The 137,341-nt window shown below is 52.8% G+C and overlaps 8 protein-coding genes, 1 long non-coding RNA gene and 1 pseudogene across 19 annotated transcripts; 5 read left to right on the forward strand and 5 right to left on the reverse strand.

The window, feature by feature from the left end:
* Positions 4,162–11,780, forward strand: NFKBIE (NFKB inhibitor epsilon). 2 transcript variants are annotated; one of them, XM_018038772.1, is made up of 6 exons: positions 4,162–4,827; positions 7,158–7,260; positions 7,983–8,205; positions 9,618–9,706; positions 9,817–9,993; positions 10,706–11,780. In XM_018038772.1, exons 1-6 carry the CDS (start codon positions 4,460–4,462, stop codon positions 10,769–10,771), a joined length of 1,026 nt encoding a protein of 341 aa, XP_017894261.1. In that variant the 5' UTR covers positions 4,162–4,459; the 3' UTR covers positions 10,772–11,780. The 2 variants fall into 2 exon arrangements, with proteins under 2 accessions (XP_017894261.1, XP_005696571.2); XM_005696514.3 differs by having other exon boundaries at positions 4,205–4,827; positions 9,817–10,056.
* Positions 12,614–16,358, forward strand: SLC35B2 (solute carrier family 35 member B2). Of its 2 annotated transcripts, none has more exons than XM_018038773.1 (4): positions 12,614–12,743; positions 13,273–13,469; positions 13,643–13,797; positions 14,507–16,358. In XM_018038773.1, exons 1-4 carry the CDS (start codon positions 12,733–12,735, stop codon positions 15,443–15,445), a joined length of 1,302 nt encoding a protein of 433 aa, XP_017894262.1. In that variant the 5' UTR covers positions 12,614–12,732; the 3' UTR covers positions 15,446–16,358. The 2 variants fall into 2 exon arrangements, with proteins under 2 accessions (XP_017894262.1, XP_017894263.1); XM_018038774.1 differs by lacking the exon at positions 12,614–12,743 and adding an exon at positions 12,797–12,891 and having other exon boundaries at positions 14,507–16,029.
* HSP90AB1 (heat shock protein 90 alpha family class B member 1) lies at positions 17,838–23,587 on the reverse strand. The gene is made up of 12 exons (XM_005696358.2): positions 23,441–23,587; positions 21,947–22,093; positions 21,427–21,633; positions 21,173–21,332; positions 20,888–21,021; positions 20,463–20,771; positions 19,945–20,110; positions 19,541–19,731; positions 19,285–19,432; positions 18,892–19,160; positions 18,308–18,641; positions 17,838–18,216 (listed from the first exon to the last, which is right to left on the reverse strand). The coding sequence occupies exons 2-12, from the start codon at positions 22,091–22,093 to the stop codon at positions 18,107–18,109; spliced, it is 2,175 nt and encodes a 724-aa protein (XP_005696415.1). The 5' UTR covers positions 23,441–23,587; the 3' UTR covers positions 17,838–18,106.
* Positions 24,227–28,300, forward strand: LOC108633456. The gene is made up of 4 exons (XR_001917080.1): positions 24,227–24,366; positions 24,714–24,942; positions 27,735–27,814; positions 27,963–28,300. It is a non-coding gene; the product is annotated as an uncharacterized LOC108633456 (long non-coding RNA).
* Positions 34,363–43,931, reverse strand: SLC29A1 (solute carrier family 29 member 1 (Augustine blood group)). Its single transcript, XM_018038775.1, has 14 exons — positions 43,823–43,931; positions 41,482–41,591; positions 40,193–40,275; positions 38,251–38,332; positions 37,934–38,136; positions 37,689–37,828; positions 37,330–37,464; positions 37,140–37,237; positions 36,924–37,002; positions 36,564–36,661; positions 36,231–36,339; positions 35,894–35,979; positions 35,312–35,511; positions 34,363–34,992 (listed from the first exon to the last, which is right to left on the reverse strand). Exons 3-14 carry the CDS (start codon positions 40,219–40,221, stop codon positions 34,881–34,883), a joined length of 1,371 nt encoding a protein of 456 aa, XP_017894264.1. The 5' UTR covers positions 40,222–40,275; positions 41,482–41,591; positions 43,823–43,931; the 3' UTR covers positions 34,363–34,880.
* Positions 47,793–49,096, reverse strand: LOC108633440 (uncharacterized LOC101929726 homolog). Of its 2 annotated transcripts, none has more exons than XM_018038691.1 (2): positions 49,037–49,096; positions 47,793–48,597 (listed from the first exon to the last, which is right to left on the reverse strand). In XM_018038691.1, exon 2 carries the CDS (start codon positions 48,537–48,539, stop codon positions 48,285–48,287), a length of 255 nt encoding a protein of 84 aa, XP_017894180.1. In that variant the 5' UTR covers positions 48,540–48,597; positions 49,037–49,096; the 3' UTR covers positions 47,793–48,284. The 2 variants fall into 2 exon arrangements, with proteins under 2 accessions (XP_017894180.1, XP_017894181.1); XM_018038692.1 differs by lacking the exon at positions 49,037–49,096 and adding an exon at positions 48,805–48,933.
* CAPN11 (calpain 11) lies at positions 69,252–81,701 on the reverse strand (the record flags this gene model as incomplete). Its single annotated transcript, XM_018038657.1, has 21 exons — positions 69,252–69,684; positions 69,796–69,854; positions 70,296–70,412; positions 70,609–70,687; positions 71,234–71,302; positions 71,592–71,656; positions 71,773–71,830; positions 71,918–71,986; positions 72,089–72,128; positions 72,438–72,649; positions 72,936–72,947; positions 74,697–74,866; positions 75,074–75,234; positions 75,364–75,438; positions 75,634–75,719; positions 75,813–75,896; positions 78,314–78,482; positions 78,683–78,816; positions 79,579–79,697; positions 81,029–81,098; positions 81,462–81,701. Coding segments are annotated over 21 exons (2,115 nt in total), but the record flags the coding sequence as incomplete, so codon positions are not given.
* LOC102181081 lies at positions 81,750–82,035 on the forward strand (annotated as a pseudogene).
* TMEM63B (transmembrane protein 63B) lies at positions 90,548–116,870 on the reverse strand. 4 transcript variants are annotated; one of them, XM_018038930.1, is made up of 24 exons: positions 116,585–116,870; positions 110,300–110,482; positions 109,942–110,021; positions 109,620–109,658; positions 108,567–108,657; positions 106,939–106,976; positions 105,866–106,008; positions 105,716–105,767; positions 104,900–105,008; positions 104,253–104,323; positions 99,106–99,186; positions 98,516–98,639; positions 97,798–97,931; positions 97,580–97,717; positions 97,285–97,438; positions 95,911–96,017; positions 95,598–95,684; positions 95,359–95,424; positions 94,010–94,172; positions 93,323–93,428; positions 92,167–92,334; positions 91,839–91,954; positions 91,661–91,741; positions 90,548–91,365 (listed from the first exon to the last, which is right to left on the reverse strand). In XM_018038930.1, exons 2-24 carry the CDS (start codon positions 110,456–110,458, stop codon positions 91,180–91,182), a joined length of 2,493 nt encoding a protein of 830 aa, XP_017894419.1. In that variant the 5' UTR covers positions 110,459–110,482; positions 116,585–116,870; the 3' UTR covers positions 90,548–91,179. The 4 variants fall into 4 exon arrangements, with proteins under 4 accessions (XP_017894419.1, XP_017894418.1, XP_017894420.1 ...); XM_018038929.1 differs by lacking the exon at positions 116,585–116,870 and adding an exon at positions 115,980–116,100; XM_018038931.1 differs by lacking the exon at positions 116,585–116,870 and adding an exon at positions 115,980–116,085 and having other exon boundaries at positions 110,300–110,623.
* MRPL14 (mitochondrial ribosomal protein L14) lies at positions 116,193–129,463 on the forward strand. Of its 5 annotated transcripts, none has more exons than XM_018038934.1 (4): positions 116,229–116,323; positions 121,934–122,045; positions 126,094–126,185; positions 128,285–129,463. In XM_018038934.1, exons 3-4 carry the CDS (start codon positions 126,115–126,117, stop codon positions 128,649–128,651), a joined length of 438 nt encoding a protein of 145 aa, XP_017894423.1. In that variant the 5' UTR covers positions 116,229–116,323; positions 121,934–122,045; positions 126,094–126,114; the 3' UTR covers positions 128,652–129,463. The 5 variants fall into 5 exon arrangements, with proteins under 5 accessions (XP_005696409.1, XP_017894423.1, XP_017894424.1 ...); XM_018038935.1 differs by having other exon boundaries at positions 121,941–122,045; XM_005696352.3 differs by lacking the exon at positions 121,934–122,045 and having other exon boundaries at positions 116,193–116,323.

Raw genomic sequence — 137,341 nt, forward strand, 5'->3', positions numbered from 1 at the left:
CGGCACCCCTTCCTCTCTCCCAGCCCCGCTCACTACCCGCACCCCCGCCATCCTTCTTCCGAGGAGGAGAAACTAAGCCCAAACTCCTCTGGGTCTATTCGCGGAGGGGGCGCCAGCGGCCAACTAACATCCCTCCCCACCGTTGGTTCTCGCAAGTTCCCAGGGCTGAGGGTGGGGAGAGGAAATTGAGTTTGGGAACCCTAGGCAAGATCCTCATTCCCAGTTGGATGGTAAAGGGTTAAGGCAGGAGCCAGACTTCAGAGGCCAGACCCAGCTGAACAAGGTTGGGAAAGGCTGAAAAGGAACAGATCGGAGCTGGATGTGAGGAAGGACTAGCAGAGGGCAGAAAAGAAGATATTGAAACCAGCCTTCACTGAACTAGCTCTCTATCCTAGAAGAAAAGCCCCAGAGAAGCAATGAAGTGTGTCCATTGCCCTAGACTGGAGATCAGGAAACCTGGGAAGAGATTCTTAATCCTGGCTCTGTCATTAGCTGTGTGACCTTGGGCAAATGCCCTCCCCTCTCTGAGCCTTAGTTTCCCCATTTGTGCAGTGAGAAAGTTGACTGAGCAATCTCTAAAGCTCTGACTTTGGGTGTAGGAGGCCAAGTCATAGGTCACAGGCCAGGCTTAGTGACTGCAGGTCGCCTGTCCCTTCGTGTCATCCACCCACAGTGGTCTTTCCCACCCCAGTTAGGGGCAGAAAGAAAGCTGCCATTCATTCATTTCTGAATGCATCCATTCAATAAAAAAGTATTAAGAACATACTGTGCCCCGTATAGAAAGGCAAAATATAATTTCCCATCTTCAAGGAGCACAAAGTCTAACGGGGAAGAAGGACATGGAAGCCTGTCATTGTGAAGAATAAGATGAAGGCTATGCTTGATCCGTCTGTGTGTGCACAGCCACCAAGGAAGGCTGTTGTGTGTCATATGCTACATTAGTCTTTGACAAACAGTGACTTTCCCCATTTACCCACAAGGAACCAAGGCAGAGAGGAGGTGAGGGGCTTACTCAAGGTCACCTGCTGGTACTCACAGAATGGTCCTAGAATCCAGACCTTTCCCATTCAAAAGTCCATGGGGATCTTCAGGGGTAGGAGGTCAGCTTGAGGCAAAACCTGGATATCTGATCTTTGGGAATAGAGGACAAGCCCACTGCTCTGCTGACAGTCCTGCCCCTCATCTGGGGCAGAAGAGCCTCTGCCTTCACCCACACGCCCACCCCCCTACTCTTGGTTCTGTCTCCATGTTGCTACTCTTCTCTTTCCAGGGAAGGTGAAGGGGACTCTCAGTCTGCCTGTCACTTCAGGACTACCCAGCCTGTGTGATCCTCCCCAGGTCAGTGAGTCCATCCTCCCTGCCCAAACCAAGGGAGAGTATGGTCCCAAAAGGCATGGTTCTCCTTCATCCCCATGGCAGAGGAGGAATCTCACTTGCTGGCTCATTCCAACGTCTCTCTCCTACCCATAATTTTTGAGAAGTCCTGCCCACAGTTAATTCTAACTCCTCTTCTGGTTTCGGTTCATTTCACCTAATTCAGTACTTACTGCAGATAGAAAGCGGAGGTCCTAATCCTGGCCTTTCCTAACCCAGATAGGATCTTCACACTCCCCATTTAGTTGTTCTAATCTTCCTCCTGTCCTCCAGCCCCACTGCCTTCCTGGCTCCACTTCAGGGGGCTTTGGAAGAGAGCTCAACTTCTTCTGGCCAACCCCAGAGCTTTCAAGAGATAAAAGACCACCTCCTCTTTCTCCATACACAGGCATTACCCGTCCTTGGAAGCCCAGAGAAGAAAGGGGGCTGTGGAAGGAGCCAGCTGACCAGCTGGTCACCATGGCAACTGGGCCTGTTTCCTGAAGATGAGTCTGGCTGGAGTGGGCAGAGATGGGGAGTGGGAGCGTGACAAAGGGAACCAGAAAACAAGAGAGAGAAGAGGACCTTGTAGAAGACTGGGTGGGACTGAGGGAATGAAGTCAGGACCTGGATTATGCTGTGACTTGAGTCAAAGTCCCCAGGTCATCTTTCCAGATGACACTGCCATGGTCCTTGTCCCCATTCCTAAATTGTACCTTCCTATTGGAGTGCAGACTAGGTGCTGGAAGCAGTCAGTGACTCAATGCTGACCTCATGTGGCCAGAAAAGGGGCTGCCACATACCTGTTAGGGTTTAGAGCCAGACTCGGGTAGGTTTCTGACTAGGTTAATGGGGTAGGTTTTTCCTTAAAATCAGGCTGTGGGTATAACACAGGTGCTCACTGCACACCCTTGAGTTCTTGTGTCCTTGCAAACGGCTCAGATGCCCGCAACTTCTTAGACCTTCATGAAGGAAAGAAAGTCATTGAAAACATTGTTTGTTTGTTTTTATTTGGCTGCACCTGCACCGGGGCTTAATTGTGGCATGCAGGATCTAGTTCCTTGACAAGGAATCGAACTTGAGCCTCCTGAACTGGCAGCTCAAAGTCTTAACCCTTGGACTACCAGGGAAGTCCCTCACTGAAAACATTTTTAAAGTTTTGTACCAGGAACAGGAAAACACAGCTCTACACTTTCAGATTGTTTGACCTTGGGCAAGTCAACTCACCTTTCTGGGCCTCAGCTTCCCAGCTTTAAAATGGAGATCATTTTGAAGTGGTTAAGGTCTGTATTTTTGCTCCAGCCTTTGAGATTGGGAGAGGAACAGGTCGGGGGAGGAAGTTGAGGATGTCTTAAGTCACAATGACCCCAAGGGAAGGAGATGCCTCATTTTCCTTGGGCTTTCCCCTCATGGCTCTTCACCCTCTCATGCTCAAAACATCCTCCCCACTCCAGCCTTCAGGGGGGGATGGAGACCAGTGGGTCACCTCCTCCCAACTGTCCTCCCCTCTCCTTTCTCCCTCCACTCACCCCCTTCCCAGAGACTAGGTACTTCCTTCCAGCCCTCTTCCCTTCTCATTTCCAGTTCAAATGGAACCTCCTCTACCGCTCACCCCATTGGGTAGTTGGCCCCATGTTGTGCCCCTCCAGCGTCCTGTTCTCACGCCTATCTTAGCCCAATCACTCTGAGCTGTAACTGCTAGGGGGTTTTGAAGGCTGGAACCATGGGACAGTTTTTTGTTTGTTTGTTTGTTTGGGGGGGGGGGATGGTAGTTGTTGGTTATTACTGTTACTGTGAGCCTCCGTTTTGCTTCCAACAGAGAGAACAATGTCAGGCATATAGAAGAAGCTCCTTACATGTCTATCAAATGGATGAATAAAATGAGGTTTCATGGGGAGGGTGGGAGGGAAACTGGTTAGTAGCTGCGTGTTCACACCCTAGCTTCCTTCCTTCAAAGCCAGAGTTGGGAAAGGGAGATGTTTTCTTGGGGGGGATTTTTCTAAGAGCATTTCTGGAACTTGGGGTAGGGGATAAATCTTGGGCAGCTGATTTGGGGCTCACCACGTGGGTGGGATTTGCCTACAGCCTCCTGAGGCTAGGCCCAGGGAAAATAGGGATGGGGAAAGGGGAAAGATGTGCTGGTATTAGGGCTGAGGCTGCCAAGGGGACCTCAGCAGAGTGCTGCCCAGAATGTCTGGGGCCTCCCCATCCTGGCCCCACCATGAGGAACTACACTTCCCCAACCAGATACTGTTACTGTCTGAGACCAGTATTTTATCCCTGTGAGGAATGACCACTCTGCTTTTTTAGACCACAGTCTTTTCAACAGAAAAACCACTTGCGAAAAGCACATCCTCATGTCCAATTCTATGTGATCTGAAAAACTGACACAGGAGACTCTGTCTCCAGAACCCAAAGGGAGAACTCCTTTAAAGACATGGGTGTCCCCTTTGTCTCCGGGAAAAGCAAGAGAAATTGAGAGTAGTGGGCCGGGCACAGGTAGCAACGCTTCCCCGTCCCACCTCCCACGTGCCCTCCCCAGAAGACGCCCAGCTTGTGCAGATGATTAACATATATTCCTCTTAAACGAAAGAATGAATGAATGGGAAAATGAATGAAGAAAACAGAGGAAGTGAAGGAAGGAAAGAAAGAATGCAGGGAATTCATACATGGAATGAAGGGAGGGGGAAAGAGTGAATGAATGGACCGCTGGATGAATGAATGAACGGGTGAGTTAACGCAAGAGTGAGTCAGGACCGGGGAACCCCTGACTCCGAGCCAAAGCAGAGGGCGGGGTAAGGGGGATTCCGAAGGGCGGAGCCTCCGTCCGGAAGCGCGGCGCCTGCCGGGGGCGGGGCCTGAGGGCGGGGCGAGCGAGCGCGTCTGACTGGACTGCCCAGTTGCCCCGAGTAGCGGCTGCCGCGGACCCCGCCGGCGCTCCGAACCTCGTCCACGCTTCTCGCCGAGCCGCTCAGCCCAACCCGCAGCCCGGAAAGGAGGCCATTTCGGGTCCCGCACCCGCTCTGTGAGGCGGACCTGCAATCCGGAAAGGCGGCGAGGAGTCGGATCCTGCTGGGACCGGGCCCGGCGGGCCGGCGCCGCGGGGATGTCGGAGGCGCGGAAGGGGCAGGACGACACCGATGAGAGCCAGTATGACTCGGGCATCGAGTCTCTGCGCTCCCTGCGCTCCCTGCCCGAGTCCACCCCGCGCCCAGCCTCGGGGCCCTCAGAGGGCGGGGGCCCCCAGCCCTGGACTCATCCTCCGGGAACCGCCAAGGAGCCAGAGGACAAGGAAGACACGGACGGGGAGCGGGCTGACTCCACCTACGGCTCCTCATCGCTCACCGAGCCCCTGTCCTTGTCGGGGGACCCCAGGACCGAGGACGCAGTTCCAGACTCACCGCTCCGCGCCGCCGGGGCGCTGAGCCCCCAGCAGCTGGAAGCACTCACGTACATTTCCGAGGACGGAGACACGTGAGTATGGGGGCTAGGCTAAGAGAGGACCCCTTCCTCCGCCCCGATGCTAACTCGGGGCCTTCCCCAAGAGCCGTAACAGGCCGGGCATTCCCTATGTGGGGATCCCTAAAGGCACCAGCTCTGGAAGGGGCGGTCCCCACTCTCTCTTTCAAACTGAACTCTCAACCCACTTTTGAGCTGTATCCAGACCCAGTCCAGAGGACCTGGCATCGTCTGTCTGCCCCACCTTTTGGCAGGGCCCTCACCAGCACCTGGAACCCCAGCTAGCATCTTGGAAATCTACCAGTAACCCATCCTGGGGAAGAGAAAATTCCCCTGACCAGCCCAGTTTTGTTTTGTTTTGTTTTTCTCGCTGGAGGACAGGGCATCCTTGTTTGCTCAATATCTGGGATTCCCGGCCTCTGACCTCAGAATGCCCTGTCTCAAAGAACAAGAGGGGCCAGTGACAGGCTGCGGTGGGCGCAGGAAGCTGGGGTCCGAGGTGCTGCCAGGGGTGCGTGGCTGAGGCTGGCCTGTGGAGTCAGTGAGCCAGGCTGGGGCCCTCTTGCCCCAGCAGACAGATAGGCGGCTGGCTACCCCAGCTAGCTTCCTCCTCTGTTGAGAAAGGGGAAGTGAGGGCTAGAGTCAGCCTTACCGACACTCTCCACCTCCTGAGCCCTGCAAATCCCCCTCACTGTCCTATGTGACCCCTTCACTTCATCCTTCCTCCCCAGGCCCAGGTGGAGCTTGGTGGAGACTGGGCTGGGGCGGGGCCGGGGGGAGGGGTGGTCAGAGAGGCAGTTGTGTGGTAGGGGCTGGCCAGGTGAGGATTCACCCCTCAGGAAGAAAAGATGGATGAGAGAGGGGGTGGCTGGGATTTGGGGATGGGAAACAGAGTGGAGGGGGGCTGGGGTCCTGGATCTGGGCTGCTGGAATGAATGGGGAGGAGGAAGCAGGAGCTATCTGTCTTGATCTGCTTTTTTTGGAGATGCAAAGGTCCTGGGTGGCCTCTGACAGAGACAGACTCTGGACCCACTGGGTGACCCTAGGCCTTTTTGTCCTCTGTGCCTAGAGATCACCAGCCCTCAGGCCCACAACCAAGATTGTGCAGGCTCTGTGCAGAGTACCTGTGGTTGACCTTTGACCCAGGGAGTGGAGGCTTCGGCCCTGCCCCCCTTGCTTAGCCTCTCAGCCCCAGCTTTAATCGCCTCTAGTTAGAGACAGGTGTGGAATCTAGACCCGGTGGGGGCGGGAGGGAGGTGTCAAGACCCCCCAGAGGGTTCCCTGAGAGGAGAGGGCGCTTTCTTCCCTCCGGAGGTGTCTGGGCTGTGGACATGTGGAAATGGGAAGAGGAAGTGGGAGGAGGGAGACTGAGGGAGAGAGGGAGGTGGCTGCAGGAATGTGACCAGAGAGCAGGCCCTGGCCGAGGGGATTTCCAGCGCGGTTCCTCCCTCCCTCCCTCCGTCACTCTCTCCTGGGCCTCGCCAGCCACCAAAGCCTGCCCCCCCTGCCCCAAGCAGCCCCCTCCCCAACCCAGACGGGCCTTTCAGCCAGGCTTCCCCCTGACGAATGCCCCAGCAGCTGCCTGCCCCGGCCTAGACCCTCTGGCTCTGGCTTTCATTTTCCCCACCTGACGTGGGGAAACCCCAGGGCTGGAACTTCCCCTCCTGGCCGCCCCAGGTTAAGGCTCTTTATCCCCCACCCCAGGCACGCATTTTCTGCACTGCACAGTCCTCCCCGCAGAGGCACACACAGGAGCGGGGGGCCCAGCTCAGGCTCCGTCCCGGCCCTGCAGAATGGCCTCTGGCTGTCCCGTGGAGAGCAGCAGGACAGAGCGCTGCCCTGTCTCCTTGCTCCTTTTCCAAGAGCTTCTGTCTCCTCTCTTTTGGGAGGTGTTCATGAGGGGACAGAGGGTGACCCCACCCCTGCCCTCTCTGCCCTCCCCATGAGGGGGCAGAGGTGGGGAGCCCAGCCCTGGAAACCACCTCTGTGCTACCCCAGCGGCTTTCAGTTTGGCTTTGAGCTGCAGCTGCCTGGTGGGGGCCCCAGGGGGCCAGAGGGGAGCGGGGTGTGGGCAGGGTGGACAGGAAGGACCTTGTCCCGTCAGCACCCTGCCCACATTCTCACTCAGCCAAGGCCCTCCCAAAGGCCAGAGATGGGAACTTGGAGCTTCCACCCTCAGGATCCTGGCTTCCCGCAGCAACCCTCACTTCCTGGCCCAAACTCTCACTTCCTGCACCTACCCTCTGGGTGGCAACTTAGACACTGATGTGTTCTTCTAACCCCAGAACCCCAGCCCACTCTGTCTGGCCTGAGCCCTGACCCCAAACCTTGCCTGTGCCTCCCAGGCTGATCCACCTGGCAGTGATTCACGAGGCCCCTGCCGTGCTGCTGTATTGCCTGGCTCTGCTGCCCCAGGAAGTCTTGGACATTCAGAACAACCTTTACCAGGTGGGTGGAGATGATGGGCTGAGCCCAGATACCTATGTCTGCCCCAGCAGCCATCCCCAGCCACCAGACAGCATCCTTTGGCTGCTCCCTCAGGGAACCATATACCAGACACTGGGCAAGAAGCTGAGGACAGAGAGACAGTAGGAATCAGACTCTGCTCACCAGGTGCTCCAGCCAGGGCTAGAGGACTCGTGTCAACACCTAATGACACAGCGTGGTGACGAGAGTCGTGATAGAGACACATGCCAGCTGCTGTGGGAACCACTGTCTGGGAAGCAGCCAGGGAAGGTGTTAGTATAGGACATGATGTCTGCAGGGAGCATTCAAGGAGGAGTGTGCCGAGCAGAGCCTGCTCGATGCCCCTGTCGCCTCCCCCTGAGACCTCAGCCCCTCACCCAGGATAACAGGCCTCCCCAGAGGATGAGAAGCTGGATTCTGCTCCCACCATCACCATCACACCCTATCCCTCCCTGCCCCGGCTCTGTCCTTTCACCAGGGTAGGGGGGCAGGGCCGGCACTAAGGGGACTTAAAGAATAGCAGAGGGCCGCCTGCCTTACCCTGCCTCCAGAATTGGGGCCCCAAGAGTTTGATAGGGCACAACAGAAGGAAGACCAGGGCCCACAATTCCCGTGCTCCTGGCAATTGCCGTGCCCACCCCAGCAGGTTCCCAGAGGTTGCAGCATGTTGCAGCCACCCTGTGACCCTCTCTCTGTGCCTGCAGACAGCACTTCATCTGGCTGTACATCTGGACCAGCCAGGTGCAGTGAGGGCCCTGGTGCTGAAGGGGGCCAGCCGGGTGCTGCAGGACCGACATGGTGACACAGCCCTGCATGTGGCCTGCCAGCGCCAACACCTGGCCTGTGCCCGCTGCCTACTCGAGGGGCAGCCAGAGCCGGGCAGAGGAACACCTCACTCCTTGGACCTCCAGCTGCAAAACTGGCAAGGTACAGGTGGCCGCAGGGCCCATGGGAGGAGGAGGGGACAGGAGACAGGGACCCCACTCTCAGGGAAGGGAGGGCCACAGCTTGTCTATTGATGCATCTCCAGTTCTAAGCACACAGGTACTCAGAATACCTTTGTTGAATGAAGGAGTGAATTAATGAATGGATTCTGGTTAGAATTTATGGAGAACCTATTATATGCTAAGCAGAGAGCTCAACTTTGCCCTCAAGATGTACGGTTTGGGGGCTTCCCTAGTGGCTCAGTGGTAAAGAATCCACCTGCCAGTGCAGGAGACATGGGTTCAATCCCTGACCCAGGAAGATCCCATATGTCGTGGAGCAACTAAGCCCAAGCGCAACAACTGCTGAGACTGTGCTTTAGAGCCTGGGAGCCACGACTACTGAAGTCCGTGTGCCCTAGAGCCTGTGCTCCGCAGCAAGAGCAGCCACCGCCATAAGGAGCCGTAGCACTGTAACTAGCAAAGTGACCCCGTTCACCGCAGCTGGAGAAAAGCCCGTGCAGCGAAGACCCCAGCACAGCCAAAAACAAATCAATACATGAAATGATTAAAAAAAAGAACAAAGACATTCAGTTCGGCAGAGATTAGATGAACTCGTTAATTCATTCGTCAAAAATGTACTGAGAACTTTCTCTGTACCAGACATTATTGTAGGAGCCAGACTTGCATCTGTGACCAAAACAAGATAATGTCTGAGGCAAACAATAGCCGTAAGAAGTGAGTTCTCTGGCAGGTTAACAGGCAGTCACTGCTGTGGGGACGGGAGAGCTAGGTGAGGGGACTGAAGGGGGGGCGTGGGGCTTGATGGGATTTGTAGTCTTTGTGCTAGCTCCTTGCTGGCCTGGGTGCCCCTCTTCTTAAACAACTCGATGCAAATTCACATCCTTCATCTCTTTCAAGTCTCTGCTCAAACGTCCCTGCTCCATGAGGGTCTCCCTGACCACTCTGTTTAAAAATGAACTAATGAATTCATTCATTCATTCATTCATTCAAGGGCTGGGGGCCTGAGGATCCCTAGAGCTCTGAGGAAGGTAACTTTTAGAAGGGGCCTGAAGGCAGGTAGAGTTTTACAAAAAGACTGTGTGTATGTGTGCGGACAGGGGAGGCAGCATGTGGTGGGGGAGGGTGTGTGTATGGGGGGGTGTCACTCAGCAACCTGACTCCCGAAGCGTGAAAGTTTCAATAACATGACTGAAAAGGTGGAAACTTTGAGTTCCTTTCCCCCCAGACTTTTGAGGGGTTTTTTGGGTTTGTGTTTTAACAGTCTTGTGATCAGGGGCACTGAGTAGGCAGGGATGGGGCGGGGGAGTCCCTTGGGGCTGAGGGGTAAGGGAGGTCCCTGAAGAAAGGGAGAGCGAGCTGGTAGATGCAACCCTCATCCTCACCCCATCTCAGGTCTGGCCTGTCTCCACATCGCCACCCTGCAGAGGAACCGGCCACTCATGGAACTGCTGCTTCAGAACGGAGCTGATATTGATGTGCAGGTGAGGTAGCCCATCAGAGAGCTGCCGGGCCCAGGGCCCAGCCATGGGGCCCCTCTACTTAGAGGCGTGCCTCCTCTGAGGGCCTTGGCTGACATCTTTCTTCCCCCCAGGAGGGCACGAGTGGGAAGACAGCGCTGCACCTGGCTGTGGAGACCCAGGAGCGGGGTCTGGTGCAATTCCTCCTCCAGGCGGGGGCCCGGGTGGATGCCCGCATGCTCAATGGATGCACGCCTCTGCACCTGGCTGCGGGCCGGGGCCTCAGCAGCATCTCGTCCACCCTGTGCGAGGCAGGTGCCGACTCCCTGCTGCGAAACGTGGAGGATGAGACTCCCCAGGACCTGGCTGAGGATGTAAGAGGCGGACACTCAGCTCTGCTGTCCAGGGCCTCCCACATCCCTAGTGGAGACAGGAGCTATCACAGCTGAAGGGGCCAAGGAGTTAGGAGCCTGGGGTTGTGATCCACGACTCTGCCACTCTCTCAGCCTGTGTCCTAAGGACCCCGGGACCCGAACCTGGGACTCCTGCAGGAGCCATGCAGCTAACGCGGGCTGGGTGTGGACAGCCAGGTGCTGGGGCCTGCCGGAAACCAGATAGTCTTTTGTCTGAGGGTCAGTTGCTCTACTCAGCTTTAGCAGATTCTTGCAGAGGAGGAAGACAGGCCCAGTATTTCTAGATCTTGGATTTTTTTTTTTAAAGAGAGATGAAACCTAGATTTTCTGTAGAGTCTTTCCCATTTTTAAATATATGATGTAAAAAGAAAATCAACATATTTTGTGAGTGCCCTTTCCCACCCTCTACTCCCAAAACGAAAGCAAAAACAGGACCCAGTCGCCCTGAGGAACCACTGTTTTGGGGATTAGTAGGAAGATTTGCTCCCTGATTTCTTTCAGGGATCGCTTGGTGGGGAGGAAAGGGCCTAATGGGTCTCTCAGCTCCCTTCCCCCACTGCCACCTCTGTCCATGGGCCCTAATCTTGCTTCTCTCCATTCCTCTCCTCAGCCCTTTGCCCTGTTGCCCTTCGACGACCTGAAGATCTCTGGGAAGCCACTGCTGTGTGCTGACTGAAGCCGGGACAGGCTCTTGGACCCCAGACACTTCCCCTCTTCCCATCTGGAAGCTGGAGCCACAGCTGCTGCAGTCTGGGCCCAGGCCGTGTGTCCTGGGAACTGCTAAGGCCAGAGCCTGGGGCCAGCACAGTCCTGAGCTGAGAGGAACCATCCCAAGTAAGAGAGCCAGTCTGGAAGGAAGAGCTTCAGAGTGGATATAAGATTCCTCAAAGCCCCAGGCAGTGTGGGCGAAGCCTGTTGGCCTCTGTTGAAGATGATGGGACTCTCATCTCTTCCCACGTGGGGTCAGCCTAAAGCTGCCAACCAGTTAAGACAACATGGACTCTCCCAAATGAGGAGAGATACTGAACTGTGAGTGAGCAGGGCTCTGGAAGGGTTCCAGCTCTCTGCCAAGGAGGACTCTGAAACACTGTTGCTTAAAGACTTCACACAGAAGGCCCTAAACTTCTGGGGAAGAGGAAGTTTCAATAACATGACACTAAAACGGCAAAGACTTTTAACCCCCCAGTTGTTTTGCGTGTGCATGCGTGCGTGTGTGCCTGTGTACACTGGGGATTTCTAGACAGACCTGTCCTGTGACTTTGTGGTGAAGGCAGAGAGAAGGAAATTGGTACTTCAGCAGTGTAGGGCCTTGCCAGGGAGGGTAGGGAGACTGATCGTCCTCAGGCCTCTCTGTCCAGACCAGACTCTTGCCCTTTCTGTGGAAATGCAGAGGATGGAGGAAGAGAAAGAGGAGTGAGAAGACACAAGTGGGAGGCCTCATCACGGCCCTGGAAGAGCCTGGGGAGAAGGGCTAGCCTGTGAAGAGTATACAAGGGAGCGTGGCTTTGTATGTTTCTTTCTCTCATTCCACATATGTTTGTGGCATCTATTAGGTCAGGTCTGTGTTGTGATAGAATTTGGGGAATAAAGCAGTACAGTTTCTGACCATTTAGAGATTATAGTCTAGTGAGTGAGACATATTAAAATCATAAACATCTAAATAAATATGTAATTGCAAGTTGCAATGGGAAGAAAAGCTCGTGGGAGGGAGAACGATGGACTGGGTGGAGGGCCATACTTGATGGTCCCGGGAGGCCTGGGTAGGGGACACGCCCTCTGTTGCTCAGTCATGTCCAACTCTCTGCGACCCCATGTACTGTAGTCCACCAGGCTCCTTTCCATGGGATTCTCCAGGCAAGAATGCTGGAGTGGGTTGTCATTTCCTCCTCCAGGGGATCTTCCTGAGCCAGGGACTGAACCTGCATCTCCTGTGTCTCCACTTGCATTGGCAGGTGGGTTCTTTACCACTGAGCCACCTGGGAAGCTTCAGGAGGGGACAGGAGAGAGCTTCCCTGGGGAAAGGTTTTTTGGTGAATTAGTAGAACCGGGAGCAGGCCAGTAGGAATCTGCAGGGAACGGATGAGTGGGCGAGGTACACGGGGGACAGGTCATACACATCCTCAAAGGTCATGGGGATAGAGGGGACAGAACTGCCAACCCAAGCCCGGAACCAAGTAGACATGTTCCTGCCAGAAAACGGGGAAGCGGTAACATAAGGGGGATGTTAAAGCGGTAACATAACGGGGATATACTTGGAATGCAGAACGTCCATATCCGCGTCCCTGGGACGGCAGTGGTCACCGCCACCTCCAGACCGGTGGACAGGGCTTCGGGCGATGACGAAGCGGAGGCGGCACCGGGCTGGAGCTCCCGCTTCCCCAGCGACACAGCAGCCGGGCTCCCGCGCGCCGAGCCGCGTCTCCCGCCGGACCGCGAGGGGGCGCTGTGGCCCAGCGGCGGCCCGGGGCGCTGCGTGGTCACGGCCGGGGGCGGAGGGGGTGCCGCGGGAGAGAGGCGGGAAGAGCGTTGCACTTCCGCTGGCCGGAGGCTCCTGAAGGCCACAGTGGGAGCGGAGGGAGCGCGCGGCCCGGGGCCCCGCAGTCCCCGGCCCCCCCTCCGCCCCACGCAGCCAGGACCATGGACCCCAGGTGGGGACTAAGGGGTGGGGGGAGCGGCGAGCCCACGTGACCGAGCCCCGCGACACGTGACCGCCGCTCCTCCGAGCGCGCGGGGGGCCGGGCGGGGTCCCGGCTCCCGGGCGGGTGGCCGGCCTAGAGCCGCCCGGAGCTGGAGCGGGTGGGGACGCGCCGTGGCCTTGTGCTCGCCAGGGGCTCCAGGAGGGTCGGGAGAGAAGTCGCGAGAGGGACCCTGGAGCTTCGGGATCCCCGAGGGCGGGGTCGGGGGGCGCCGCGCCTCTAACCGGAGCGGCCGGCGGGCGCTGGAGGGAACAGAGGGAACCTGTGTGGCCGGAGGGGCGGGTCCGCTCTTGGGGACGGAGGGAGCCCAGCCTGGCCCGCACCGCCCCCGCCCCCAGGAGAGAGAGGCTCTTTGTCCGTGCTGGGCTGCAGCTGAGGGGGGCGGGGAGGAGGCTCCGGGCCCTTCTCCAGTGTCGTCCCCTCTGGAGGGCCCAGAGGGTGAGGAGCTGTACTCTGATCTTTCTGCCCGCGGTACCCGCAGGTGGTGGGCAGTGGTGGTGCTGGCTGCGCTCCCCTCCCTGGGGGCAGGTGGGGAGAAGAACCTCGAAGCCCCTCCGGAGTCGTGGACTCAGCTCTGGTTCTTCCGCTTTTTGGTGAACGCGGCTGGCTATGCAAGTTTTATGGTGCCTGGCTACCTGCTGGTGCAGTACTTCAGGCGGAAGAACTACCTGGAAACAGGTGTGTGGGGAAAGGGTGGGGGAAGTGTGCTTGCTCTAGATTAAAAATTAGGAGAGTTGGCCGGCGGTGCAAAGGGGATGTGCTTTGGCAAGCGAGACAGGGCGGGCTGGCAGCAGCGGGGAAGGTGAAGTGCTAGGGAAAAGCTTCGGTTTCAGCTTGTGCACTTTCTCCAGGTAGGGGTCTCTGCTTCCCCCTGGTGAAAACTTGTGTGTTTGGCAATGAGCCCAAGGCCCCGGATGAGGTTCCGCTGGCTGCCCGGACAGAGCCAGCAGAGACCAGTCCCACTTGGCAGGCCCTGAAGCTGCTGTTCTGTGCCTCCGGGCTCCAGGTAGGTAGGTGGGCTCTACTGCTTTCCCTGGGTAGGGTCCTGGAGGAGCCAGCGCTCACACCCTACCAGTCCCAACAGTTTGCTGGTGGCTGTGTTGTGTGTTCTCCCAGAGGCATACCATCATCTTAGGGGTGGTTGGAGGAAGCACTGTCTTTTCTTTCCTCCTCTCTCTACCCTCCGTGATTTCTCCCTTCCTCTTGTAAATGTACCGTAAATGGACTGATAAAATTTTCAGCCTTCCCCCACTACTGCATGTGAGAGGGACGCTGACCCCACGGCATGTTGGAGTGGGCACTTCTGTTTCCACCTTGTATGCTAAGTTGGACTCACGGGTGTCCAGTCTTCGTTAAGAAGTCTCAGTTCAGTTCAGTCGCTCAGTCGTATCCGACTCTTTGCGACCCCCAGAATTGGTTGAAAATAGAAAATACTTGGAGTCAGCTCTGACATAGGCTACTGTGGGGACAAACAGGGTCTGGTCAGTCTTAAAGCATTAGTCATTGTGTTTCACACACACTTGATTCTCGACAAGGTGAGTCCAGGTTGGGGAGAGAAGAGGCAAGTAACTTGTAGTTACTACAGAGAGTCATGCTGTCCATCCTAATCATTTTCAACATCATCCTGAGAGGAGGTTGTCAGGATGCTTTGGGGCCTGCCTGCTGTTTCCTTCTCTTGTGTATCTTCTCCCCTGTCTCTGCCCTGCCGCATCAAGGTGTCTTATCTGACGTGGGGAGTGCTGCAGGAAAGAGTGATGACCCGCAGCTACGGGGCCACAGCCACATCGCCAGGCGAGCGCTTCTCGGACTCTCAGTTCCTGGTGCTCATGAACCGCATCCTGGCCCTGATGGTGGCTGGCGTCTACTGCATCTTATGCAAGCAGCCCCGACATGGGGCACCCATGTACCGGTACTCCTTTGCCAGCCTGTCGAATGTGCTCAGCAGCTGGTGCCAATACGAAGCTCTCAAGTTCGTCAGCTTCCCCACCCAGGTGCTGGCTAAGGCCTCCAAGGTGATCCCCGTTATGCTGATGGGAAAATTGGTGTCTCGGCGCAGCTATGAGCACTGGGAGTATCTGACAGCTGGCCTCATCTCCATCGGGGTCAGCATGTTCCTGCTGTCCAGCGGACCGGAGCCCCACAGCTCCCCGGCCACCACGCTGTCAGGCCTCATCCTGTTGGCAGGCTACATTGCCTTCGACAGCTTCACCTCCAACTGGCAGGACGCCCTGTTCGCCTATAAGATGTCGTCAGTGCAGATGATGTTTGGGGTCAACCTCTTCTCCTGCCTCTTCACGGTGGGCTCCCTGCTGGAGCAGGGGGCCCTCCTGGAGGGCATCCGCTTCATGGGGCGACACAGCGAGTTTGCGGCACACACCCTGCTGCTGTCCATCTGCTCTGCGTGTGGCCAGCTCTTCATCTTCTACACCATCGGGCAGTTTGGGGCTGCCATCTTCACCATCATCATGACCCTCCGCCAGGCCTTCGCCATCCTCCTTTCCTGCCTCCTCTACGGCCACACTGTCACTGTGGTGGGGGGCCTGGGAGTGGCTGTGGTCTTTGCTGCCCTCCTGCTCCGGGTCTACGCCCGGGGCCGTCTAAAGCAGCGGGGAAAGAAGGCCGTGCCAGTCGAGTCATCTGTGCAGAAGGTTTGAGGGCCCGAGGAATGACTAGGACCCGCTTGCTGTACCAGTTTCTCTCCTGTCACTCCTCAGAGGCAGCTGGCTCCAGGGCAAAATGCAGGTTTCTTGACCAGCGCTGCGGCAGGGGGCAGGGAGCCCAGGAGGCGGCCTTCCCCGTTGCCTTAAGTCACCCAGCCTCCAGTGGGCAGGATTCTCCCCAGGGTGGAGAGAACAGTGGGGGGCTGAGAAGGTGGGGCGCCTTCCGAAGCCCCTGCTTCTCTGGTTCTCCAAAGTCTTGCCCTGGAGGCTCTGCTAGTGCCTCACCTGTGCTTGTCCCCTACCTTGACTACTACCCTTTCAGACTCCGAGACATGCATTTCTTACTCTGGTGAGAGAAGCACACGTGTTGTAGGCTCCCGATGCTGCTTTCCCAGGAGAGAAAGTGAACGATGGTGCTGTGCTGGCCGAGGGCTTGGGAATCCTGCCCAGCACCACCAGCCCCCCTGCTCCTGGATCCCTAGGCTCTGCCCTATGAACCAGTTGCAGGTTTTGGTACTTTGGAAATATAACTTTTGCTCTTATGATTTTATTTTATTAAATTAAATTGCTGCAGTGGGTTTGGTCCTGTGTTCTGGTTGACTTAAGTACAAACATTCAACTTCAGATACCTAAAACTTCCATTAGCTCAGAACTGCCTACAATTTCTGTTTTACAAGTGTCAATGTTTAACTTGTTTAAATACTGAAAGTGGAAAAAAAAAAAGTGGTTTCTAACATGTACCATTTCTTGGTCCTTGTTTGTGGCCTGGTGGCTGACTGGAAACTGCAGCTCAGTGCCCAGCAACACCAGTGAAGGTACCTCCTACTCTCAGCCCAGGAAAAGGTCAAAACTCGAAAAGTACTCAATGTATGCTTTTGTTCTACCATAGTAAACTCAAATTTTGAGTGGAAAATCGTCTGTATATGCTAAGCTTAGGAAAGGGACTTCTGAAAGTGTTATGTGCTAAGTTGCTTCAGTTGTGTTCAATTCTTTGTGACCCTATGGACTGTTAGCCTGCCAGGTTCCTCTGTCCATGTAATTCTCCAAGCAACAATACTGGAGTGGGTGGCCATTCCCTTCTCCAGGGGATCTTCCCGACCCAGGGATTGGATTCACGTTTCTAAACGTCTGCTACATTGGCAGGTGGGTTCTTTATCACAATACCACTTACCTTCAGTGTTCATTATTTTTGAAAAATTGTAGCTAATTCACAATGTTAATTTCTGCTGTGCAGCAGCAGTTGTTTTATGGTATTTTTTTCCATTATGGTTTATAATGGGATACTGAATATAGTTCTCTGTAGGGCTTCTTTCTACATAGGAAAACTTGGGCCAGCTGACCCTAATGCCCCACTCCATCACCCTCTCAACCACCAGTCTGTTGTCCCATGATTTGATTCAGATTCATATTTTCCACATATATCCCACATAGGTGGTTATCAAGTGGTATTTGTCTTCCCTATTAGTATAACCTCCAGTGGCACCCATGTGGCTGCAAATGGCATCACTTCATCTTTAATGGCTGAGCATTTCACTGTGTATGTGTACATCTTATCAGTGACCACGTGTCCACTCTCGACTGTCAGTAGTGCTGCTGTGAACACGGGGTGTAGGTTTTGTTTTCTCTGATGTTACGTCCAGGAGCGGGATTGCCTTTTTTAGTTTTGGGGAACCTCATTCTCTACTGTGGCTGCACCAGCTTTGGAGCAAGACTCCAGCCCCACCCACAGCATGGGAACGTTCCCTTTTCTCCGCACCCTCTCCAGCATGGTACGGCAGCTTTACAATGATGGCCATTTGGACCCATGTGTGGTAGTACGTCATTTTTTCATTTCTCAAATTAGCATCTTGAACATATTTTCATTTATCTACTGGCCACCTATGTTTTAAGAGAAATGTCTATTTAGTTCTTTGCCCGTTTTTTGACTGGATTGAGTTGAACGAGCTATTTTGGAAATTCAGCTTATGTCTGTTGCGTCATGCGCAATTATTTTCTCCCTCTTTGACTCTCTCTTTTTGTTTCTATGGCTTCTAAATTTACCCGTGATGGTTTTAATATCTTCCTATGTATCACAATTGGGCTTCCCTGGTGGCTCAGCTGATAAAAAGAATCTGCATGCAATGCAGGAGACCTGGGTTGGGTTGGGAAGATCCCTGGAGAAGGGGATGGCTACCCACTCCAATATTCTGGCCTTGAGAATTCCATGGACTGTATAGTCCACAGGTGTCTTAAGACTCAGACAAAACTGAGCAGACATGGCTGAACTGACTTTCACTTTATGTACCATGTTATCTACTCAGAATGATGGCAGGCTAAGATTTGTAAAGGGCTACATACAGGATAACTCCAAAGGCAGCACTGTATATACTTAAATCTACGAGAGCAGAACTGTAAAAAACCTGCATCTTCTTTATTTTCAATACTTTAATTTCAGAACAAAATAAACAAAAAAAACACAACACACAACATTCAAACCCCATGTCAAACGTGGAGAGGAATAGGGCGTGAGGCCCATGTATCCTGCCTTAGAAGGACAGAAGTAAAACCACTAGACGTCAGCAGAGGGAACCACATGGGCCAGGGCCACAAGGGCTGCTGCTGCTGCAGGAGCCATGGGGACGCTATACAGAGGGAGCAGTCTGCAGGTATAAACTCCTAATCTACTTCTTCCATGCGAGAGGCGTCCTCGTCACCCTCAAGGGGGGGAATCTCATCAGGAACAGCAGCACTGGGTTCTTCTGCTGTCACCTCATCTTCATCAATGCCTAAGAGGAAAGAAACCACATCAGATAGGCCCCCAAAAGCCTTCAAAAGCGTCTGACACACCTTGCTACTTGAGAGGACAAAGGTACTCACCCAGGCCAAGCTTTATCATGCGGTAGATACGGTTGGAGTGGGTCTGGGGATCCTCAAGCGAGAAGCCAGAGGAGAGCAGTGCAGTTTCGAACAGCAGCACCACCAGGTCCTTGACGGCCTTGTCGTTCTTGTCCGCCTCTGCCTTCTGCCGCAGGGTCTCCACGATGGGGTGGTCAGGGTTGATCTCCAGGTGCTTTTTGGCCATCATGTAGCCCATGGTCGAGTTGTCCCGCAGTGCCTGGGCTTTCATGATGCGCTCCATGTTGGCGGTCCAGCCGTAGGTGCTGGTCACAATGCAGCAGGGTGAGGACACGAGCCTGTTGGAGATCGTCACCTGAGGGTAGGCAGAAAAGCTCACTGTACTGAATCGAATTACCTCCTTAAGGCAAAGATGCTCTTCTCTACTCTGGGGAAAAGTGTCATCTTTGGTAAGTTCTATAGAAATACCAACCTTAAGAGAACAAGAAGTAGGGTGGCACTAAGCAAATTAAGCTGCCTAAACCACTAACTGTAGCAGCCAAAGATGGGAGGAAACCACTCTGAAGGCATCGCTAACAAGATAACTTTGCTTCACAACGGCTTACCTTCTCCACCTTCTTATCCAAGATCTCCTTCATGAGTTTGCAGAGGTTCTCAAACTTGGCCTTGCTCTCCTCCATCTTCTTCTTCTCCTCCTCATCCTCAGGCAGCTCCAGGCCCTCCTTGGTCACAGAGACCAGACTCTTCCCATCAAACTCCTTGAGCTGCTGTACACAGTACTCATCGATGGGCTCCGTCATGTACACCACCTCAAAGCCCCGCTTCCGCACGCGCTCCACAAATGCAGAGTTGGCAACCTGCTCTTTGCTCTCACCTGTAGGATTACTCAGTGTGACTCAAAGGCCAAAATGCCTCATCTTGCCAGTTCCCCAGGACCCTTGAGTGTTTGCCCCACACCTCTAAAAAAAGGCTTTTATCAGACCTAGGTTCCAACGTACCAGTGATGTAATAGATGGACTTCTGGGTCTCCTTCATGCGAGACACATATTCTGAGAGAGAAGTCATCTCATCTCCAGACTGGGACGTGTGATAGCGCAGCAGCTCAGAAAGGCGTCGCCGGTTAGTGGAGTCCTCATGGATTCCAAGCTTTATGGGTAGGGGAAAAAAATCATTTTGTTAGGAAATAACTTCTTATCCTCTCAGTGAATGAAAAAAAAATCCATTCTAATTATTAAGCAAGTACTTGCTGCTTACCTTCAGGTTTTTAGAGAATGCCTCATAGAATTTCTTATAGTTCTCCTTGTCTTCTGCTAGCTCAGAGAAGAGCTCAAGGCACTTCTTAACAATGTTCTTACGAATAACCTTCAAGATTTTGCTTTGCTGGAGCATTTCTCGGGAGATGTTCAGGGGAAGGTCTTCAGAGTCAACCACCCCACGGATGAAGTCTGAAATCAAAATATGGAAGCTGGGTTTTAAATATACAGGAGTGGCGGGGATAAAGATAAAAGGTATATAAAGTCATCTGGATTCAACAGAAGGACTGATTTTCTCACCAAACTTTCACTTGTTAGGTTGCAGAGGATCCTTAATCTAAGATAAAGACTCCAGCCCCCCTGAGAACGCGGAAACGAACTACATTAGGGCAAAAAGATACTCACTGAGATATTCCGGAATCAACTCATCACAGCTGTCCATGATGAACACACGGCGGACATACAGTTTGATATTGTTCTTTTTCTTTTTGTTCTCGAAGAGGTCAAAAGGAGCCCGACGGGGGATGAACAGCAGTGCTCTGAATTCTAGTTGACCTTCTACAGAGAAGTGCTGAAAGAAATCCAAGATAAGCTGACTGTGTACTCAAGAGTGGCTTTTGGTCCCAATACCAAAATGTCCAGTTATTTGAAACAAAAACCTTCCTATCCCTGTAGAGAAAATTTAAGCCCTAATGCCCTAAATGAATCCATCTGCAAACACTATATCATCTTTGGGTCAAAGACTCCAGGTGGGTAAAGCCACCAGAGACAGGTCACAGGGGAAGATGTCACTTCTCCACCATGGAAGGGTCCATTAGCAAATGAACTCATAGCATTCACAGTTCCCAGCTACCAACCAGTTGGGTAAGTTCCATTTGTCCATATCAGCTCCTCCTATTGAGCCAACAAGCAAGACTTCTTACCTTCACTGCCAAGTGATCTTCCCAGTCATTGGTAAGACTCTTGTAGAACTCTCCATATTCCTCCTGGGTGATGTCATCAGGGTTCCTGGTCCAAATGGGCTTGGTTTTGTTCAGTTCTTCCTGATCAATGTACTTCTCCTTTATCTTCTTTGTCTTCTTTTTCTTATCCTTGCCACTATCATCCTCCTCATCTGAGCCCACGTCTTCAATCTTAGGCTTCTCTTCATCATCTTTATCTTCCTCTTCTTTCTCACCTTTCTCTTCTTCAGCCTCATCATCACTGATTTCCTTCTCACGTTCTTTCTCCAGCTAGAAGTATCAAAGATGACAGTTTCAGAGTACAAAATAGCAAAAAAAAACCCCAAAGTCCATGCAATTCTCTCAAGCAGCAGTTACCTGCACTTGAGTTACCAGTCCATACTCACATAAAGTGTGATGGGATAGCCTATGAACTGAGAGTGCTTCTTCACCACTTCTTTGACCCGCCTCTCTTCCAAGTATTCTGTCTGGTCTTCCTTCAGGTGGAGAATCACTTTGGTACCGCGGCCAATAGGCTCACCTAGAAAAAAATTAATCAGAACAGAATATAAGAAACTAAATAAACAAACAAATGCAGAACTATAACTGCTTTACACATACAATACTCAAGATCTTCATTAGTGTTTCCCCAGAATGCTAATCCAGACACCTTAACAGGAAAGCCAACTTACCATGGTCAGCCCGGACAGTGAAGGAACCCCCAGCAGAAGACTCCCAAGCATACTGTTCGTCATCATTATGCTTTGTGATCACCACCACTTTCTCTGCCACTAGGTAGGCAGAGTAGAAGCCCACACCAAACTGCCCAATCATGGAGATGTCTGCACCAGCCTGCCAAAAAGTTTAAAAGTCAAACTCAAGTTTCAAAAAAATGGCAAAGCAAACACCAATAATATAAATGGAGTGTGCCTAACCAACCACGTACCTGAAGAGCCTCCATAAATGCTTTAGTGCCAGACTTGGCAATGGTTCCCAAATTATTTACAAGATCAGCTTTGGTCATGCCAATGCCCGTGTCTACCAGAGTCAGAGTACGCTCCTGGGGGTTCGGGATGATGTCAATTTTCAGCTCTTTACCACTGTCCAATTTGGAAGGGTCTGTCAGGCTTTCATAGCGAATCTTGTCCAAGGCCTGAAAGTGCAAAATTGCAGTTTTACAATTCTGCTTCCTCAAAACCCATCTCACCCAAAAGAAAGTTTTTTAAACTCCCCAAATACGCTAATTCTGATTACTCCTTTAGCTTGTAGGTTGAGAACGACATCCAGTGGGTTACAGTATCCCATCTATCCACAGAGAGCAAGGCAATACTTTTTGGAACGGCAGTTAAGTTTATATCCCCTTTATCAGTTAACATCACAAAATGCCAAACCACCCCCACTTTCCCTCTCTTGGAGTACTTGAGAAACAAAAAACCAACGTCAATGAAGACATTCAGGGCACTCACATCAGAAGCATTACTGATCAACTCCCGAAGAAAAATTTCCTTGTTGGAATAGAAGGTATTGATAATAAGAGACATGAGTTGGGCAATTTCTGCCTGGAAGGCAAATGTCTCCACCTCCTCCTCTCCATGGTGCACTTCCTCAGGCATCTAAAATAAAAAGCAAGAATTTAAGACTCCTCAAGTTCACCCTCAGCCACAATACACATAAGCAGACTCTATTCAAACTGTTTTGAGCTGGGTACAAAGACTGGAAAATCCTTCCCTCTATCAATTTCAGGCAGCACCCTTAGAAACAACGAGGGGAGGGGCGCACCTAACACACTGAACAAATTACGCTAACGTTTCTTGCAAGTTATTGTGAACCCAAACTCCTGTTAAGTGAATCATAGATCAGCACAATCTAGTTAGGCACTCCAACACAGGTATCTCGAAAGCGAGGTAAATTCACATATATTTAAATACGCAAATTACTGACTATCGTTCCACCTTCAAAGTAACTAGTTTCACATTAAAGGGCAATCATTTAAAACTGTCCTCCCATTAGGTAACTCCAAGGAGATAATGTGGTACTGCTGTCTCCCGTAGTAGGGACAGCTAACTCGAGACTGGCGGAACGCCCATCCAGGTGGGCTATCAAGACAAAGAACCGATAAAGAAAGGGCTCCATCGTGACCTCTCTGCACACGTGACTGAAGCTCAAGACCAAACCAAACACTAAGATGGTGGCCTTAGTCTGCGGGGCCGACTCTCGTCACGGCTGGACATGCGTCGACCACGCGAGGAGGGGGCGCCACCGCGCAGCCTCCCTTCGCCCCAACATCCGGGCACCAGGGCGGGGCGCCGGGCTCCAGAAGCTTCCAGAACAATCTCAGTTCTCGGAGAGGGGCGGGGGAAGGGACGTGCCCACGAATCCCAAAGCCTGCCCCCTCCGCTCGCCAGCCCCTCCTCCACCGAGACGCAGGAAAGATCTGGAAGGATGGAGGAAGCACGACATACGCCGCCGGCGACCGAAAACGGAGCTCTTCGCAGAGCCTCACGGAAAAGCCCCGAACGAAAGGACTTTAAAAAAATTGCGTCCGATAGAACAAGTGGCAAAACCTGGTCATGACCAGCCTTGCTGAGTCAGAGGGCGCGCCCACCCGCCCGGCTCGGGGACCCTCCGGCGCCCCGTAGCCGCGTCCGGAAGTGGAGAGGCAAACATGGCAGCGTCCCGGGCCGGCGCGGCCACCACGTGCACTGCCTACCCCCCCCCGCCCCATTCTGCGGCCCCACAAAACAACGCTTTATAGCTGCGGGAAAGCAGCCCCACCGCCAATCACATAAAGAGTCTAAACTCAAGAGCTCGCTCCCAGCCCTCCCCCAAGAGAAGCAACGGGAGCGTTACGCCAGAACCGGTCCCAACACGAGATGTAGGTCTCGGAAAGGACGCGTGGGCCGAAAGCAACGCGAAAAAACAAGCTAACCTGAAAAGCCCAGATGAGACCGGAGCCTTACCTTCAAGGATAACAATCACAGGTATTAGAGAACACCGAGCAGGCAATGGCTTCCTCGGGCTCACTCGCCACAAGAAGGCTGCGCGGGGGTGACTCGAGAGAACGGCTGTGTGCCCCCAATCACTTTATATAAGGCGAAGCACCGCCCAGCTGCCCGCCCCCGGATCCCTCCGCCTTAAAGGAGGATGCCTGTCTGCCGCGCACCTGCCGCCGCCCGCCCGCCCGCCCACCTTGACGTCACGGTCCAAAATAGGGGAGGGGACCTTGAAAGGCGGGAGCCGCCGGCCTTGAGATCAAGTACACTTATTTACTCCTGTTCACAGCCCCGTCTCCGCGTTCCTAAAACAGGACACCATCAGAAACATATGTTGGGAGTGCTCATATAATATAAAAGGTGGAACTAGAAGCGAGGATTCCCCACTGACCTCTGTGAAAACCTGCAGGGCAGGCATCTCCACTCCTGAGAGTCCCAGCCTCGGGACTAAGGTCCAAGCCTAAACAGGGGTTACCCACTCCCCCCTACGCTCCGAGGCTCGACCTCCTCATTAGAAGCTGCCCTACACATACTCTAATTGCCTGATACTGGAAAGGGGTCTTTTCCGCGGGCGTTGCGGAATTAAAGAGGTCCCACTTTGTGGGCATGCCTGGAATACAGGCCCTCCCGGGGCGGGCCGGCGTTTCGCCGCGAGGCGTGGCTCCGGCTGCGGGCCGGGCGCTGGCTCCAGCCGGCCAGGGGACTCTTTGCCTGCACACGAGGCGGAAGGATCCAGGGCGGCGGCGCTGCGACACTTCCAGCAGCTTCCAGACCGGCCAGGGCGGCCCTGCCCCGCCCCTTCCCTTGAGGCCCCGCCCCGCCCTCTGCGGCCTGGGCTGTGCCTCCGCGGTGGCTCCGCCCCTCAACCGCACTGCTGGGATCCTGGTGTCCAAGTAGGCTATACCTTCATTACATTTCCTCCAGGAAACTGCAGAGGGGATCCATTACCCTACCCGCCAGACCCAGCTAGCCGGGCACTGCGTCCGGGTGGGGTGGAGCGGGGATGACCCCACTTCTCCCCCCATCGATCACACAGCACACCGGCCGGTGGGGCGGCTCTGAGGGTGCCGCCTTCAGAGAGCAGACACTGGGGATGCGGTCGCTTACCCGACGGACCGCTCCCACCCCCCCACCCCCAGCCGCCCACAGGTGAGGGAGCGCAGAGACTTGAATATCGAGTTGTTTCTCAGTCTGGCTTCCTTTTTCTTTTTTTTTCCCACCCTCTTCCCTCCTCCTGCAGCTGCCTAGATCTGGGAAGAGTCGGGTCTCCCAGGACTCCTGCAGGGTGGCAGGAGTTCTTGGAGGCAGCATGAGGACGCTGGTCAGAGTGTGGCCCGCTCCAGGTGCCAGAAGCAAGTCGTTCCCCTTCGGCTGTGGCCCAGGAGCCTCAAGGCCATGGGCCTGCCTAGGGAGTGCCAGAGGGACGCCCTTCTCTGCTGTCTCTGCCACGTTTGCGTGCTCTCCAGCTGGTGAGCTGGCCTTACTTTTCCAAGGCCTTATTTCTGAAGCCTCCTTTAACGCAGATACCCTCCAGGAGAGAATGGCCCCTCCCTACGCTGTGACCTTGTGGATGTCCAGCAACTCCCTTCGTGGCCTGCTTTGTCGGTCCCTGGCATCCTGAGGAGAGGTTCCCCCACCACCCACCCGCGGACCTCCCTCAGCAGCCCCGGTGCCCAGTCTCCTCCTTTCACATTTTCTTTGTTCATGTGTTGAGTTCCAGGGAACAAAGGACCCTTCCTTCCCTTCTCCTTGGCCCGCACTCCAGACCTCAACAGCTCCGCCCCCATTACCTCAATTTCATCTCTCCATAGGCTTCTACTTCTCTTCATTATGGTCTGGGAGAAGCCTGTGGCTGGGAGAAGTCAGTGAGTGTGGGAAGGGGCGTGGGCGCTGCTGCTAGGAGGGGCCCCCGGCTGCTCTGTTCGTGATGGAAACCTCAAACCAGGAGCATCACCCCCACGAGTGCACCTGCCCTTCCTATGCACAGAAGGGGTTAATTAAACATCTGCCCCCTGGTTCACAAGAGCATTCACAGTATTTCACAGTCCTGTGAAGGTGTGGGAGTGAGTCTGCACACCTAGAAAGTGGGAGAGGAAGGCTTTAGTGAGTACCCCTGGGTGGGTCAGCTCAGAGCCTTTGCTCCACTCACTCCCGTGCCCCCTGCTGCAGAAGTCCAGTAGTGCGGATGCTGTTTCCCTTTCCAGACTCAAGGAGGAAGCAGAACAAGAATCACTCCTGTGGACCAGTGTCGGGGCCAAAAATTCCTTAGGGTGTTCCTAATGGGAAAATCTCAAGTCTCAACACCAGCGCAGAAATTCTGATTTCTCTTCTGGAAGCCTCCCAGGATGACCTCTCCAGCTCACCGACACTCACTAAGCCCCACTCGTAAGCCTTGCCTTACCACGCGATGTGGAAACAAGACAAGAAGCCCTCAGCCCACTGGGGGGCGCTGCAGCAGACCAGTTGTGAATCAGAGCAGCTAGAAACAGGGGAGAAACCTCCCAGCTCATCCTGGGGAAGGTGGCCGGCACAGGTCTACCCCCAGCAAAGGGAAAGCATGGGGAAGGCACAGGCCTGACAGAGGAACCAGGAACCCTCAAGGGAGGCAAAGTAAAAGTGAAAGAAAGTGAAGTCGCTCAGTCGTGTCCCACTCTTTGCTACTTCATGGACTGTAGCCCACCAGGCTCCTCCGTCCATGGAATTTTCTAGGCAAGAATACTGGAGTGGGTTGCCATTTCCTTTTCCAGGAAATCTTCCCAGCCCAGGGATCGAACCCGGTCTCCAGCATTGCAGGCAGACGCTTTACCATCTGAGCCACCAAGGAAGCCCAGGGAGGCAGGGGTCACTGAAAGTGGCCTGGCAGGCAGGAGTCCAGTCACATAGGGTCACAATGCCATGCTAAGTAGTTCTGACCTTAACTTAGGGTCAGGGAAGCCACTGAAAGCTGTTAAAGATGACTTGACCCCATCCCCACCCCGGATCCCCAGAAGTCTATTCTCAGCAGCATTTGCAATCCTTGATGTTCCCAAGATACCCTTTATTTCCAACCAGGCCTCAAAGACCCAGCCTCACCTTCTGCTGCCTGGAGGGCCACCAGATGAAGCAAGGACTGACAAACTGTGGCCCTCAGCCAGTGGTCTTATCACTTGCTTTTGTATGGCCTGTGAATAAGCATGGTTTTTATGTTGTTTAATGGTTGAAAAAAATCAAAGGAAAGACAGTATTTTGGCATGTGAAAAGTATGTGAGGACTTTCTTGGTGGTCCAGTGGCTGAGACTCTGCACTCCCAAAGCAGGGGGCCTGGGTTCCACTGATGGTCAGGGAACTAGATCTCACATGCCACAGCTAAAAGATCCCGCATGCTGCACCTAAGACCTGGTGCAACCAAGTAAAATAAATATTTTTTAAAGTAGATGAAATTTGAATTTGTGTCCATAAAGTTTTACTGAAACACAGCTTTACTTCTCTGTTTACATGTTGGCTTCTGTTTGTTTCACACTGCAATGAGGGAGCTGATAGTTGAGACGGAAACCATATAGCTTGCAAAGTCTAAATATTTACCCTCTCACCTTTTGCAGAAAAGTGCTGCAGACCCCCTATCTAGCTAAAGCAAAGTAGGGTCTTGCAGGGCGCACAGATTCAGCCTGGGTAGAGGCTTCCTGCTGCTGCTCATTCTGGGACTTCTAGTTAGGAAATGCAAATGGTCGTTCATGGGGGTCAGGGGACCACTGAGGGGAGTTTAGATACAGGGGAATGGATGAATCAAACAACTGAGGACATCAGAGACTGTATAAGGACGGAGATGTAATAGAGGTGAGTTTGATCCCTGGGTCAGGAAGATCCCCTGGAGAAGGACACGGACAACCCACTCCAGTATTCTTGCCTGGAGAATCCCATGGACGGAGGAGCCTGGCAGGCTGCAGTCCATAGGGTCACACGGAGTCACACACGACTGAAACGACTCAGCATGCACATAGCTCTGGATCCTTAACCCCCAGAACAGGCAGCCCCCCAAGTTCAGAGCCTGCCAGGCATGCTCTATCAGTTTTGGTCTTCCTGGTTTCACCAAGTTTACATCTCTGAATTCCTGAGCTGACATCCTCCTGGGCCAATGGATCTGACATTAAGATATGTTGGGACAGTTGAGCAGGTCTGCAGGGCCAACCAGTGTTCCATCTCTTTGCCTCAGTTTCCATGTTCTGCTGGGATATATCTTGCACAGCATTTGCTCAATTGATTATTATGTTATTTTTTGATGCAGTGACAAATGGAAATTTGTGTTCATTTTCCGTTTCTTGGAGAGTCTGAAAAGCGATTGTTGTGTATCGATCCCACAACTTGGTAAGCTATGTTACTAATTCTTAATTTGTCCATCAGTATTTTGTTGTTTTCTAGTACAACCCTAGCTATTATCTGAAAACAAGGATATTTTGTTTTTTGCCTTTCTAACCCTTGTGTGTCTTATTTCTTGTTACCCTGCACCGGCTAGGACCTGCAGAAAAATGATGTGTGAAAAGAGTGGTCCTGGGCATCCCTGTCTCCTTTCTGATCAGAAAAAGAATCCTTCATCATTGAGCATATTTACTGTCTCTGCTCCCTACTTGTGATACATCTTAAACTGAATAAGTATCAGATTTTTTTTGGCATCTATTGAAAATATTGTTTTTAAAATTTCCTTTATCGATATTTTAAATTCATTAATAGACTTACTAATGTTACACTGAGATTATCTATTTTAAGTTTTGTAGAACCCATCTATAAAACTGCCTGCTGTTTCTGTTGTTTTGTATATGAAAACATTTTAGGGGCTTCCCTGATGGTCCAGTGGCTGAGACTCTATGCTCCCAATGAAGGAGGCCCTGGGTTCGATCACTGTTCAGGGAACTAGATCCCCACGTGCTGTGCCGCAACTAAGACCTGGTGCAGCCAAATAAAGAAATAATAAATAAGATTAAAAATTTTTTATAGAAAACATTTTAATTAGAAACTCTTTTTTTTCTTGGTATAAATGCATTCAAGTTTTCTACTACTTACTCCTTGAGTGAATTTTATTTAATAATTTTTCTGGATGTTTCTTGAAAGCTTTAAAGATTATGGCATTCTATTTCCTTGACTAATTTTTAAATCTCTGTCTGTCTCAAGTATGTCTCCTTTTTCACACCTACAATTGTTTTTTGTGTCTTTTCCTTTTTTATAATAGTTTCACCAGGGACTTATCTATTTTATTTACATAATTTTTCTGTTTATTTAATTTTTTTTACTTTATTCTTTTATTTCTTAAATTCCTGCTAAACTTTTTCTCATGACTTCTATTTTCGGGGGGACGAGTCTGTTGTTCTTTTTCTATTTTCTTAATTTCAATACTTAGCATATTAAATTTCAGCCTTTCCCCTTTTCAGACAGAAGGATTTAAGACTATAAGTTTCTTCTCAAGTACTATTTTAGCTATATCCCACAAATTTCAATATATAGTATTTTTAACTCAGTTTAAAGGATTTTGATTACCCTTATGGTACCTTTGTTGACCCATTTAAAAGTGCTTAAAATGGTCAGTTTTATATTATCTTTTCATTTATGTCGACAATATACAATGGTGTGTATGGTGCTGAACTTTTGTATTTGAGACTTCCTTTGTAATCTAGGATGTGGTTAATATTAATAAACCCTCCACGTGTGCTTAAGAAAAAGTATCTATCCCCTAGCTGTTGGATAAGTCTAAATACGTTAAACCTACTAAATCAAGCCAGTTAATTGTGTTGTTCCAAACAAACAAAACACCCACTTGGAGACTCCTTGGGACATAGCTTGGAGAAGGGAGAGGCTGAAGGTGGAGAGCTCACACAGGGGTGGGTTAGAGGCAGGGTGCATGCCTTTTCTGAGATAGGGTGAGAGAAGTGGGGGCTGAGGCACTTTGTGATTCCAGTGCAGGGCCCAGGTTCTATCCCTAGTTGGGGAACTAGATCCTGCATGCCACAACTAGAAAGATCCTACATGCTGCAGCTAAAGATCCTGCTCGCTGCATCAAGACAATCCCGCATGCTGCAATGAAGACCTGGTGCAGCTAAGTAAATGCATAAAATAAAAAATGTCAAAAAAAGAAATGGGGATGGGGAGGGAGATGGGAGGGAGAGTCAGGATGGGGAACACATGTACACCCACGGCTGATCCATGTGAATGTATGGCAAAAACCACCACAATATTGTAAAGTAATTAGCCTCCAATTGAAATAAATTTTAAAAAGAAAAATAAATGGGGGCTGAGGGGAGGAGGACCACTCTGGGTTGGAGGAGTCTAGAAGTCTATTTCAGGGTTGTGGGGCATCAAAGAGAGATGTTCAGGAGGCAATAGCTGAAGTCAGGAGCAAGACTGAAATATCTCAGGAGAGTGGGGTGCGTAAGCCAGAAACTGTGGTCTAAGCCATTCAGGAATTGTAAATGGGGCACATCTTTGGTAACTTTCTCTTTAATATTCAATATCAATGTCTGGACTCTGTAAAGGCATAGTTATGTGTGGCCTGAGGGGTGTGGCTGAGTCCTGCCTACCTGCTGTGGTCAGCCCGGCCCCAGAGTGTCTGTCCTCCTCCTGCCATTACACCCACCAGGCAGCCCTTTTTGTCCCGGGCATTGGTCAGTGTTCTGGGTCCGCTCTGACTAAGAAGGGAAAACATAACCCCAAACCGGCTCAGCTCAGAGCAGGTTACAGTCAGGGAAAGGTGCAGGGGGCAGGTGACACCGCAAACAACCCTGACCTGCTTAACCGTGCTGCCTGACACCTGTCCTGCCCCAGGCGCAAGGCACCACTCAATGCGCAGGTCTCAACTGCCTGGATTTCTGGGTCATTCACAGGACTCAAGGCTTGCCTGGCCCACCTGCACCAGGCATGAGACGGGCAGGGCTGTGGTAGGGGGGTGAGGAACTCACCAACAGGAGGGGCTGAGGCTACACATCAGGAAGGACCTTGCTGGTTTCTCGCAGGAAGGATGCCATGGGAATTCGGGGTCCTAGGAGGCTTAGAATCCCTGGGATGTCAGAAGATGCCTCTTTGCAATGTTCTGGAGGCAGGGAGGCAGGTGATGGTACCACCCTGTCATGTGAGGCTCTGGGCTCTGGGCTCTGGACCTTTTCCCACGCCTTTCACTACCTAGAAACGTGTGTGTGTGTGTGTGTGTGTGTGTGTGTGTGTGTGTGATGAGGGCTGAGAGACAGACACAGAGATAGAGAAACAGAGACTTAAACTTACCTGGTGCTTTGAAGTTTACAAAATGTTTTCCCATCCGTTAACCTTTCCAGCCTCGGTTTTATGGACGAAAACAGGCATTGGCCATCGTCAGCCCTCCTTAGGATTATTAGATCACAGGAGTCAATATATGTAAAAGCAGCCGCAGATGAGCGTTATTCATTAACTCCGTGGAGTTTCACAACCGGGAGAGGTAGGCGAGGCAAATATTATTACCCCTGCTTTACAGATGAACGACTGTGAGATGGAAAGCGCTTGGCTCAAGGTCACCTGGACTTAAGGGGTAGTAAAGTCTGCCGCCCCCGCCTCCCCCTACAATTGGCAGGGGCCAGATGCGAAGAAGGGCTGCGCGGATGCAGGCCGCGCTCCCGCGAGGGGGCGCGCGCAGCACGGTGACGTCGCTCCCCCAGCCCCCGCCGCGGGGCGGGGCTGAGAAGGACGCGGGCTGCCCTCGTTCGCGTCCCTGCCTGGCGGTTCTCGGCGGCCGCGCGCGAGGCAGGGACTCGAGTGCTCGTTCGCACTTGGCTGGGGGAAGGAAATGAGGTCTGGTTCTCGAGGCTTTCCGGGTCTGAAGATGCAGGGGAGGGGCCCGAACAGCGTGGTGGGATGAAGCGCGGGTCGCTTAGACTCGGGCAGGGAGCCCACCAAGCAGAGGTCGTCCTAATGACTCTTGGCACCTCTGTCTCTAGTGCTCGCATCTCCCGCACCCAGGCTCTCCCGCAGACTCGCGTAATTCCCTTAGCAAGTTCATACACGTCACCCCGTTTAAATAACAAGAATCTGGGCCACAGAGGATGGGTGACTGATAGTACTTGGCAGGCCCAAGATGGAGTCCTCGTCTCTGAATCTGAACCACGTCCCCAACCCGTACAAAGGTCCAGGGAGGGGGTAGCTGTCCTGAGCAGAAGCCCCTGCTTTTGTGTGGTTCTGCTGACTCATTTAGCATTTGCCCTGCTGTCTGGAGCCAGAACCCCGGCGGGCTCACTGGCAGGGACCACCCGGACCGCCAAGGCTGTGGGGCTCTGATGAGCAGACTCTCAGATGGAGTTGAGCGAGAGGAACCCAGGTGGGACACAGGCTCCTGGTGGGTTGTGGGGAAACGTGGATTCTGCTCGCCTTCACCCTCTCTACCGGCTTGCCTCAGAAACCAGACGGGCCTCCCTGCAAGCCTGGCGTCACTCCTCCCGTGTGTGTCGAGACTTGGGTTTTAGGCAGGGCCTGCCGGCCAGAACCCGGCTATCTCTTTAAGGTGACTCTGCACTTCTCTGCTCACATCCATTTTGATTCACTATCAAGAGTTTTACATCCTGAGAATAAATTTCCCAGTAATGGGGGGTTGCCTGTCAAGCACCTGCCTCCATCATACTACCCCTCACCCTACTCTTGCCCTCTTCACTCCAAAGACTACAAACAGGTATATTCCAATTCATCAGTTATACCTGATGGTTCCCTTCTGTTTTTAAGGATGATGGCTAATTTTGCTGGGGCTTTTTAACTTTTCAAAGATTTGAAGCCCCAACAATTCACCAAATAAGATTAAACAAGAGGGAAGTTTCTGTGGGGCTGTGGCGGCCACCTCAGGGAGTACAGCAGCCTCTGCACAGACCACTGCTAGGGGCAGAAATGTCACACGGAAGGAGATGACCGGCACAAGCCCAGCCTTTGGCCACCTTACAGGAAGCAAAGTGCGGAGAGGAAAGGTGAGGCCCCAGAGGCCTGCCTCTCGCAGGCAGCATTGCCTGCAGAGCGCCCTCTTGTGGTCAGACACCGCCACTGCAGTTGGGCTGGCAGGAGCTGTTTTCTAGCCCCCAGAGCTTTCTAACCACCTTGCTCTCAGGTGAGAACAGTGAGGTCTTTAGTAAAATGAGTGAGATTCACATTTTTTGATAATTGCATTAGAAAAAGTTTTGGGAAAGATATTCTAGTAATCTTCTTCAAACATCAGTTTCACTCAGGGGACTTCCAGTGGCTGACTCCACATTCCCAATGCAGGGGGCCTGAGTTCAATCCCTGGTCAGGGAACTAGATCCCACATGATCAAGCACAGCCAGATAAATAAATAAAATTTTCCTTCAAAGTGAAGAAAGATGTGACTGTAATCTAAAATGTTTGTCCTTCAAGTCACTGCTGGAGTTGAACTGAGTCCTACCACACAGCTGGAGTCTGGCCTGCAAAGACTGAGGGGGAACAAGCAGGGGCAAGGAAGCAAACATTTCTGAGTATCTCTGGGAGCTTAGAGGGAAAACGTAGGATGTGGACCTGAACCTGAAAAGCATGACTGGTAGCTGGAGTAAGATAAGAGCATAAGCCACGGTGACAAAAGGCGCAGAGGGGGAAGGAACTGTGCAAAGTGGCGGCTGCTGGTGGTGGAGGAAGATCAGGAAATGCCTGGCGTGCTCCAGGAGAGACCAGCCTGTGACTCAGTGTTCTTTTCAGGTTACGCTGCAGCCGCGTGTGTGATGGGCTGCAGTAGACCTGGCTGGAGTCCTGAAAGGCCAGGCAAGAGGCAGGAAGGGGCCCAGGGAAGAAGCACAGGGTCCCTGAAGGGCTGTGGTGCTGAGGAGGGAGCCCAGCAGGACTGTCCGGTGTGAGTACCAGGGGTCTGTCGAGAGGGAGCAGAGAAAGGGTGCAGTTTTCTCTCAGCCTTGTGACCAAAGGGCTCTGCAGGGATGAGCGAAGACTCAGGGCACCCCTTGCTTTTGAAACTGATATGAAAGGAACAATTTATTTCCCATCAGCCTCAGATTATGTGTACTGGTTTGACGTGTACCCTCGGGTGTATCTGTGGACTCCAGTTCCCCATATGATAATACTTAACTCTCCTGTTAGGACTACAGAGCTAATCAAAGACCCTTAAAAATATGCCAACATTTTTAAGTCTGAAGCCTTCAATTAAACTGTTAGAAATGAAGCCCTGATGCAAGTGCCATGGGCATGGGGGAGCGGTGGTGGGGGGCGGGTGGTCAGTGTCAGCTCGGCGGCCAGAGCTCTGGTTTCACTTCCTATCAGGAAGAGCTCTTTCTGAGAAGGGGCACTCCGGTGGTATGGGCCCCTCCACCGAGTCCTCTCACGTTCCTGAGCCAGTGCACACCTCTCTAGGCCAGAGTCTGGGAGGAGAAAGGGGCCCAGCTTCATTGAGGACACACAGGCCCCTTGTTCGCCAAGAAGTCTGCCTTGACTTCAGTGTCAGGGCCTGGTGCCAGGCAGGGCAGAACCCTCCGGCTACAGCCTCTTCCTGCTGGTGGGGTGGGGGTGGGAGGTGGAGCTGGCTGCTTTTAGAGAGTTCCCTCCCCAGGCTGTGGGGTGAGGACAGAGTGGAGGGGGCGACTCAAGACAAAAGAAAGATGGCGCACTGTCTCCACCCCCAGGCCTCCAAAAGGAGGAATGAAATGGCAAAAGGAAATAGCCTTTCTCCATCTCAGCCAACAGTCTGGGTGTCCTGGCTCCAGGCCTGTCTCTCTTCTGTGGCCCCAGCAGGAGGCACTGTAATGCCTCTGAGACTAAAGAGGACCCACCCCATCCCTAATGCCTTGGACCCAGGCCCAGTGCTGGCCAAGGCCCATCTGGGTCATGCTCATCCCCCCAGACTCAGGCTGCCATCCCTCTAGCCTCTCCAGGGTGTGAACCCATGGCTGGAGGACACAGGGAGCCACGGAGGAAAAAAAAAAAGTTTATTTAACCAGCCTTTGAAGGCCCCTGGTTTGAGTATAAAAAAAGGCAGTAAAATGGCAAATGTACAGTGTTCATGATGGGTAGAACATGGAGAGGTGGGAGGAAGAGGCACATGGGGAGAAGGGGGCTGCAGAAATCCCAGATCAGACTTCAGAACAAGCAGTCCTGGCCCCCGGCCACCCTTGGTACAGGCAGACAGACAAGACACACGACTCTCTGAGCCTAGGAACCCCTGCCCGGGCAGGCATTGGTCAGAGCCAAGAGTGGGGGGTCCGCGTGAGCAGAGACTGTGTCCCCTCCCTTGACTCTGACCCTGCAGCCCACAGTGTCCCCATGTTCATCCACAGAGCTCTCTCCTCGGGGCCTGGATGCCGGGCCCAGCACAGGCCATGAGCAAGCAGAAGATGGCTAGACAGGAAAACCTCCAGAGGACCCCTGCCCACCCCCAAAGGGGAAGGCAGGAGCAGGCAGCTGGTGCCATCCTGCCGTCCATCCGCGGTCACACGATTGCCCGGAACAGGAAGGAGAAGACGGCCCCCAGGGCCAGGCCCAGAGACAGAAAGAAGGCCATGATGGCTCCAGCTGTCTCCGCCTCAGCCGGCTTCACTTTCCTAAAGGAGGGAGGGCGAGCCGACCTTAGGACGTCCCTGACCCCAGTCCCCTGCCCCACCCAGAGCATCTCATTCTGCTGACCCACTTGTCTTCCTCTCCCTCTTGGTGAGGGGGTGTGTACTGAGGCTGTCTCTACCTTTCCCTGGGAGCCCCTCCTCCCCTCCCACTGCCTGGGCTCCGAGGGCCAGTGGGCTCCTCTCTCAGCCTGGAAACCCTGAGCTCCGTGATCAGGAGTCTCCCTCCTCCCACTTTCCCTCTGCTGAGGGTCCCCAGCTGGAGCACTAGGCCCCGCCTGAGGCCACCATACTCCCCACTCACTTGGGCCCGAAGCACATGCAGAGACTGGCAAGGTAGCCGTTGGAGAAGGCGAAGGCAGCCATGAAGATGATGAACCAGGCATCGTGCTCAAAGATCACAGGCAGGTTGCGGCGGGGCTGGACGTTACACAGCAGCAGCAGGGGCACGAAGGCCAGCCGGGCCAGCACCAGGCTCGGGAGCCAGTAGCTGTCCTTCCCAGGCTGCGGGGACCAGGCCATGCCACCGTCAGGCTGGGCCAGCCCCCGGGGCTCCATTCGGAGGCCCTCGGGATCTGAATTGAAACCTCCAAGCCTAGTTACCCTTGCAGGGTACTGATCGGGAGTGGCCATGGTAGATAGACCTTCTGGCCATGTGCTGCAGCATGACCTGGGTGGTGATCATCAGGAGAGTGTGTATGTTTATGTGTTTGTAGTCATTAAACTGTACATCTACAACTTGTACACCTTACTATACAAAGATTATGTCTCAGTTTTTTAAAAAAAGCATGGTCCGCTTTCCACCATACTTTCTTGGTCCCCTCCCTGGGTGTCTCAGTCTGGACTCTCCCATCTCACAGGGGCTTGGTGACCCTCCTTCACTTACCCACATGGTGATGGCTGTGAGGCTCCGGCCCAGCCAGTCAAAGACATTGAAAGTCAAGAAACAGGACACAGGAATGAAGTAGGCCTCTGAAGGACAAAGAGTAGATTAGGAGAGGGTTAGTGGGTCCAAGAAAGGCAGGATCTAGCAACCCTGACTCTCCCTGGGACTTGGGTTTCCCAGCTGTGAAACGGAGAAGGTGCTTCCAGGCCGGGGAAGGGTGAGTGGGCCAGCAGAGCCTGGCTGCGGAGGCAACAGCCCAGGCTCCCCTCGCCCAGGCTCCTAGCCCTGCTCTCAAGCCCCTGTCCTTCCCCATCCTGGGAACCCGTGGTTTCCTCACTCCAGGCGCTGGTGCCCGCAATGCTGGACTCGACCTCAGCTGTCACGGCAGGAAATATCCCAATGGTGATGGTGAAGACGAAGCAGACGGAGAAAGCCGGGACCAAGATCTGGAGGAAAGGGACCCTGGTCTGTGTCTTCATGGTGGCTGTGCATCATTAAAGAACCAAGATTCCCCAATACACACACATGCGTGCACGCATACATGCAGGAAAATCCAGGAAAGTGGCCAGTCTCCAGTCAGAAAGGGAGGGGATGGGCATGGGGTGAGAAAGGATCAGAAAAAAGGGAAGAAAGGGAGGGGTAGAAGGCAGGATGCCCCAGCCCTACATACACTTTTGAGGATAGTGCGGACAGAGTGGCTTTCCTTGGTGGGCTGAGAGCTGGGGGCCGAGAATCGGGTCTCCTCTTGGCCTGGTTTTGCTTCCTCTCCTGGGGGGTGACAGGTGGTGAGAGGGTCTTCAAGTTGTGGGAGGAACAGAGCAACGGGAAATGACACAATCCCCAAAAGGGCTGGGGTCAGCTGGGGGTGGATACCCCCTTAAACCAGTGCACAGCCCCACCCAGCTTCTGTAGCCCAGCCCTGTTTACTGGTGTTATCCCTCACTACAGGAAGCTCATTCTTGCCCCCAGCTCATGCTGCCCCCCTGCTGAGCAGCCATCCTCCACCCCAGCTTCCTCGGGTTCTTCGGACCTTTACTAATGAGGTCCAGCTTGGTCTCCTGCTCCCCGGGCCCTTCGAGCTTGAGCTGCCGGTAATAGCGGTAGAATTCCTATCAAGGGAAGGAAGGTGGATTCAGAAGCAGAATCTCTAGAGCTTCTCCCTCCCACAGGTTTCGTCCCCTTGGTCTGGAGCCCTGGACCCCTCTCTCCCCGCCAAGAACTCCAAACCTGGGGTTCGAGTGCTCACCAGCCGTGGCAGGCCCAGATAACAGATGATGGTCAAAATGATAACTCCACAGGCTGTGATAAAATAGCCAAAGGCACTTTCCGACAGCTTGGAGCCACCTGGGGCAGAGGGTGTCAGCGATCAGAGGCCGGCCCTGTCCCCTCCTCCCCGCAACCACCAGGGTGACAGGCAGACAGAGGGCAGGACTTACTGGCAATGGCGCAGATCATGGCCACGGAGGCGAAGAAGCCTGCCAGGCCCTGGCCACTCATGATGGGGGCTGTGTAGCTGGCGGGCAGGAGGCCGGCCAGGCCAAACAGGCTGCCCTGCAGGATGGCGCCGAAAGCTGTGCAACAGGGTGGACAGCAGAAGGGAGAGGGGAGCCGGGTGGGTCGTGGGGCCTTGGCAATTCCTGCTTGACTCCCAGTAAGTCCTGACACCGAGCAGCCCTTTCCTTCCCACTCCTAGCCCTGCTTAGGCTCTTGAATCCTCACCACCCAGGAGGAGGAAAAGATTCCTCTCTGACCAGCCATGGGACTTCTGCCCAGGTCTGCACCCAGCCCCGCTTACAGTTAATGAGCATGATCTTGATCATGGTGATGACGAAGAAGGACAACTCATGTAGGGGCACCTTCACCAGGATGGCAGTGATCAGGAACACCAACAGGATGGCCACCAGGCTGCCCAGGATCCGCACAGACTGGGGGATCCTGTCAAAGAGGAGGCGGTGGCAGAGATGGGTGGCAAAGCCAGGGGCCCAGCCCAGGGAGGGCAGGAGGCAGCGAGGGGGTCAGGGTGGGGGTCTGGGGGCTCACCTCTGATGCAGGAAGGAGTTGAGACAGGTGAAGATCAGCAGGGGCACCATGGCACATAAGGTCATGACATTGTTAAAGATGGTGCTGAGATGGGTCCGCTCTGGCGAGGGTGCCAGGGGGCTGGCCGAGGCCTGGATGTCCTTGCTTACTTCAGCAGGGGCCAAGGACATATTCTGGGACATGTCCAGGCGGTTTGTGAAATACTGTGAGGGTTGCAGAGAGGAGTGTTGGCACCTTTCGCACTGTGCCTGCAAGCACGTATCCAGGCCCTAAATGCCCAGTGGATGAGCCCCTGGGAGCCCATTCCCACATCTCACCTTAGTGGCCGTCATGAAGAAATTCCAGGGCAGCAGCGTCCCCAGACCCAGTACGAAGAAGATAAGCCAGACGGCTTTGTACCTGGGGATGGGAGAGGAAAGTGAGGCCAGGTGACCCACCATCCCACCTTCCTTCCTAAATCAAACCTGGGGCGGCCCCACCCCCTCCCATCTCTCCAGCTGTCCCAGGGCGCAGAACATGCAGAAGAAGAGGTGGCCTGGGATGCGGGAAAGGGCACAGATGAGTCCCGAGGGGGAGGGGGACCAGGGACATAGGACTGAAGAGCATGGCCAGAAAGACCTTGGTTCTCAGTCCCAAAGACTCGGGGGACCCTGCAGGCTTGGGAACCAATGTGATCCACACATCCGCAGGTGGTTTTGGAAATCTTGCTAAAGGCTGAGGGGGTGGGTGGGTGAGTGAGAAAGCAAAACACAAGTCTTCTACCCACGCTGGGCAGGCTGGAAGTGATTACACTGTTTGGGCAGGGCTGTGCGGCTTTCCAAAGAGGAATCTGAGGTCAGGAAAATCCCAGACCATTCTGGATCTAGGAGGACAGGGATGCGGGTGTCCTGGGACAGCTGAGAAGCGAGGGAGCTGTTTTTTCCTGGCTCACACAGAACCAGCTTTGTAGGCTACACCACATAGGAAGCCGGGAGGGATGGGCCATGAGACGTCATCTGGGCTCCAGAGTGTAAATAAGAGCCTCCCAGCCTGGGTCAGGACACTCACTTGCCCCAAGCCCTACACCTCGGGGCCTGTCTCGGATGGGACAGCTTCTCCCAGGCAGCCCTGTGGTCCCCAAATGTGTCTGCTATACTTTCCCCACTGTCCACACCTGCGGTCTTCACAGAGCTGGCAGGGACAAGCCCAGGGCAATGAGGAGACTAAGCAGGGCCTGGCCCCACAGGGCGGGGGCCTGGGTGGGCGTCCCAGGTGGGCAGGTCTGAGTCCTGACAACTGCAGCCCCCTCCCACCTCCCTCCTATAGTCCCCACCCTGAGGAAGAGAGGTAAGGCCTGGATTCAGGGGCCCAAATGAAGGGAGCAACTCCCAGCCAAGGTCCCATAAAATAGAGACCCAGTGTGGGGCCACTGGAGAAGGCAGAGGAGTTCACAGAGGGCTGCCACCAGAATGGGGGTGCTAGGATTGGGGGGCAGGCAGCCTGGGAACGAAGGACACCAGGAAGGATCCAACCAAACAACCTCTAGGGCCTGTACTTACTGTCTCCTTAAATTCCCTCCCATCCAAGTAAACCTCACCTCTGCTTCACAAGTGGGAGGCTGTCCCAGAAAGATAAAGCTAAGTGCCTAAGATCCCACCGCCAGCAGTGACCTTCAGCACAGAGGGCCGGGATGAGCAGGGGATGCGGCTGTGGGACTGCGATGGAAAGATATTTTGGGCACCAGGCACGGCTTCATCTACTTTCTTGAGGTCTAGACTCCTGGAAGAACTTGAAACCAGCTACGGTCTCTTCCCCCAGAACACACACGCATGGCCACAGCTTTGGGTCTAACTGGAGGGAAGTCCTAGGCTCCGGAGGTGGGGAAGTGAGAGGGAGGTCAGAGCGAGGACCAGGGCAGGCCAAAGTCATCTGAGGCTGAGGCCAACTCTGTCGGCTGGCCAGCCTGGGAATGAGGGGTGCTGCCAAATGTCTCCCCACGGTGCTGGCCCGAGGAGCCGGAAGCTGCCGAAGAGCAACACTGGGAACTCCAACAGGCCAGGGAGGGGCCGCCACCATCTCACTGGGCCTCCCGGGAGACACCGCTCTCAGCACCCAGCCACGACAAGCAGGGCCCTCTGATGCAAACGTGACTCGTAGCTACCTGGCTGGAAGGCTCATCATCAGTGGCAATCCCAAATTTCAAAGGATACAGCACCCAGCCCCCCTGGAGACCCGCTCCCACTGCCCTAGATCCGCAGCCCAGGTCTCCCTCCCTGGTACCTGTCCTGAGGCTGGTGACTGGTTGTCATGGTGATGGCGTTCTTGGTTATGCCTGGCTGACAGCTTCCTCCCTCCGGTGCTTGCTGGGGGCAGAAGCAGTGTGAGGCCCTGTCGTGGCCCTGCTTCCCTACAGGCCTCTTCAGACACTTGGTTGGTGGGTGAAGAGGGCCAGACAGACACAGCAGGCAGGCTGTAGGGTCCCGAAGGCCCCGCTCCTGGCCCTGCCTCTCAAGGCTGCTCCTTTTGACCCCCTTGGGCCAGTCCTGCTGAGCCCCACTGCCTGCTCAGACGCTACCTGGCTCCCGGCCTGGCCTGGCCACTGCCTCCGCTATTTTTATCCAGCAGCCGAGGCTGTCTGTGAGCAGGGAAACAGGGGCGGGTGGAGAGCAGACAAGGAGGAGGAGGAAGTATGGCAGAGAGGGAGGGAAAAAAACAGGCAAAGGCATGAGGGGGGTCATGAGAGGATGAGAGGGGTCAGGGACAGTGACAAGGATAGAAGTGGGGAAAGAGGAGGGAAACAGAAAAGAGATAAGGGGGAAGAGGGAGGGCGGGAGGACGTAAAACAAACAGATCTGCAGCAGCAGCAGCCTCAGGCGTGATGACCAGGCCAGCCAGAGAGGCCGGCCTGCCTCCCACCCAGGGCAGCCTCCCTCCCTGGGGCTCTCCGTCTGATCTCTCTGCTCTCCCGAGGAGCCCTTGGGCTCATGGCTAGGGCGGGCTCTGGAGAGCCTGTCCCCCTCTGCAGGCACCCCAGATGCCAGCCTCTCTGTGGGTGGCACCTTAACCATCCTTTCCAGCCAATGCCCAGAGGTTTCCTGGTTCCTGGCCCATTTTCCAGAAAAACACTTTAGGATGTGCATGGGGACACAGCCGCTTCCTTGACCCCTGGGGACATCCCATCTCCCCCCTCCCTCCCTGCCGCTGGGTTCCTCTCTGACTCATTCCCAGGCCCCTGGCTTCTTCCCCTTTCTGAGAGCAAAGTTGGAGGCAAGATGGAGGGATAGGAGCGCAGGCCTGTCCAGTCCCCAGCCTCCCCACTTCGTACACCTTCCCTGCTCCCTGCTCAGGAGGGGTGGGGGGTGGGGGGCGGGGGGAGTATGGCTCTCTGGCACTAGGAGAAGAACCAGCTTTCCCTTGGATGGCATGGAAAGCCAGGCAGGGGTGGGCGGGCCTGTCCCCATCGTGCCAGCTCTGGTGTGAGCTCTGGAGCCAGCTCTGCTGTTCTGGGTGAGGACCAGCTTCCTCGCCCAACTGGATCAGCACCCTCACCCACCTGGGCCAGCACTCACCGGATGCCCAGACTTGCCAGCAGAAGGGTCGGGGCAGATGGGGCCCGGGCGGTCTGTGGGAGGTGGTCCTAGCTCAGAGGCAGGCGGCAGGTCTTGTCCATGGGCTCCTCCTGAATAAGGGTCCAGAGTGAAAATTGCGGCAGCGGGCGTATCGGGAGAGAACCCCCCAGGTCCTCCCGGGGGACGAAACACCTCCATTCTGAGAAGCCTTCTGAACTAACACAGCCAGGGAGATAAAACCCAGCCCTTATCTCCCACCAGCAGTCTCAGCAGGGGAGCTGAGGGGTTGGGTCAACCCCCAGGTGCAGCCAGCACTCCAGGCTTCAGCCTGAGATGGACAGCCCTCGGGACTCTGAGAAAGGACCTGGACAGGCCTTTCTGCTCCTCCCAAAATTCCTCTCCACCCCTCCCTGCGTCAACTCCAGCCTCTGCGAAGGCCTTCCTCCCCTCCTCCCCCCACGACACCTGGCCGATGATGGCAAAGAGAAGGGAGAGGCAGACCCAGACACCCCAGAAGGAGGCAGAGGGCTTCTTTCTCTCTCCCTTCCTTTCCACAAATGTTTCCCTAGGACCCCTGCATGCCAGCCAGACAATGTTCTAGGCACTTGGGAGAGTGGTGAACAACAGTTTTCACATTTTCTAGAAGGATGGAGGGGGGGGTGTCGGTGAGAGGGCTCTACTCTGGGAGGTGGGCAGAGGAGGTCAGAGACTCATGTTTTCTATTAGGTAGAAGGAGGGAAACCCCCAGCTTCTTACTTCAGCCAACCCTGTTCCCTACCCACAGGCAAGATTCCAGGCAGTAAAGAGCAGGTAGAGTTTCAACACAGGTGAAGGCTGGGGTGGCAGACAGAGTATTTCCTCTTTCTCAGGAAAATCTTTTTTAGGCTGAGGAGTACTCCTTTCTGCCCTCTGGCCCTCCTCTTCACTGCCCCCAGCCCCACCCTCACCCCTCATCAGCTACACCCCTGCTCTCTGCTGTCCCCAACCCCAGCCCTGAGCACAACTCAACTCCAGGGGCAGCCCACTCCTCCTGCCCACATCCTGAAGATCAGTCACCCCTTTGGCTTTTGTCTGCCTCGGCCCAATCAGGGATTTGATACCAGTTCAGAACATCTGGTTTCTCTCCAGCCATGCCCTGGCCTGCCCAGATGGGGCCCTGATAGCAGCCACCAAACTGGGCACCTCCCCAGCCCCCTGGCCCCCAACACCTCTCACCCGCGCCAGCTTCTAGAGACATCTCTGTGGTAGCATCAAATTCACCACTTCCATGGATCCCATATGGGGCAGCCACCACCTGCAGATACCCTCTCTGGCCCTTGCCTGCCTTCACGACAACCATAAACTCATATAGATTGTCTCCATTGAACAGAGGAGGACAGCTCAAGCTCAGAATGGTTGAATCATTTGCCTAAGGCAACAGAGCTAGTGAACAAGTGAGCTGGAATTCAAAACTCATGTGAAGTTTACTCTAGGCTCCTTCCGGAGAGGGGAGAGAGGTTTAAAGGCAGCTTCCCAGCCAGCCTCATATACTGGGAGGTGGAGTAACTCTACTCCAACTAAGGGGTTAAAAAGTAAGGTGGGGGTCAGGTCATCTCCGGTCTGACTTGCGTCGGGTGTAAGGCGCTCCCCCACCCTATTACACACACATCCTGGCAAAGAGAGCTCACACAGACAGGAAGACAAGGCAAGAGGATCTGGAGGTGACCATGACCGAGAGGAACGGGCAAAGGAGTGGCCCCAACAGGGGTGAGGGGCGGGGGTGGGAGCAGCCTTCATCCGCCACAGCTCTCCCCCTGGGAAGCAAATCTGGGATGTCCTTTTAAGTGAAGCAAAGGTGTTCTCTCTGGAATAAACGAGGACTCGCCCAGGAAGGGAGGGAGGCCAGGTACACGGGCTCGGCCAATAGGAGGCCGGGTGTTAAAGAGGCAGCGCCTCCACCCCTATTCCGCGTGCTCTCCTGGCCATTCCCCGCACCCGGCGCAGTTAACGGTGCGGCCCCTCCCCGGTACCAACAACGAGATTGATCGAGATTAACCTTCAACTCGCCCGCCCCTTGGGGAGGTCAGCTCGGCGACAGGCAGTTTCAGGCCCAGTAGCCAGGTCGTCCCCGCCTGCTGGGGTCCAGGTCCCCGCACAGTAACCCTACGCCCGGGCCCCGGCGCGCCACGTGCCGCGCGGCTCCGCACGGGGGCCCCACCCGGCATCCCCCAGTCCCGGCGGCGCAGCTGCCAGGCCCAGCCTCCCTGCCCGCGTGGCAGCAGGCAAAAGCGGCGCGCATTCCGCCCCGGCGACCCCCGCCCCCCGCCCGTTTCCCGATCCCCTCCCACCTCCCGGGCAGCACCTGCTGGGAAGGAGTCCTCCCGCGTGGAGGTCCGCGCGCTCACCCGAGCAGCTTCCCGCGCCCGCCCGAGCACATTCAAACCCGCCCTCCGCTCGCCCCGCCCCGGCGCGCCCCCGCCCGCGTCCGCTCCCCGGCGCTCGCCGCGGCCCCGCCCCCGCCCGCCCCACGCACGCCCGCCCGGAGCTACGAGGGACCCCCGGACCCGAGACCCAGTACCTGCCTGGCCCAAACTTTGTACTATTTCTGTAGACTGGACCTCTGGGGCCCCTGCCCCGCCAAACGCTGCCCCATCACGGAGCACGTAGGGCTGAATGTATCCCTGGTCTCCTCGCTAGGGTTACACAAACTCCTACTCGGCCGTCTCGGGACTCTCCCAGCGACAAACCTGCTGAGGCAGATCCGGAGCCCCCCACCCCCACCACCGCCCGGTCCAAACACAGTCTCAGATGTTCCGTGATGGCTCGCGAGGCTACCTCCTACATACACCACTCTCACACCGCACCTTTTTCCTTCCCAGCGCCCCCTTCCCTTTTCAGTGCCACTTTCTTCGTTTCGAATTATCCTCTCAGTCCCCATGCCGGGGCATCCCTCTGACCGAATCAGTATGATGTGTGACCAGGGTTTTCCCACCTCTAACACTTACAGATCCGCTCACCCACAACTGTGATTTAGAGAGATAATGTGTGTAGGGGGTGGAGGAGAATGTTGGGGGGGGGTGTGGAGGGTGGCAGCCCTACTGTAGCCCTCTCATGATTCACCCTTTCTAAATCCAGAACTTTGGAAAAGCTAAGGCACTGCTGGCAACAGGAAAAGTCTTACATCCTGAGTGAATCCCGTAATCCAGATACTCCCGGAGGGAAGCCTTGCTGAGCCCCACATACTCCCAATCTGAGAAGAAGGCGATGGGAACCCTGAGGGATGATTGGTCCTTCTTGTACCTGCAAGGAAGGAGGAAGGATTCCCTCCTTTTTGGTTGGTCAGTAAATTTGGGGGAACAGGGGAATCATTGCCCCTGCAGCAGCCCTCAGTACAGAAGGACAATCGAAAGGCCAGAGAGACACTGAGGACAGAAAATCCAGTCCAGTCCCACTCCCTTAACCCAATCACCCAAGAGGCCTTTACCCTGGAGAAAGTCACAGACACTAATTAACAATTAGCAGCACTACCATCATAGGGATAAGGGAGAGTCACACCCTCTCTCCAGTGCACAGACTGGGCAAAGGGTAATTTTTCTTCTTAGGACTGATCAGTGGCTTCACCCCAAAATACTCAGAAGAGCTGTTGCCAGCCTACTGGCTCAGGGACCCACAGAGACATGACACACAATCATCCCCTGGCCTTAACCAGCAGAGGGCAGGAAGAGGGGTATGAGTAGTGTTTTTCTAGGCACTGCCTCACAGCTTGAGGGCAGCTTCATGTCTGGGTCACCCCCACCCCATTCCTACCCTGTGTTTGTCCAGCCTCTCTCTACCTCTCCAGGCCCTTCTCTCCCCTTTTTCTTGGCCCCTGTCTCTCTCCGCATCCTCATTTCCCGTCTATGAGCCTGTGGGGGTGGCAGGCTTTAGTGGCCAAATGGATCCGGCATGCATGGCCAGGCTGGTGGCCAGTGGCTGCAGTTGTGTGCAAAGGGGGCTGTAAGTGGAAAGAGATTGGGAGGAAGTGGTGAGGGTCCCAGACCAGACAGGGGAAGGCTGGTTCCCCTCCCCACCCCCGCTGAAGTCTAGCCTGCTAGTAGATGGCAACAGGCAGGGCTGTTATTGCTGGACAGAAGCCTGTCTGGCATTCTCCTTGCCTGGGCCCCCAGCCAGCACCCACACCCCTCCAGCACCGCCTCTCTACGCAGGGATGGTTGCTGAGGGCCAGGGCCCTCTGCTGGCCAGCCTCGGAGCCCAACTCACAGTGGCCTGTGCCCACCAGGCCAGTGCTTGTCATTCGCTGCCCAATCTTTTGGCTCCCTCAGGTCCCGGGTACCGGAGTAGGGTGTGAAGCACTGATCCAGCTGCACACCCACCCCCACCCGATCCACCACCTCTGTGAGGCTGTGACCTGTGACTCCCTCCTCCCCCTTCCAGGCCCCAAGGGTGCCTCATCACCTCACACACAACAGTCCTATCTTTTCCTAGCCCTGCCTCCATCTGGGTTTGCTGTGTGTTTGCTTGGCTCTGCAGTTTGTCACCAATGTGTCTCATGACTGTATGTTCTCGGTTGTGTTTGTGACTCTATCTCCATGGCCTCGTGGCAGGGCTGGGGCCAGACAGAGGCCAAAGAGGCAACTTGCCTGAGGTGCAGTATTTAAGGGGGAGCCCAAATATTCCAGAATCCGGATAAATAATGTTTTAATACAATATTAAAAAAAAATCAAAGTGAATGCAAGAAACAAAAATACACGACGAACAAAATATCAGCTAAGATGAAGACAGAATCCAGCCCTCTCAGTCAGATACCTCAAGTCCCTCACCTTCCTTATTGGGTGTGTAAGGGGGTCAGGGTTCAAGAAGACTGGACTTGGTTTTCCAGCTTCATGTCTCAGACATCTGCCTCATCCTTTGCTCCGAGGTCTCTGACCCTGGATACATCTGCAAGTGATTAGGGGAGGGCAGTCATCTCACCACGGCCTCCAAAGTCCGGGGAATTGACCTCCGCCAGAAACCGCAGATGCAAACTCCGTTGATTTCCACCACCCCACGATAGCCCTGCCCACTCTGTTCTCCGCCCCGCCCCGCCCCGCCCGCCGGGGAAACAGCAGGCCCCGCCCCTCACCGCTGCCCCGCCCCCTCCCCTCTGCCAGCCTCTGCTGCGCCGCGCACCTGCTGGGACTTCCCAGGGGGCTCCGCTTTTGGGGAGCCGGGACGGAAGTTCCCGGGCCAGTTGGCCCCTGGTTCCCGTTTGGCCTCCTCCCTGCGGGACTGGTGTCGTCGCCGTGGACGAAAACTGCAGACCGCTCCGGTCTGACCCGTCTGTGCCACCAGGCGGGGAAGGGGCTGCAGCGTACTACCCAGGCGTCCGCCCCGCGCACGGTTGCAGACTCCCAAGAGAGGAACTCTCCGGGAGGCCAGCGGGAGGAGAAGCCTGGAGCGGGCTGAATAAATAAGGAGCCCGGGGCCTTGGAAGGGACCAGGGGTTCGAATCCCCTTCATCCCGGCCCTCCCCCAGGCCACCTTTCTGAGTGGGCGGCGGGGGGGAGGGGAAGGGTTGCGAGCACGTGCACTGGCTTTGATGACCCCTGGAGGAAGCAGCTGGTGTCCGGGTGTGAGGAGGCGGGGTCTGGCAGAAAGCCCCGCGGGGCCGGCTTGGGGGCCCACAGCTCTGATCTGGAGGCTTCCCCCAGGCCAGTCTTCTAACGGGGTGTGCAGACAGGGTGAGGGTCCTGAAAGGCGATTGTCCTCACTTTACCGCCTTAAACTGGGAGCCCAGGGCTGGGTGGAGGCGGGTAGGAGGGGGGAGTGTTGCAGGAAAATAGTAAGCAAATTATCTGGAGGCAGGTTTGCAAAATGCCTCTGACAACTCTTGTTTGAGATCCCCGAGGGGCCTCCCACTGGAGAGGAGAAATGAAGAGGTGAATTCCTCAGATTACACCCCACTTACCCTGAACCCCCTAGATCCCATCCTGGGCAGAGTACCCCTCAGGGTATGCATCTCTAGGCTGCTTCTCTGGGTGGGGAGGCTGCCCACAGGGTCCCTCCAAAAACAAATCTCCCTCTGCCCACACCACTAGCTGAGAAGAGTATCCACACTCGCTGGAGGACATTAACCTCCTTACCTTGAGCTGCCAGAAAGACCCAAGACTGCTGACTCCCAGTGTGAGACACTCAAGTTAGAGAAACAGCTTCCAGGGCATTGGGACTGAGAGGGACAATGACAGAGGTAGCAAAAGGAAGGCTTGAGGTGTTCCTCCACCCGTCTCCTCTGGACAGTTTCGACTGTCCTGCAGTGCAGGAGTGTGACAGGACTGTCAAAGGCATCCTAAGAATTAACGGCAACAAATATTTATTGAGCCCCTATTGCATACTGGGCTTTGGGGGCAGGACTAACTCCCTAGTAGGGAACCAAGTTCTTAATATTTGGGAAATCTCAAACCAGAAGCAGTCTGGATTAGCCGAATTGTCCATTGTCCCAGGGTTAAGCATTGTCCCTCATTGGACCTCATGTCTCCATTTGCCTGGGGGTGGGGGTGGTGGAGGAGTGTCAGTTCCCCTCCCACCAGAGGCCAGAGGTGATTAGGAAAGGTCTTGGGAAGAATGCAGGGAGGGAGGGACGGTGATCTGTTTTCTGGAAGCAGAGCATCCTTCCAATCCTTTCTGCTGGGAGGTGAGGGGCATGTCCTAGCTGGACCCCTCTCATGCTCAGTCGCCCACCACGTCTTCTGCCCACTGGGCAGGCTGCAGTCAGTGATGGGGCCAGGACTGTCTTACTCCAAAATAAAGCATTTCAGGGGGCACAGCTGCTACCAGGATTCATGGCCTCATTTTTGGGAGGCTAGCCTCTCCCTCCTTTCCAAGCGGGCCACTCTGGAAGCCTCCCCAGCGTCCGGCGGGCGTCTCTGACTGAGGACGAACAACAGACAGCCCAGCAAAGCCTCTCGCAAATCCTGGGAGCCCAGGCGGCGGGCCAGACGGCGCAGCAGGGGCAGGAGGTGCTGGCGGGCCAGGCGGGCAGCGGGCAGCAGCAGACGGGCCAGCAGCGTGCGGAGCAGCAGCGGGAGCAGAGGAGCGGGCATGGCTGGCGACTTGCAAGGTGATCTAGACTCCAGACTCTCCTTTCTGCTTCCTTCTCACCTGGCAAAGACACAAGGAGGTGGGCAGGAGTAGACTCCTGCTTCAGTTTACACCCGCCAAACCCCAGATCTCAGTTCATGGGTCGTTTTAGTTTTCTGGAAGCCCTTCCTCTGGAAAGGGTGGCTGGGGCCGGAGGATTCTCATCACAGCACGGATGGAGATGGAGTCAAGGCAAGAGTGAAGCCTGCTCTGGGACCTCCAGCTCACCATTCCCAGCCTCTGGGGCTCCTAATGTCCCTGGAATCCTCCCTTCCGTCAGTCACCCGCTCCTTCTGCACACCCTCAGTCACCTGGCATTCCCTAACCCCTCTCCCTCAATCCAGCAGGAGTTCTTCCCTAGACAGTTCTAAGTTCTCTTTTCAGGGAACTCGATCCAACCAGACCTGATACTTCCTACCCTCCCAGTTCTCCACCCCCACCCATGCGTAGCAGCTCTCACCAGTCAGAACTGCTGCTCAGCATCAATGTCTGGCTGAATTTGCCTGTAGGGGCCACATCCTCACTGAACACTACACAGGGCTGCCCCACCCAGCTCAGCCCCACCCAGAACAGCTTGCCTGGGTTGGGGGAGCAAGGGAGAGACAGCTGTGTTCTGGTATCTGATAGGTGAAGGGAGGGGGCAGCTGGGCTGGAAGAAGAGATGCAATAATTTCTCCTACTGGATGCAGACCTCAGAGTCTAAACCCAGACTGCACTTTCTAATGGTGTGATCTGAGGCACATTGATTCTTCTAGGTTCCAGGCACCTCATCTGTTACCTCAATAATTGGGAGGAGTTACTGGAATGGGACAACGTATGAGACCCACTGACCCAAACCTCAGAAGCAATAAGGCTGCAACCCACACACCAGGCATGCTCAGAGTGGCCCAGACAGAGAATAGGATGGGAGCATGCATTGTGGGCTGTCTCCTGGGGAGTGGAGAAGTGGGGTCAGAGTCCATATCATAGCTGGACACAGCTGGGTGATACTCCCACTCAGGGATGGGAAGAGGCATACCCATGTCAGGACCCTCTCCACATTTTTCTCTGGAAGATTAAATGGAGTTCCATGAGATAGCCAGGTAGAGACGGTCCAGATTTGTTTTGTTTTGTTTTTAAATACCTCATACTGACATGTGCACATCGCTATATTTGAAATAGATAGCCAACAACCACCCGCTGTATAGCACAGGAAACTCCGCTCAATGCTCCATAATAACCTAAATGGGAAAAAAATTGAAAAAGAATTTTTTTGTATATGTATACATATATATATATTCAGTTATACGCTTTGCTGTACAACCAAAACTAACACAATATTCTTAATCAACTATACTCCAATATAAAATTTAAAAATTTTTTTAAAGTACATAAGATAAATACCTCATTCTTCTACTTCCTAAAATTGGTATAATTTCTGCCTTGATGGACTCAGGTGAGATAATGGCCATGAAAGTGTTTTGTAGAATAAGGACATGGGAATATGATCGTTTATCATCAACCTGTCACGACCCACCATTTGCAGCATCATGATCTCCACATCTCCATCAACAACCTTGAAGAAATAAAACTTTCAATTTGTCAAAAAGGTCTGTCCTCCTTCCACCCAGAGGAAGCAGGGAGTGGGGGCAGCTAGAGTACAGACGTATAGGTGTGGTCTTCCTTTCCTTCCTGTCCTTTCCTGTCTCTTCCAGAGAAGTTGTGATGGTCAGTGTCTTCCCTGGACTATGGTTGGGACACGTATTGAGTACGTGTGAGTCACGCCTGTGAGTTCATTTTGTTGTTCAGTCGCTCAGTCGTGTCTGACTCTGTGACCCCATGGACTGCAGCTCGCCAGGCTTCCCTGTCCTTCACCATCTCCTGGAGTTTGCTCAAACTCAAGTCCATTGAGTTGGTGATGCCATCCAACCATCTCATCTTCTGTTGCCCCTTTCTTCTCCACCCTCAATTTTTTCTCATTATCAGGGTCTTTTCCAATGAGTTGGTTTTCACATCACGTGGCTAAGGTATTAGAGCTTCAGCATCAGTCCTTCCAATGAATATTCAGGATTGATTTCCTTTAGGATTGATTGGTTTGATCTTACTGTCCAAGGGACTCTCAAGAGACTTCTCCAGCACCACAGTTCGAAGGCATCAATTCTTCGGTGCTCAGCCTTTTTTATTGTCCTGCTGTCATATCCATTCATCTCATATCCTGCTCTCATTTCGGACTGCTGGAAAAACCATAGCTTTGACTATACGGGCCCTTGTAGGCAAAGTAATATCTCTGCTTTTTAATATGATATCTAGGTTTGTCATTGCTTTTCTTCCAAGGAGCAGGCAAGGAGTTCATGATCTCACTCAATTTTTATCATTGCTCTTCAGGAAAATAACTATTATGACCTTTGTACAGATAAGGAAACTGAGGTTTAGAGGGGTTAAGCAATTTACCCCAGATCACACAGCGGATAAATGGCCGGGTCACCCCACCAAGACCTGCCCCTCCTCCAGGCTCTCCCATATCTGTGAGAGGCAACTACGTCTCTCTAATTACTCTGACCAAAATCCTGGAAGTTATCCTTGACCTCTGTCTTCTTATCACAGTTCACTACCCACAGTAATAAATCCTGAGGGCTCTGTTTGTCATCTTTCACGTGAATTATTATAATAGCCTTCTAACTGGTGTTCTTGTTTCTCTTTTCCATACAGTGACCAGGGTGATCTTTCTAAAACGTGTCAGATCCTGTCCTTTTTCTGCTTAAACTGTCCAATGACTCCCTTTTCTTTAAGAATTAAAGCCAAAGGCTTTAACTGTGACCTCCGAGGCCCTGGCTTCCAAGTTCTAGTCCTTGCCTCTCGCTGTGGCAGCCACACTGGCTTCCTGCTGCTCCTTAACTGTGCCAGACATGTTTTTGCCTCAGGGCCTTTGCACCTACTGCTGCTCCCGCCTACAAGGCACTATCTTCAGGCATCCATATGGTTCCATCGCTCACCTCCTTTAAATCTTGGTCCAAATGGTATGCATCCACTCGATTTAACAGGACATTCACTCCACTCCATCCTGCCTTCTCTCCATCCTCTCTTTTGCTTTATTGACCTCCTCAGCAAATCCTTCTGACAAACTGTATATCCTTCTTCCTTATCTTGCTGATTGTCTGTGTCCTAGAATGTAAACTAGAATGTAAACTCCATGAGAGTAGGGACTTATACCTGTTTTGGCTGCTGCTCTGTCCCCAGTGCTCAGCAATAAATATTTCTTATAAGAATAAATAAGTATGTATTCTGTCAAGGGCTCCGAATCCAGGCCTGCTGGCTGCAGAGCCTGTGCTGTTGAGCCCCAGAGCTCTGTGAATCTGAACACATTTCTAGGATGTGTGCAGAACCCCTGTAGGCCACAGTCAGCTGGAAAGAGCCACTCAGAGGGGAGGAAGTGACCTCGGTGAGCCCAAGGGATGGGAAGTAGGTTCCCTCTGGGATCTGCCGAGGTATGTAATCTCCAGGGAACCTTAGAGGTCCCACCACCCACTGACCCAGATCTACAATTGCTGTGACCTTGGGTAAGTCGCAATCCATCCCTCCCAACTCAGTGTACACAGATGTGAGGTCCTCTGAAACCGTGGACAAGCCCCCGTGTCCTTGTCTTTTTAAGTAAAATGTTGACTCAAGAGTTCATGATTGGGAAATGTAAAGATGTAGTCCATAGGGTCGCTAACAGTCGGACACGACTGAGCGACTTCATTTTCACTTTTTACTTTCATGCATTGGAGAAGGAAATGGCAACCCACTCCAGTGTTCTTGCCTGGAGAGTCCCAGGGACGGGGGAGCCTGGTGGGCTGCCGTCTATGGGGTCGCACAGAGTCGGACACGACTGAAGCGACTTAGCAGCAACAGCAGCAGAAACAAAGAAGAGCTGTTGAGCTAAGGAACTGGTAACAGTTTAGACTCTAATTCTCCCACATAAAACAATCACCAAACATCCAACAGTGAGATCCTTGGATCCTGGGCCTGGGGCTGGACCTCTGTCCCTTCCCTGTCCCCAGCAGACCGGGAGGGGCTCCAGGGGTCTGGGACAGTGAGGCAGGTAAAGGAAACAGGATATTGTCTCCGGTAACAGTGGGAAACCCCAGAGGGGGTTGGGAAGGGAGGTGGGGGAAGGGCCGCAGCTGTGTCCAGGGCCTGGATCTGGTTTTTGTTCATTCTCTACCCCTCATCCCCTTTCGGGATTAGCTCACTTCATCTCCTTCCCACTTTCACCTGGGATTAATCCCACCAAGTGGCCTTCCCCAAGGCAGAAAAGGATTTCCTCAGCCTTTCCTAGAAAGATAACCATCCCTTCTGGCAACAGAGCTGCCAGGGAGCAGTTCCTTCTGGTTCCTGATTTAGCTTTGTGTAATGGATCCTGCTCTGACCTCTGCCCCCAGTCCTCTGCTGGCAGGGGAGGAAACTGGCCCAAACTCCTGTTCCTCAAAGTCAATTAAAAAAATAATGTATTTGGGTGCCAACTTGTGAAGTTAAGGCCTGTAGGCTGAGTCATAGATGACCCCTGAGGTCCTTTCAGTGGTTTTCCCCGATCTACAGGCTTCCCAGAAATGTCCTGGGGACCCCCTCCCCCCATACATAGACATCATTTTTTTCATATAATTTTCTTTATTTATGTATTTATTTATTGGCCGTGCTGGGTTTTAGTTGCTGCATGGGCTTTTCTCTGTTATGATGAGCGGGGGCTACTTTCTAGTCGCAGTGTGCGGTCTTCTCATTTCCGTAGCTTCTCTTGTTGCTGAGCACAGTCTTTAGGGTGCACGGGCTTCAGCAGTTGAGGTTCCCGGGTTTTAGAGCACAGGCTCCATAGTTGTGGCGCACAAGCTTAGTTGCTCCAAGGCACGTGGGATCTTCCTAGACCAGCGATCGAACTCACATTGCCTGCATTGGCAGGCGGATTCTTTACCACTGAGCCACCAGGGAAGCCCAGGTAGACATCATTTAACTGGGCCGTTCATGTCAACAGCAAGCGTGTATGCGGTGCTGAGGACACAGGACACACACATCAAGAGTCAACAGCATGACCGACAAGGACATGGGCAAACCAGTTCAGTGGTGAGAGCTGGGAATAGAGCTAACGGGTTCTCGCGAGACCTAAAAGCACTGGGCCTTCTGCTCCTCCCACCCCTGTCTGCTGTCTCCATCTAGGGCTTCAGAGCCTTGTACCACCCTGCCAGTCATTCTGCTAGGACACAGACAGACCCGTGAAGAGTGCTTCCGACGGTCACTCCAATCTGGATTCACCCTCCGGCTCGGGGGCCCTCTCAGTACTGCTCTGGATGCACGAAGCCAACTGGGGGTGTGAGTGACGTCTTGGAGTTGTGCTGCGTGTCGGTCCTCCTCCCTACAGTGGTAATCATCATGTAATCTGCTCAGGCACCATCGAGAGATGGGAGATGTCCAGAGCTTGGCTTTTAGAAGGTGTTCAATAAATAGCATTTTCCTGCCTGACTGGGAGTTGGGGATTTGCAGATACAAACTGTTATATATAAGATGAATAAACAACAGGGCCCTACTGTATAGCACAAGGAGCTGTATTCAACAGCCTGTGATAAACCATAATGGAAAAGAATAAGAAAAAGAATATATATGTGTATAACTGAATCACTTTGCTGTACAGCAGAAATCAACACACACACACTGTAAATCAACTATACTGCAGTAAAAAAAAAAAAAAAACGACCTTTCTTCCATCATTTTGGGTTGTCCAAATGTCCCAGGACATCCTGTATCTAAGGCCAGCCCAACAGGTTGCTCCTTGAAGGCCTGGTACAAGGCCCCCTGACACCCATGAACAGCCACTGACAGTGGGTGGTGGGGCTCAATTATCACTTGAAGAAGCTATGGAGGCCTGGATTCTGGTTCTGCTGTGTTCCAGGGTCATCATCCCTGGGGGGAGTCAGCACTGGGCTGTAGCTGGTGGGCCATTGAGAGCGATGTCAACCCCCAAACAAGGATGCTGAAAAGAGGCCAGAGAAGCCTCACCGAGGGCAGGGAGTGCTGAGGGGAGCAGGTGCCAGGAGCAGGTGCAGAGGCCAGCCAGGTATGGGGTGTGTCGCTGGGAAGGGGTAGAGTCCCAGCCTTATCATTCATCACAGCACCTCTCTGCCTGCGACAGTAGTCACTAATCTACCTAATTGGGGCCACTGTGAGGATTTGAGACCTGAACATGGTGACAACTGAGAGAACGCTGTGGGAACAGTCAGTCCTCCAAGGTTAGAGAGGGATGATCCATTTCCAAGACCATCTTTTCTCTGCCCACCAGTTCTAGGCAATGACAGAGCTGTGAACAGGCAATCAGCCCATAAGACACACATGAGAGATAGGCTCAGAGGACATTCAGAAGGGACTTTCCCTGGAGGTTAAGACACTTTGCTCCCAATGTAGGGAGCGCAGTTTTGATCCCTAATCAGGGAGCTAGATTCTGCATGCGGGGTAGGAAGGGGTGGGGTAGGGTGGGTGGAAGACATGAAGAAAAGGGATCAGGGGACGTTGCCCGAAAGAGTAGCTAGAGCTGACAGGTGGGGCCCTTCCCTAACCACAAGAACAGTTGCTCTGGACTGGGGGAGGGAGGCTCAGAGAGGGGCCTGTATAGAATGCACCTCATTGTCCCCACTGAAACAGCTGTGCGTCTCCCCAGACTCAGCTGACAGGCCCTGAGGTGGGAGGTGGGAGCCCCGTGCACTCGACAAGGTCTCACAGACACAGTCAGCTGTTCGAGTAGACAGCTGCTCCCTGGACCTGGGTGGGGAGGGTGTGGACCAAACGGGTAAGGAAGGATGCACCTGGCATAGTTGATGTGGGGCTGGGGGAGGAGGGAAAGCCAGCCATAAACCCCGCAGGCCATGGGAACAAATCTAACAAAGATGGAACAAGACCCTCATGGAGAAAACAAGCACGTTTAAAAATATATATATATTTATTTACTTATTTGACTGTGCTGAGTCTTAGTTGCAACAGATAGGATCTTTGATCTTCACTGCAGGATGTGGAATCCAGTTTCCCGACCAGGGATCGAACACAGGTCCCCTGCATTGGGAGCTTGGAGCCTTAACCACTGGGCTACCAGTTCAGCTCAGTTAAGTTCAGTCGCTCAGTCATGTCTGACTCAAAGTCCCCAAACACAAATTTTTACATAAGAATCAAAATAGAAGCCCTTGTATATGGACGGATATGACAAGGCGATGGTCAGGAAGGTATCGTGTTAGAAAGATGTTGCTTCTCTCAAAAATGAATCTGGAATTCAACAGGATTCCAATTAACCCAGGACTGTTGGGGGTTTTTTGTGTTTGTTTTTTTTTTTTTTCTTTTTGGAATTGTGTAAGCTGATCGTAAAATTTGTATGGAAGGAAAGAGGCTAAGAAAAGCCAAGTCAATCTGAAGAAGAAAAAGAAGAAGTGATACCAGTCTGGCCTGACAGATACTACTGTGGCCAATCTGGTAATATGGGAGTTAGAACTGTGGCAGAGGGAACTTCCCTGGTGGTCCAGTGGCTAAGCTGCCACACTCCTAATGCAGGGTCCTGTAGGGAACTAGATCTCACATGCTGCAACAAAAGTAAAAAATGCTTCATGTCACAACTAAGACTCTACTTAGTTGTGTTTGTAGGCGCAGCCAAATAAATTAATTAATTTAAAAAAAAAAACTGTGGCAAGATGAGAGTACACACAGTGACTAAGGAACAGAATAGAGAGCTTAGAAGCAGACTTAAGGATATATGGGGCAGAGGGGAAATTTCTGGTCAGAGGAGAAGGGATAAACAGGTTCAGAAATAGAACTGGACACAGTTGGCCATCTATGAGGGAAATATATTTGATCCTCTCCCACAGCAAATACAGAAATAAATTCCAGTGGCATTAGAGACCTGAATGTGGAAAGTAAAATGATAAAATATAGGAGCTGATCTTTAGGAATTTGGGATGATAGAGAATTGTTTTATGGATTTTTAAGAACTGTTTTGTTAGGGTAATATTCAAAACTACATAAAAGTAGAGATAACAGTATAATGATTCCCCATGTATCAATCACCCAGCTTCAATAATAATTCAAAAACATTTAACAGAAGACACTATAGGAACTCCCTGGTGGCCCAGTGGCTAAGAATCCACTTTGCAATTCAGGGGATGCAAGTTTGATCCCTGGTTGGGAAATTATATCCCTCCTGCCACAGAGCATCCGAGCCTTCACACCACAACTACTGAGTCCTTCCGCCACAACTGCTGAGCCCTCACGCTGTAACTACCGAGCCCTCACGCCACGACTACTGAGTCCTCACGCCGCGACTACTGAGCCGGCCATGACTACCGAGCCCTCACGCGGCAACTACTGAGCCCTCACGCGGCGACTACTGAGCCCTCACCCCGTGACTACTGAGTCCTCACGCCACAACTACTGAGCCCACCACGACTACTGAGTCCTCACGCCACGACTACTGAGTCCTCACGCCGCGACTACTGAGCCCACACACTGCAACTACTGAGCCCCCACGCCACAACTAGAGTTCATGCACCACAATGAAAGGTTCCTTGTGCCACCACTAAGACCCAACACAGCCAAATAAATTTAAAAAACAAACAAACAAAAATAAAAGACACTACAAAGTGAAAGTCTCTCACAGACCGGGAGAAGAAATTTGCAACCCATATAACTGAAAACGATTTAGTATCAGTCATAAATAAAGTACTTTTGTAATCAGGAAGAAAAGGACACATACAAAAAGCATTACAGATAAGTGAATGGAGGATATTTGCAGGTCATTTCTTGAAAAGGAAAGATGAGTGGTCCATAAATGTGAGATGCTATTTATCCACTCTGGTTCAAGGAGACGTGCAAAGTATTTGAGAAGAAATTTATGGAGTACTGGACACAATCATTTTACAGGGCAATTTGGCAATATCTGGTAAAGCTGAAAACACACATTTCTTTGGAACTCAGCAATTCTACTTCCAAGTGTGACTCTAGAGGAATTCTCACAGATGTGTGTATGAGGAAGTCCATTCATGGTTTTTATAATAACAACAACTGGAAACAACTTCACTGTCCACCAACAAGATAACAGAAATATAAATGCAATCAAAATGGAATACGATACAGCAGATTAAATGAACGCACTCTCATATATTAACAGGGATAAGTTTCAAAAGAATGATGTTGAATAAGATAAAACCAAATGGCAAAAGAATGTAAGCCAAATCATACCCAGTATTTAAAAATGTAAAACACATAAGCAACGGTATATATATTTTTATAGATACCTAACCCACATATGCCCATGTAGTAAAAGTTGAAACATAGATGGGAGGGACTTCCTTGGTTGACCAGTGGTTAGGACTCAGAGCTTTCAGGGTAGGGGGTACTTGTTCCATCCCTATTCAGAACTGAGATCCCACATGCCATGTGGTTTATACAGAAAGTGTAAATAAAAAAAAGGAACCTAAGAAACATAGATGGGAGAAAGGCTCTAAGTAGCTGTGTCTATAATGTATCGTGTTGTTGTTGTTGTCTAGTTGCTCAGTCAGGTCCAACTCTTTTTCCACCCCGTGGACTTTAGCCTACCAGGCTTCTCTGCCCATGAGATTTTCTAGGCAAGGATACTGGAGTGGGTTGTGCCATTTACTTCTCCAGGGGATCTTCCTGACCCACAGATCAAACCCGTATCTCCTGCATTGGCAGGCGGAGGCACCAGGGAAGCCCCTGTAATGTACTATCCCTTGAAAAAAAAAAAAAAAGAATGAAGAGGGCTTCCCTGGTGGCTTAGTGGTAAGCAATCCACCTGGCAATGCAGGAGACACAGGTCCAGTTCCTGAATTGGAAAGATCCCACGTGCCATGGAGCAACTGAGCCCATGGGCCGCAACTATTGAGCCTGTGCTCTAGAGTCTGGGAACTGCAACCACCGAGTCCACGTGATGCAGCTACTAAAGTTAGTGCCCTAGAGCCGTGCTCCTCAACAAGAGAAGCCACCACAAGGAGAAGCTCGAGCACCACGAGAGAGCAGCCTCCACTCACCACAACTAGAGAAGAGCCAGTGCAGCAACAAAGACCCAAAGTAGCCGAAAATCAAATAAATAAATCTAAATGAGTAAAACTACAGGAAATACGGCAAAATGTTGACACTGTCTAATCTTGATGCTGAATACATGGACATATTCTGTTACATTGATTGCTGTCCTCTGCATCTTTTCTGAATTCTGCATATCGACCATTTAATAATGAACATGGGTCCCCTTCACGTCTGCCCCTTTTCTCTGGATCTCTCTAACGCTCTTCCATCTTTTGCCCTCTCTTTTACTCCTGGTATCCAACAAGTTTCTGGCCTCCCAGAAGTAAAGGCAGTGTGACCTGGCAGTTAGGGGGCATGGTGCTGGGAGGCAGACCTCTTGCTTCTAGCTGTCCCCTGGGGAGGCAGACTCCTCCCTTCTGTCTCAGTCTCTCCTTGGGTGTCCAGCACTGGCCTCTTTCTGCCCCTTCTCCTTTCTCTGGTCCGCATAGTACTTTGTGCCAGGGACAAGACTAGCATCAGGAGATGGGAACAGAACAGACCAGGGAGGGAGACTAGGGAAACTTCTTACATGGAGGTGATGTCGCCATGCCACCCTCCATGGTCTGAGCTATAGACACTGAAGGATCCACATAAATTCTTCTAACTCTCTTCTCTTGCACCCAGGCTAAGTAAGCTCTTTCCTCCTTCCCCCATCTCTCTCTTGGTGAGGAAATTCTGAAAATGAGGGAAGGGATTGGAAACCTCATCCTCAGAATGCTTGAAGGACCTAGAAGTGTGGATTCGGGGAAAGATGTCTGTAAGTACCACTGAAGGTAAGTCCATGTCAAGTATGACAAAACAGATGTCTTTAAATGTCTCTGTTTAATTCAACTGATGAGTATTTATTCTAGTTGAATCTGATAACACAAATGTCGAAGAAGAAAAACTATGGGCATGGTTCTCTTATTTATTGCTTTATGGCTCTGCTGGGTCTTTGTTGCTGTGCGTGGGCTTTCTCTAGCTGTGGCGAGTGGGGGCTACTCTCTAGTTGCAGAGTGCGGGCTCATCATTGAAGTGGCTCCTCTTGTTGCAGAGCACAGACTCCAGGGCACGTGGACTTCAGTAGTTGCAGTTGGTGGGCTTTAGAGCATGGGCTCAGTAGAGCATGGGCCTAGAGGCTACTGTGGCCTCACAGTATGTGGGCTCTTCCTGGGCCAGGGATGGAACCAGTGTCCCCTGAATTGGTAGACAAGGGATTCTTAACCACTGGACCACCAGGGAAATTCGACATTTTAATTTTTTTTAAGAACTACATTTTGAACATGGCTCCATCCTTGAGAGGTAAGTGGTTATCTACACAAAAATCTACCTACAGATTTACCATTGGAATTAGAATCGGGCCAGGAGAACATAGCTGTATGATTGGGTCACAAAACTCAGTTAATTAATTAATTGAAGAAGGCAGCTCTCAGACCAAATAATTCTAAGTGTATTATTTAATAATGGGCAATACAGTGGAGTTATACGAAATGAAAGTCGCTCAGTTGTGTCTGAGTCTTTGTGACCCCATGGACTGTAGCCTGCCAGGCTTCTATGTCCAGGGATTCTCCAGGCAAGAATACTGGAGTGGGTAGCTGTTCCCTTCTCCAGGGGATCTTCCCAACGCAGGGATTGAACCCAGGTCTCCTGTGGATTCTTTACCATCTGAGCCACCAGGGAAGCCCAAGAATACTGGGCTGGGTAGCCTATCCTTTCTCCAGGGGATCTTCCCAACCCAGGAATCGAACTGGGGTCTCCTGCATTACAGGCAGATTCCTTACCAGCTGAGTTGCTAGGGAAGCCTGAGGAGCTATATGACCTGGGTTCAAATCTTAGCTCCTCTACTGCCAGTGTGGAATCAAGGCAAATCAGTCAAGAACTGCTCTGTGCCTTGATATACTTTTCTATGAAAAGGAACTAATTTGTTGGGATGAAAGGCATTAACATCAACAGTTGGGTGTTAGAACAATGCCTGGTATAGAAAACATGTTTGATGAACAGTAGCGCTTTTTTTTTTAATAAGGTACCCACTCCTGGTATTCATTCATCACATTGCCATCTACAAGGTACATCGTTCATTGTTCTCACAATTTTCCAGAATGTTCTCATCTGTAGACAGATGAGTAAATTGAGGTTCGGAGAGGACCACGGTGACAGTCAGAGGAAGGCAGTCAGTCCAGGTGGAGGGGCTTGCATAGCAGACCTAAGAGGGTACCAAGTCCAGCCAGGCCAAGTTAGCCCTCCAGGAATCATGCTGGATGGAGAGCTTTGAGGGTTCAATGTGGGAGCAGCCACATTAGCTGGAGAGTCATTCCTTTCCTCCACGTCAACAAACTTATTTAATGTGCGCTCGAAATACATCAATGTAAAAATCAGTCCTGCCCCCAGTGTATGGACAGTAGGGAGACAGAGGAGTAAATAGGAAATTACAATACAGAGAGATAAATGTTCTGCCAGGGGAAGTACCTGGCACCTTGGGAGAATGGGGCAGCCTGCCAGCAAGGGGCCTGGGAGTGTGCGTGCAGTGCGGCTCCTCACAGGGGGCCCCCCTGGAGAGCAGAGCCAGGGAAGTGGGGGGGACTATGAGGCAGCGGGGCTCAGGAGGGAAGGGAAGCCAGGGCTGCACTGGGGCAGAGGATGGGCAGAATGTGACAAAGGGTCCTGGGGAGATCTGCTGCAGGAAGGGGACTGTGTCCAGGAGAGGAAGAGCATGAGGAAAGCCCAGAGACCAGAGTAGGGTGAATTAAGGAAATGTTTGGCGCGCAAGACAAGACATGGCCAGAAACCATGCTTAGTGAGTCTTGGAGGTTACTTCTGGCTGGTTTTATCAGCAGGAGGGAAACCAGCATTGTTTGGGAGGATGAGTTGATAAACTCAGGTTTCCACCTGGGTGGTTCTGAAGAACAAAGGAGACCAAGAGTTTGATGTCTCTGGCAGGAGAGTGAGCAGCAGTTAAGCTTGGAGCGGGTCGGGTGGAGCAGGAGAAACAAGTCCAGGAGAGAGTGAGGTTGTTTGGGGGTGGGCAGGAGGGAGACGTTCCCCCATGTCAGCACCTCGGGATCACCGCCTTGTGAGACAGAATACGGACAAAGAGAAACCCAAGAGGTGGGAAAGTGCAGCTATCCACTCCCAAAGGGACTGGATAAATTTAAGAAATTTACTTTGTAAATAGAAAAACCTACACACAATTAAAAATATGCATAGGCACTGGTAAACTGGAAGCAGTTACCCTGGGAGGTGGAATATACGGGAGTTTTGCTTTTCATCCGTGTACTTTTCCATGTTTTCAGTGTCCTAATGGGAATGTGCAACCGCTGAAGTCGATAAAGGACAGAATAAAGGTTATTTGCTCAGAAGAGGCGTCTTCAGTCTAGAGTCAGATGTCACCAAGAGATCAAAGGCCACCGGGAAGGATTCCTTTTGTGGTCCAGCGGATAAGAGTCTGGCTGCCAATGGAGAAGACATGCGTTCACTCCCTGGTCCTAGAAGACCCCACGTGCCTCTGGCCAGCTAAGCCAGTGCAGCACAACTACTGAAGCCTGAGCGCCCTACGTCCTGTGCTCTGCAACGAGGGAAGCCACCTCAGTGTGCAGCTCAGGCACCGCAACAAAGAGTAGCCCCTGCTCACCGTAACTAGAGAAAGTCTGTGTTTCAACAAAGACACAGAGCAGCCAAAAACAAATAAATAAATACATCCAAAAAAAAAAAGCCACCAGGAAGAGTGAAGAACTAGGGGGTCTCCTGGATGTGTCTGTGAGAGGGGCCCCATGGCCTGGAGAGGGAATTTCTGAGGGAGTGAAGGGGTGGAGTCTATGGGGCAAGCTTAAAAAACCCAGTGGAGAGACATGTGACAAAGGAAAATATTTGCAGCCCCTATGCAAAGGTCAAATCTTCCTAAAATGTAAATTGCTCCTAGAATTTTATGAGGAAAAACACAAAAGCCCAGTATAAAAATGAGCAAAGACTATGCTCACAGAAAATGAAATGCAAGGAAAATGTGAATATTTGCTCAGCTTCAATTTGCAAAAAGAAATGCAAATTACAAGGTCAGATGCCGGGGTCCAGCCCCGGTGGATCCAGGGAATTCGAAGGGTGGACGGCGTTGGCGTGGAAAGACTTGTTTATTTATTAATGTAAGATTAGATTAAGAAACTATAGTGTAGTAAGAAGATTAAGTGGAGGAAGAGGGCTGAATAGCTTGGTTTACGCGGAAGGCCAATAAAATTCCAGACAAGGAATTTGCACCATCTACGTTGGGCCACCGGCGCCCGCTTGAATATCTAAGGGTGCCTCGCCTTAAGCTCCCTTTCGTGCGGGTCTTAACAGCCAGGGCAAGTAAGTAGACCTGGCGAGCCTCCGCGCCCCAGGTGGAGATTCAGCCTGAAGTTAAAGTAAAGAGCAGAGAGAGGGAAGGGAGAGAAGAAGAGAGAGAGAAAGACACGGGGGGAGCCAGAGTCCCAAGAAACGAGGCCGAGAGACTAGTTCGAGAAGCTGGTCGGAGAAGCTGGTCCGAGAAACTGGCCCCCGGCCCCTGGCCCCCTCCTTTATTGTTCAGAAGGCCTTTTATACTTTTGATAAAACATGGAGATCAATGGATAACACAAAATTATGTAGCGTTCGCAGCCCAGACCCTTTCTATACATCATTTTGTATACAAAAGGTCTCAGGTGATTTACATTATCTTCTGGCCAAGAGGCTTGTTAACACTTTTTGGCTCTCTTCCTTAATGAATGTTAATTTTGTTTCCCCTGAAGTGTTTTTCTTTAATCTGCATCTCCTTAAAGCATTAAAGTTACATCTCTATAGAACAAAGGTGCAGTGGGTTATAGCAAAGAAGGTACTTAACTCAAAGATCTAATGTTGCTAATACCAGGTCTACTACTTGTTTTTCTATATACCAACTATATCTAAAAATAAAGGATATGAAAATTTGGCAGCAAGCATTGACTCAACAAATGAAACTTTTCATCAGTCCTATTCTAAAGATTTTGACTCCTCGGAAGCCCCTACATTCCTAGGATGTTTTAAGCTTCCTGTGCCTCCTGCGGTCAGGAGGCCTCAAACAATCACATGCGCAGCTGTACGAGTCCTGCAGGCAGGCTAGAAAGCCATCAGAGGGGGTTTTGGATTGAAACACTCTTTCAAATGCAGAAGACTAAAGCCCTGAATTGACTTTTTCCAGAAAATGTCAGAAGAGTGGAAAAGCAGAGCACAAAAGCCGGCAGATTTTTGTTGGGGTACATGCTTAGGAATTTCCAGAGGGGCCCCTGAAGTCTGAGCACACCTTGCGTATGTCAGCTTCCTTCCTCATGACCTTGTCACGGGCGGGCTTCCTCACACTGGCTCCCGGCAGTCAGAAATCGTTTTTCTTCTATCACATTATAAATATGCAAAAGTTTGACCACATACTGCCATGAATGGGGAAACGTGTGCTCAGTGGCTCAGTCATGCCCGACTCTTTGCGACCCTACGGACTGTAGCCTGCCAGGCTCCTCTGTCCATTGAATTGTCCAGGCAAGAATACTGGTGGGGAAACAGACACTCTCATATTGCTGGTAGGAACTTAGATTGGTATTACCTTTATGGAGGAGAATTTAATATGTATCTGAGTTACTGATCTATATATTCTTGAGCTCAGTAACCCCCTTTTAGAAATTTATCCTATAGAAATATTTCCACTATATAAGATGACATATGGACATGTTAACTGTAGCATTGTTTATAGTAGGGAAAGGTTGCAAACAACTTAATAAATAGCAGATAAATAAATGATGAGACTTTGCTGCAGTGGAATACTACGCAGCTATAATAAATCAAAAGGAGAGACTTCCCTGCTGGTCCAGTGGTTAAGACTCTGCACTCCCAATGCAGGGAGCCCAGGTTTGATCCTTGGTCTAGGAACTAGATCCTGCATGTCACGACTAAGACACAGCATAGTCGACAACAAAAAAAATCATAAGGAAGCTCTCTGTATACTGATAGAAAAATACCTCCAAGATTTGTATCTCCTCCCCCAACCCTTCTCCCCGCAAGCAACTATCTGCTTTTTCTGTGTCTGTAACTCTGCTTCTGTTTTTGTTATGTTTGTTCATTTGTTTTATTTTTTTAGGTTCCACACGTAAGTGAACTCATCCAGTGTTTGTCTTTCTCTGTCTGACTTATTGCATTTGGCATAATACTAAGTCCATCCATGTTGTCACAAACGGCCAGATTTCATTCTCTGTTTTGTGGCCAAGTAATACTCCATTGTATGTATATAGTCTCTTGACTGTGACAATTTCTCATGCTTGCCTTGTTTTTGATGATGTTGACAGTTTGGAGGAGTATCGGTCAGGAGTTCTGCATAATGTCCCGCAAGTGGGATTTGTCTGCTATTTTTATGATTAGACTGGAGCCTGATCTTTAAAACAAGTATTTATTATTTATTTCTTTACTATTCATTTTTCGTTGCACTGAGTCTTCATCCCTGCATGCAGATTTTCTCTAGTTGCGGCCGGCAGGGGCTACTCTTCGTTGCAGTGCACAGGCTTCTCATTGCAGTGGCTTCTCTTGTTGTGAAATGTGGGCTCTAGAGCACGGGCCCCGTAGTTGTGGCCCACGAGCTCAGTTGCATCCTTGGCATATAGAATTCTCCGGGACCAGGGATTGAATCTGTGTCGCCTACCTTGGCAGGTAGATTCTTAACCAGTAAGCCACCAGGGAAGTCCTGGAGTTTGCGGTTTGGGGGGATGAAACCATAAAATGTCATTCTCATCACATCATATCAAAGAAATATTCTATCCACGTGGTTTTTCTCTCTTGATATTAACCTTGATTACCTGCCTGAAGTCGAAAGTCCTATTTGTCAGATTTTTTTTTTTTTTTGGCCATACTGCACCCCTTGTGCGTTCCTAGTTCCCCTAAGGGGCCCCCGGCAGTGAAAGCATAGAGTCCTAACCACTGAATCGCCAGGGAAGCCCCACATTTCTCTATCTTGAAGGTACTCTTTTCTCTCAGTTTCCACCCTGTCCCTCTTTGGAAGGAAGTCACTATGAGCTGCCCACACTTAAGATGTGGGGAATTACATGTCACCTCTGACATATTCCCATCATTGTGTTTTTTGTTTTTGCTACTTTTTTTTTTTTTTTTTTAAGCATTTCCGTACTTTTTGGCACTCAGGATGCTCTGGGCTCATTCTGTATATTTCTTGTCACACCCTCCACCCTGTTCCTAGATTTAGACAGTCCTTTCTCACTTTTCTTGTGATGAGAACTTCTAAGATCTATAGTCTTAGCTGTTTTCAAATAAACAACACAGTATTATTAACCATAGTCACTGGACCATATGTTACATCCCCGTGACTTTTTGTTCTTTTTATTTCTTTGGCCAACCTGTGCAGCTTGCAGGATCTTAGTACTTTCAGTAAGAATTGAACCCTGGCCCCTGGCAGTGGAAGTCTGAAATTCTAACCTCTAGATCATCAGGGAATTCCTTCCAGCACGTGTTTGTCACTGAAGTCTCTTCCTTTTGACCACTTTAACATATTCCACTCTGTCCTCATCCCCACCTCTGGCAACCACCAATCTGTCCTCTGTATCTGAGCTGTTTTTAAGTTGTTTAAAACATTTTTGTAGATTCCACACATGAGATCATCCTGTGTTTGTCTTTCTCTGAGTTGTTTCATTTAGCATGGTGCCCTCAAGAGCCATTCCTTTCATTGCAAATGGCAGGATTTCTGGTCTATTTTGACCCCACTTTCTCAGAGAGCAGAGGAAAAAATTCCGGAGCTATTCTGGGGGACCTATGTTCCCCGATGTGAGCTCGTCTTTGCAATACAGATGGGGGCTGAAGAGGGGGTCTGAAGGGAACGGGGGCAGCAGCTATGGAGAGCAGCGGTGAGTCATCCCGAGGCAAGCTCTACCACGTGACCTCAGTCACAGGTACCCAGCACGTGCTGAGCAGGGTGCTGGCAGCACGGTCTCATGCCCTTTCCCAGCAAAACACTGCCATGAGCAGAGGAATCTCCCCACACTGAGGACCGGAGAAGAGCAGAAAGTGTGATCACAGACCATCTCTGGAGATAGCAGAGATGTCATGGGAATGGCCTCCCAGGCATTTGCAGAGTGGGTATTTGAATGGATTGAGTCAGAAAGAGTGGTCAGGGTGTGCATGCAGAGAGCAAATTTGACCACCAAGAGGAGGGAGCAGGCAGGCCTGGCTGTAGCTAGGGGGCGGGGGTTGGGGGACAACTTCTGTTTTAGAGTTTGAGTGTGGAGGAATGTGATGAAGGCATGTTTGCAAACGTGTTGAATGCATGCCTGAATTAGATATATTTATTCAGTGTATGCTGGTTCGTCTCACTTCTCCAGTACAGCGCAGTCATGTGGTCAGACTCTGAGGGTGCCTCTCACATCCTAATTGGGGTGAATGGTGCCCCCTTGGGTTGTTCAGAGCACAGACTATATATGGGGCTCTGCTCAGCATGGTGACAACGGAAGCAGAGAGGGTAGGGGGTCCCCAGGGGAAAAGAACCAGATACTGTTTTTTAACATGAGAGAAATCATTTTGAGCCGAAACCTATTTTGTGACCCAGGCCTGGCCACAAGGCTTGCACTTGAGTAGGTCTCAGTAATGATGGGCTTAAGGGAAGAGAAGAACAAATGGCTCACGAGGCAAGAGAAGTCAGAATGGCAAGTCAGTTATAAATTATGACTTCCAGTTCTGTTTCACTGGTGGAGATTAGCCAGAGGTGCTCAACCACCAGCTCAAAAGAAACGTATGGGATGACAAGGTTGACCTTTTCTGACCCCTGGTGACTTCAATCAACTGAAGCCTGTCCTCTGTTAGCCTTTGCCGTAATCCCAGGCAGAATTCTCCTCCTCTCAAGCCCCCTTCATGCATATGCATATACCCTCAGTTTAAAACTCCCAATAAAAAATTCAAAAATTACTCTTTTTTAACTTAAACACAAAAACAAAACAAACAAAAAACTTGCCCAATTTTGCTGTTCGAGAGACACAGCTTTGGGGAAGATCTCCGGTGTTCTCCTTATTTGCTGCAAGTAGTAAATCCTTCCTTCTGCTCTTAGAGTTTATTGTCTTTTGGCTTAGCATCCACTAAGAGGGGAACCCAGTTTTCAGGTGACAATGAGAGCTTCACCCTCTTCATCTTAGTCATCCATACAGCACCGCTCTGAGACAGGCACTGTCACCCCCATTTTGGGGGGCGTTATGCCACATGGTTTGCAGGATCTCGGTTCCCAGAGCAGGGATTGAACCCCAGCCACGGCGATGAAAGCCTGGGATCCGATAGAAGATGGTGACATCTCCCGCTGGGGCAAGGGACAAAGAAGGGGTAGGGTCAGTGTCTGGCTGGACTCCCCAGAACCAACTGGGATTGCCTGGTCCTCTCAAAAACTCAAGTTTTCCAGCCTCTCCCAAAGGATCCCTGTCCCCACCTAGGGACCTTCGCTCCTTAGCTGCTCTGAAAAGAAAAGGTGGTGGTGGAAGACAAGGTTGAGGAATCAGTCTTTAAGACCCTTGTTAACAGACTGTGACCTCTTTCTCAGACAAGACCGCAGAGGGTGGGAGAGGAGGGTGGCAGGGCCGGAAATGATTGCTCCGAGGTGGTGGGGGAGGCAATGGAGCAATGGGTGGTTTTCACAAAGGCGACAAAGGGCAGGGCTGGTGCTGGAAATTGGTCACCAGATCCAGGAAGACTTGAATCCCACCCCCACCCCCCACCCCCAAGCCTAAGAGGAATGGGTGGGTTTAATGCAAATAGAAGGAAGCCTCTGAGCTCTTGGTGCAGGAGGAAATGAAGCCTGCTATGCTGGGAAGCTCAAAGTACACAGAGCCGGGAAGGATTCCAATTCATTGGAGGTTTAGATTCGTTAGACCCTATACTAAAGGAATTTAGAGGCTGTCTCCATGCAAGAGGCTGCAAAGCTCCCAGGCACAGTTGCCCGGGGCAGGGGTAGGGAGAGAGAGCCACAGGGAGATCTGGAAGGTGGAGAGAAGTGCAGCTGGGGGCACTGCTGGTGGTCTCAGTCTGCCCGCTGCAGCAGGAGGCTGGGGTCTAGGGGCTGAAAGCTGGAGGCATCTGAGGCAGAGACTCCAAGGTTGACTGGTGGACTAAGGACAATAGCCAGGCAGCAGTTTTTAAACAATAAGAATGATTTGAATATGAATACCTTTCAAGGCAGGAATGAACTAATCTGTGGCCACAGTCCCCCACTCCTCCCCAGCCACACGTCCTGGAGGCTCAGTGCATTTCTATGACTGGCTGACTCCTGTAGGATTTTTGAACTCTGGTGAGACAGCAGCAGTGCCACCTTTGGAGATTCCAGTCTGAGGGAGGAGATGGGAGGGGAGGCTCAGTGTCCGGCTGCTCAGCTCTCTCTCCCCTAGGATGTTGCTCCAGGTACCACGCTGTGATGGGGCATTCCTTGCCTTTAGCGTCCCCAGCACTGCCCATAAATGCCAACAGCGCCCTCTAGCTCTGTGACAATATTTGCATTTCCAAATACTCCCTGGACAGGGGTGTGGTACCACCCCAACGGAGAACTACTGGGTTCCCCCTTTTCGGTGCTGAGGAAACGACTTACACCCCTGTCAGCCTCTTCCTGACGTAGAAACACAGAGACACAGAAGCCAGTGGCACGTGTTGTTCATTGTATTAATGCCCCCCACGCCCAGTGAGGGGGAGGAGGGAGGGGCGGTGAAACAGGGGAGCCTGAGCAGGGTGGAAAGCGTGGACCACCTCCCCAGCTGGGGACCCTGGGGAAAGTGTCACTTAACCTGTAGTGAAATATACTTGGAGAGGGAGGAAACTGGAGTAAATCCAGCCACCGAAGTCTGGTTGGGGTAAAAGAAAAACACTTTGCGTGGGGAGGGTGGGCCCGGGAGGGTGGGCCCGGAGGCCTGCTGATGGAGTGAGCCTGGCATCCAGGGTCCATTCCATCAGCAGAGGCCGCAGAGCTGAGTGCAACGGGGAGTACACCGACCCCAGGCCAGAAGCCCTGGGGGGCTGGTGGTGGAAGGAAGTCGGGTTCCTGCAGTGACTCTAACCCCACATAGTTATCTGCAGCCACTGTGGGGTGAGAAGAACGTCAGAAGATGGGAGAGGTGGGGCACGATGTCTGTGGAGAGGGAAGGGTCAGCGGAGCCACGGGTGGGGGTGCCTGAGATCCCTTCCGTGTACCTGGTTCAGGTCCAGGGAAATCTGGCCAGTGTTCTTAGGGTCCATAGTTAGAAAGTACGCTGTTTCGGGGAGGAGGCAAAGGGAGGAGAGTTGGGAGGTGAGTCAGTGGTCACCCATTCTCAATTAGGGCAGAGGTCAGAAAGGGTATCCCTCTCTCCAGCTATATCCCCAGTCCCATAGGGAGTTAATGATAAGGACTCCTTCCTAAAGCCTTGCTCTGAACGACGGCCAGTTCTGAGTGCTCTCCAAATACTATCTCATTTAACCTCTACCGTGGTCCTGTGCGGGCAGCACTATTATCTACACTTACAGGCACTGAGAGATACAGTGACTTGGTCAAGGCAACAGAGCCCGCAAGTGGTGGGCTGGGATTTGAACCCAGACTGCCTGCCCTGTGGAGGGGAGTGTTCTGGAGCGGGGCTTCTCGTGCAGGTATGTGGGAGAAGGCTGGTGGGCCAACGGCCCGGGGTGGGGCGTGGGCAGGTGCCCGCCTGACTCACTGAACATGGCCTTCAGCCTCAGGAAACAGCTGATGAAGCTGTCAAACTCCATGATCAAGCTGTCATTCGCGTACCTGGCCACCAGCACCTGCGTCACCTTGTTGTTCAGTCTGATGCCTGGGAGAGAGAGGGGTGCGGAAGGAGAGAGTCCAGCCCTTTGGCCGCTGCCTCCCCTATGTTATGTGGGGTCGCTCAGTCGTGCCCGACTCTTTGCGACCCCATGGACTGCAATCCACCAGGTTCCTCTGTCCATGAGATTTTCCAGGCAAGGATGTTGGCCCAGCCCCCAAACCCTGTCCTGCCCCTAGCCCACCTGCTTTCTCAATTGCCAAGCGCATCTCATAAGAGTTCAAGGTGCCTGACTGGTCCTGGTCACACTCTCGGAAGATGTCCTGAAGGGACAGGCAGTTGTGGTAGGGCCGTGTGCAGGGCACAGTGCTTCACAAGGGGTAAAATGCTTCACAACCAGGACCCCCCATGCCCTGTCCCCCGCTGGCCTACACCTGAGCTCCCATATTCCTATCGCCTGGTGACCGCAGAGCTGGCTCCTGGCACCTTGCTCAGGGCTCTCTGCCTGTATTCTTTGTTAGTTGATACCTAGACTCTGCTGGTTATTGAATTTTTTTCTTTTTTTAGCCACATTGCAAGGCAGGGACCTTAGTTTCCTGACCAAGGATCCAATCCACGGCCCCCCCACATTGGAAAATGTCCCAACCACTGAGACTGTCAGGAAAGTCCCGGGAACATTTTGACTATTTCATGAGGCAGCATGTCAACAACTCCATCCTGGGATATCTGTGTGTGTGTGTGTATTTGTGTACACGCACATGTCTAGTCAGGGGCTCCTGTTACAGGTTCATCTTTGTTAGACCTCCTAGTCCTCATTCCTCACAAGGACCTCTCTCACCCCCATAAACTGCCCCCTCAATGCCCTTTACCGTCCATTTCTTGATTTTTCTCCACAGGACCTGAAACTCCCGAAGCCCCAGTTTGCCAGAGCCATCTTTCTGAGAGGAGAGGCAGTCAAGGATATCAGAGGAGGGGGTGGGAAGGACGTCCCGGGGGCTGGGAAGCAGAGCAGCTCGCTGAGGTGCTCACTACCCCAAGACTGAAGGGCCCTGTAGGTAACCGGGGTGACAGCCAGGAGAACTGGCATCTTTTGTCACCCCAGAGCCTAATCCCCGTCCAGAAGGAGGGCATGGCTGGCCAGAGAGGGGGCCACCTGGGGGCAGGCTCAAGGGTAGGGGCTGGGGCAGGATAACCCTGGGCAGGGTGGCCCACTGGACGGGAAGATACGTCCAAGAGGTTGATCATGCGGCGGCAGACGTCCAGGCTGAAGCCCTCAGTTTTGAAGGTTTTGACTGGGAGGGAGGGGGCAGAAAGAAGGGGAGGGGTGAGCTGAGTGTTGCTGGGGTGGGGGGAGGGGCAAGTGATTAAGGGTGATTAAGGGAAGGCTTGCAGCGGGTGGAAGACTCACATCTGGAGACCACCTTGTTGAGCAGCTTCTGTAGCTCATACATGCCTATCTCCTTGCCCTAGGAAAGGGGGACTGTAAGCTCTCGCTCTGGCCCCTTCAGCCCCCAGGTACCTCCTTTCAGCACCCCCAGACCTCTGCCTCTCACCTCTCCACCTGCCACTATGTGAAACAAGCGTACGAAGTCCTGGTCTATGTCACTCTCAGAGATGCTCTCCTGGAGGGAGAGGGGTGGGAGAGGGACACGGTCCAGAGCGCTCCTTCACACTCCAACCCACACATACTGCCCCGAACCCCCAACCCCATAGCCTCCCCTCACCTCTTGGAGAAGCTCAGCGTAGTTGGCTTCATCCAGTTCCCTGGGCAGAAGTGGATGAAGGTGTGGAGTTAGCAGGGGTTCAGGGAGACAGGGACTCCAGTGGGAAGGGTGGAGAGGTCATGTGTATCTGAAGCAATAGGGAATGGGTGCCATGGGATTGGGGTTCCAATTCTGATTCTGCTACTACTTTGGACTTCCCTGCCTCGTGCCTCAGTTTCCTTGACTGTAAAATTAGGGACAGAGTGTTGGTGTCGGTGGGGGCTACCGGATGACTGATCCCTGAGCATGACATCCTACAGCTCAGGGTGGGGGGCAGGTGGCCTTGGAGCAGTGAGGTGGGGCCCCTCACCAGGACTCGCTGTGCTTCTCGGTGAAGACCCGCAGCAGGAAGTCAGCGTCCTTGTGCGGCTCGAAGGTGGAGGGGATGATGATGTATTCCCCCGGGGGCAGCTGGAACTGGCTGCTCACCTCCCGTGAATTGGTGAAGATCTCTGAGAAACCCAGGTCCTGGTACTTGACGAAGAAGTCCTTTTTCAAGTGGACATCCTGGAGGTTCTGAAACTGTACGTGCCCTGCAAGTGGGTCCAGGGTCCTCCGGGGGAGGGCAGGGAGAGAGGGACCCCCACAGTGAGGCCCAGCTGGGCAAGGTTAGGGGGACGCTGTCCCGGCTGGCAGGTAACTCCAGTGTGGTTGTTTCCTTCCCTGACTCCCACCCAGGGCCCAAGGGGGCTGGAACCCTGACCCAGTGGCCCCCAGACCCTTCACCGAATTCCACCCCTGGCCCATCTACACGCAGCCAGGGATGGGGTGGGTGTCTGCCGGGCGTCAAGCCCCTCGTCTTCGGTACCTCCTTTGGGATCTGGGAAAGGAAGAAAGAGGAAGGTCAGATCCCCGGGATGGCTAAGGGGCTCAGGTCCATGGAAGTCAGGCTGTGTGTGTGTTGGTGTTGGGGGGGCGGGGTACTGCTAATAAGGGCCCTGGGACACCAGTGTGGGGAGGCGCGTGGGATCTAAGAGCTGTTAAGTCCCAGCTTTAATAACCTTTCCTTTTGCTTTGGACAGCAAAGTATGGTTTACACCAAGTTTTGCGAAAAGGATATTTTATCACTTCGGGTTAAGGATGGAAAGGAAATCCCCCAGAGGTGGTGAACTAACTCACCCAGTCTCACGCTGCTGAGCAGTTGGAGAACTGGGAAAAAACATGAGGAGAGCATTTTCCATGGAGTGCTAATTTTTCCCAGGAAATTCATAGAAATCCAGGAATGAGCGCAAAGGTGCTCATTAAAAAGGTGCTCTATAAAAAGGTGACTTAAACCAAGATAAATACATTGCTCTCCTGCAGAAATATAGGTTCCTGCAGAACCTTTAAAATACTAATGGCCCAGGGGAGCTCTGGGTGGGTGTAGAAAAGGCAGCCTTTCCGGGAGGGGTCGCATCTAACCTTAGAAATGGTTTTGGGTGTCTGTTAACCTGAGGGACACACAGCCTAGGAGGAGGGCAGGGCTCAAGTCTGCTTTTGTTCATGATTGAGCATATAGAAGGTGCTCCATGGATACTGTTGACTATGTAAGTGAAAGGACAAATGGGCGTTTCTAGGATTTTGCAAGGCACAGTTTGGGAAATACTTGTCAAGGGTTTTTCCTGGCCAGACTCCATGCCCTTGGTGGGGTGGCTCTGCGGAGGTTTGGGGGCTGTGGGGAAATCTCTGAGAGTGTTGAAACCGGGAAGAGTTTGGACATGACCTTGCCTCTGGCTCCCAGTCTCCTTCCTTTTTATTAAAGGCGTTACTATTTGAAAGGCCCTTTAAACAATGCCTGGCACAGAGGAAGTGCTCCTTAAGTGTTTTTTTTTTTTTTTTTCCTTTTTGTTTACACCTCGAGGCATGTGGGATCTTTGTTCCCAACCGGGAATAGAACCGGTGACCCCTGCGCTGGACCACTAGGGAAGTTCTTCCTTAAGAGTTTTCTATTTAAAAAATTTGGAAAGAAAACTGTCAGCCCTGCCTTAAAAGCTCAACACACCACTCAAGAAAAAGCCAGGGCAGGGGGTTGGGGGGGGAGGGATAAACTGGGAGATTGGGATTGATATACACACACTACTGTAAATAAAATAGGTAACTAATAAGGACCTGGCTTCCCCAGTGCCTCAGCCGTAAAGAACCTGCCAGTAATGCAGGAGAGAAGGCAGGAGTAACGGGTTGGATTCCTGGTTCAGGGAAGATTCCCTGGAGAAGGAAATGGCAACCCATGCCAGTACTCTTGCCTGGGAAATCCCATGGACTGTCCACAGGGTCGCAGAAGTCAGACAGGACTTAGCAACTAAACACCACCACCAATAATGATCTCCTGCTCAGCACAGGGAACTCTACTCAATACCATGTAATGACCTATGTGGGAAAAGAGTAGGTGTGTGTCTATATACCACTGATCCACTTTTTTGTATACCTGAAACTAACACAGCGTTGTGGGGAGCAAAGAAAGAGCGAGCTAGGGGTGTGGGGGTGGTTGAAGGGAGGGTGTCCTAGTCCTGGGGCTGTGGGGTGGGCAGTGGTTCGGGGGGTGAGGCCACTGCAGGAGCAAGAGTGGCCAGGGCACCAGCTGGGCACCCACCGAGTAGATGACAAAGCCGATGGTCTCTAGCTGGGCTCCGTGGGGCCTTGTCCGCCTCCAGTTCTTCTGCATCAGGGCCACCAGGCAGGTGCAGACGGCTTCATCGTCCTCTATGTCATCATCCTCCTCGGGGAGACAGATCTTAAACTGGGGGTTGGTCCAGAATGTGTCTGTGGAGGAAGCAGGTCAGGATGGCCCTGCCCTTCCCAGGGTGGATGGGCTTCCAGACCACATACCCGTCTCCTCAACAGGGCCCAGTGGCATCTGATGGACCTTGCCCCTGGGCCCCTGGGCCCCTGGGCCTTGTTGTGCAGTGGGTCAGTGGCCCATCATCCATTCCCTGCCCCGAGTTCCACCCTCACCCTCGCACAGCCCACCCAGGTAGCTCCGGCAGCCCCCTGCAGTGCTGCCCCTCCGCCAGCTGCCCTCGTAGAAGGTGGTGTGCCAACAGCTCTTGGAGTCCCCAGAGACCGTGTCGGGTATCACGTTGCAGATTTCCAGGAGGGTGAAGTTGCCAAGGAAATCTTGGTAGGACATCCTGTGGTGGGGGGTGCGCAGAGCCATCAGTGGCACACCCACACCCACAGACCCCCCCCCAGAACCTCCCCGTTCAAGGCTCGGGTGCAATGGGAGGCAGGAGGATGACGGGGGCGGGCATGGGACTGACCAGAACTCCCCGTCCTCCTTCCTGTGCAGCAGCTGCCTCTGGACGTCTGGGGCCACCTCCTCCCACTCCTTGGCGCTGGAGCAGAGACAGGTTGGGGAGCAGAGCTCGTTCCTCCCCCAGGGCTCCCCTCACCCCTGAGCTACTTGAGAGTCCTGGTTAGATGGAGAATCTCTCGGTGGCATGGCCTTGCTCCGTGGGGGTGGGGCCTGCGGTGTGCTCTGCCCCTCCCCCCAGAGTGCTGGCGGGCCACCTACTTGTCACTCCACCTACTTGTCACTCCAGGCTCCATTCCACTCAATCCGGCCCCAGGGATTCCGGACTCGGATCAGCGTTTCTGTCCTGCCTTGGTAGGAGACCTGGGTGGGTTGTGGGCAGAGGTCAGGGGCGTAGGGTCAGAGAAGCTCTCCTTCTAGAGCCTCTCTGGGTGGGGTTACAGGGGTCAGACTCACATCCTGGAGGCCGGTCACTGAGTAAGCATGTCCTCTCACCAGCATACCCTGGGTCAAGGACTCCAGTTCATGTTCATTGGTGACCTGCAGAACACAGAGGGCTCGAGGGGAACTCAGGAGCTGGTCAGGGGGATGGGGGGCACCTGAAGACAGGTGACAACTCTCTGAACTCCCTGTTTTAAAACTTATTTTTATTGAAGAAGAGTTGCTTTACAATAAATGTCATGTTCGTTTCAGAGATACGGCAAAGTGAATTGGCTAGACGTGTACATATTATCCCCTCTTTTTAGGACTTTGTTCTTATTTAGATCTGGGTTCACTTTTCTTTTTTTAATTAAACTTTGCCTTTTCAAGTGCTTGCAGACTCACAAGCAATTTTAAGAAATGATACAGAGAGATCCTGTGTGCCCCATGTCCAACATCCTACAGCGGTAACATCTTCCAAAATTATAGCGCAGGGACATCCCTGATGGTCAGGTGGTTAAAAACCCGCCTTCCACAGCCCGAGACCAAGGTTCAAACCCTGGTTGTGGAACTGAGACCCCACACACTGTGGGGCAACTAAGCCCACACACCGCAATGAAGACCCAGTGCTGTCCAGATAAAAATAAGTAATTAGTTTTTAAAAACTGCTAAAAAAAAAAAAAGCTATAGCATGATATCAAGGTTTTTAGTTCTGTTTTATTTTTTTAGCTATGCCATACAGCATACAGGATCTTAGTTCCCCAGCAGGGATTGAACCTGTGTCCCCTGCAGTGGAAGCGTGGAAGTCCCTATAGCACAATATAAAAACCAGAATGAATATGTTGACACAATCTGTTGATCTAACACAGACGCCTCCACTTTTACTAGTATTCATTTGTGTATGTTTTATGTATTGTTATCATATGTATAGTGTTCTGTATCTACCACCATCGTCTCAATACAGAATATTTCCATCACCGCTAACATCCCACATGCTGCCCTGTCATAGCCAACAATCACCTCTTATGACCGTCTTGCCTAAACTCTGACAACTCCTAATCTGTTCTCCATTTTTCAAGAATTTTGTCATTTCAAGGCCTTCCCTAGGTGGCTCAGTGGTAAAGAATCCATCTGCCAAAGCAGGAGACACGGTTCCATCCCTGATCTGGGAAGATCCCAAATGGCTTGGGGCAACTAAGCCCGCAGCCACAACTATGAAGCCTGTGCTCTAGTGCTGCAGCTACTGAAGCCTGGGAGCCCTGAGCTCATGCTCTGCAACAAACAGAAGCCTCAGTGAGGACTAGAGTGTAGCCCCTGCTTGCTGCAACCAGAGAGTAACTTGCACAGCAATGGAGACCCAGCGCAGCCAAAAATAAATAGATTAAAAAAATTTTTTTGTCATTTCAACACTGTCATATAAGCAATCACACAGTATGGAACCTTTGGGGATTGGCTTTTTTCATTCAGCAGAATTTCCTTGAGACTCATCCAAGTTGTTGTGTGTGTCAATAGTTCACGTCTTTCTATTGCTGAGTAGCATCCCCTGAAATGAGTTCACTGCAGTCTGTTCAACTGTTCACCCGTTGAAAGACATCTAAGTCGTTTCCAGGTTCTGGTTATTACAAATAGACCTGCTTTGAGCATTTGGGCACAGGCTTTTGTGTGGACCTAAGTTTTCATTTCTCTGGGATAAATGCCCAAGAATGCCACTGCTGGGTCTCACAGTGACACTCTTGTGTTCAGTCACTCAGTCATGTCTGACTTTTTGTGACTCTTTGGACTGTAGCCTGCCAGGCTCCTCTGTCCATGGGGTTTTCCAGGCAAGGATACTGGAATGGCTTGTCATTTCCTCTTCCAGGGGATCTTCCCCACCCAGGGATTGAATCGAGTCTTTTGCGTCTCCTGCCTTGCAGGCAGATTCTTTACCACTGAGCCATGGGGAAGCCTCACAGTGGCACTCTGGGTTTATTTGTTTATTTGAACAAATAGGTGTTGGGGATCTATTATATGCCAAGTACCACCTTAAGTCCCAGGAACAGCTGTCAAAGAGACAAATGAGGTCGCTGCCTTCATGGAAGGGATTCCCTAGCGGCTCAGATGGGAAAGAATCTCCCTGCAGGGCAGAAGACCTGGGTTTGATCCCCCACTCCAGTATCCTCTCCAGTGTTCGTGCCTGGGAAATCCCATGGACAGAGGAGCCTGGCGGGTTACAGTGCATGGGGTTGCAAAGAGTTAGACACGCCTTCGTGGAATATGGAAACTGGAGAAGTTTGGTCATGAATATACACATTAACAAGTATGACAGTTTGTGACTGTGATAAATGTTGGGGGAAAAAAATCAAAACAAAATAGAGAGGAAATCAGGGGTAGGAACAGCTAACAGATTGAGAGGCAGGGAAGACTAGCCTGAGGGAGGAACACTGAAGTGGAAATGTGAATGAGAAGGGGCTAGTTATGCAGGTATCTGGAGAAAGAACTTTCTAGGTGAAAGCAACAACAGACTCAAATGCCCTGAAGCGAAACCCAGCATGGTTTACCTCGATGGAGCAGCCCATGAGGGAAGATCGCTCTACGGCCTTCCTAAGCATCCTCTGCAGGTTCCTAGGGGGATTCTGGAGTTGGAAGCTCTGTGTCATGCCCCCAGTGAAGTCCTCAAAGCCCTCCACCGTGTTGCCCCCCGACAGAGCTTCATACGATCCATTCAGCCTGCGGGCACAGAGAAGGCACTGTCTGGGCTCTGTCTGGGAGGCAGCTGGTTGTGAGCTTCGACCTCAGAGGGGGCAGGGAGGGAAGTGAGGGATGCCCCGCGGTCCCCCTGCCTGTTCCCCTGGTTCCAGGTGCTTCCGTCTCTGCCAACGGTCAGGGCAGGCTTGGAGGCCAGGCCAGTCACTTGGCTAGGCACTCACTTGGCGTATGCCTTCTCCAGTAGGGCACTCCAGAACTCAGTGCGCTCCGCTGAGTGCACAAATACCAGCTTGCCATTCTTTGTGGGCAGCCGGTCATCCACCACTACGTCCATCCACTCCCCAAACTGCCAGATCTGGGGGTAGCAAGATGGGTGTCAGTGAGGTGTGGGCATCTGTCTGCCCCAGGCCCCTTTCCAAACGTGAGCGCGCGCATGCGCGGGCACACACACACTCCCCTCTCCTTGCAAGAGGACTGTTACACACGTGCCCCCTGGTGGCCAATTCAGTGACACACCAGTGACAGAGAGCCCACCCACCTCCAGAAAAGCAATGAAAGATCTGAAAGGCCCCCCAGCCTCTAGTCAGGTTCTGCCATGGCCTCCAGAGGGATCCACTCGCCTTTGGACTTTGGCTGGTCTTTTATATCTGAGGTCTTGTGATTCAGAAAAACTCTTGTGACTTTCAGAAATGTTTTTATGACCTGAGGAATTTGTCCACATGATGCATAATTTAAAGAGAAGATTACAAAAATTATGCGAAACTCCCATGTCATAGATGTTGACAGACAAACACACACATATACGTGCATATATTGATACGTATATGTGTGTTTCTGCTAAGAGAAGGAGAGACAGAGACAAGAGGAGGAGAATCACAGACCATTACAACTATTTTCTTTGGGGGCTTTAAAAGCTTAGCTTACACAATTTCTTTAGTGAGAGGATATTTCTCTAATAATTAGGCAAAAATCTACCCTAATAAATATCTTCTTTTTTTTTTCAAAAGGAAAGAGAAAATGTAAGCTTCAAAGCATGTACTAATTCTCACGCAGCCTCCACACACACGTGCACATGCCTCAAACACAAATCAACTCTGGCTTTCAAATCATCCTTCACCTGAAAATGGAAGATGCCAGCGTAGTTCTTCTTGAAGCTCTGCCCCTTGGGCACCACGCGGAACAGCAGTTTGGGGTATGCGGTGAGGGAGCCAATGGCGGCCAGCAGCCAGCAATCTCCTGAAAAGACAGCAGGACTGCCCAGCTGCGCGTTTCCGTTTCCGTGTGTGTGGCCCCGGAGCCCAAGCTGAGGATGGGAACCGGCGGTGGGAGCCCACACGAGAGAGGCTCTCCTTCACCTAATACCTTAGACTGAGGAAGTCGGAGCACCCGCAGGGACTTTAAAAATGTGTCCACAAGTCCTTCTACAACCCTCCCCCCAAGAGCAGAAGGCTAGCTCCCCTTCCCTTCCATGGGAGTTGGATTGCACGCACGCATGCTTTTTTTTTTTTTCCCTGGCCGAGTGGCACGTGGGATCTTAGTTTCTGGACCAGGGATTGAAGCCATGCCTCTCTGCAGGAGAAGCACAGAGTCTTAACCACTGGAGTGACTTTAAAAATGTGTCCACAAGTCCTTCTACAACCCTCCCCCCAAGAGCAGAAGGCTAGCTCCCCTTCCCTTCCATGGGAGTTGGATTGCACGCACGCATGCTTTTTTTTTTCCCTGGCCGAGTGGCACGTGGGATCTTAGTTTCTGGACCAGGGATTGAACCCATGCCTCTCTGCAGGAGAAGCACAGAGTCTTAACCACTGGACCACCAGGGAAGTCCCTGCAGGTTCGTTTGCTTTTAACAGCAGAACCTGGGGGAGGTCATCACCTGTTTCTCCTGAGACCAGCTGGGGAAGTCAATCTAGCCTCCCCCTTGTTCTGTCTCAGGCCACTCACTCTAGGGGATGCCAGCTACCATGTGGGGATGCTCGAGTGTCCTACGGAGAAGCTACGTGGCAAGGACCCAAGGCCTCCTGCCCGTGAGCATGCCACCTTGGAAGGGGACTCTCCAGCTCCCGTGAAACCTCCTGAGAGACCTTGAGCCAGACCCACCCAGCTCTATTGCTTCCTAATTTCTGCCCCGGAGAAACTGTGAGATGATAGATGTTTGTTGTTGCTTTAAGTCACTGAGTCTTGGAGCAATTAATAACTAATATGTTGCTGTTCAGTCGTTAAATCGTGTTGGACTCTGTGACCCCATGGTCTGTAGCCTACCAGGCTCCTCTGTCCATGGGATTTCCCAGGCAAGAAAACTGGAGTGGGTTGCCATTTCCTTCTCCAGGGGATTTTTCCCAACCTGGGATTGAACTTGTGTCTTCTGCAGGCAGGTTCTTTACTGCTGAACCACCTGGAAACCCCAATAAATAATATAGTACCCTGCTTATTCCCAGACCCAGATGGCAGCAGATGGGGGTGAAATCTGGCTCAGGGGAGGAGCAAGGAAACAGAAGAGCTGTCTGAGCCTTGGGGTCCCAGTTCCCCAGCCTTAGAAGACACCCCAGGCTTTCCTGCTCCGCACTCACCAAGCACCCCCTGGCAGATGTCAGTTGGGCTGACCCCATTCACGATGAACTGAGGATTGCTTGTGATTTGCTGCAGAGAAGGAAGAAAGGTTTCAGAGAGCCCAAGCCATCCCCTCTTAACCTCCGTCCTACCTCCTTGGGGAATGCTGCCTGCCTCTTGGATTCTAGGGGAAACATGGATGGGGGAGATGGGGTGGAGGGGGGAAGCTGGCATAGGTGTAAGCTGTGACAGCAAAAGTCAGTGAGTGACCTTCCCAGGGTCATCTGAGAGATTTTACTTAAGCACTTCCAGAACTGTCCTTAACCCAAATGGAGGTGGAATCCAGGGCAGAGCCAAGAGAGGGCGATGGGGGATTGGAAATTGTGTAAGCAACTGGGGCGTCACTACACGTCCCATCCCCCAGGAGTCCACGCCTCCTCTCCCGGTGCCCACACTGGGCCGTTGCCAGCTGATGTTCTGCACGTGCTTGGAGTTGGGTGCCAGTTCCTTGAAGCCTAGTGAAGTGGGTTCTGCAGGGAAAAAGGGGTCCTCGAACAGCTCTCCCCTCCGTAGGCAGAGTGCTCGCAGTTCCTCAAAGCTCTGGTTGTTGTAGTTCTGGGCGTTGTGGTGCTGGCCCACGCCCTTGGCCTTGAGTCGGTTCTGGCTTATGTGGGCCGCAATCCCTCTGTCAAAAACGGTCTCTGCTTAATAATCAAAGGACAAATAACCCATTAAAAACAGACAAAGGAGTCCAACGCTCCAATCTGCTCCAGCCCAGTTGCCTGTCCCGGATCTGGCTCCACCATACCCAGGTGCCCCGTGTGCGACAAGGAGGTGTACTTTGCTGAACGGGTGACAGCCGTGGGGAAGGACTGGCACTGGCCTGGCCTGAAGCATGAGAATTGTGGGAAGATGCCTACCTTGGGGCGGGGATCAGGTGGAACATGAAGGCAGGCCCTGCTATGCAGCCATGCTCAGACCCAAAGGTTTTGGGCATGGTGGAGCCGAAAGCCACACTTTCAAGTAAACCCAGGTTTTGGAGACCCCTCTCTCCAGCTGCTTGCCAGGCCGCTGCCCTACAGACTGACAGCAGGCCTTCCCCACAGGTACTGGGCTTCTCTGTAGACCCCCGTGCCCTCAATAAACCTGGACCCTTGGGAGAAAAAAAAATGGACAAAGGATCTGAATTGGGGTCTCTCTGAAGAAGATATATGAATGACCAATAATCACATGAAAAATGCTCAGTATCATTCGTCACTAGACAAATGCAGGTCAAGGTCAGTTCACACCCACTGAAAGTTAAGTGTTAGTTGCTCAGTCATGTCTGACTCTTTGGAACCCCATGGACTATAACCTGCCAAGCTCCTCTGTCCATGGAATTCTGTAGGTAAAAATACTGGAGTGGGTTCCCATTCCTTTCTCCAGGGGATCTCTCCAACCCAGGGATTGAACCTGGGTTTCCCACATTGCAGGCAGATTCTTTACCGTCTCAGCTATCAGGGAAGCCTGCTGCTGCTGCTACTGCTGCTAAGTCATTTCAGTCATGTCCGATTCTGTGCAACCCCATAGATGGCAGCCCACCAGGCTCCCCCATCCCTGAGATTCTCCAGGCAAGAATACTGGAGTGGGTTGCCATTTCCTTCTCCAATGCATGAAAGTGAAAAGTGAAAGTGAAGTTGCTCAGTCGTGTCCGACTCTTAGCGACCCCATGGACTGCAGCCCACCAGGCTCCTCCATCCATGGGATTTTCCAGGCAAGAGTACTGGAGTGGGTTGCCATTGCCTTCTCCAGGGAAGCCTGCTAGGACAGCTGTAATCCAAAAGATTGGTAATGAGACGTGTTGGTGAGGATGTGGGGAAATTGGCGTTCTCAGACACTCCTGCTGGGGATGTGAAAGGGTGCAGCTACTTCAGAAAATAGTCTGGCAGCTCCTCAGTTAAACACAGAATTACCACATGATCCAGAAATTTCACCTCTAGGTATATATACCCAAGAGAGATGAAAGTATGTTAATACATCCAGGACTTCCCTGGTGGTCCAGAGGTTATGAATCACCTGCCAACGCAGAGGACATGAGTTCAGTCCTTGGTTCTGGAAGACTCCACGTGAGTCGGAGCAACTAAGACTGTGTGGCGCAACTAGCGAGCCCGCGCTCCGCAACAAGAGAATCCACTGCGGTGAGAAGCCTGTGTACTGAAACTAGAGACGTGCCCCACTCATCAAAACCAGGGAAAGCCTGCGTGCAGCAACAAAGACTCAGCGCAGCCAAAAATAAATATGTAAATAAAATTTAAAAAAATCTGTCCATACAAAAACCTGTGCACAAATGTTTATAGCAGCAGAATTAGTCACAATAGTCAAAACGTGGGGGGAAAAACCCAAATGTTCATCAGCTGATGAATGGACAAGCAAAATGAGGAATACATAGATGATGAAAAGAAATGAAGCACTGAGATGAACCTTGAAAACACTTGGCTAAGTGAAGACAGCGGTCACAAAGGACTACATATGATATGATTCCAATTATGCAAAGTGCTCCAAATGGGCCAATTCATATAGAGACAGGAAGTATAATCATGGTTGCCTAGGGCTTAGGGGGTTGCAGGGTTGGAAACTGATGGCTACAGGGTATGGGATTTCTTTGGGGGGGAGAATGAAAAGGTTCTAAAATTGATTGTGGCAATGGTTGCACAACTCTGTGAGTGTACTGAAAGCCATTGACTCCTACACTTTAAATGGGTGAATTATACGGTGTGTGTGTGAATCACAGTTCAATAGAGCTGCTTTTTTTTTTTTTTTTTTTTTTTTAATGATCTCCAGACTGTGCAAACAGACACTGCCTTTTGGGGAGAGGGGAAATAACGGAGAGTTGAGGGCAGGAGGGCAGAAGGAAAGGAGTGTCTCAGGGGCGAGAGCCAGTTAGGGAATGGCCCCACAGCTGAGTCTCTGAGAGGAAAAGTCAGGCCGGCTGACAGACCCTGGGTCAGCAGCAGTGGGGGACCCAGGATCCATCCTCCTGCACAGGGACTGCAGGCTCTTACCCGCTTCCTGAGGCTTTCCTAACCGTGGACTGATTGCCCTCTGCCATCATCAGTGAACCCCAGGGCAGAGCACGGAGGAGGGGCAAGAGGAGCTGAGACCACAGTGCAAGACCCACTCTGAATCTCCAGTCCCACCCCCCGGGCGCCCAGGGACGGTCCTCCCATCTCCCCATATTCTCAGCTGTTTCTGAAATAAGGAAGCACTTAGCGGGAAGGCTGGAAGGATGTGGTCTAAGTTAAACAGAGCCCAGTGGGGCCCGGGGTGAGGGAGGAACCCAGAGTGAGGAAAAGAAGAGGGCAGCTGCAGAGAGGGGCAGGGGTCCTGGGCTGTCTAGAGGGGAGACCAGATTGGGCCCCCGAAGGGGCACTGCGCTCCTCAGAGGCAGGAGCTGGGGGCTCAGCTGTGCTTCCTCCCTCGAACTGGTCAGGAAGAATTAGAGCAGCTGAGCTGACAGGCCTGAGCGCCTGCTCTGCCGGGCACACCAGGCCCAAGAGAGGGCTGTGCTTTACCCACAGCTACCAGAACAGGAAGCCGCAGCGCCAAGGTCAGGGGTTGGCCCAAGGTCACAGAGTCAGGGTTGAGGTGGATTCAGTCTGACCGCAGAGCCCAGGCTAGGCTCGTGACCTTCTCGCCACACTGCCCTGGAGGGAGGTCAGGGGACCCAGCACCACCTCCCCTTGCTCGTCAACTAGGGAGGCCACAGGCCATTTGTGGCTGAACTTACCTGATGCCCCCTTACTCTTCCCACCACCCCAAGCAAGCAAACCCATTCTTCAGTCCCTCATCAGTGTCTCCTGGGACTTCCCCGGGTCCAGGAATGACCCCTGTTCTCTCGACTTATTAGCCTGACAAACCCACCCAGGCTGCCCCTGACCAGCCCAGCACCTCGGAGCACAGGCTGCCTCTGTGCCTCTGCTTGGAATCATTCCTGACCCCATGCTCACATCTGTCCACTGGGAAGAGTTCTGGCTCAATGCTACCCGCTCGGTGAGGCCGCCCCCAGACAGGCCTGTGCCAAGTTGGGACTGCCCTGGTGTCCGACACCAAGGTTGGGGGGTTTCCGACACCAAGGTTGGGGGGTTTCCGGTTGTGGAAGACCAGAGTTGGGGGCAGGGGAGAGAGTAGGTGGGTGGGAATCTGGGACTTATTCCCTTCACCCCTTTTCCCTCCAGCCCTTTCTCTTCCAACCTAAGCCCTCTGGGCTTCTCTTAGGAATGATCGGGAAGCTCCCTCTCCCTCCCTCAGGCTAGGGGAAAGCGAAGAAAGGGGTGTGTGTGTGTGCGCGCGCGCACATCTGTGGAGTATTGTGTGTATGTGTGGAGAATGTGTGTTTGTGTTTACGTGGTGTGTCTGTGTAGCGTGTCTGTGTATGTGGAGTATGTGCGTATCTGTGGAGTACATGTGTGTATGTGTGTGTCTGCCCCCAAGAGTGGCTGTGCTGAGCTCTTGGGATGGAGGAGGGGGTCTGGGAGGACCACAGAAGGTGCTGGTGTCCCAGAAAACTGGAGAACATCAGAGAACAAACCAAGGTGATAAGTCTCCTTAATCTCCCTGGAGCCTTCCCTCAAGCTCATCACCCAGCTGAGAGGTCATCGCTCACTGTCCTGGTCTGCGCTCCTGACGCAGCAGCTGGGCTTGCAGGGAGGCCTCACACACACACACACGCACACGCACACTCCACCACAGTTATCCCCCAAATGTCTCAGGCCCAGGCATGGGCAAGCTCAGATAGACAGACAGACAGGCAGGGCTGGCTGGGGGAAGGCGAGGCAGATGGCCAGAGCAATATGTGAAAGCAAGGAGTGAATAGATAGGATGATTTTTGTCCCGGGTGCACGTCTTGTCTCTCCCGTCAGACCGGGGACCTGTAGATTTAGGGGCTAGGTCATGTCCAGGCTCCTCTGACCTCCACTGTCTCCCCAAGTTTGCTCAGACTCATGTCCATTGAGTCAGCGATGCTGCCTAACCATCTTATCCTTTGCCGCCCCCTCTCCCTTTGCCTTCAATTTCGGGAAGGGACCCTGATGCTGGCAAAGACTGAAGATTGAGGGACACCACCTTAATTCTCAGAGCAGAGAGTAAATTAAGTAAATGAAGATGTTGTCTAGACTGGGCTTGGGTCTCCCCTTGGCCTACACTTCCCAAGAAGCCTGGAGACCGTTCCCCAGGAGGCTGTGACAGCAGAGTGGCTGGTCCCTCTCCTTTCCCCAACTCAGCGGAGACAAGGAAGTTGGTCTCCTGAGGGTCTGACCATCCATGGCCTGTTCTTTCCCAGACTGGCTGAGGAAGAGGCCCAACTCCTGAGCCTCGGGAGCATCCAGTCTGACGGAGTAGTCACCCCCAAGGACACACAGCCCCTTCCTGGGGTGGGGGAGGTCCTCGTCTGCCAGGTACATGAGTGGGACAAACCCCATCAGTGCCTACCTGGAGAGTACAGCATACTGGTAGCTTGCATGGTGCTTGACAGTTGAAGGTTCTGGGGATGGGGGGTTTGCAGAGGACCCCTCCCCCCCCCAGAACTCTCCCAGAATCCCCTGGGATTCCTAAGTCAGTGGCACGTTTTTAACAGCTGCCTCCTTCCCGCTTGTCCCCCACAGGCTGGTGCTGGTACAAATGGCCCCTTTCTATCTGCCTGGTCCCCACCCACCAGTCCAAGGGCCATCTCCCTGTGGGGACAGGAGACCCAGGACTCCCACCCTGGGGGCCACCACCAGGCTGGCTATCCTCATGCCATCATCTCAGGATAAGTCTGAGTCCCTCCCTCTTTTTCCGTCCAAGACTGACAGGTAGGGGCTGTCCCTGACACCCCAACGGGATCTCTTTTATCTTGAAAGCCTCCTTGATTCCTGAAGCCACTGATGTGGCACTCACCCTGTGCATCTCTGACTTCACATGGTCTTCACTCTGCCTCTCTCTTGTTCTTATAAAGATACCAGTTGTACTGAATTAGGGACCCATCCTTTTCCAGCACAACCCCATCTTATCTAATTGTTTCTGCAATGACCCTATTTCCACATAAAGCCACAGACTGAGGTACTGGGGATTAGGACTTCAATATATCTTTTTGGGGGATGACATTCAATCCATACCATTCTTCTTGGCATGGTTAGGCCACTGGCATGCCTCAGAGCAGGCGAGGGGGTGTTTCTGGCTTAATTCCATGACCCCTGGGGAAAGGGTCTGGTACCACACCAGTCATTTTGGTTTATTTTGGGGTCCTTGACTAATTACTCTCCTTTCCATGTCAGTTTTCTCAGCTGAACTGTAAAAAGTTTGAATGAGGCAAGATATCCTGTCTTTAAGCTCCCATAGCATCCTAAGGTTTTTTTCATCCTGCCTTAGCTCCACTGTGTCCAGGTTGTGTTAGCTGGGGCAAGGGACATCCTGGCCGTGGGCCTCACACTTCTCATCTATCAATTGGAATAGGGCTCCTCTGAGGACTCCATGACAGGTCCATCTCATTTCACTGAACTTTGAAGATACTGCGTTTTTTACAAATTGAAGGTTTGTGGCAACCTTGCTCTGGTCAAGCAAGTCTACTGGGGCCATTCTTCCAACAGCATTTACTCCTTTTGTGACTCTGTCATATTTTGGTATTTCAAACTTTCCACTAGCAAAAACATTACGACTTGTTGAAGGCTCACATGATGCCTAACATTTTTCAGCAAAAAAGTATTTTAAAATTAAGGTATGTAGATTTATTTTTATTTTTTTAGAAATAGTGCTATTGCACACTCAATAAACTACAGTGTAAACGTAAGTTTTCTGTGCACTCAGTTCAGTCGCTCAGTCATGGCTGACTCTTTGCGACCCCATGGACTGCAACACAGACCCCATGGACTGCAGCACGCCAGGCTTCCCTGTCCAACATCAACTCCCGTAGCTTACTCAAACTCATGTCCACTGAGTCGGTGATGCCATCCAACCATCTCATCCTCTGTCCTCCCCTTCTCCTCCTACCTTCAATCTTTCCCAGCATCAGGGTCTTTTCCAATGAGTCAGTTCTTCGCATCAGGTGGCCAAAATATTGGAGTTTCAGCTTCAGCATCAGTCCTTCCAATAAATATTCAAGCCTTATTTCCTTTAGGATTGACTGATCTCCTTGCAGTCCAAGGGACTCTGAAGAGTCTTCTCCAACACCACAGTTCAAAAGCATCAATTCTTCGGAGCTCAGCTTTCTTTAGGGTCCAACTCTCACATCTATACATGACGAAAGGAAAAATCATAGCTTTGACTAGATGGACCTTTGTTGGCAAAGTAATGTCTCTGCTTTTTAATATGCTGTCTAGATTGGTCATAGCTTTTCTTCCAAGGAGCAAGTGTCTTTTAATTTCATGGCTGCAGTGATTTTGGAGCCCAAGAAAAGAAAGTCTGTCGCTGTTTCTGTTGTTTCCCCATCTATTTGCCATGAAGTGATGGGACTGGATGCCATGATCTTAGTTTTTCGAATGTTGAGTTTTAAGCCAGCTTTTTCACTCTCCTCTTTCACTTTCATCAAGAGGCTCTTCAGTTCCTCTTCGCTTTCTGGCACAAGGGTGGTGTCATCTGAGTATCTGAGGTTACTGATATTTCTCACAGCAATCTTGATTCCAGCTTGGGCTTCATCCAGCCTGGAATTTCTCATGACGTACTCTGCATAGACGTTAAATAAGCAGGGTGACAATATACAGCCTGTGCACTCGGAGCGCAAATTTGTGACTCGATTTACTGTGATATTTGCTTTATTGTGGTGGCCTGGCACGGAACTCAGTTATCTCTGAGGTCACTCATAGAAAGTGCTAGAACAGTGCTAGACCTAGTGAGCACTTCCATCTCTGTCTGTCTTGTCCTCTGGGTTGTGGATGCCCAGGAGGCAGCCTTGCCCCTCACTGTGTCACTGGTGCATAGTAGGTCCTCAGGATGGTTTGATGGAAGGATCAAGGGTGAGACGCCCTTTGCAGCCTCAGGGGACCACTGGAAACTGCGCCCCTGCTGGAAACTCAAGACAATTTCTGCTCATCCAGCAGCTGACTGGTTGGTTTCCCCAAACCCTTGGCCCAGCAGCAGCTCCAGCCCCTCAGGACTCTGGGTTAGCCCTGGGGTACACATTTCCCACATTTGCAGGTCTGACATACAGGACACACAGACAGTCTTTATCAGGCTTTCCACTGTCTGCTGTCCTCGCTGTTGGCCATTTCTTGGTGACAGTCTGCAGGCCCTTGGGGTACTCATTTCTTCCTCCTTCTCTGCCTCCTCTGAGGTCTCCTCTCCACTCTGGGAGTTGTTTGACTTGCTTTCTTGCTTTCTGGGTCCTCTTGGTGGGCAGTGGGTGGCAGGTGTGTAGGAGGATGCTTCAGGGCCTTAGGAGTCACCTGGTCATGCTCCCTGAGTTTACTGATGAGGAAACAGATTCAGAGAGGAGGGGCAGGTCCCCTGGGACACACAGCGAGTGAGTGATGGAACCAGGACTGGAGTCCAGGTCCTCTGGCTCTTGTTGTACACAGTGCCCATTGCGGGCCTCTGGAGGGGATGTGGAGCAGAATGCTCATGGGAAATTTGCTAGAGAAGATGAATTTTGAGTTGGATCTTAGAGGATGGAACAGTTTTGAACTGGAGGGTCTGTCTGGGGGCACTACTGGGGAAGGGACAGATGGGCTGGGGGCCAGTTCACTGAGATGCTCAGGAGAACATTTCCAAGATCCCTCCCAGGCTGGTATCCTTGGGCAAACCCCACACCCTCTCTGAGCCTGCATCCTTTCCCATAAAACAAGGAAAACCACACCTGCTCTGTAGGTCCTATTAATGAGCATAGTATTAATTACAGTTGACATTTATGGGGTGTTTACCTTGTGCCAGGCGCTGGGCCAAGTGGGCACCTGACATATATTATCTCATACAATTCTCACAGCAAACCCACGCCTGACCTCACAGCAAGCTCTGAATGAATGCTTTAAGAAGGATAGAAGTCACTTAGTGTAATTTCAGGCACATAACCACCATTTGGTAAATGGCATCAACAATGACAAGTAAGAATGACAATACTTGGTCCCTTCCTGTGGCCTTATTTTCTAATTTTTCCTCCTCTAGAGCAGCCTGCTAAGAATCTGTTTTTGGAAGCAGCTGTCCTGGAATCTTCCTCCTCCAGGAAGACTTCCTGGACCAGCGTGGAATCTGTGGCTCTCCCTGGCCTTTCTACCCTGAATTTCTGTCCTATTTGTGTCCATCTTGGTGATTTAGAGTGTGGGCCCGGGTCCCTGTTCCCCAGTCTGAAAGGTCCCACAGTTTCCTCAGGGCAGATGGCAGGGGCGGGGCGGGGGGGGGGACATGGGTGCAAGGGGAGGGTGCTGGGGAGTTTGGCATGGTGAACCCTCTCCTCTCCCTGATGGAGATGCCGAGACTACACACAGGGAGTCTCTTGCCCAGGTCATGTGGAGATGCTGATCTTGCAGGTCCTCCAGACTAAGAGAAGATAGTTGGACCCCAGCCACCAGTACAGGGCAGCAACACAAATCAGAGCCTCGGAGCTTTTCATTTTTATTTTAAAGGAAAAAAAACAACAACAACAAAAAAAACCAGTGCAAAATCCCATTTTCCAGTGTCAGCCATGCCCACCCCCCACCCCCAGGTCAGTCCCCCTGGCTCAGGGTTGGACTCTTTCCTCCCGCTCAGCACCCTCTCCCCTCTCATGCAACCCCCTAGGGGCTGGAGGTTCCACTTCCCTGGGGTGCTAGATCCCAGCGGGACTTGGGGGGAGGGGAGGTAAGAACTGGAGGGGGCAGCCCCTGGTCCGTCTGCCCCCACCAGGTCTCCAGCCATGGCACCAGGTACCCCTCTTGGCTCTCATTAACCCTTTCCTGATCATACTACTAGCCCAGGGGGTACTGATCTGGGGGAACCCTGTCCACACCCCTCTTTGCCCCGGGGCCGGCTCGGGGCTCTCCTCACTGAGGTTGGGGGGGAGTTCCCGCCCACCCTCCCTCCGTGGTGGGGGAGAGCGGTGAAGTCCCCAGGTTTAAATACCTTAATGAAAGCAGGGGATGGGGAAGGAAGGGGCTTTAGATCTAATAAATTATTAGCGTTTTGTTTTTAGTGTCCGTGGGGGGGCCGGGCGGGCGGGGGCAGGGCGTGGCCGCCAGGGCCCTCCCTTCCCTTACTGGCGGATCTCGTTCTCTATGAGGCTGTCCTCACAAGACTGGAAGTCTGTGTCCGTGAGGCCGTCAGGCTGCATGAGCAGCTCCTCGTCCTGGGAGGAGGACGACGGGGGCTCGTCCCCCGAGCTCCCGGGAGCCCCGTCCCCGTCAACTTCTGAGTCCTGCAGCACCTGAGCGATGTATTTCTGAAGGAGGAGGAGGGGGCGGTGTGAGCGTGGACAGCGGGGGGGGGGGGGGGGGGGGTGTGTGGCCCTGGGGGGAACAGGGCGGGGGTCTCCCGGCCTGTGGGGAGGGGCAGCAGCTCTCCTTCCAAGGGGACATGGAGCAGAGCCCCCAGCTGGTGGAACCAGATCCCCACCCCATCCCCGGGCTCTGGGACAGGCTCCCCCTTTCCTGGATGGCTGACAGGACACCCAGCTTCCTGAGGAAGCCATGCTTCCCCCACCCCGCGCTTGGCCATGGCGGGGGCGGGGCACTCACCGCAGATTTGGGGACAGCGGCAGCATTGGGGGGCCGTCCATTGCTTCTGGGGTCCACGGAATCTGTCTCCGTGTGCTCAATCTTGAGGGGCCCGGAAGAGTCAGCGGGTGAGGGGCGAGGCCCTTGCCCCAGCGGGTGGACTCCGCCCTGGGCCACCTCCCTGCTCCCTCGTCCCTACCTTGTAGTTGTGGGCACTGAGGTATTTGAAGTGTCCGAAGCAGACGTGGCAGAGACAGACGACAATGGTGATCACCAGGACAACGAATGTGAACATGGACGTCGGGGCTAGAAACCCTGGGTTGGGGTGGGAGGACAGAGAAAGGGCTGCGACCTCTCCTCCAGGCCCCCTCCCAGGGACTTCTGCTCCCATATGCTGTGGCTTCTCCCAGAACCCTAGCCTGCGACACCCCCACCCCACCCCCGGGGGGCTGCTCTGCCTGCACCCTGGCGGGAGGGTCTTCTGCCCCCGCCCCTCCCTGGCCTCCAAGGTGGGGGGTGGCCCTCACCCGTGCGCATGGTGGAGAAGAACAGCAGCCAGAACAGGCAGAGGATGGGCGCGGCCACCACCTGGTTGACAGCGCCCGAGTGGATCTTCTTGTCCAGCTTGGCCGGCAGGTAGGCGTAGTAGAGATTGTACCTGTCTACCAGGTGCTTCAGCAGCATGTACATGAGCCCTGGGGGAAGCCACACCGGCCCTGACCTCGGAACCAGCGCTGCCGGGCCTGTGTGTGGCTGTCACGGCTTGTCCCGGGCCTTTCAAGGTCACTGGAGGGCTGGTCCCCTTCTTCTTCTGCCCCAGGCCCAGCAGAGAATAGAGCCCCAAGCCCCTTGCAGGAGCACGGAACCCCAGCTTCCCCTGCTTCAACCCCCTCACTCTGAAGCCCCTCACCAGGAATTCACTGGTAGGAAGCTACTGGTTTGGGTCAGCAAGCACCTTCCTGCATGTTGTCTTTTTCCTATCCCTGACCCTAAACAGAGGAGTGTAAGTTAGGCGGTCAGGTCTCTCTTCCTGGAGGTTGAGGGAATGGGACATTTCAAATGGGGACAAGGTGGTTAGTTTGGGAGTCTGGAGCCTTCAATAACCAGGGAGGGTGGTGAATGGATTAGGGTGTTAGTGGGGGGAAAGGATAGATGAGGGGAATGATGGGGGTGACGAGAAACTTTGCTTAATTTTTTCAGAAAGAAGAGGGACTTGCCGAGGTTACAAGGTGCAGCTACAGCAGGGTATTTCCATGAGTGGTAAGGACCCAAACCCTCCCTGAAACCCAAAGGTCTTTCCCGAGTGTACAGGGCTGTGTACAAGTGTGCCTGTGGATCCTGTGTACGACTGTGTGTGCGTGTAGACTCCTCAGTGGGCATGTGCTCTCTGTCCATGTATACCCACTTGCATGAAGGCACTGGTATGAGGGAATATGGTCGTGTTGGGGAGATGTCGCCCAGGGGTCCAGCACACTGGCCGAAGCCAGCCTGAGCTGAGATGGCTTTACCCTCCTCCCCCACAGGCTGAGCCCCAGACTGAGCCAGGGACCAGGTGGGAGGCCCGAGGGGCCGGTCTCCCAGCCAGGGCCCTGTCCACTCGGGTGGCCTGCCTTGCTAGAGTGGAGCGGGAGAGGTCCTGGGTCCCCCCGAGCAGGGCCCAGGTCCCGGCGCGGCGGTGCCTACCGAAGGGCACGATGATGGGGCAGGTGATACTGTAGGTCATGACCACCGTGAAGACGCACATCATCCAAGCGTAGGCTGCGCCAAACTGGAACTCGTAGGCCTGATGCTGGGGGGGAGATGGGCAGGAGGGTGGCTCAGGGAGGGGAGAGGAGGGGAAGACTGGAGGGGCTCAGGCAGGTGGCAGGAGGGAAAGGGACAGGAACTCTGGGGCCAGAAAAGAAGCTGGGGGTGGGAAGGGAACCCAGTGTCCAGGGCAGGGCAGGGCAGGGCGAAGCTGATGGAGAGAGAGGGGCTGTGGCTGAGACGGAGGTCAGGGTGGGTACAGTGATGGGGCCTTCGAGGGATGAGGGGCTGGCCGGTTGGTGGGCTTGGGAATTGGATGCCCAGAGCCCTCTGTGTGGGATTAGGGCAGAGGTACCCTGGGTCTAGATCCAGACCTCCCCCAGTTCCCATCACAGAACACTAGACTGGCAGAACTGGAGGGGCCTTCCGGGTTAGCTACGCTTTGTCACTGTACGCAAGGGAAAACTGAGGCCCCAGACGGGAAGGGGGAGACTGAGGGCCACGGAACTCGGCTCCCCAGGTCCCCTTCCCCTGGGGCCCCGACACTCTAGCACGGCTGCTGCAGTTTCCGGTTGGGCCACCAGGGGGTGCTGTGCGCGCCGCGGCAGCCCCGGGCGGCCCTACCCGCTTCACGTTGCGCCTCTCGGCGGCCGAGCGCGCCAGGCAGAGCCGGATCATGTACATGAGCAGGCCCGGGATGCGCAGCAGGTCCATGGCGTTGCCGATAAAGGCGGAGGCAATGACGTAGTTCACGAAGAAGGCGCCGTTGTCCGGCAGGAACACGCATCTGCGGGCACCAGGTGCTCCAGGTCTGCACTCTTGGGGGACCCAGAGGCCCCCCTACCCACTGCCAGCGTGCCAGCACCCCTAAGGTGCCTTTTTCCACGTGGACCCTCCAGCTGAGCCCTCAAAGCACCCATGTCTCTGAGCCCCCTGAATGTGAACCCCCAGATGCCTCCAAAGTAAGTGGAAGATAACCTCAGTGTGTGTGAGCCCAGAGGCACCCCTAGAACTTGTGCCACATAGAGACCCCTGGAGAGAGTGCTAGAGACCCCTGGAGAGACCAGCGTTCAGGGTATGATTCTGGAGATCTCCACAGCCATTCCCCTCCCTCCCTGTGAGCCCCAGGAACACCCCGAAGGCTCCCTGCCTTAGATCTTAATTCAACCCAGAGTAACCCCCAGAGTGTGAGCCTCCGACACCCCCAGAACTCAGCTCCAGAGACCCTCCCCCAGAAGTCTTCAGAAGGGGGGAGCCCAGGGACCTTTGTCAGTACCCATGACACCCCAAATGTGAGCCCAAGGTGACTACAGATGGCCTAGAGCAAGACCCCTAGAACCTGCTCCCCCATAAAGAACCATGGCACATGTCCCCCAAGACCCCCTCGCAGGGATTTCCAGGGAAGGGACCCCATAGAGAACTGCAGTCACACAGCCTGAGACTTCAGTGGTGTTCCCAGAGCTTGTGCCAGAAACACCCCAAGGTGTGAGCCCCAGAGTCCTCCGTGGTCATTCTGAGTGAGGTGTGAGCCCAAGAGCCTTCCAGAGAGGCTCAAAGGGTTGGCACCTGAGACCTTCGTGGAGTCCCCTAGGAACCCTCACGTCACTCCCACAGCACAACCAAGATCCCGTTATAGACCTTTCCAAACCCCCTGCGTGAAGCTCCAGCTTCCACGGTTAGTCCCAGGATACAAGCCCCAGAGCCCACCATAGAAACCCCCCTGAGTGTAAGCCCCAAAGCCCCAAATATACCCTAAGGGTGACCTCAGAATCTAGAGTGGTTCCCAACACAGACCCTCCGACATCCCATGTGTGCACCCAAGACAGCCTCTGGGGGCGACCTTTGGGATGCCTGACCATGATATAAGCCCCTCTTCCTCCCCACTGCAGGGGTGGGAGCTTTGCTGCACCCTCCGATGGGGGAAATACCCACCCCCCAATCTGGTCTCCTCCCTGGGGACCCTGGTCACTCACTCAAACCGGATGGCTGCCTCAGCCAAGAATTTCTTGTCAAAGAGCCAGCGGAAGAAGAGGTCCAGGCTGGGGAGGGGAGGAGAGGAGATGGAGGTGTTGGGGGCTGGAGTAGCCAGAACACCAGAGGAGGGAGCGTCCCATCCACGAGCTCTGAGGACGTGCCCCAGACCTGGGGCCCCTGGCTGCTCCCCCTCTCGCCGTCCCCCACCCCAGCTCCCACCCCTTCCTCCAAAACCCACCTGCTCAGTCCCAGCGAGGGCAGGAGCAGCACCATGAAGATGAGGAAGGTGTAGCACTTGTGCATGGTGGTCCTGTTCTCACCGGAGCTGGGGTGTGGGCAGAGGTCAGGCGAGCCAGCCCCGTGCCTGCTCCCCCAAGCTCCTGCAGTCCCAGGAGGGTCCCCTGGGAAGGAGGGGGCCTTCCCAAGGTGAGGATCCCAGTCAGCATCCCTCCCCTGCCAGCTCTGGGACTGCCCGGGGCGTGGGGGGTCTGAAGGTGGGGGGCGTGCACCCAGGAGTGTCACTATGTGGGTGTAGAGGGGTGTTGTCTCACCGTGTCCAGTGGGCTTCAAAAAAGGCAGAGTAGTAGACGATGGTGGGGAGCAGGGCCGAGAAGCACCACAGCAGCAGGGTGGGGAAGAACTGGGTGATGATGGGGTTCTGCAGAGGGCAGCGGGGAGGATGTGTCAGGTAGGGGCGGTCTAGTAGGCCCAGCTGGCGTGGCTTACCTACCCCCCTCCTCCACTGAGCCCCGGGCCCCCCTCCCCCTGCCCCCAGCTCCCAGGGCCTCATTGGATGTCCAGAACACTGCGACTTCCCTGGTGGAAGTCCTACCATGCCTTGCAGTGCAGTAGCAAGTTCAGTCCCTGACTGGCGAACTAAGATCCCACATGCCTCAGAGGAACTGAAAGCCTGCATGCTCTGGAGAGCAAGTGCCACAACCAGAGAGTCCACGTCCTGCAACTACCGAGTCTTGTGCACCACAACCAGAGAATCTGCGCAGCGCAACAGCAGACCCCGTGTGACGCAATGAAGCTCCAGCGTGCCACAACTAAGACCCGATGCAGCCAAACGAATAGATAAGCCCAGAACCTCTGGGGGCCAGGGCCATCTGTACAATCCCTGCGTGAACTGTATTAGCAGTTAGCATTTCTGAACACCCACTATGTGCCAAGCACTGATGATGGTCTTTTTTTGATCATGTACTTTTCATGTATTAATTCTTACAATAATGATATTACCCCATTTTAAAATGAGTAAACTGAGGCAAAATGAAATTCAATAAATGAGACAGTAAGAAGTACGAGCGGGGGTGGATTTGAACGCAGGCAGCCTGGGTCTTATCTATCACGCTGTTATCACCCAGTGATTGTCAAAGTGCCGTCTCATGAACTTTGAGGTTCCCAGGAGGCTTGTAGGGGGAGTGAGGATGGAGTAGCAGAAGCTTCCCCCCTACTGCCACCACTGCCATCTGAGCGACCTCGCTTTTCCACACTGAGTTTCATGTACAATTTTTTTGGATAAAAAGCATCAGAATCCAAGTTTGGAGGCCAAGGATCTGGTCTGGCCCTTGACGCTTTGGTTGGAGAGATTGAGTGGAGAAGGACTTGGTTTGAGGTCACATGATTAGTTAGGGATGGACCCAGGCTCTCTCTTCCCGGAGAGCCCCTCTAGGTGAGTGTGAACCGAGGGAGGCCTCTCCTGGCGAAAGGTGGCACGGAGCCCGAGGGAAGAGCACAGAGGGGTCTGCAACCCATGGTCATGTGGGACCTTCTTAGCGGGGCTGGGCTGGAAAAGCAGGACAAGAGCTAGACTGGGCAGGAGGAAGACTGGCTCCATGCCCCTCACATGCCCTTGGCCAGGGGGATTGGGGGCCTGGGGTCTGTGTCTTGGCACACAGTGTGGAGGGTTGGGGTGTGGGCCTTACGTTGAGGTACTCCACAGGCTTGGTGACGTTGAACTTGTCCATGGTGGTGATGATGATGGCCGGGGTGGTGAGGAAGAAGAGCAGGATGAAGAGGACGACATTGATGACCAGGCAGCGGAGCCACCAGATGAAGCCACGGATGGAGAGGTGCTCCCTGGGAGGGTGGAGGCGTCACTTTGGGGCCGGACGCCTGACCCAACCCCAGAGACACCTAGGACCTCCGTCTCCTCCCGTGCCCCACTGTGGGCCCTACTGGCCCCACGGAACCACCCCGGCACCATCCCCCTCTGCTCACCAGTAGATGTTCTGGGGGTCGGGGGCGTAGGACACGGTCCAGTTGGAGATGTGCAGGGACTCGCTGCAGGACGAGGAGCGGGGCTCCCCGCGGCACGTGCAGCCCTGGCACTTACACACGTTGAAGTCCTTCAGGATGCTGGGGGAGGGGGGCACAGTTACCGAGGACCCAGAGCCCCAGCCGGCCCCTCGGGGCTGGGGCGGGCAGGAGGGTCTCACATGGCCGTGATGGTCTCGTTGTGGAAGGTGACGAAGGCCATGCCGAGCGGCTTCTCGTTCACCTTCTCCTTCTCCCGCTTGTAATCCTCCTTCAGCTTCTGCTCCAGCTTTGTGTAGTACTCGATGGCCTCCACCTGCCAGGATGGACGGGCGAGGTGGGGCCTCGGTCAAGCTGCCGGTCCCCTCCCTTCACCCAGAGGCCCTGCCCGGAGCCGACTGCAGCCTGGGCACGGCCTTAAGCTCTCCGTTCATTCGCTTCTCCTCACAAGCACCCCGAGAGGTGGGTACAAGCAGCCCTGTATTACAGATGAGGAAACTGAGGCACGGAGCGATCCAGAAACTTGCTGAAAGCCAGAGCTAGTAAATTCAGCAAGTTGGCCTCTTAGCTGACCTCTCCTGATTTGGGTTTTGAAACCATGGTTGCTGTAGGTACAGGGAACAGGCCCAACAGTGGGACTAGGGCGTCCAGGATGTAGGAACAGATGGGAGGGGCTGCCCCTGCCCGCGGTCCTCACCCCAGCTCTGCTGCCTCTGGGACCTCTCAACCTTGGGGTATTTATGTGCAAGGTCTGCTTGTGTGTTTGGGTGTTCCTAAGGTTGTAGGACAGGCCTAACTGGGAGATGCATCCATCTCTGCTGTGACCTGCCTCCCCAGGGCCTCCCACCCACCCTGGCCGGGGGGCCCTGAGGCCTGAGCCGAGCCCAGGATGCCCCGTACCTGCTCGCAGCCGCGCACCACACAGCAGCACAGATGGCCACAGGGCTTGGGGTTGATCATGGTGGGGACGTTGTCCTTGCTCTGGAGGTTTGTGAAGTAGAGTTTTCCCCGCTCGGCCTTCTTTCTGTGGGACCCAGGTGCCCGGTCACCCACCGCCCAGCTGGGTCTGCTGGAGGATGGGTAGGTGGCCCAGCTCGGAGGTCATGGAGTCCACTCCCCAAGCACAAGAGCCACTGTGCTCTTGGGTTTGCTTAGGGTGCATGGTTCAGACATATCCCCAGTCCAGGGTCTCCCCACCATCCCCTGAGGGCCAGAAGTTCTTCCCATAGCCTAAATTTCTCACACTGTAGCAGAGGAAGGGTACGTCCTCAAATGGGGTGGGGGTGGGGGGGACAATGGAACCCCTTCCTCCAACCTCCAGGACTTGCTCTTTCCAGAGCTGAACTGACAAGTGCTCCAGGGGTAAATTAAAATCAGACACCCTGGGAAACAACTGGAAGGGGAGCCAGACTCCTGAGTGGCAGCCAAGATGCCCCCTGCAGTGGGCAGGGGGACCTCTGATGTTGCCCTCCCACCCCTAGCCCCACTACCTCTCTGCATCGAGGAACATCAGACGAGCTACGTTGTAACACGGGCGGGCTTCCAGAACCGTGCAGTTGGGGTAGGCCTCCCTGAAACACAGTCCACCATCACGCTTAGCAGGGACCTTGCCCCCAGCATGTCCCCAGCTTTCCTCCATGACCCCATCCCCTTCAAGACACACAGCCCCCAGTTCAAGCCCCCTCTTTCTGAGTCTGCAAAGACGACAGTTCCCAAGAATAAAACTTAATGAAATTGCTCCTCCTGTTCATCTGCGTGGGGGGAGTGTGCACGGACCCAGATGAGAGCGCATACTCATAGGGCGCTGGGGACACCACAGCTGTGGTCTGATGCCTGTCTGGGGCTGGGGACTTTACGTGGAGAGAAACTGCCTTTAGTCTTGGTTGTTCTCTTAACCCTGTTCCCAGGAGGCCTGGCGACAGTTCAACACTTAGCCTTGACCATCAGCTGATCCTAACCAGCTCACAGCCCTGGGCGGCAGAATGGTCTCTGGTGCAAAAATGACCAGAGTGCCAGGAGCCAGTGTGAGGAATCCTGCCCATGACAAGGTCATGAGGAAGGAAGCTGACATACGCAAGGCGTGCTCAGACTTCAGGGGCCCCTCTGGAAATTCCTAAGCATGTACCCCAACAAAAATCTGCCGGCTTTTGTGCTCTGCTTTTCCACTCTTCTGACATTTTCTGGAAAAAGTCAATTCAGGGCTTTAGTCTTCTGCATTTGAAAGAGTGTTTCAATCCAAAAACCCCTCTGATGGCTTTCTAGCCTGCCTGCAGGACTCGTACAGCTGCGCATGTGATTGTTTGAGGCCTCCTGACCGCAGGAGGCACAGGAAGCTTAAAACATCCTAGGAATATAGGAGCTTCCGAGGAGTCAAAATCTTTAGAATAGGACTGATGAAAAGTTTCATTTGTTGAGTCAATGCTTGCTGTTGAATTTTCATATCCTTTATTTTTAGATATAGTTGGTATATAGAAAAACAAGTAGTAGACCTTGTATTAGCAACATTAGATCTTTGAGTTAAGTACCTTCTTTGTTATAACCCACTGCACCTTTGTTCTATAGAGATGTAACTTTAGTGCTTTAAGGAGATGTAGATTAAAGAAAAACACTTCAGGGGAAACAAAATTAACATTCATTAAGGAAGAGAGCCAAAAAGTGTTAACAAGCCTCTTGGCCAGAAGATAATGTAAATCACCTGAGACCTTTTGTATACAAAATGATATACGGAAAGAATCTGGGTTGCGAACGCTACATAATTTTGTGTTACCCATTGATCTCCATGTTTTATCAAAAGTAGAAAAGGCCTTCTGAACAATAAAGGATGGGACCAGCTTCTTGGACCAGTTTCTCGAACTAGTCCCTCGGCCTGGTTTCTTGGGAATCTGCCCCCCCTGCCCCCCGCGGCCCCCCCCCCCCCCCCGCCCCACTCCGTGTCTTTCTCTCTCTCTTCTTCTCTCCCTTTCCCTCTCTCTGCTCTTTACTTTAATTTCAGGCTGAATCTCCACCTGGGGCGCGGAGGCTCGCCAGGCCTACTTACTTGCCCTGGCTGTTAAGACCCGCGCGAAAGGGAGCTTAAGGTGAGGCACCCTTAGATATTCAAGCGGGCGCCGGTGGCCCAACGTAGATGGTGCAAATTCCTTGTCTGGAAGTTTATTGGTCTTCCGCATAAACCAAGCTATTCAGCCCTCTTCCTCCACTTAATCTTCCTACTACACTATAGTTTCTTAATCTAATTTTATATCAATCAATAAACAAGTCTTTCCACGCCAACGCCGTCCACCCTTCGAATTCCCTGGATCCACCGGGGCTGGACCCCGGCACCAGAGGTTGATCCTGAAACCTGAGATTGACCTCTTAACACTGACCAGAGACTGCTCCTTTATCCTGACCCACTGACGGATAACCCAGACCCAAGACTGACCCTCTAACCATGAGCCCAGGTTGACTCCACCTTGACTTGAGACTGACCAGACTCTCAGAAGCTGGTACCCAGTAGGGCTTGAGGGAGGCTTACAGCCTGCGTGGAGGAATACTTCTGGTTTCATCCTGATCACACACTGCTCTCCCTGAGCCTAATCCCTAATCTAGATAGAGGTCCTGCCTTTTTTTGGTTTATTTAATATTTAAAGAAGGAAATACCAAGTGTTAAAGATGTGGAGACATGATTCTAAAATAACAAGATGGACCTCACAAACCCATGAGAATTTGGGAACTTAAATCTGGGATGGTGTCCTTGAAAGGCACTTCCTAGGAGCCTCCGGACTCTTCCCCTGACACTGGATATAGGATTAGAATTGTGGGTGCATGCTCAGTTGTGTCCGACACATTGCGACCCCATGGACTACAGCGTGTCAGGCTGCTCTGTCCGTGGGATTTCCCAGGCAAGAATACTGGAGTGAGCTGCCATTCCCTTCTCCAGGGGATCTTCCCCACCCAGGGATCGAACCCAGGTCTCTTGCATCTGCTGCGCTGGCAGGCAGGTTCTTTACCACTGCGCCACCTGGGAAGCCCCCTGATACTGCTGGGGCTCAAACCATTTTAGGTTCATCTTTAGAAGGGCTGTTAGCCCTGTGGCAGGCTAAGTCCTCATTTTCACCCAGCTAATCTCTAATCCCCTAATCCCTCCCACGCAGGTTCCCTGATTTTGCACACAGGTTATCCCCTGATTCTTCTGGGTTAGTCTTCCAATCCAGATAGACCCCAGGCCTGGAACCCAGACCCTGGCGGATACTGACAACTAGCAGGGCCTCCACACGGATGAGGGCTGCCTCCTGCTCAGCACCATATACCCAGGTGCTGGGTCAACAGCCCTCACATGGTCAACAGCCTTCACATAGTAGGTGCTCAATAAACACCCACTGTGCTGTGCTGAATGGATGAGTCAATGAAATACTGCTCACCATGATGCTAAAAACTCCAGTGAGGACTGCAGTCTCCCCAAACCCCCTGCTTATAGGCTGATCAATAATTTTTTTACATTATTTTCCTTTTTTATTTTTACATTATTTTTATTTAATTAATTTATTTGGCTGCATCGAGTCTTTGTTGCAGTGTAGTGGGAGGGCTCTCCAATTATGGTGCATGGGCCTAGTTGCCACATAGCATGTGCAATCTTAATTCCCCAGTGAGGGACTGAACCTCCGTCCCCTGAACTGGAAGGCAGATTCTTAACCTCTGGACCACCAGGGAGTCCCCCTGACGGTTAGTTTTATTTTATGTTTAAAAATAAATTTATTTATTTTAATGGGAGCATAATTAACTTTACAATATTGGGATGGTTTTTGCCAATCGGGCTGTTTCCTAAGCAATACCACAGACTGACCCCTGAAACAGCCACCTTGGACTGTGAGTTCCTCACCGCCATGACTAGTCTGGCTCTTCTTTGTCCCCCGGGACGAAGCACATAGTAGGTATACAACAAACGAGTGCTGGATCCATGGATGCTCGACTCACAGGGTTCATTCCCTCAGTGCACAGAGGGCTCTGCTCTAAGGCCACCCTGTCAGAGCCCCCGGTGCCCACCCCATCAGAAGCAGCACCCTCCATGACCCCGCCCTCTGCCCCTCTCCCTCCACGACCCCGCCCCCTGCCCCTCTCCCTCCACGACCCCGCCCTCTGCCCCTCTCCCTCCACGACCCCGCCCTCTGCCCCTCTCCCTGCTCCGGTTTTCTTCCAAGCACCCACCCCCACCTGCCAAGGTCATTTCTTTGCCATCTGGTTCTCCCTATTAGAATATAAGCAGACGAGGGCAGGTTTCCTGCCATACCCCCAGGTTCCTGCTCTAGTATGACACAAGTTGCTCAAAAGACACCTGTTTCTGGGACTTCCCCGGTGGTCCAGTGGCTAAGACTCTGCGCTCCCAATGCATGGGGCCTGGGTTCAATCCCTGGTCAGGGAACTAGATACCATATACCACAACTAAGACCCCGTGCAACCAAATAAATACATAAATAAAAGAAAGGGTCAAATAAAAAAAAAAAGATACTTGTATAGACAAGTTACTAAAGGACTTGTCTATACAAGTTGACAGCTGACTCCATTTGGACGGTAACATTAGAGATGTCACTTAATTCTCAGCACACACTGTCCTTAATCTTGACCCAGCCTGCTCCCTAATGCTGAGTATAGCTTGAACTCCAGATGGGACCCCAAATTGTTCTCTCATACTGACCAATGATTGATGAGCTAATTATAGCTGTTGTTCCGTAAACTGTGGGAGGGCAGGACTTGTTTCTAATTGATTTATGCCTGGCACACAGAAGGTGACCAATAAATGCATGTTGAATAAAAAAGAGGATTCACTCGAAAACCCTGGTCACAAACCAGTCATTCGGTAACACAGGGGCCTGGGATCTGACTCCAATCCCATCCTGATCCAGGACAACTGACTGCTCATCCAGGTCAACGGACCTCACTAAATCCTGATCCTCACCACCGTGATCCAGACCACCAATGGCCCTACTCAGGACCTCCGGCCAACTCCTAATACTGTCCCCAGAGACTGGCCTCTAAAGCTGGCCTCCGCACTGTGAAGCCCTGAGAACTCGATGGTCTTGCACTCATTTCTGTAGTCCCCAGGCCACCACATGGACCTCAGCAGCACCTGAGAACAACCGCTGAGTGGACAGATGAACAGATGCTGTATACAGACTGTTCTGGCCACTGGAAGTGAATTTCCTTCACTTTACTAAGACAGACTTCTGGCTAAAAAGCACCTCAGAGAACATGCAGCCCAGCTCTTCTGGGCTCCCTGAGGATGCACTGAAAACTGAGAACCTTCTCCCTGCCAGTCCGCGTGCACACAGCCTCCAGAACACCATGCACAATTCTGAGAAGGCCACATCCTCAAGGGCCCGTGGACCCGGGGTCAACAAACCATGACCTGGTTCAAGCCAGGAGGAGGAAAGGCCCAGGGACTCACTTTTCAAGTATTTCTCCAGCTCTTTGAGGGACCTGAAGTCCAGCCCAACACCTTGGAGTCAGAGAATTCTTTCTTAGCATAACCCTCTACCCTGTACCACAGCCCCTGAGCCCCCCTCCCCAGGAGAGAGGCCTGCGACGATGCTCTTGGAGCTGAAAGAAGGCAAAGAAGGGTCCACGGGTCCTGGGGTTGGGGACAGGGGGAGGAGCTACTCACTCAAAATGCTTCTTGATCTTCTCTGACTCTGCATATTTGGAGATTCCGTTGATGAAGAGAGTCCGCTTCACCTGGGGAGTGAAGGGGGCCAGTTTGCCTTCCTGAGGCTTGACCCTCAGAGAGGGGGTGGGGAACGGGGGAGCAGAGAGGGACAGGTGGGATAAGCAGACCTCGGCATAAGCCAGGGGCGGTGTTTCTAATAGAAACAGACAGTGAGCAGAGTGAAAGCCCCCTGGCCTCTTGCCCCCTGAGGGCTTATGGGGGTGCAGAGCAGGTACTACTTGCAGATCCTCAGACCCTGAGGCCCCAGCAGGGTGGGTGCATAGAGTGGGTGTTCAGTGCTGGTTTGGGGAATAAATATAGGAGAAGAGGGACAATCACTCCCACAGCCATTTCTTGCCCCAGGCCTTCCAGGCACGGCCTTGCCTCATCCCCCACCCACCTTGCGAGAGGGACCATTCTCACCTCCTACAGAGGAGGGGACTGAGCCTGGGGGAGGTGACTTAACTGGCAGGATGGGGGCTCCTGGGCTGCTGAGCCAGGATTCAAAACCAGCTGGCCTCACCTGGGTGCTGACCACACCTTAGGACTCAGCAGGAGAGTCCCCGAGGGTGGGCTGGGGCCGGGCCTGGCTCCGCTGCACTCACCAGGTCATCCTCCTTGTAGCGCATTTTCGAGGTGTGTCTGCGCATGCTGTAGACAGTGAGCAGCAGGTACAGGAAGGCGAAGGAGGTGTGCAGCCATAGCAGGTTGTTCCTGGCGGGACAGAGGGGTGAGTGGGGCCACCAGGGCTGGGAACACTCGCAAACACCCCCAAACCTGCCAGTGTTCATGAAACCCTGGGGGACTTCCCTGGTGGTCCAGTGGGGAAGAATCCGTCTGCCAGTGCAGTGGACACGGTTTGATCCCCGCTCTGGGAAGATTTCACACGCCGCGGGCACTGCAGGGCAACTGAGCCCATGCACCACACCTACTGAGCCCACATTCTAGAGCCCACACTCTGCAAGGAGACGCCACCGCAGCGCAACCGGAGGAGCCCTTGCTCGCCACTAGAGAAAGCCCACACACAGCGACGGAGACCCAGCACCGTCAAAAATAAATAAGCATTAAAAACAACAACCCTGGTACAGGGCCCTTTTAGAGACTCGGGTCCTCTGACACCCTCCCAAGGCAGGCCCCACACCCCACATCCTGACCCCAAGACTGTCCCATTCCAACCACACTGTCCCCAGAGGTCATCTCTTCACGCCCTCCCTGCTGGGTACACTGCCCTCTAGCCACCACCAGCCAGCCTCCCTGGGAGCCTCTCCTTCTGGCTCCATCCCAAGCCCTCAAGGCCCCACCGTCACCTCTGCAGCCTCAGTACCTCTCCCCCAAACACCCCCTTTTTCCTCCGCTCCCCATTCCCGGCCCAGACTCTGCCCACAGACCCAGGCCTCGCTTGACCAGCTTCCCACTCTTACCCTGATTTCAAGTTGGCAATGGTGGTTCTCCCGAAGCTGTAGGCATTGTTCTCTGGGGGGTGGGACGAGGGAAAGGATGACGGAGGGGTCAGGGCACGTCCCCTTTTGTCCCCTCCTCTTCCCACCACAGTGGTCCTGGCCCTTACTGACCCAGCAGGTCCCCTGAGAAGTTGACGGGCAGCACGATGCCTACAGAGAGGACACCCACGGCCACCAGCAGCCCGATGATGTGCCGCTGGAAGGACAGGTAGTGCACGGCGTCGCCTCCACATTTGTCCCGGATCTCGTCATCCCTGTGGGCACCGGGGATGTGGTAAGGACCAGTGTGCCGGAGGGGCCATGGCTCATCTGCCCTGGCCCACCCCAGCCCACGTCCACCCTAGCCCTGGCTGATCCGGCAGCAGGATGGGGTTGAAAGAGGGGAGGTGGGGCTCTGGGTCCCCTGTGTCCTGGGAGGGGAGGGAGAAAAAAGTGAGAGGGAAGGGGAGGGAGAAGAAGGAAGGATTCAGGGAGAAGGGGAGGGAAAGAGAAAAGAGAGGAGGAGGAGAGGGATTGGGGAGAGAGACAGAGAGAGAGAAGAAAAACAAGGCACACTGCAGAGAGGATGAGCAGCAGGGGATGGGGAGAAACGGAGGTGAGAGGACAACCTGAGGAGGGCGGACAAAGATGGTGGCAGGAGGAGACAGAGGCGGGAGGGCGGAGGGAGGTCTGGGAAGCAGCGGTGCTCGCCCTTAGGCGTGGGGAGCCCTGGGCGCCCACGGGCCAGGACGGTGGTGGTGCTGACCTGTCCCGGCTTCCTGCCTCTCTCAAGGCTCACTGCCTGCCTGCCGCACTCTGGCTCCGTCTCCTGACTTCTGCCTGCTGGAGACTGGCTCCTGCCTGCAGCTGGCTGGCTGCCCCCAGCCTGCCTGTTGCCCCTACCCGCTGGCTGCACATGGCTCTGAGGTGGCAGCGCCCGCGCCTGCTTGCACAGGGTGGCAGGGGCGAGGAGAGCTGAGGGCAGAGCAGGCCCCCCAGGCGGGGGAGGGGCACAGGAGACTGTTGGGGGGTAAAGTGAGGCCGGCTCAGAGGAACAGCAGGGGCCTGGGCCCCCGGAGCAGGGAGGTGGGTGCTGGCTTGGCTAGGAGCGCTAAGGCCCTCAGAGATGCTGGCCTCTGGACTTGGTAGGGAGATGACAGGTCTGCTGTTTCTTTTTCTTTAGAGCTTGAAGATCGTTCACTTACTTTATCCTGAAGATGGCTGTCAGCCAGGAACAGAAACCCTGGGGGTACAGAGGGCTGTCAGCTGGTGCCCCCATTCCACCACCCTCCGCCGCCCCTGAGACTCCCTTCCCCCCGCCCAGCCTCCCTCCCAGCTGACCCCAACCTCATGACCACTTCCAGGCTGTGGCTCACCTTGTCACAGCTCCCACAGCCCCCAGAGAAACCAGCTCATCCCAGAGAGGGGCAACGGGGGTGCCAGCCCTCAGGGAGGAAGAAGGACCAAGCCCACACGGGGTCACCTGTAGACTCCTGGGCTCAGAGTGCAGGTCCCCGCAAACACCCAAGGGCAGCGGAACCAGAGAAAAAGTCCTGCAGTGTGGAGTCTGCAACGTGGCTGCCAAGAGCAGAGGAGTGGGCCATGGTGCCCAAGGTCCTGCCACCTACCTTCTATGTGCTCAGTTGTGTCTGACTCTCTGTGACCCCATGGACTGTAGCCCATTGGGCTCCTCTGTCCATGGAATTTTCCAGGCAAGGATACTGGAGCGGGTTGCCATTTCCTTCTCCAGAGGATCTTCCCTATCCAGGGATCAAACCTGAATCCTTTGCGAATCCTGCATTGGCAGGTGGGTTCTTTACCCCTAGCAGCACCTGGGAAGCCCCAAGAATACCCCAGAAGGACCAGCCCAGGGTCACTGTGAGCTGTGGTCTGCTCTCAAGCCCCCAGGCTTGTCTTCAGACAGAGACCCTGCTCAGGGCAGGGTGGGGCTATGTGGAGAAGAGCTGGGCAGAGAGACCCTGACCCAACTTCCTACTGGGAGACTTCCAGGCATAACATGGGATGTGGGAGAGAGGTGCCCTCCAGCCAAGATACAGGACAGTAAGTCTGGGGACCATCTGGACAGCTCTGGCTGGGAGGGGTGACACCTCTGCTTTGTCACTTACCAGTATGAGTCCAACTCAGGAAGCTGACAGGCTTCTTCTGCTACAGGGACCACAGGAGCTCCTGCTCCCAGGGGCCCCAGCCTAAGCTGGACTGACCAGAGCCACCTTACAGCCTGAGGATTAGAGTTCTGACCAGGGTGAGAGTTCTGAGCCTGGCAGAATGGCAGGTGGCCAGACAGGTAATGCCAGAGTGTTGGGTCTGATCTAAAGGGGTCTGGGGTCTGCTATGCCTCCCCAAGTACATGCCTTGTCTACAGGAGCCCTGCCCCTCAGCTCCAATCTACAAGCAGGTCAGCTGGCCCCGGATTGCCAGGGGCCACCAGCCTGCAACCTCTGAGCAGCACAGTGGATTCTGCATGTTTTGCTAAGCAGGCCTGGAAGGCTCATGATTACTTCCAGGAAAATGTCTAAGGAAAAAGAGGTCCTTAGGATTGTTCGCTGGAGAGGGGCACAGAACTCTACTGGGGAGAATGACAGTTAGAAACCGCAGATGTTCTAACCTGCGCTGGTTTGGAGGCTGTCATGGAAGACAGAGCCCGGAGTTCTGGGTCTGGGTGCTACCTTGTGACTCTCGGACGAGCATCACCCTTGCTGGGCAGAAGGCCCCACTGCGTAGACCCCTGACTCCATATCACCTAAAGCCAAGGCTGCTGAACCCACGTGCCCCGGAAGAGGGGGTGCTGAGAAGCTGGGGGGAGGACACTCACATTGTCCCTTTGGTCAAAGTCGACGGAGCTGGAGACAGACGTGAGACGCTCATACCGGTCGTGACTGTCCCCGTGCATAGCTGAGGCCACGCTGGGGGTGGAGAGACGAGAGATCAGAGAGTGGGTGAGTCTGAGTCCCTGGGGAGCCGGGTGGAGTGGGTGGGCTCCCACTCCAGAGCTCCAGACAAGGCACAGAAAGCGCAGAGGCAGAAGCGCGCAAGAGTGACTGCCCTCTCCCTGCCTCCCTTGAACCCGCACCTTCCCCTCAGGGGCCCCGGGGGCCCTGATGCAGGGATGGGGAAAGGATGGGAGGGTGAGTCTTCATCAGCACCCCGCGACTGTTGAAGGAAAACAGCGGGGGCCCTGCAGTTCCGAAGCTGACCAGTGGGGGCCGGGGGAGCAGAGCCCACGCTGGGCACAGGGCAATGGTGTGGGCGCATGGTGATGGGGAAGGACAGGCTGGACCAAGACAGCCCCAGAAGGGCTGGGGGCTGGGGGGCTGAGAGGTGTCCCCCACCCTCCCCTTTCCCGGCCCCAGCAGCTGCCGCAACTCCAATGCCAGGCCTATAGACAGAGACGGTGACGGACACAGAGGGCCGCGCTCAGAGCTTCTCTGGCCGCCCCCCTCCCAGGCCTCCAGAGCAGGTGAGTGGGGAACCCTGGAATAGGAAGAACTAGCTGTTAGGGGGTGAGAAGCCACTGGAGACGCCCAATCTTGTCTCTGCAACCAACAGGGTAACTGTCCTGTGGGTTCCCAAGGAAGACGGCTCCTCCACCCCAGCCAACCAGGGTGGCGGACGCCTGCGCGCGCCGGGCGCACAAGGAGCCGCTTCTCCCAGGCCAGGAGCCGGAGGGAGAGATAGGGGAGTACGGCAGAGACAAGCTGGGGAGCCCCCTGCTCTGCGAAGCACACCACCTGCGTTAATCCCAACATGAGCCTGCAGAGGAGAAAACGGAAAAAAGACACCGGCAACGTGGTAGGAAGAGAAGCATGAGAGAGAAGAAAAAGGAAAGCTGGTTTAGTGGGGGCGAGGGGGCTGCCGCCCCACATACTATTCCTGCTCCACTCGGTCTCGCTCCTGCCGCCGGCGCCTGGGGACAGAGAACAGACAGGGTGAGTGGGGCCGGGATGGGTCTCCAGGCACTGGCAAGGGACCAAGGCCCGCTGTGGGCCCCTGTGTCCCCATGCCTGCTCTGGGACCTCATCCCCTGCCCCCACCCTCCCCCACCCCCCCACCAAAGAGGATGAGAGCGGGCTGACACTCCTTCTATCCCTGAGGAGCACGGACAAGGTGTATGTACATGTGTGTGTGTGGGCATGTGAGTGTGCACACCAGCCTGTGTGTAGGGGTAGGGGAGGGTCCCAGAGCCTTACCTGTCTGCATCTGTCACCAAGGCCAGCCGCCCGTAGTCCCAGGCCACCTTCCGGAGGATGGAGAACAAGAACAGCAGTGCCTGAGGAAGGAGGGGGTGGTTGGCAGGATGGGAGGCCATTCACCCCCTGGACCAGCTAGGAGGGCAGGGTAGAGGGGCAGGATTTTTGTCTGAGAAAAGGAGGACTCCGGGTGGGATGAAGGTCCGAGGCTGAACTTGGGCTGGGTGATGGGGCTTCCCACCTGCAGTCACACGTGGGGAGTCAGGGGCAGGTGGGGGAGTGGTTAGAGTGGTGGGTGTGGGCCAGCTGTGATACAGGGTGTGGTGCTGAGGGTGGAGGGGGGCATGTGGGCACTCACAAGGAAGCACATGAAGTCCAGAGCCAGCACAGTGGGGACGCCCCCGAACGGCAGGCCCTGCAGGACGGTGCTGCGGATGCGGGCGCTGTAGCAGTAGTCCTTGGGGTTGCTGCTGTTGAGGGCCATGGTGCCCAGTGTGGCCAGCAGGAAGGGCAGCATGGCTGCTACTGCCGCATGGTCCTCCTGGGCAGAGGGCGGAGCGGTCAGCCGGGCTCGGCCCCTGCCCCCCTCACGGTTCTGCTCGGGGCTTCGGCAGGGGCGGCTTAGGGAGGGCACAGCGAGGACAGGTCACCGGGCTGCCTGGGTGGGTGGGAGCTCTGGCCTCTGGAGATAAGGGCCCAGGAAGGGAGGGTTGAGTCACACGGACTTACTTTCCCTGGCTCTTGGGCTCTGGGTCCGGGGAACTCAGCCTGGGTCTGGACTGGGGCGACCGGTTTTTCTAAGCTGGAAGATGTCTCTGAGTCCCTAGCAATTCACCTCCCACCACCTCCATACATACACACACACACACACACACACACACACACACACAGAGACACACATCCATTCTCTTCAAACACAAACTGGCTCTCTCTGTCTCTGTATCTCTGTCTGTCTCAGGCAGCGGGCAGAGCTGAATCTGAGGGAGGATGGGGAGAGGTCTTAGGTCTGAAGATCCAAGACTAAGTGGAAGGGTCTCTAGGCCAGGGGAAGATGGGTCAGGAGCCAGTTACCTGACCCTGACTCTCTCTTCCTACCCCTGTTAGAACCATGGCATGGTTTCATCTGCTCAGTTTTCAACTCAGTTGACCACCTTCCCAGTATAGCTGGCTTCAGAGTGAGATGTTCAACTCTGTCCTCAGAGTAGGGGTCTGAGGATGGGGTCAGTGGGAAGTCCGTTAAAAAGCAGGACTTCTGCATTTGTGCTACCTGTCTTACTCAGCCCAGCCACACCTGTTTACCCTCATTCTTTTTCCTGGGCCATGGCAGGAGCTACACCTTTCTCTCTCTGGTTTCCTCATCTCTTTCCAATTTTCTTTGCATCTGAGTTGTAAGGACTACAATTCCCAGCGTGCCCTGCTCCTGCCCCCAAGCAGGGCAGGCTGGGAATGCCGTGCCCTGCAGCGAGCTTTTCCATTGATTGGCAAAGGAAGGAAGAATGAGCCGGGGGCCTCTTAACCAGCCCAAGCTCCCTGTAGCCAGGGAAGTGCCTTCTGGCCTGCTTCCCTGACACTGCCAGGCTTTCAAGCCTTCAACGGTCCCAGTGGATGTGTGGGGAGGGGGAGGGAAGGGGCAGCTAGCCCTGATGCCTGGGTTCTGGAAGTGCCTGGGGACCAGCTGGGCAGCGCTCTGGGGAGGCTCCTGGGGTGGAGGAGATGTGTGGGTGTGGTTTCATGGCCCCACCCCCCATCCTACAGGAGGGCCCCTGGGGGCCCCTTCTGCTGACAACACTGAAGCTCTGCTTTGTTGGGGAGCGGGGGGACGGGGGTGTCCCCAGGGAAGAAAGGAAACCAAAGAAAGAACAACAAACCTAGGATGGGTGTCAGCAACTCTGGGAGCAAGCATCCCCCAGCCCCCTGCGTGGCTCAGAAAGTTTCCCCTGCCCACCCACCAATCCCAGATTTTCCACTGCCTCTTCCTAACATTTCAACTGCAGGGCAAGAGGCACCAGAGAGGCTGGGGTTGTCTGTGTGTCTCACTTGGTTCCAGGGAGTCTCTGAAAAGCCTGGGTTAAGAAGGCTAAGGGAATAACTGCCTGTGTTCTATGCCTTCCCTCTTCCTTTCCAGACCATGTTGCCTTAATTTTTTTTTTTTTAATTCAGTAACTATAGCAGGTGCCATGTATAGAGTGCCCACTGTTTCAACAAAGTCACACTGTTCATAAAATAATGGACCTGGGCATCAAACCTAGGTCAACTTCTTTTTTTAAAGCCTGAACACTTCAGGGCACCTTGATGCTTTTCCGACATGGCTAGAACAGGATGCTGCAGAAGATTTGTGAACACTCATTATGTGTTCTCTGGCTAGGGAACACCAGAGCACTGAGAGAATGTGTGTATTTAGGTGTGTAAACTTGTGTTGATATGTGTATCTGTGTGTGTGGAGGTGGGGAGCTGGATGACTACACGGCTGCCCTTGGAAATGAAGAGAGTTATTAGTGTCTAAGTGGAGGTGTGTATGTGGGTGTGTCTGGGAGCCTGGGTATGTACATATAAAAAGACCCAGGAAAGGTTAAAGGTAGGTATAGGTATCTTAGGGCTGTAATAATTGGGGAGCCTCTATACTAGTCCCCCCACCTCTAACTCCCAACTCAAACACATTTCAGAAATCGATCCAGCCCACAGTTACCCCTGGAGTTACATGGCCCCCCCCCCCCGCCCCCCATTCTATCTTCTCCACTCGGAAGAAGGCGGAACATTCTGGGAGCTCCTACATAAGGGAACCCAGGAATAGTGAGGGTCAAGGTCTGTGCTTTAGTAACTGAAGTCACCATGTCCACCTCCCTCTTTACAGTCACAAAGCACTCCCTCCTCAGCTGTACTGCTCTTCCCACCTGCACCCAGAAGTAAGCAGGGCACACTCCCCATCGGCAGGGGAGGAAGCAGGGACCGGGGAGGAGAAGCCACTCACAGGGAGGTCACAGGGCAGGAAAGGGTGGAGCCAGGGCTGGTGGCTCAGCTTGCCAGCTTGCCGACTGGGTTACTCCAAGCTCTTAATTGTGGAGGCGGGGTTGCTGGGCTGAATTTCACCCTGGGCAGCTGCTCTCAAAGCCTTCACAGAGAGCAGCTGAGAGAAGGGAAGACTGAGGCAGAATATTTGGGGGAGAGAGGGGCATTTCATCCACTCTACAGGGTTGTCTGAGTCAGTGGTATCCCAGAATTTCTCTGGTCTGACATTGAGGCTTTAGCTGGAAAGGTGTAGGGAGAGTGATGGAGGATTTTATTTCTAGCTCACTGAAGGTTATTTTATCATCAAGAAGTGTGTGCATGTTGCGGGGGGGCAGGAAGCTATAAATTAAAAATTTTTTTTCTTAAAGAGTTACTAGGGAAGATTTAATTTAGGACTTGGGATCATAGGAAGGCAGTGTGGTCTGTTGGGAGGAGATAAAGATGGAGACTAGCTCTGTTACTATGTAACCTGTGCCTCAGTCTTTCACTCTGTAACAGATATTAGTATCCTCACTCCATCCCTACCAACTTCTGAGAGATGGGCAAAAATGTATCCACAAGTGAGGATAAAAGTAGTAGGAAAAGAATGCATTTATCAAATATCTATTTCTTATTTTATGCCAGCACTGTTGCAAGCGCTTTACAAATATCGTCTCATTTACTCCTCATCACAACCTTAGGAGGCCGATGAGGTTCAGAGAGGGTATATCACTTTCCCAATGACACACAGCTAGTCTGTGATAGATCTGGATATGGACTTAGGCAACCTGGCTCAAGTCTATGCTTTTAACTACAGCACTTTGGGGCCTCAGCTAACAGAGGAGTCACTTCCATCAGGAGGCTGGGGGCTGGGGATTGCCAGTTACAGCTCTGGAGAAATGCCACACCCTATTTCTACCTGTTTGCCTTCCCTCTTGCTTCTAGCTCCCTGGGTTTGTGATTTCGGGTTCTGAAGCAGATGGAGGGGACAGGCAACAGAGCCTGGTGGCTAAGAGGATGGGCTCTAGGATGAGACAGATGATGGCTTCTGACCTGAGCACATTACCTCACCACCCTGGGCCTTGGTTCCCTCATCTATAAATGGGGATAATAATTCAGTCACGTGGTTGTTTTGCAAATTACACAAGATGATTTAGGTGAAGCTCTTAGTACAGTGAAAGGCATAAATGGATTCTTAAAAAAAATAGCTATTGTTATCAATAAAGTGTGGAATGAAAGGGATTGGTTTAGTGGAGAACTGGTGCAAATCAAAACAAAACAGAACTTAGCATGCCAGAACTCCTCAGTCTAGATGGGCTTCTTGTCGAGACTTACGGGCTTAGACTGCTTTCAGGACTCAGCCAGTGAGTGACAGGGGAATGTTTCTAAACTCTTCAAACAAACTGATCCATCCCCAGCAGGCTGGCTGGGGCTGGGGGTTGGGAGAGCACGGGAGGGTGGTGATACACCAGGATGGGTCAGAAGTTCAGAGAGGAGAGCTCTTATTGATCAACTACCAGGCAGGATGCCAGGCTCTTTACCTGTACTATCTAGATTGATCTCCATAATTAATCTTGTAAGGAGGTGGTAGTAAGCATACTTTTTAAATTGACACTAAGGCTCAGAGAAGTTAAGTAACTTGTCAAGGTCACACAGCTAAAGAATGGCAGAGCTGGAATTTGAACCCAGGTCTCCAAGACTGTTATAATTGGAGGGAATTTGTAAGATGTCTAAAAGGGGCTTCTTGGCTACTCACCACCTGCCTTCTGCCTTGCCACATCCCTCCCCTCCCAACCAGAGGCCAAGATCCAACCGGGTGAGCCAACAGCAGGTCCCAGCATGTGCCACCTGGGGCATGCCAGGGCCTGGACCCTCTGGTACCCTGGAAGATAGTCACACTGCCAGTACATGCCTTCTGGTAGCCCCCAGCTGGCAGGGTCACTCCCCTCCTCACAGGTGCCTGGGAGGCAGGACTGGGGGCTCCTCCTCAGGAGGGGCTGGGGATGCAGACTCAGGGAGAGGCTGGAGAGCGGTCTTGGGTACCGAAGTCCTGGTCCTCCCAACTGTGCGCCCCCCAACCCCCTCAGCCCCTTCTAGGAAAGTGGAGTGCTGAGTGGCCAGTCCTCCACCCAAGGGACCCAGGCAGGTGGCAGCACAGAGCCCCAAGGGCAGCCGGCCCCTCTGACCTCTCCTCTCCACTTCCCAAGGGTCCTTATCTTTTTGGGGAAGAAGGCGCCAAAGCTTTGGGACTGTCCACCCTAGGAGGTTAGGGAGGGTTAGGGACAAAGCACACCCCCTCCCCCCAGCAGGGCCTTTGCCCCACTCCGGTTCCGCGGACCAATCCTTTCCCCACCGCACCCTCCAACGCAGGCCCGGGCGGCTCCTGAATGAACTGCACTGTGTGGGGCGCAAGGAGAGGACACGCTCCCGGGGCCAGTAGCCTCCCCAGTCCTCCGACCAGTCCCCAGACCCGCCGAGGGCAGCGGCCGGCCTCGCGCCAGCTCTCGCGAACCCTGCCCTTGCCCGAGCCCGAACCCCCTGCCCCGGGCCGGCTTCGGGGGTACTCGGCCCCTGGAGTCGGGGAAAAGATAAAAAAGACGCCGAGGGCATTGGACTTGGCGACCCTGGAATCCAGAACTCGGGGGCGGGGGCGGCAGATTCCCTACCGCGGCGGCGGGCTGATCGCGCGCAGCTGGAACCCCGGAGGGGCGCGGAGGGGACGCGCACCTGGACGGGGCAGGTGGGGAGGAGAGTGGTGCTAGGGGACCGGGGGCGGAGGTCCCACCCGTTGGATCTCTCGAGGGGTGGGGACAGAGGGCGGAGTACCTCTGGACCCCAGGCAGGGGTCGGAGGACTCACACGATAGGCTCTGGATGGTGCAGGGGCTGGGGGCAGAGCGAGGCACCCCTGGGTCCCGCGGGCCCCAGGCACCTCTGGGTCCCGCAGGAGGTTGAAAGGGAGGGGACGCGCAGCTGAGATCGGGGTTTTTCTTTAGGGTGGTGGTGGGATCCTCAAAGAAAAGAGACGGGGCTGGGGAAGGGTCGCGTACTCACCCCCAGGCGCAGACACGGCTCCGGCTCCGAGCCCCGGGTTGGGGCGGGGCGGGGCTGGGGGAGGGGGAGGGGGAGTCGCTGGGCGGCTGGAGCTCCGGGCTCCTGCGGCGGCCGCGGCAGTGTCTGGGGGAGGGGGAGCGGGAGGAGGGAGGGGGAGCAGGAGGAGGGGCGGGGCCGCACAGGCCACACCCCCACGCCAGGACACGCCAGGCGCGCGCACCCTCAGATCGCCGCCCTCCCGGCTGGGTCCGCCGCGCAAGCGCAGAGTGTGAGGCCGCGTGTGGGGGGAAGGCGGCGCCCGGCCAGTGGGGCCCGCGGCAGGATATTCCTGGGCGGCGAAGGCGGTATGGAGTGTGTCTGGGGGGAAGGGACGTCACGCTCCTGACTTTCTGCTTCCCGTCTTCCTTTCTTCCCGGCTGGAGCCGTGGAGCGCTCCCCCGGGGTGGGTGAGGAAGGGCCGGAGTGCGGAGATCGTGGGCCTTCTAGGGGCAGAGGGTCCCGACGGAGAGGGAGGCCTCTGACCCGAACCCTGCTCCCTCCCAGTGTCCGAGGGCGGCCCCGCTCTCCTGGGCCTCTGAGACCCCGCGCCCCCTGCCCGCTCTCACCTGCTTTTTGGGGGTTGGGGCGGGCTGCCGCCAGGCTTCACAAGGTGGCCTAGGCCGATCAGTCTGGCACGGCTCCTCCGGTTTGTCTTATTTCTCTCTTTCTCCCTTTCCTTTCCCGACTTGGGTCTTGAGATGACTTTGTGACTCTTTTGCCAGGCGCTTCTCTGATGTGGAGAGTGAGTCCACCGCTTTCACAGTCATGCCGATGAGTGGCTCCCCCGGCTCCAGGGGGTTCCCTGGTTTCTCATTTCACCCGAGGCTGCATCTGCCAGGGATTAAGACTGGAAAGATGAGAGAGAGAGAGGGTGTGTGTGTGTGTGTCTGCGCGTGTGCATAACTCCTGCATGTTACCCATAAAATAGATGACAAAGGCATAGGAAATACCAACTTGTTTGTTTAATTGTGGGCTCATGGAAGGCTTTCTTCCCTTCAAGCTAGAGAACAAGCTTGCGGACAGAAGGGAAATACTGCTTTACGTGGTGAGCAGTAAATGAACTTTGCCACCCTAAGAGATTGATGGGCTGAATTTATAAAGAGGTTAATAAAATAGTGTATGATGGAGTCACTTTGGGTTACTGGGGGAAAGCTGGAAGGTTGGCAGATACTTGTGGGGTTGCTGGACAGAAAATGGACACTGCCTATTTGGTTGTGGTTGGTTAGTGTGTCTGCTCTCTGCTGGGTTTTTCAAGGGCTCATTAGTAGCTTGTGGAAGGCACTGGTAAGGTTTACATGCAGTTCAAACTGAATTCCCATTCCAGCTGTGCCATTGGTTAGCTGGAAATCAATTTAGTGGATCATGGCCATCATTTAAGAAAAAGTGAAGTAGAATAGAAAATATCAGTGCATTGTACTTAGGAAGGGTAAGTATTGTTTCTGGACACCTGCTTCAAGTATACACACGTGGAAGTGTGTGTAAGTATATTAGGAGGTGTTATACAATGTGTTTCTGTGTGTCACTAAAGTTTGAAGCGTGTTGATTTCCTATGTTCTCCTGTTTGTGGTCTTGCCTTCATCAACCTGAGTTTTCAGTCATTTAAAATTGTCTGTGAGGATGCAGTCAGGACAGCAGGGATATGTAGTAAGGAGTAGGGTAGGTTGGTTTTTTCAGGGAGGCTGTGCTAGAGGAAAATTCACTCTTCACTCATGGAATTATGTACAATGGAAGAAAGAGGATTTTGTTGGAGTAGGAAATGTTACTTAGGAAGGACAGAAAGGGAGATGGGGTTAAGCCATGTTTGGCAGACTGCCTGGTGGGAGGAGTCCTTGTAGGCTTAGATTCTGGGAGCTGTTTTGGGTAGGAGCAAGCAGTTTGGATGACAAGGAATCTTCTCTTTGTGTTGTTGTTTCTCCCTTCTGTAGAACTGTCCATTTTACCCTTAGAGCTTCTTGGATGTGTATTTCCTATGGAACTTTTTACATATTGTGTTGATTTTATGGTTGTAGAGCTGGTGTGATCCCTTGCCAAGTAGCACTTGTAATAGGTATCTGGAAAGTGGAAGTGGAGCCCCTGTTACCTGGTTTGGGGACCCCTGAGGATCACTAGAAGGTATTTCTCATGTATTATTATCTTTTTAATGATGCAGTTAGGTATGTTAACACGTGGTGGATTCCCAATCGATTTCTGCCTGTGCCTAGTTAAGAGTCACCACATATTAACAGAGGAAACATTTCAGAAAGCCCAAAGTGAGAATTGAATTGAGTACACTGTGGAATACAGGAAGGGACAACGGCCAAAATGTTTTATTATTGCTCCTGAATATGAATGGTACAAACCTTCCCTGGAATTCATATTTCAGAAGGGAGCCTGTTGGGCACTGAACATAATTATTTATACTCTCCTCAGCTTTTAGCATCTTACATGATGCAAGAGTCCTTTGAAGCCTGTCTCACCCCACTCTTGTCTTGGTGTTATGACACCTGGACCCACATAAGATGGATTTTCCTGTTGTTTTTGTTACTGGAATAGTTTTTATGGCCATGAAGGGGCTTGGGAGGGTTTCAGAAATCAGATTACAATTGATCTTCTTTTTTAGAAGCTGACGGTTTGTTCTGGGTTGTGGCTCACCCTGGTGCAATTTTACACGTGTGTTAACAATGACAACCAGCTTGTGTGAGAAGGCTATGATTCAGATCCCAGAAACATTGCTCTGGGTCAAGTAATATGCTCTCTTATGAAAGGTGCCAGGGGACTTCCCTGGTGGTCCAGTGGTTGAGAATCTGCCGTGCAGTGCATGAGACACTGATTTCATCCCTGGTCTGGGAACTAGGATCATGTGTGGTGTGTAACAACTAAGCCCGTGTATGGTAACTGTGCAGCCAGATGAATAATTAATTAAAACAAAAAAGGTGCCAGGTAGCCTATTATTCCCCAGTGAAACACAGCTCAGAATGGGAAAGTTTCCTTGTCAAAAGCTTAAAAAAAAATCATCTATGTAATTAGAAAAGAGGGACCACTTTTCCATATCTACCTTAAAAGAAAATTATTAATGTATTTGGCTGTGCTGGGTCTTGGTTGCTGCACGGGCTTTCTCTCATTGTGGTGCGCGACCTTCTCGTGGTGGTGGCTTCTCTCATGGCGCACAGGTTCTAGGGCGCAAAGGCTTCTGTAGTTGGGGCATGTGGGCTCAGTAGTTGTGGCATGGTGCGTGGGCTTAGTTCTCCAGGGCACATGGGATCTTCCCAAACCAGGGATGGAACCTGTATCTCCTGCATTGACAGGTGGATTCTTATCCACTTCTCCACCAGTGAAGCCCTTCTATGTGTACCTTAAGCTGAAACACACTTTCAGGACTGAGTGATCTTTGACACCCATAGTGTTGCCTTGAGAATCGGGAAGTGAGGCTGTTTTCACTGGTCAGAATCCAGACAGGGATTCCCCGACTTGAAAACAGCCCCTTCTGTGAGTGAAGCTAAAACACTTTCATTTCCATGCCTCCTTGCTCTTCCCAATGACCCCTGCTTGACAGAGTCACTGAGGCTTGGAGAAGTGGATTCCAAGGTCATAGACTTGGCAGGAGAAGAGGGGAGGCAGGGGTGGAGGAGATACCTTTCTTTGGGCTTTTCATCCCACCCCAACCACCCCCCTGCCATTGCCTGCCCATCTGACATCTCCATAAACCTATCTCCTTGCCACTGGCTTGGTAGAAGTGATTAAGTAGAATTTAACTTTGCCTTGTACAGTTTTTCCCAGTTTGACCATACCAGGAATGTTACAAACTTCTGGAAATATAGGTGTTTGCACACCTGTGAGGTGGAGATGGCAGGGGATCAAAGCTAGAATAGATTAAAACCTACATATTGAAAAACCAACTTGAATAATCAAGAACTGTCAGATATTTTTAAGAACCATGATTTTAAATACTCCTGTAACAAAGTGGAACAAACAAATATAGATGTTAATAAACACATAAAGGTAAATAAACAGAGACAAGAACCCTGGAAATGTTTTTTTTTCTTTGTGAGTCAGCTTGAGAACTGGATGGAATTCCCTGGTGGTTCAGCGGTTAGGATGCCAAGCTCTCACTGCTGAGGGCCTGGGCTCAGTCCCTGGGCGGAGAACTAAGATCCCACAGGCTGTGCAACCTCACAGACAAGAACATACCCCACACAGCCCAAGTACTCTTTTTCCTCTCTCAAAGCTGCCACATAATCTTTTAAAATTCAAAATGGTTATCTTTATTTTCAGTAGATATCTCCTCTACACACAGCACAGCCTAGGACCAACTCTGAAGCTGATTCTGATACACCTGCAAAGGTGTGAGTTTTCACAGTTGCTACTATCAAGAAGCAAACATCCAGGACTTCCCCAAAAGAAAAAAAAATGGAGAATTGGGGTCCTCATTGGTAGTCATGGTAGAAACAGCACTTCGAGCTGTTGAGGGATGTTTGCTTCTTTTGAAAACAGTTGTTGGCTCTGCTGCACGGGCGTGTGGGATCTCAGTTCCCCAGCTGGGGGTCAAGCCTGTGCCTCCTGCGGTGCAAGCGCAGAGTCCTAACCACTGGACCACCAGGGAAATCCTGGATGTTTGCTTCTTGATAGTAGACACTGAAAACTCACACCTTTGCAGGAGTATCAGAATCAGCTTGAGAGCTGGTCCTAGGCTGTGCTGTGTGTAGAGCAGATATCTATTGAAAAGATGGCTGTTTTGATTTTTAATAGATGATGTGGCAGCTCTGAGAAAGGAGAAAGAGTACTTGGGACTGTGTGGGGTATGTTCATTTCTGTAAAGTTTGTTAGTGGTTAAAGCAGCACTTTACCTGCTCAGGTATTATGCTGGTGTAGTAGAAACAGCTTTCTACCCTTCTTCCATTCCTAGGACAAGTTGCTTAGCAATTCTGACTTAATTTTGGCACTCTGTTGAACCTTCAAAACTGTTCAGAAATCCTTAGTGGAATCAACCCTCCCCAAACGGTTGCTCTTTGTCATCTGTATCTGTCTTTGTGTTTCTGTTGGGTGCTCGGGAATGAAGTCAGCCAAGAAAGTGATCTGTGTGAAAATACTTTGAGAATTGTGAGATGGTGTATAAACACAAAACTACTGAAAGAGACTCCTTCCCCAGCAAAGCAATAATGAGTATTTAAGCAACTTATTAAGAGTAGTTTTTGGTCCAGAATGATTGGGGCAAAACCTGCAGGAGATGGGAGGAGCTGTCTGCATGACAGGGTGACGGGTCCAAGGAGGTCTCTCTCTCTCTCTCTTTTTTTTTTAATTTGTTGAAGCTGCCAGGCCTCAGTGTTTTCCTGCTTTAATGAAAAAGAACATTTATATCTTTATACTAGGCAGAGTTTGTCTGTTTTGTGGCTGGACCTTGCATTTAATTTCTCTTAGTGTTTTTCCCTTCTTCCGCTTACTAACAGAATCCCCTTTAAACTGTCATTTGTGATTGTGTTGAGCTCTTTGTTTTCTCTCGCTTCTTTAGAACCCAGACCTAAAGAGGGAAATTGTTTGGGTAGAAACAATGTATAAATGTACATGGATCTGTGATACTAAGTACAATATTTTGCTGATCTTAAAGCTCAAGTAGGCTTCCCAGGTGGCACTAGTGGTAAAGAACCCACCTGCCATTAAAGGAGATGTAAGAGACACTGGTTCGATCCCTGGGTCAGGAAGATCTCCTGGAGAGGGGCATGGCAACCCACTGCAATATTCTTGCCTGGAGAATCCCATGGACAGAGGAGCCTGGTGGGCTACAGTCCCTGGGGTTGCAAAGAGTCGGACATGACTTAAGAGACTTAGCAGGCACACATGCAAAGCTCAAGTAATGGTACTTTCTAGCTTTCTACAAAGCATCCCTCTGCTTTTTTAGTTCAGTCTGTCTGTATTAAAATTAGCTAAAAATGAGCTCTCAGTTTCTAGGAAGCTCCCCCAAGCCAGTGGAAGGCTGAATGAAGGGCACAGGAAAGACCACCAACCCTCCAATATTGAGTCTCTCTAGACCTGGATGGTGAATTGCAATTGCAGGTAAATAGTATTCATTTAACAGATGTTCCCTGAGCTCCATTTGCGTACCCAGCACTGTTGTAGGTCCTGAGCAGGCAGCTCTGGACAGGGCAGGCTCTGCCATCACAGAGTCCAGTGGGACCCACCCTAACCCGAAGTGATGCCAAGTGAAAAACTCACCTATGTGTCCCTGTGAAATCTGCAGTCCACCTGGACCTTCACAACTGAAGGGGGAGCTTAAACCAGGATGGAAAATAAGCATGACTCTTGGGTGATATTAAGTAATTTCTGTCTCTCTCATCTTCTTCCTCTTGCCCTCCCTATTCCCCCACCACCAGAGGTTGTGATTCAGGTGCTCAACCTGGAGGACAGTACTCCACGCTGATCAGGAAGTGGCCTGAAAAGCCATCTCTGGCACCATAGTCTTCCGAATACTTTGTCTCCTCTGAGTGAGAGTGTAGAGGAGGAAATACCATTGGAGTTAGCTTGCTGTGCAAACACAGCACTCAGAATAACGTTGTTTGTGAAACAGAGCAGTATATATAGTCTGATTCGAAGTGGATCAGGGCCTGTGTTTACAGGATGGATTTGTCCTAAGAAATAACATCAAGGTCAGTCAAAGTTGCTGTGAAGTAAATTACTGCCTCCATCACTCCTCCCTGATCTGAACCGGTTGTTCAGTGGTGGGATGAGGTGTTTTTCCACAGTGGGCAGTGATGGCGCCAGGCTCAGGAGATGATTCCAGGGGCCTTTAGACGTAGCATGGGCTCATCCCCCCATGACTAGCACCATGGGTCTCCTAAAGCCTGTTTGCATGTGATGTGTGGGTTCCTGGTAAACAGATAAGATTTCCCTGTGTGGAGCCATGGGTGGGGGAATCTCCCTATTGGCTACCTCATTTATTTTATTCATTAAATATTTATTGCATTCCCACTCTGTGAGGACCTGCTGGGATTCTTTGCTGGGGTGCTGTGGAGGGGGCCACAGCTTTTTTTTTTTAATATACAAATATATTTGGTTATTTTATGCTTTCAAGTTCATAGGAATGCTTACTGCTGTCCACTGGATGTCTTTAAGTCCTTTGGGTCTGGAGGTCACTATCAGCTCCGCCAAAGACCTAGTGAAAAGTCTCTGAATTGGGCCTTTTCTTGTGAAAATGGAGGTGCTCCCTGGAGATGGGAATGTGTTACTCTTGTGTTCGAGGGCAGTACAAATGATCCTCTGTGTGTGTGTGTGAGTCCTGAATTCCTGTAGAGAGTTCAGATACCACGTTGTCAAGATCTCTGTGGTCTCTGAGTTTTGGATAGTGAGTAGCAAGAACTGGAATGTTAAGGGATATCAGCCTTATCTTTAAAAAAAAAAAAATCCAAATTTATTCCACGTCTGAGTTTGGTGACGAAAGTTGGAGCCACGGAGTTCCTTGGCACAGACGCCCAGATGTCCTCGGTGTGCAGGAGGGGCGGCAGTGGATGCTGCAGCCTCATACAGAGCTGCTCAGAGGAGGTGTGTTTGGAGCCAGGGCTGCTGAGTTGGGCAGAGGTGAGCCCAGAGAGTGGGGGTGGCTTTGAGCAAGGCGCAGAGACAGGCCGGTTGTGATTTGTGTACAGACCGCCCTGCAGGCTTCCGGGAGGTGCCTTGAATGGGAGAGTTTGTTATTCCCAAGGCAGGGAAAATTCTGGGAAGCCTGTAGGCTCCTCTGCACTTGTTGGACTCCCATGAGTACGGTGGAGGAAATGGTGCTGAGTGGAGAGGCTGGGTGTTGCAGTCCTCAGGAGAGGGAATGTGGGTGCAGACGGGCTCGCTGGGGGGTTTTGAGGAGCCTCTTTTCTCCCAGGAGAGCGAGCAGGGGCCCCAGAGTGAGATGGGGAGGCTTGGCAGAGACTGGACGAAGCATCAACCTGGACCAGAAAGACTGCTTTTCACAGCTCTTTTTAAAAAAAAAAAACACGCCAATTTTCCATTATTGTTCAGTGTGAGGAGCTCTTCTTGCCACCTACACTACAAATTGTCTTCAAAACCTAAATTGGATAAAAGTGAATAAGTTTCACCTGCTGTTTGTCTACGTTTCAGTTGACTCAGCAAGCACTGAGTTGGTTGGGGCTGAGTAAAACATGCCTGTGATAGCAGTATTCCCGATGGAACAAAGATGATCTAATGATCGGAAAAGTATTAACATTTAAATTGAAGTTAGCACGTTAACTCCACTGAATAAGAGAGTGTGGGTTCGGGAAGCCAACTACTGCCGTTCAGATTTCAGCTTTTGTCGCTCCCGGCTGTGCAACTTGGGCAGATTATCTAACCTCTCTGGACCTCATTTCCTCAAGTATAAAGTAGGGTGAATAATAGTGCCCATTTCATAGTTTTGGGGAAACTTAAATGAGATGATAATGGAAAGTGCTGAGACACAGTGTAACTACTCTACTGAATCCATTTTCATAAAGGAAGCAAGCAGAAAAAGACCAGGTGACCCCCAAAGCTGCTTCTCGCCCCTAGCCCCCGTGTGAAGTGGGCTTTGTACGGAGAGTGAGGCCACACAGTGTGGAGGGCAGACCCTTGGGCCAAAGCTGGGTCCACTTCTGGTTCTGCTTGTGCCCTTGGCTAGTTATGAGGCTTAATGCAAGTCCCCGTCTCTCTCTGTTATCTCAGTTTCCTCATCTTCAAAACGGATGTGATATGATGACGATGATGATGGAGAGGGCTGATAGGTATTGAGTGGGCACACTGGGCTCCGTGCTTTGCATGGTTTACCTCGAGACCGCCTTGTGAGTAGGTGTTACTGGTGGGGAAACCCCGAGTTACAGTTGGGGAAGCCGAAGCTGATAGTTCCTTGTCCGGGGCCGCGGAGCTGTGAAGGTAAAGCTGGTGTCATCTGATAGTCTTTGATTCTATGTGTCCGTTGTTCTATAAGTTGAGCATCTTCTTTTGCATGTAATTTTCTGATCACTTGGGCCACTCCTCCTTGGGTTGTCTTAAGGAAACACTGGAGAATAAGCTTGAGGTTTGAGGTTAAATCATAGTTAATAAGCATTTCTGGAGTGTTTAGGTATTTCTGTGAAAGTAAATAGTGCGTTTTCCCCACCTTTATTAAATAAAATCTTATCTAAGGTGCTTTGAACTTAGGCAAGGCAGAGCTATGTGTAAATACTACAGTGGTAGAGGCTTTCTCAGCAGAGCTCTTGAATGAGGCCCTCTGTGGCCAAACATTTGGGTGGAAAACAGGCCTGTTTTGCAGCTGGAATTACCAATTGGTTGTAGGTTTTTCTTAAATATTCCCCTCACTGACACCCAGGTATTGCGGAAACCTGGGGATGGGCCATAGTTTTTGGTGCTATGGAGCCATCGGGTTGAGGTTCTGCAAGCTGGCGTCACCAGTGTTGGGCTGCTGTTTACTCTTTTATCTCCACCTTGTTCTCCCAAACCCCACTTTCAGCTGCTGTGTGGGGCAGGTAGTTTCCCTGATCCAAATAGAGACCGAGGTCACTGACTTGGCGAGGGTGTCCTTTGCACTGCTTTGCTAACCCTGAGCTGTCCAGGTGTCTGGCTTTTACATTTGAGGGAAAGGTGATGTGGTGGTGGACAACCTGGGTGGTTCCTCCGGGTAATCTGCTCTCCTCCAAGGAGTGGAAGTTCTGATTTCAAGAGGCACTTGAGTGTCAACAAGGGACCAGTGTCCTCTGTGGAGGATGTGGGAAGTGATCCCTGCCTGGCTGTGTCCCATGGGATTCCTTTCTCCCTCCTGCCTGTGGAAGTGATGTAATGGTGAAGACACTCACTGCGCTCTTGTGTTACCCACAGTGAGAACTGCTGCGGGCCATTCCAGCCCTCTGACCCCAGTTAGAATATGAATCAGCAAAACTATTGCTGGAGTTCATCTAATCATCTGCCTATCTTTTAACCACTAAGATTTATATTTAGTGACTAATGATCTTGTGCCCAAAGTGCCATCTCCCACACAAGTCCCCAATAGTCTTTCAAACCAAACAAAACAAAAGCCAAATACACCAAACTACTGGCTCTGAGTGAGGACACTGACTTAGAAATAAATCTTTGCCCCTCTCTTTCCCTGCAGGAGTTGCCATCTTGGAATCCCATGGCTTTCCCTAGCGGGCTCTGGGGCCCCTGCGTCCACATGAGCAGAGCATTCAGCCAGCGCTGTTTCAGGTAACTTTTCCTAATGAGTTCTTCCAGCTGTGTCTTTGAGTAAGCCTCCCATCAGGGCTGAGTATTGTGGTGACTAGAGTGGCAGTGGATACTCAGGGAGGTGGGCTTGGGGTCCGGGCAGACTAAAGGAATAGACGGAGCTGGGGTTTGGGCAGCCCGGGTCGGGGGATGGGGGTAGGTAAAGGGCCGATGGTGCTGTTGGGGACGGGACTGGGAATGGACCCAGAGGAAGATGAAACCTTCATGCCTACCAGACTCTTCCAGTGAAAATGCTGTCTCTTGATCCTGTTCTTCCCTAAGTGCATTAAAGCCTTCTCTTTTAAGAATAAGTATCTATATATTTATGTGTATAACTGAATAACTTTGCTGTGCATGTGAAATTAACACGTTGCACTTCAGTTTAAAACATATATATAAGTGAATAAAAGTAGAGAGCAAAACTCTTCTCTTTTTAAAATGGAATATATGTATTTTTGCATCACAGGCTTATGACCACTCAAGCATGAGGAAAGTGTGGCAGCCTCCCCCTTCCCGTTTCGATGCTAAGCCAGGGCGGAGAGTGCAGGCTGCATTCCTGTTGGCAAACATGCCTTTTGGCCCTGTTCATGCACTCATTCCGCGAGCGTTTACTGAGCCCTGTGCCTGGGTTTGGTCATAGAGAGATGAATAAGACTTGCTTCCTGCCCTGGCACAGTTCTCACAGTTGGCCATGGGAGCAAAGTTGGAAACAAATAACTCTAAGAAAAATGTGACCAGTATAATAATAGAGGCTTGTACAGTTCTTTGGAAGGCTCAAGACAGGGGCTGCTAATAGAGGAGGAAGAGGGGGGAAGGGGGAGGAGGCGGACAGAGGCCGCCTTCCTGGAAGGGAAGTGGGGGCAGGCCCTGTCCTGGCCCCCAGAGAGGGCTGTGAGGCTGGGCAGGCTTGGAGAGCTCCAGGGCTTCCCGGCCCTGGGGCTCAGAGCAGATGTGTGAGCAGCAGGAGGTAGAGGACCTGAGAAGACAGGTTCGTTAGGGCCAGGTTGTTGACAGTATAGACAAGGGGAACCACTGAACAGTCCCGAGCAAGGGAGTGGCCTCTGTTTTATATTCTAAAAAGAGGTCTTGGTTGGCAGAGTGAGGTATGCAGGGAGCTGCTTAGGACACGAACATAATGGTTTGGTGTAAGAGTGTGAGCTGCTGGATGAAGGAATTTGTTGATGGGGTGGAGGGGAGGGTCAGAGGTGTTCAGGAGGTGGTGCCAGTAGAGGTTGGATGGAGAGAGGTTTATGGCTCATGAGCTAGAGTTTCTGGAGAAGCCACTGTCTAGGCAGAAAGCCCACCAGCTGGAGGAGGCTTGCAGGGGAGGCAGTGAGGTCACTGTGGAACTGACTGAATCTGCAGCCTCGGTAGGACGCTTGAGGAGCTTGGAGTGGAACTGCAGGACTGGAAGATAGGCAAGGGCTAGGGCTGGAGATGGAGTTCACTAGTCAGAAACAACAGGAATAGACGACATCGCCCAGGGCAGGCATGCAGAAGGAGAGAAGAGAGCCGTGGGTCACCCCAGAGAACCAGCACTGGGGTCCTAGTGGCAGAGGAAACTAGAATTCCTGCTGTCATCAGGTGGCTCAACAGTAGCCCGTTTGCCTTTAATAGTGCTCTTTCTAGTGGGGGGACGTTAAAAGATTGTTAGCTTATTTTCAATTTCTGCTGTGCTGTGTCAAGGGACTCCCTAGGCAGACATACCCACTCGGATCTAATGGTTCCCAGCACCATGCAGACGGGACATCTGGGAGTCAGTGTTTTCAGGGGGAGCAGGTTTTGCAGGCTTGGCAGGGACAAGGCCTGGCCTATAGGTATTCCCTTAATCCTCCGAGGCCTGTTGGAAACCAGAGGCCATGCCATTCACTGTAACAGAATATTGGGTCCCCTTTAAAACCCACCCAGATCAAGGTCCTGACCCGGCACCAGAAGCTGTAACAAACTTCTTACAGTGAGGGCGCCCCCGGTGTCAGGGCCCTGCTGATGTGCACGCTGCAAGCCGGGCCTGGCCGAGGCCGCTGCGCCCTGGCCGGCAGAGCTGCAGGCGCCGGCCTCAGACTTTCTTCCTCTTCCACCAGCACCACCGGCAGCCTCGGCGCAATTCAGAAGCTGACGCGGGTGCGCGTGGTGGACAACAGCGCCCTGGGGAACACCCCTTACCATCGCCCTCCTCGCTGCATCCACGTCTATAACAAGAACGGGGTGGGCAAGGTGGGCGACCGGATCCTGCTGGCCATCAAGGGGCAGAAGAAGAAGGCGCTTATCGTGGGGCATCGCATGCCTGGCCCCACGATGACCCCCAGGTTTGACTCCAACAACGTGGTCCTCATTGAGGACAATGGGAACCCGGTGGGGACCCGAATCAAGACACCCATCCCCACCAGCCTCCGGCAGAGGGAAGGCGAGTTTTCCAAGGTGTTGGCCATCGCGCAGAACTTCGTGTGAGCGGAGCCCAGGCACCGGCCGCGGGGGCTCGTGGATGGAGCCGTTCTGAGAACTGTGCCTCTGCTGAGAGGGAGCCCGAGAACGGTGTCCTGTGGGAAAATAAACGCTTCCATGTACGTCTCTTCCTGAGCTTTCTGGGTGTGGCCGTGCGGTAAATGGCACTGGAACGGCTAAAAGGTGCCGCTTGAGACGGTTGGTCTTTGCCCTCAGTAGCCTGTGAGCTCACCCGGGATTATCAGGTGCTGGAAAATTGAAGTACAAGCTGAATGCCAATTTGTAGATTAACAGTAGAACCTCACTTTCTAGCCAGGCAGACTACTTACTTGCCTTCCAGAATGTCATCTCCCTGCGTCAGAGGGCTGGAGGTGCTCAGTAAAGGTGACTGGATTACTGGGTGAGTGTGAGTGAAGCAGGGGACTGATTCCTCCAGCAGACCGTGGGCTCCCAGCTCCGAGAGAACCCACCCAGCCTGCCTTCCTCCACCACGGGTTGCCCTCTGCTAGGCCCCCACTGCTGCTCTGGGCCCAGAGATGACAGCTGCCCGCCCTGACCGCAGGAAGTGCGCTAGCCCTGGTGTTTGCAGAGCACCTAATGGTGGGGCTGTGCAGGGGATTCAGTGATAGTTTATCTCCAGTTTTTTTTGCTGGTCTCCTTGTGGAGGTTTGGGCGGGGCTCCTTCCATCCCTTCAAATGGAATCTCTTCCATTCATTTCTACAGTCACTCTGCACTCCCATTGCAGGGGAGCGAAGATGCCTCATCCCCACGACGTGGCTCAGAAATAAAAAATAGTCACTCCTTTATTCATTCAAAATGTCCTGGCCACTTCTCGTTATTAAACATTCCAGCGGCCTCTAGAGGCAGAATAGCCTGATGATTAAGAACACAACGCTCTGTTCCTGACTCCACCTCTTGCACTTAATGGCTTTGGGTAGGTTATTTCACTTCTCAGTCCCTCAGTTTCCTTGCCTGTCAAGTGGGGATACGATAATGGTATTTGCTTGATTGGGTTGATGTCAGACTTCAGTGAGTTAGCACCTCTGAGTGCTTGGTGACCGTAAGCACGTGACAGGCATCAGCTGTTTTCCATCATCGCTTTTCTGCAGCTGCCAGTGCTGGGAACAAGGTGAGGGTGAGCAGAGATCCCTGATCCCTTGGGCAGATCGACCCCAGTCACGTAACGACTCCGACACTTGCAGGTCCCCAGGTATAACAAGTGCCTGTGAGGGCGGGGTGAGACTTTTTCAGTGGGACCGGAGGCAGCTTCCCCGTGGAGTGGTTCCGTTGGCTGCCTTCTGAACGAAGGGGCGTTGTGACAGAAGTCAGAACAGCGGTCACCTGGGGGGTGGGGGAGGAGCGTAGATTGCCAAGGTCACAAGGGAACCTTACAATATTGGGGACGTTCTAAATCTGGATCTGAGTGGGAGTCACGTGAATGTACACATCTGTAAATAATTACTGAGCTGTGTATTTCAGTGCACTGTATGTACTTTATACCTTAGGAAGAATACGTGGACAGGCATTAGCTTAGTGAGGGGAGGGGAAAGTGGTCCAGACAGAGGGAAGAGGATGTGCAAAAACCCTGTGGCAGAAGGGACTGGGTAAGTCCCAGGGACTCAAAGGAAAAGCCAGTGTGGCTGCAGCAGGTGAGCAGGAGGGAATGTGGGGAAGGATGGGGCTGGAAGAGGCAGCGCTGGCTGGGCCTGGGAAGTCTGCCGCATCCTGGGGGTGCTGGGATACTGGTGTAGGGTATTTAGCAAGCAGGGTTGGGGTGGTGGGAAGGAAGATACAGGAGACTTCCTCTATCTTCCTGTATCTAGCTTGGAAGGGCACTTGCTTTCTGGGGTCGGGCTCACTTCTCCCTCTGCCCTTAGTCAGCAGAATGTATGTTCATCCTTTCATGGGTCTGCAGGGCACTGGCCCGCCTCCCTGCTGATCTCCTGAAGGAGACTGATCGTGGAGGGGCACTTGGGGAGGCCAGAGTGCACCATGATGTGCTGTTGGCCTAGGGTGGAGGAGGGGAGCAGAAGCCTTTAGTAGGTGCAGTTGACTGGGCTTGGTGGTGTGCTCAGATGCTGGGGAAGGGCCAATGTGTCCCTGGTGTCCGGCTCCCTTTGCTGTGTGATTGGTCCTGCAGAACACTGAACTGGGTGCTTGGGGAGAGGCCCAAGGGTGGGGGAGGAGGCGCTTTGGGGGATCCGCACGGAGGTGCCTCTGAGAGGTGTCCCGTAGGTAGCTGGATGTAAACAGTCTCTTCAGTTGGAATAGCGCTTAGGGTGTGTCCTGAAAGCATTTACGTGGATGTGCATTTTTGGAGTTCCTCACGGTCCTTAGGTTTGGCAGCCCCTGATCCTGTATTTTCCACAAGGACTTGTCTTTCAGAGGTAACGTGATTCCTCAGGGTGATTCTTGCAACTAGTAGCTGGTCTCAAGGGCATATCCAATCAGTGACTTCAGCTCAGGGGGTCCTCCCATGACCTCTTGGGGTCTTTCATGGCTGTGGAGTCCTCGCCGTCTTGAGCAGAGTCTCACCGGCTATGAGTCTAGGTGATGACTGTCTGGTTTCCCCAGATTCAGTGGCTTCACTCGGAGCCTCACCAGCCCCGCCTTGACTGCTTCGAAGCGTAGATTGTTTCCATCTTCCTGGTTGAGGTGCGCACCGGTCGCCAGGGCTCCTCTGACCTAGCCTGATTCAAGGGCCTCCGGGTATTTTAGGAGTAACCGCCCTCTTCCTCCAGCCCTCTGGAAGGGCTGTTAGACTGGCTGAGGTCTCTGTCCCACACTGGGACCTGCTTGCCCAGTGGGGAGAGTCTCTGCTGCAGCAGCTGCTACTCAGCAATCCCTTAAGGCCTCTGCTTTCTGGGCTGCTTCTCAAGGGCTGCAGGAGAGAGAGAGACCCCTGTCCTGAGGGAAAGGAAGGGCGGGCTTGTCCTCAGCCTGGCACCACCTGCTCCGGGCATCGCCTTTGCTCTGACCAGGGCAGCTTGACCAGAGCTGCCCTCTAGCTTGGAAGGGCACTTGCTTTCTGGGGTCGGGCTCACCTTCTCCCCCTGCCCTTAGTCAGCAGAATGCATGTTCATCCTTTCATGGGTCTGCAGGGCACTGGCCCGCCTCCCTGCTGTTGAAGTTTGCCCAAGTCATTCAAATGACCGTCCTGCCACCCACTCCCCGTCCCCTCCTCCCCCCATGACTGCCTCCCAAGGTGTTCTGTGCTGACCGTGGGAAGGCTGTGGTTTCCAGGGGCCGGGGGCCAGAGCCTGCTCCCTGACAGTGACCGTGACGCAGGGCCTCCGGCGCACAGCCCAGAATAGCCTAGGCTGCACTCTATCCCAGCTGCCCTATCACTTTGCAAACTGGAATCTAATTTGCTGTCCACCCTCCCCACCCCAGTCTCTCAGTCAGTACTGCTTTCTTTGCTCATGAAATATTTATAATCACAGATTATGTTTCCCTATGAGTATAAACTTGCTTTTGTTGTTTTTCCTCCTCCGCCCTTAAGAAGCTGCCTCTGACAAGTCAAAGAGCCTCATCTCTCTGGGTTCATAGACCTCATCCACGAGTCTGCTGCAGCATCGCAGCCTCCGGCTCCACCCTCGGGTTGACTCCCTCTGCTGCCCCACCGCCAGACAGACCTTGAACATCGGGGCTTGTGGTTTGGAGACTGGCTTCCCGTCAGGCCTGTGCGGCGAACTAGCCAAGTGCCTGGGCGAGTCACCGCCTCAGGGAGCTGGCTCCTCCACTGGTGGGCGTGCCTCCGGGGTCACCAGGCATGGCCCTCACCCCAGCCACCTGGAAGGGTGTGCCCTTGGCGGCAGATGGGGACCTAGGCAAAGAATGCAGGGATCAGCCTGTAGCCATAAACACTCCTGGAAAAATAACCCAAAGCCAACCACCTCTAGCAGGGATGGTGAGGCCACATCACTGCCTGGATGGCGGGCAGTCCCTCACACCCTCAAGCCCAGCCTTGCTTTAGTGAAGTGGGGGGATTCAGGGGGCACTGGTGGGGAGGACCTGCCAGAGGCCAGCCTCCTCCCCTCTGCAGGGGTGGGGCCAGGGCATGGCTGGGCCTCAGCTATCTCAGCCTCCTTGGCTTCTCTGCTCCATCCTCCTATTGCCTTTCTTGGCCTCATGTCCTCTCTCAGCTGCTGAGAATTCTTGTTTTTGATGAAAATTGCATGATACTGGAATCAGATGATTAAGTGAAATTCAAATCTGTCCCAACAGCTGCTTTTCTTTCCTTCCCCTAATTTTGTAATTCAGTCTTTCAACAACAAAAAAAAAATTTCAGGATTTCATTTTATTGTTTCCCACCTGCAGGTTAGTTCCCCTCAGTATTTTGGACATTTGCTGAATTGTTTTTGCCAAATGCTTGTAATTTCCCGAATTAGTTGGACTTCTAGGCTCAAAGTGAAAATGAGTTCGCTTCTCCATTTTTACCATCAAGCCAGTTTCTTTATGATTTCTTAAAGCCAGTGGTTTCCAGTCAGATTCAGTGATAACCAGCTGTCACTTGCTTAATATTATGACAGGCTATCTCGTAAGACATACCACTAGCTTTTTAAATTTTTATTTTTATTTTGTTGGCCACACTGTGCAGCATGTGGAATCTTAAGCTCCCTGACCAGGGATTGAACTTGTGCCCCCTGTCTTGGAAACGTGGAGTCTCAACCCCTGGACAGCCAGGGAAGTCCCTTTTTTTTTTTTTTTTTAAAGGAAGTGAATTTAAACTTACGTTGAGAATTTCATCAGAGCCCTTGGATAATTGGGATACCCCTGTGTATTATGAAACTGTGATTGGCAGTTGATTTTAGGGCAAATATTTACATGACAAATAGAGGCAACTCTCGGTCAGTTGAAACTGATGATCTGGTGGGCGGGCGATCAGAGCCACCCTCCCGGCTCCCTGCTTTGGGCTCCTTGTTGATTTGTCTCTCCTGAGAAAGAGGAAAGAGAGAGACCTTCTCTCCCAGTGCTGGCCTTTCCTGGGGATGCTGTGCCGGGGCCTGCCAGGATTTCCCAGGCTGGGAGTGGGCAGTGGTGCCCCAGCCCCACAGGCTCACCCAATGCCCTGCCCAGCTGGCACGTGTTCATGTACTGTACTGGCACTGTCCTTACCCACTTACATTGACTCATCGGTTTGCTGCCGGTTCTGGTTAAAGGTTTGCTCATGAAGAAGAATGAAACCCTTGCTTGAAATGAGATTTTAGAGTTGTCTGCGAATTTTGTTTCTCCAGGAGGGGTCCCCACAATAGACAAATGATTAAGAATCCTTGCATGGGTGCTCGCTTTGCAGCACATATACAAAATTGGAACAAGACACAGATGTAGAGGGTAAAGTTGTGGTACACAGACACAAATGGATGCTAAGGGGAGAGGGGGGAAGTGGGATGAATGGGGAGATTTAAGACTGACATGTGCACACTGCTGCTGCTGCTGCCGCCAAGTCACTTCAGTCGTGTCCGACTCTGTGTGACCCCATAGACGGCAGCCCACCAGGCTCCCCCGTCCCTGGGATTCTCCAGGCAAGAACACTGGAGTGGGTTGCCATTTCCTTCTCCAATGCATGAAAGTGAAAAGTGAAAGGGAAGTCACTCAGTCACATCCGACTCTTCGCGACCCCGTGGACCGCAGCCCACCTACTGTGTATAAACTAGTTAACTGTTGAGAACCTACTTTACAGCACAGGGAACTCTGCTTAGTGCGCCCTGGTGACCTAAATGGGAAGGAAATCTAAAAAAGAGGGGGGATATACGCACGCACGCACGCACGCACGCACGCACGCACGCACATATATATATATACACACCAGGGAAGCATATATATAGCTCAGCTGGTAAAGAATCTGCCTGCAAAGCAGGAGACCTCGGTTTGATTCCTGGGTCAGGAAGATCCCCTGGAAAAGGGACAGGCTGCCCACTCCAGTATTCTTAGGCTTCTCTGGTGGCTCAGATGGTAAAGAATCCACCTGTAATGTGGGAGACCTGAGTTTGATCCCTGCGTCAGGAAGATCCTCTGGAGGAGGGCATGGCAACTCACTGTGGTATTCTTGCCTGGAGAATCCCCATGGACAGAGGAGCCTCTTGGGCTACAGTCCACGGGGTCACAGAGAGTTGGACACAACTGAGCGACTAAGCACAACACAGTGTGTGTGTGTGTGTGTGTGTGTGTGTATACTGATTCACTTTTCTGTATAGCACAACATTGTAAAGCAACTATACTCCAATAAAAATTTTTAAAAATTACACGGTTATCCATTTATTTGAACAGTGTTTGCTGCAAATCCACTGTCCCATAGGCTTCCCTTTGTAATGAATTAAATTGCTTTTTAGTAGGTAACTGCTTGCAGAGTGATACCCCACTTACGTACATTTTTTCTTTTGTTACACATAAAAATTGATTTTAGTCTTACCCGTTCCCTTTATTAATAAGATGTATTTATGGTTTTAAAAAGTCTGATACTGAAGCAATGTCAGTGCTTCAAGATACCTGAATTATGATATCTGATATCAGTGTCATGATATCTGAAAGAAATTACCAATTGTCATATCTAAATGAGGAGTATATGTCGATTGTACTATTTTTTCAACTTTTCAAAAATGCTAGGGATAAAAGAAATAAAAAGGAATGACTTAAAAAAAAACACAAAACCTGAAGTCTAGGGACTTTCCTGGTGGTCCAGTGGTTAAGAATCGGCCTTCCAGTGCAGTGGGACACAGGTTTGATCCCTGGTTGGGGAACTAAGATCCCACAGGCTTTGGGTAACTAAGCTCTCTCGCTCCGGCTGCTGAGCCCACGTGCTCTGGAACCCTGGCGCCACAACTAGAGAGAAACCTTTGTGCCATGACAGAGAGCCCGTATGCTGAAACCATGATGCAACCCAGCCAAAAATAAATAAATACTTTGAAAAAATTTTGGGAGGAGGAATCAAGATGGCAGAACAGAAGGACGTGGAGACCACCCTCTCCCACACACAAAAAATTCTAATGAACACCAAACCCATGTTCCAAATGTGTTCGCGTTGGCTGGGACCCAGGCTGGCCCCGAGCTGTGGCTCTCTGCTGGCCCATGGGGATGGGATGGTCCTGGCAGCAGGAGCTGTGGCCACCAAGTCCACGCACAGCTGCCAACATGCCAGCTGCTAGCCTGGCCAGTCCCACCTCCCTCCCTGCCCTTGGGCCAGGGCTCAGGTTGTATTCTATACAAATATGGCTATAGTATTTCTTTTGTTCTTCCTCGTAAAAAATTTTTTTAAATAATTTTAATTGGAGGATAATTACTTTACAGTATTGTGGTGGGTTTTGCTATATATTCACATGAATCAGCCATGGGTGTACATGTGTCCCTCATCCCGAACCCCCCTCCCACCTCTCTCCCCATCCCATCCCTCTGGGCTGTCCCAGTGCACCAACTTTGAATGCCCTGTTTTATGCATCGAACTTGGACCGGTCATCTATTTCATATATGGTAATATTCATGTTTCAATGCTATTCTCTCAAATCATCCCACCCTCACCTTCTCCCACAGAGTTCAAAAGTCTGTTCTTTATATCTGTGTCTCTTTTGCTGTCTCGTGTATAGGGTCATTGTTACCATCTTTCTAAATTCCGTATATATGCATTATTATACTGTATTGGTGTTTTTCTTTCTGACTTACTTCACTCTGTATAATAGGCTCTGGTTTCATCCACTTCATTAGAACTGATTCAAATGCATTCTTTTTAATGGCTGAGTAATACTCCGTTGTGTATATGTACCACAACTTTCTTATCCATTTGTCTGCCAATGGACATCTAGGTTGCTTCCATGTCCTACCTATTGTAAACAGTGCTGAGATGAACACTGAGGTACACTTGTCTCTTTCAATTCTGATTTTGTTCTTCCTCTTTTTAAAAAATATTTATTTGGTCGCATTGGGTGTTAGTTGTGTCATAGATAAGATCTTGCCTTGGCATGTGGGATCTTAGTTCCCTGACCAGGAATTGAACTCACATCCCCTGCATTGCAGGTGGATTCTTAACTACTGGACCACCAGGAAAGTCCTGCTATAGTATTTCTCTTAACTCTGTATTTCCAACACCTGGCACGTAGTAGATGTGCAGTAAATGTCAAACAAATAGATTCCCTGTATTCAAGTTGGTGGTGAGTATTTAAAGGAGAGGAGAGCTTTGTGTTTCCTAAGCGTCACTGCTGGTTGATATGTAGTTTGTTTTGGGGAAGGCGCAGGGTACCTCTCTCACCAAGGACACGTCACAGCTAACCCAGCTGTGGCCTGAGTTCATTTCCAAACAGAAGTGGAGAAACTCCCACCCATGTAGGTTTGAGCATTTCACTATGACTGTGTCAATCTGGGGGCTAAGGAGCCCCCTGCATTTCACAGAGGAAAGCTGCAGATTCAATCAGAGCTTGGGTTTTCTGGGGCCCAGTCCAGTTCTTTTCACCTCACAGCATCTCTGAATACTTTCTTTCACCACGGAGTTTAGAGACGTGATGAACTTTCTGAAAAATACATTTGCCTGGGGGCTTACAGTACCCAGCCCGCAGGGGTAGGAAGCCCATTGCTTCTGAGAAGCTTGGAGGACTGGGGCTCCCCCGTGACTGTGATATTTCCTGAGGCATGGTGTGCAGTGGTGATGGGATCAGGAGGAAGCAGGTTTGTTTGCTGTGCTCTGAAACCTCCCCTCCGACTCTTCATA

The sequence above is a fragment of the Capra hircus genome, chromosome 23 (genome assembly GCF_001704415.2).
Source record: "Capra hircus breed San Clemente chromosome 23, ASM170441v1, whole genome shotgun sequence".
NCBI lineage: Eukaryota > Metazoa > Chordata > Mammalia > Artiodactyla > Bovidae > Capra > Capra hircus.

Bases quoted from the DNA above. Each gene is read 5' to 3' on its own strand.
- MRPL14 (XM_005696352.3), top strand. From the start codon at position 126,115: ATGGCTTTCCCTAGCGGGCTCTGGGGCCCCTGCGTCCACATGAGCAGA. The intron at 126,186-128,284 runs GTAACTTTTCCT...CTCTTCCACCAG, and splicing joins TTCAGCCAGCGCTGTTTCAG to CACCACCGGCAGCCTCGGCG.
- HSP90AB1 (XM_005696358.2), bottom strand. From the start codon at position 22,093: ATGCCTGAGGAAGTGCACCATGGAGAGGAGGAGGTGGAGACATTTGCC. The intron at 21,333-21,426 runs GTACGTGGTTGG...ACTTTTTGGCAG, and splicing joins CATTTATGGAGGCTCTTCAG to GCTGGTGCAGACATCTCCAT. The intron at 19,732-19,944 runs GTGAGTATCTTT...TTTTGATTTCAG, and splicing joins GTTGATTCCGGAATATCTCA to ACTTCATCCGTGGGGTGGTT.
- TMEM63B (XM_018038930.1), bottom strand. From the start codon at position 110,458: ATGCTGCCCTTCCTGCTGGCCACACTGGGCACCATGGCCCTCAACAGC. The intron at 99,187-104,252 runs GTGAGTAGCTCC...ACTGTGTTTCAG, and splicing joins AAGATCAAGAAGCATTTTGA to GGAGGCCTACCCCAACTGCA. The intron at 96,018-97,284 runs GTAAGGCCCACA...TGCCCTCTGCAG, and splicing joins AGCCTGTGGAGTACCTCAAC to AACCCCATCATCACCCAGTT.
- NFKBIE (XM_005696514.3), top strand. From the start codon at position 4,460: ATGTCGGAGGCGCGGAAGGGGCAGGACGACACCGATGAGAGCCAGTAT. The intron at 4,828-7,157 runs GTGAGTATGGGG...TGTGCCTCCCAG, and splicing joins ATTTCCGAGGACGGAGACAC to GCTGATCCACCTGGCAGTGA. The intron at 10,057-10,705 runs GTAAGAGGCGGA...TCCTCTCCTCAG, and splicing joins CCCAGGACCTGGCTGAGGAT to CCCTTTGCCCTGTTGCCCTT.
- SLC29A1 (XM_018038775.1), bottom strand. From the start codon at position 40,221: ATGACAACCAGTCACCAGCCTCAGGACAG. The intron at 35,512-35,893 runs GTAAGTGAAGGA...TGGTCCCCGCAG, and splicing joins TCACAGCCATCACCATGTGG to CCTGGGAAGGACAGCTACTG. The intron at 34,993-35,311 runs GTGAGTGGGGAG...TCCCTCCTTTAG, and splicing joins TGCATGTGCTTCGGGCCCAA to GAAAGTGAAGCCGGCTGAGG.
- SLC35B2 (XM_018038773.1), top strand. The intron at 13,470-13,642 runs GTGTGTGGGGAA...CACTTTCTCCAG, and splicing joins GAAGAACTACCTGGAAACAG to GTAGGGGTCTCTGCTTCCCC. The intron at 13,798-14,506 runs GTAGGTAGGTGG...TGCCGCATCAAG, and splicing joins TCTGTGCCTCCGGGCTCCAG to GTGTCTTATCTGACGTGGGG.
- LOC108633440 (XM_018038691.1), bottom strand. From the start codon at position 48,539: ATGCCCGCTCCTCTGCTCCCGCTGCTGCTCCGCACGCTGCTGGCCCGT.